The following is a 144,179-nucleotide window of genomic DNA, read 5'->3' as shown; positions in this document are numbered from 1 at the left end:
TGGGAGGACTTCCTTGTTGAGGGACCTGGGCATGTCTTCCACCCCTCGTCAGGCCACATACAGTTATTCTCTCTTCCTTTCCTAGCATGACACCCACTGCTGCAGTGGCCATGAGAGGGAATAGCTTGTGATCCCATGCTCCCTTCAAAACACCACAGCCTGTGAAGAGCATGGCCATGGAGCTGGAGACTTGCTGCCAATACGCTTGGACACGTGGGAGAGTGCCAGCTATGTGATGCTGTGCCTCCACCAGCTCTGCTACACCTGCATCCTTCAGTGGGCTGAGAGCAATTGTATTGTGTATCACCTCTGTCTGTTGTTTGGGGCTTTTTACCCTTTCTCTTTTAGTTTTATATGCTCTCCCCTTGTTATTTCCATTACTATTACTATTATTGGTAGTAGCAGAAGTAGTTTTATATTATACCTTAATTACTGGACTGTTCTTATCTCAATCCATGGTATTTATGTTCTTTCGATTCTCCTCTCCATTCCTCTGGGAGTGTGGGATGAGAAGAAGGAAAGGAGTGAGCAAGTGGCTACATGGTTCTGAGTTACCAGCTGTGCTTAAACCACAACAGAACAACCCCAGGCAGCAGCACATGCTGCTGGCTGCCCAGCTGGCAAGCAGCTTAACAAAGGTTGAGGGGTGAACACCAGGCTCAACATGAGTCAGCAATCTTCTTTGCTGTTGCCACAGAGAAGAATAACAGTGTCCTGGGCTTCTCTGGGAGGAGTGTTGCCATCAGGTCGATGAAGGGGATCCTTCCCCTCTCCTCAGGACTAGTGAGCTTTAAGCTGAGGTGCTGAGTCTATCTCTGTGCTCCACAGTACAAGTGAGATGCAAACACACTGGAGAGAGTCCAACAGAGGGCCTCTAAGCTGATGAATAGACATTGGTGCCATTCATTGGAGGCAGTGGGCACTATGCTGAGGTATCAGCTGCTCGTCCCAGTTTTATATCATCAGCAAACTTGCTGAGGAGTCATCTGACCCCTGCAAGTCACTGATAAATAAGTTAAATCATACTAGACCCAGTACTGACCCTTGGGTGATACCACTAGTTACGGGTCTCCAACTAGGTTCTATACCACTGACCACAACCTTCTGAGCTCTGCCAGTCAGCCAGTTTCCAATCCAACTCATCATCCACTCATCCCACTCACACTTACTGACCTTGCCTATGGAGTTGTCATGAGAGACAAGTGTAGAAAGCCTTGCTGAAGTCCAGGAAGATAACATTTACTGTTTTGCCTTCACCTGTCCAGCCAGTTATCCCATCACAGAAGGCAATCAGGTTGGTTAAGCATGATTTTCCTTTGGTGAATGCATGCTAACTATTTCTGATAATCTTCTTGTTTTCCACGTGCTTAGAGATAGACTCCAGGATGAGCTGTTCCATCACCTTTCCAGGGACTAATGTGAGGCTGTCTGTCCCGTAGTTCCCAGGGTTCTCCTTGGCCTTTTGGAAGACTGGCCTTTCATTTGCTTTCTCCCAGTCCTCAGGCACCTGTCATGATTGCAGTGGCCTTTCAAAGATGATGAAGAGTGGCCTAGCAATGATGTCAACCAGCTCCCTCAGCACTCATGGTGCATCCCCCCAAGTTTGTCTAAATGATCTCTAACCCAGTCCTTCTCATGGATTAGAGATTCCTGAGGGCTAGCTTTAGCAATGAAGATTAAAAAATAAGACAGCACTCAACATCCACTTCCCTCCCCTCATCAATCCAGGCACTTATCCCATTGTAGAAGGCAATCAGGTCAGTTAAGCATGATTTCTCTTTGTTGGGAATGTTTGCCATTTATGAATTTTGAAAAATAAAAATCAAAGAACAGTAAAAACAAAATTCATAGTATGTTTAGTAACAGTAAAAAGTGATACCTCTGTAACTAAATGGAAGTATGGAATCCAAATAACCTCACCAGATTCACTACATTAAGTTTCCAAAAAAGTTTATCCCTCTGATAGACACATTCAAACCCAGCAGAAACAGCTCAGGAGTAGTCTGAAAAGCATAATGACCCAATTTATGCATGTTTAAAGCATCTGCAGAAAAAACAACTCTTTTGTTTCTTGGTGCAACTAGGAGACAAAAAAAGAATTAATTGGGAGACATATCATTGCTTACAGTTTCCATTTATTAAATTAAATCTATAGTTTTGGGGTAACCCCTTGAATTTTTGTCTCAAAACTGTTTATTTGCAACAAAGAACAAAAACTCTATTACTATTAATTGTTATTTTGTTTATTGTTTATTGTTGTTTAACTTCATAGGATCTCTGACGTTTCCACTATGCAGCAGAGTGTAGTTTTAGATCAGAGGAATGCCAACCCACAGATCTTGTTACGATGCAGACATCTAGGTGATGATTTTATTCACAACCTTTTGTTCTGAAACTTCAGAGCAAAACTTTTCAGGTCAATAGAAAAAAAACAGGAAAAAATTGAATGAAAGCACGGTGCTTCTGAAAGAAAGTGTAAATTAAGTACAAATAGAAGGTAAATATAAGGTTTTCATGGCATTTCATCTAGAAGCTGAAAGAGCTGTGAAGTACTTAATCAGACAAGTAACTTATAGTCATCACTTTTAATGATAAATAGCCATCACTTCTCAATATTTGTTACATTCTCTATTTTAAAGTCTTACTAAATCATGGCAAGACATTTTACTATCCCAGGCATCTTAACTGTTTGTCTATAATCTAAAGTAATGCCAAACAAACCAGACTTCAAAAAGAGTTTCAGCTTTCAGAATAGTCTACAGGGAATAATTCCTGGAACGAAAAATTCTAATCACTCAAATAAATGTGTACTTTCTCCACTGATATAGTTCAGTATTTTGTCATCAGTGTTGGCAGAGGAAGAAGAACGTATGAAGGAAGGGGATGTCCTGGGTTCAGCAGTAGCAGTCATTTTTTCTCCTTCTTGGTAGCTGGTGCAGTGCTGTGTTTTGACTTTCGGGCTGAGAACGGTTGCTGATAGCAAGTATGTTTTGAGTTACTGCTCTGGTGTTTGGTTTGTCCAAGGCCTTTTCTGAGCTCATGCTCTGCCAGGGAGGAGGGGAGGCCGGGAGGAAGGAGAGACAGGACACCTGACCCAGGCTAGCCAAAGAGGTATTCCATACCATAGCACATCATATCCAGGATGTAACCAGGAGAGACCCAGAAGGGCTGGAGCTCTGGGGGGATGGAGGAGGTATCGGTTGGTGCTCGGTCGGGCAGGGTGGGGTGAGTTATGGGTCGGTGGCTGGTGAGGTGTTGTATTCTCTTCACTTGTTGTTTGCTTTATCATTATTATTTGTAGAGTAGTAGCAGTAGTGATTTGTGTGATACCTTAGCTATTAAACTGTTCTTACCTCAACCCGTGGGGGCTACATTCTTTGAATTCTCCTTCCTAACTCTCCGGGAGTTGGGGGAGCATGGGGAGGAGTGAGTGAATGAGCTGTGCAGACTTGGTTTAAACCACGACAGCGATTTGACAAATTTGGGAAGCAGAGCTGACCAGTGAAAGATTTTGATTAGTTATATAAAAAAAGTAAACTGCTGTATAATTCTTATTCTTTCTATTTGTGCTCCTTGGGTTTCCCAAAATGTCACTTATCTATCATTTATTTTACACCAACACATTTTTGTGGGTAGGTATTTGCTGCTTGGATTATGGAGTGAAGATGCCTTGTTAAGAAAGGGATATTTGCATTGCAGACAAAAATGTTGACATTAAAAGCCAACTCACAGCTCAGCGGAAGAGTCTGTATTTATCCAATTTTACTGGCAGGGTCTAAGACTAGATGTGAATTAAATATGGATAATGTTTATTTCTATTACTGTTAGTTTAGTAAGTTGGCTGACAGGCAGTATACTACAAACACAATCCTAGAACCAGCATTTCATGTCAGACCATATGGGTATGATTTAATATCACGTAAGAAATCACATTGGTAATAACTTTTTCTTTGTTTTCATATAACAAACTCTATTAAAATAGATTTGAAGTATGAAGTACCTCAATTTTGTCCTTAGCAGTAAACCTAAAAGAACTACATCTGTTAAATTATAGAGCTGAAATTTTGTTTGCTGTATTAATGTTTAATAGCAACTTGACCACGAAGCTAATTTTCAAAGTCACCATGCTCCATAATATGTCATTAGAATCACTGAACCATAAACTATAAAATAATTTAGGCCAGAAGGGACCTTCAGAGATCTTGTATTTCAACCTCCTGCTCAAAGCAGGACTAATCAAATTAGATTTCTTGTCCAGTAGAGCACTTGTCTCTACTTCCTCACTACAGTGTTGACACCTACAAGGATGGAGGCTCAACAGACTCAGTGCAAACCATTCTAGTATTTGCCCACCCACATGGTAAAAAAAACAAACCAAAACCAAACCAAACAAGCAAAATCCCCCCAAAAAAACAAAGAACCAAGCCCAGAGCCAACAAAAACAAAACAAACAAAACAAAAAAACCTTTGTGTGTCCTGAGTCTTTTCTTCATTTGTTTTTTGACCTATTTCTCTAATAGTATCATTGCTGAGACTAGTACTGTGAGGCTCTGCAGCATGACAAGCAAGGTGAAGGCTAGGCTGTGACTCATGAGTGTGGGTGTGGAACTGATCATGAATATCGACACACAACATCAGACCTTTTAACAGATACAAGATAGTCTGAGCAGGGTTTTTAAGCAAAATAAAGCAGTATTTCCTGGAGAAAAGATGCATCCTAGAGAGGCATAAGGATCCAGAAAAATAAAATGTATTTTACTAATGGGTAGAATTACCATTGTTACATTATGGCAAGCTGTCTAGCAATAGAAGGATATACAAGTATAGAATGAATTAAGGATAATTATAAAGTGATTGCACAGCAGGTGGATGTTCTTAAAAAGAAAAAAAAAACATGATGAGCACAGCAGTATTCTGATATGCTACTGCTCTGCATTTTGATTAACCACTCAACACCTAAAATGCGAAGTTGCAAATGTTGATATAACTATGCTTTTATAAATTAATAGCTGTAGAGGTGTAAGTGAATGTACAATATGCAGCAAATAGAGAATTAAGCTGTGAGGCTTAAAAACTAATATAGGACATCTAATGACTATAGGTACCTAAGATATGGTATTTCAGTAAGAAAATAATATTCATCTTGTTATTTCTGCATTCAAAATCATTATTTTGACCTCCCAGAGTTCTGCTCCACTGTGTCACTGGGTTTCTTTACTTTAGCATCAGAGTTTTCCTCAGACAAGTGTCTCAGAAAAATATAAAAATCTTCGCAATAGTATTCAGTTTCCATCAACTGACTATCAGAAGCAGAAAGCAAAAGTCAGGCAGGTAATGTAATTTTGAATGCTCCAAGGAGGAGTAAATATTGTTTAAAAAGTATTTTGTACAGTATTTTTATACAGAATACCACTTGACAAATGTCCATCTGTCATGAATGAGGTGAACTGCTTTCTGTTAACTACAAGGCAAGTATATTAAGTCAATCATCAAAGCCCAGGGCTAATTATAGAATCATAGAATTATAGAATAGTTAGGGTTGGAAAGGACCTTAAGATCATCTACTTCCAACCCCCCTGCCATGGGCAGGGACCCCTCACACTAAACTATAACACCCAAGGCTTCATCCAACCTGGCCTTGAACACTGCCAGGGATGGAGCATTCAAACCTCCCTGGGCAACCCATTCCAGTACCTCACCATCCTAACAGTAAAGAATTTCTTCCTTAGATCCAGTCTAAACCTCTGCTGTTTAAGTTTCAACCCATTACCCCTTGTCCTATCACTACAGTCCCTAATGAATAGTCCCTCACCACACCCTTATAGGCCCCCTTCAGATACTGGAAGGCGGCTATGAGGTCTCCACACAGCCTTTTCTTCTCCAGGCAGAACAACCCCAACTTTCTCAGCCTGTCTTCATATGGGAGGTGCTCCAGACCCCTGATCATCCTTGTGGTCTTGTGGCCCTCCTCTGAACTTCTAACAGTTCCATGTCCTTTTTATGTTGAGGGCACCAGAACTGCACACAGTACTCCAAATGAGGTCTCACAAGAGCAGAGTAAAGGGACAGGATCACCTCCTTCAACCTGCTGGTAACACTTCTTTTGATTAAGGCAAAAGAAAAATAGTTCCCCTCAACATTAACAGTAAAATTGCACAAATTGACATACAGATTTGCTCAAATAGACACACTTGTTTTCCTTGCATGTCAATAGTTATCTGTGCTATTATAATACCTCTGTGTAATTTAGGAAGATTACTAAAACCAAATCCAGCCAGTACATCTTTGGAAATTAAGAAATACATTCTAAGGTAATTTGCTTACAGCTTTCCTAAGGTTATTGAAGTTTCAACAGACACGGTCAGCAAGAAATGTTTGCTTAGTTCATGACTGAAAAATGAAACTCTCACCTTGGACATCTGAGCACCATTTTTTTTTCTATTTTTTTGGTGCTCATATACTTGATTTTACCAATCCTTCCTTAAAAGGGCTTGTACATATTTACATCTCCATAGCTGTGGCCTAAAGAAAGCTTTCTCTCCTGATCTTGCAGTTTTGCTGACCATTAGCAGCATTAACCACAGTCTCAGGATTGGCATTGTCCAGACCCATTCCTTTTAGCTTTTCTTCAAAGTCCAACTCAGAGAGGAAAAATCTGTGAGAAAAAAAATATTTTAAAAACATTTTGGTCATGTTCTTTAAAGTAACAGAGAAGACTAGCTATTTCTGATTTTCCTGAAAAATGAGGTAAAATATTTGAAGACCTGAGGTAGACCTGTCTTTCCAAAATCTGTATCAACCTGTGGTGATTTGACCCTGGCTGGACACCAGGTACCCACTCTATCACTCCCCTTCTCAACTGGCCAGGGGAGGGAAAATGTAATGAAAACTTGTGGGTTGAGGTAAGAACAGAGAGATATCACTCTGCAATGACTATCTTGGGCAAAATAGCATTGACTTGAGGAAATTTGCTTTATTTAGTACCAATCAAATTAGAGCAGGGTAATGAGGGGCACAGCCTGCCTCACCATGGTCTGAACCAAGGGCTGCAGGGGAATCTGTGCTCCATCCAGTATAGGAGCTCCTTGTCCCTTCCTTCTGCACTGGCCTTGGGGTCTGCAGGGCTGTTTTTCTCATGTGTTCTCATTCCTCTCCCAGCTACAATTGCTGCTATGCAGCCATTGCCCTGCTTCGTAAATACATTATCCTACAGGCATTATCACTGTCAGTGGTATGCTTGGCCTTCACCGGTAGTGGGTCCCGCTTGAAAGAGCCTGACATTGGCTTTGTCAGACACAAGTGAAGCTTTTAGCACCTTCTCTCAGAAACCACCCCGTAGTCTTGATGTGCGGATAGACTCCACAACTAGTTAAAGTTGTAAAGTAGGTATGCTTTTATTCAGCACTGAGGTGCATGGGGATAGCTCCTGCAAAGCATGCACACCTCAGGGTTGTTGTCCCTTTACATTTATTCTCTTAAGGTATACATAGACATGAGGTTGCTCAATCCGCCTATACATATTTATTATCTATCCCCGCTTCGTATTATAATGAGCCGGAAGGTCCTTTGCACTTGCGCAGTGCCCCTTCTGATCATGGGCAGGGGTCTCAGGATGAAGTAAATGAGTCTTCCTCCTGTGGGTAGGGGTCTTCAAGATGAAGTAAATGAGTCTTCCTCTTCTTAACCTTTACACCTTTTAACCTTCAGACCTGGCCCTAGCGTTTAGTCGGCGCCCAGTCTGCTTCTCCTGCCGCTTATCAGTAGGACCAAACATCTGTGCTTTTGTCATGGTCTTAAGGCTTGGTCGCCCAGTCTGCCTCTCCCAGGCTTATCAGCAGGCCCTTTCATCTGCTTTTGTAAGTAGAACTGCATCTGCTTCTTCCCCTCCAGCAGTAATCAATGCCTTGGCAAGGTGGCAATGGCAGGTACTTAGGACAGATAATACTTTTGTTTAAGCAAAGGAATTCCTTTAACTCCCTTGTACAATTTCTCTGTATTAGCCCCCTGTACATTGGTTACCCGTGTATCACTATCACCTGGAATCAAAGCAGTTCAACAGCTTTTACTTAATGATGCAAGAATTTCCAAAGTGGAGTAAACACAGGGATACTCAAACATGTGAATATCAGGGGGCTTATCACAAACCAGATCTGTCTTCTAATCCATTTAAATGGAAATATGACTGCTTTCTGTTTAAACATAAACGCAGAGCTGAAGTGTAACACAGCAGCACATTAAACATTTCAGAAGCTAGAAAAAACTTATGAACATCAAAAATATTTTTTTTAATTCTGTCAAATCCTGTAAATGACCATGTTCATCTTCTGAACACTGAGTAAAATCACAACACCACAAGCAGAGTGAGACACTCAGTATAATCAGTATGAAAGAAGTACAAAAAAGAATTACTGATAAACCTAAGAAGGTTTTGAGGGTGCCAAACAAACCATAAGGTTGTTATGCTGCAAGCAATGAACATCTTTCATGTCAATTGCTGGTACACTTGAAATATTTGTGTAGGTTTTTGAAGAATTAGACTAAGTTCAGAATTTAAAATAGAAGGTTGCACAAAAAAGAAGTTAGGTTTTAACCAATACAGGAGTCCATGAAGAAAACATATCCTTCTTGTTGTGGTCTGATAATCAACAACAGCAAAGCTTGTCAAGTACACAGGAGAAGTGTGCATCGCTGCTCCCACTTCAATGAGCCAGTCTTGTGCATCTCCTCTGGCACCTAGTCCTTTGCCTAGGCTAACTTCAAGTTAATTTCCAAGTTAGTTATAAAGAGACATATTTCGCCCTACTTAATACCTTGTGAATGTCGTGCCTTGTTTATTTAGTAAAGAATATTAACAACAAAGCCAAATACAATGAATTTCATTATTATAAAATGTTATTCCAAGAGAGTCATACTGGCTTAAAGACAGAATGCTTCAGTGATGATCTAGGAGTCTGTATTTATTTTACACATTTCTAATAGTTTGTCTGTAACTTTCCTTTGTGGTATATGAAGACATATGTGGTATATGAAGTGGTAACAAATCAACATACTAAAAAGAAAACTTTTCAATTATTGTTATTATATTTTAACCTCAGGTGAATATCATCCATAAAAACATTCTCCTGTTCTGCATTTTGTAGGGCAAATACCAGTCTTGCAATTGAATCTGGACTGAATGAGGGTTAGTAGTTACAGTCAAAAGTTGCAGGAGTTCACAATTCAGTTAAAAACAAGATCTGCTAAATAAATTACAATAATAAAAAAAACTCAGATGAAACAGTAAGAACATTCTCGTGCTATTTAAAAATATTGCATTTGGAATACATTTTGAAATGCAATTGTATGAAGTTTAAGTATTAAGTGCATCTACTGGTATGTCATGCTGAACCAGGCTGAATACAAGCATAGAAAGCATTTGGTAGATGATTAAATGTTGTCATTATCTTCTTCCAAGACTTATTCATGTGTAAGAACATTTTTGCCTTACCAGGAAGATGCATTTGAATATCAGGAGCATTAAAAATACTTTCCAAGCAGAGCAAATTTTTCTGACATCTCTACCACTCTTCCTAAAGAAGTGTAAAAAAAGGAGAAAAAATCCTGGCAATTATTGCCCAGGCTTAAGTCTTACAAACAAGAAAACTGTAAACAGAACCCAACTTGTTTATTTCTATTAAGCGCAAATTCTAGTATTTCTGACAGCTATATAGGTAATACCAATGGGAGAGTTTGTAGGTTAAAAATAATTATTTCCTTTCAATATTTCTTCTGCCACTATTATTTCCAATTACAGTAAAAGATGTTGCAAAATTCAGTTTCACAAAATTGTTTTATTATTCCAAACACAACGTATTTGCTTGCTGTCCTGTTTGAGATATTTTCTTGCAGAGCAGAATATTTATCTACCTCCAGATGTCTCACTTTACCACCCGCTATAAATGTCATGCATTCAAACCACTTACTTTTCAGGAATCCTACATTTATGAAGTGTCTGTACCATGTAGTATTTAAGTATTCATAGTACAAAGTGTTTCATACAATTCAGATCTCAACCATTTGTGCGTGAAGACATCGTATACTTAAAATACTTCATTCTGTATCTGTCTAAGCAGGCAAACCTACCTATCAATTCCAGCATCTGGAAAGACAACTGCGCACTATTTCCGAGCCCTAACAATCAGCACAATATAAAAACATTCCACAACCATTTGCTTGCTGGGTAAGGAACCTTCTTAAGATAAAATCTAACCATAAATAATCCCATCATTATTTCATATCAAGGCAATGACATGTTTTAAATGAATATTTACTTTTCCCAGATGAATGGATTTCTTATGAAATAGATCCTAGCTGTAAAATCGTATCAGAGACGACAAGGTGCTCTCTTTTCAGCTGTTTAAATACAACTGGTTTTATAAACTTAGATGAACTACACAGCATAAAACATTTCTTATTTTCTTTTCTTGGCAGTTTGCTACTCACCAGTGATGGAAAAATAAAAATAGAGTTGTTTCTGCTATTCATCTACATGTGCTTTAAGAAGACCCTGAAGAAGCTACAGTTGCTATTTTAATAGTGCTGTCATCAAACGTAACCTTAATAAAACAGTAAACAGTTCTCAATTTTGTGCCAAGATCCTCAGCTTTTATTAGGAATCAACAAGAATGAGAAATAGCAGATCTGTTTCCAGGCCTTTGAATGACTGCCCAGAGGGAAGGAAGTGCCTCCAGGTGGTCTGTGTCAAGGTTGGTCTGCACAGGGTCAGACTCAGATGTGAGCCAGCACACTCCTGCTTTTTGGTCTTAGTGCAAATGTGTTTCTATTTGTGAGAAAAGAAATCATACTGCAATAAGCACCATAACTGTTTATGAAACTGTGGGGCAGCTATGAAAGTAAGTTTTGCCTTAAGAAAATATTTTGTCATCATACGGTTATGAAAAGTCCTATGCATTTAAATTTTGTATATGATATTTTTCATCTAAGAAAATTTTTACTAACATGTTGTTACTGGATTATGCTACTGTATTATAATTGCTGCCGTTACTTTCATCTGTCCCACTCTGACATTTTTATGTTAAAGCATTTGCATTTACTAGACTATTGTCTGTAGCACCAAAGATAAATAATGGTGAGGATGAACAATAAATTCAGTTGCTTTTCAAGAAAATGTTCCTCCTAATGGGTAAAGTTACAGAATCTCTAAATCTAGTTATAATATTTAAATGTTTAGGTTTTAAAAACTAGATAAGTAACAAAATCTTTTGATAAGTGAAACACTCCCTTTTTATCTAAACTGACACTTAAAAGATTGCTATTTTTTTCCCTTTTTAAGAGTACACAGTAGAAAATTGCAACTACTTTTGTTCTCTTTAGCTGAGTAACCACTACATTGTTTTCTCATTTGTAAAGCAAAGAAATCGCTTTATGAAAGCAAAGAAAGTTGCATATGAGCATGGCAGTGTGGAATTGAACCATCCATCTGCCTGCACCTCTGAAGTGTGGGCTGCATGTGAAGGATGATGCAGAAATAACTGATGGGTACCACTGGAGTGAGTGAAGCAGAATCTGCCCATGGTGGCTGCAGCCATAGACCTGGGAGCAGTGGGGCTCTGGGCCCCCTTGAATACAGACAGCCCTACTTTCCCCTGGCAGGGTGAGCCACAGTGTACCTTTGAGGGCCTAGGACAAAACACAGATCTAGTGGAGACCACTTCCTGGTGACAGAATACCAGTGTTTACTACAAGAATTAAATTAACACATTAAACCAATAAAAAGCAACTCCATTTTGTGAAGGCTATTCATCAAGAACAGCTGTATTTTTGGGTTTCTTTTCCTTCACCTTGTTACCAGATTTCTGTTGTTGCTATCATGGACTTATCAGAAGTGTGCTGAAGATGCCATTTTTGTGTCCAAATACTACAGCCTTGCCTTTTGCTTTGAGATGGAGGAAAATGTTTAGTCCCACACCTGGAAGGCAGAACCTCTCTGGACCTCAAAGCTCTGAAATTTAAAGGACCTAGAGAAGGCACACCAAACAAGAAGATGACATCGGACAGGAGGACATGCACTGTGTAGATTTGTTTTGCCTGCTACTTGTCAGCTATTGAGGGCTTGAGCATTTCTGACAGTGTGCATAGATTTGTCACCTAGTCTGTGTTTGAAATGCTGCATGACATAGAGAATCAAGATTTAGCATATGATTCCACTAGGTGAACAATATAAAAACCAAAGAGTGATATAAAACCCCAGTAGTAGAGCAGTAAAATCAAAGAAACAAAGCTGACACTTTCTGTCAGCACATCAGGGAGAAAGTGTTTTATCTTCAAGAAAGCACTAGGGTTGGGAATGGGAATGGAAGTGGCTTAAACTAGTTGTGTTGGGGGAGGGGAGCATCATTCCATCCCAACACACCCAGTCAGTTGCCAGCACCTATAATAAATACTCTGAGCAACGTAGTAATATTCTAGCCACTCCAGCCACTGAGCAGGCTTCATTTGGAACTCGGATCAGATGCCTCTATACAAATGCCCGTAGCATGGGGAATAAACAAGAGGAATTAGAGATGTGGGCACATCTACGGGGCTATGATATAATAGGCATCACCGAAACATGGTGGGATGGCTCCTTTGACTGGAGTGTTGGAATGGAGGGTTATAGGCTTTTTAGAAAAGACAGGCCTGGTAGGAGGGGAGGGGGAGTTGCCCTTTATGTTAGGGATAGGCTGGAGAGTAGGGAACTCTGTCTGGGGACAGGTGATCAGTTAACAGAAAGTTTGTGGGTCAGGGTTAAGGGGAAATCGGTGATGGGACACATTACTGTGGGGATCTGTTACAGACCACCTGATCAAGAGGAACCTGTGGATGAAGAACTCTACAGACAAATAGGAAAAGCCTCACACTCACAGGCCCTTGTTCTCATGGGGGACTTCAACCACCCTGACATCTGCTGGGGCGACGGTACGGCCCAGCACAAGCAATCAAGGAGGTTCCTCGATTGTGTGGAAGACAACTTCCTTCTGCAAGCAATAAAGGAGCTGACAAGGAGAGGTGCCCTGCTTGACCTCGTGCTCACCAACAGGGAAGGGCTCATTGGAAATGTGACTCTCCAGGGAAGTCTTGGATGCAGGGATCATGAGATGGTTGAATTTGAGGTCCTCAAGACAGTGAGAAGAGCTGCAGTAAGCTCACTGCCCTGGACTTCAAGAGAGCAGGGTTTGGGCTCTTCAGGAACCTGCTTAGCAAGGTTCCATGGGATATAGCCCTAGAGGGCAAGGGGGCCCAAGACTCTCGGTTAATATTCAAGAATCACCTGCTACGAGCTCAGGAGTGTTGCATTCTGACTAGAAGGAAGTGCAGCAGGAGGGCCAGGAGTCCTCCTTGGATGGATAAGGAGCTGCTGAGAAAAATTCACAAGAAAAAAGAGGCTTATAAAAGGTGCAAACAAGGACAGGTGGCCTGGGAAGAATACAGGGATGTTGTCAGGGTAGTTAGGGACCAAGTTAGGAAAGCTAAGGCCGAATTGGAACTAAACTTGGCAAGGGATGTTAAAGATAATAGGAAGGGATTTTATAGGTATGTAGCGGCTAAAAAACAGACTAAGGACAATGTAGGCCCCCTCCAGAAACTTTCAGGAGAACTGGCTACACAGGACTTGGAGAAGGCTGAGGTTCTGAATGGCTTCTTTGCCTCGGTCTTCACTGGCAAAGGCTCTGACCTCCTGGGGGCTCCTGCCTTTGCTGCACTGCTGCACCCCCTGTCACAAGACGCCAACCCCAGTGTCCATAGGGCCCAGGGAACAGGTGAGGAAACAGTAGCCATAGTACCAGAAGAAGAGGGAGAAGGCAGCACAGGTTGGGATAACAATGCACAAGGCATTGATAGTAACACAGAGACTTTTTATACACCTTTGATGCTTTAATGTTTTTATTAAATATTAGATGCTAAATATATTGGGGTCTGGGACCACAAGGGGCTGGTGTGTGGGGCTGATGTGTGCTGCAGCACACAGTGTGACCCATCCCCCATTAAGCTGTCCCCTGAGGCACCTTCACAGCGTCACTGATGACAGGGTGGCTTTCTGGGGCACTTGGAAGGGTCCTGGGATCTGCTGGCCCTCCTCTCTGGGGCTGCCGGGGCCTCCCAGGGCAGTGCTCTTTGCCCCGGCTGTGTGTGGAGGTCCCAGGCACACCTCCGCGGGTTCCTCCTGGGCCTTTTCTTGCTCCCTGTGGGTGGGAATGGGGGCAGAGAAGGGGCTGTCGGGACCCCCCTGAAGTGCTGAGCTGGGGGCAGGAGAACCCTATCAAGAGGCAGTGGGATCAGGGGCCACTGTGGGGCTGTTCTGCCACCTCCTGGCAGCATGGGCATTCTCCAGGCCCAGACAACGTCGGGCCTCCCCACTGCAGCAGTTCACCACATTGTCAATGAGCTGTTGGACAAAGCGCCTTGTGTGCCTGCCCAGGGAGCCCTGCAGCAGCTGGATCAGAGCCCCTGCATCCAGCCCAAAGTACCGCAGGCTGGACGTGACAAGGCTCTGTGCCGCTGCCTCTTCCTGGGCATCCTCCAAGAGCTGCCCCAGCTCCTGCTGCAGCCAGGGCAGCAGGGGCTGGAGGACAGTGGGGTAAACACGGAAGAGGGATGCCCAGACATAGGTATGAAAGCTGCCCACTGGAGCCAAAGGCAGTGGTCCTGCCCCTGCTGGTCGGGGTGATGCAGGGTGCTGGAACTGTTGGCTGGCTGGGTGTTCTTCAGCTCCTCCTGCCAGCTGAACGACTGGTGGTGCCACAGGTGGCAGGATGATGTGCTCCTCAAAGTTGTCATCCCCCCTCACCGAGTGCACAATGGAGCTCACACTCCACTTGCAGAGGGGGCACTCAGGCTTGCTTTCAACCCACCGCAGGATGCAGGTGTAGCAGAACTGGTGCAGGCACGGCATCACATAGCTGACATCCACCAAGCTGTCCAAGCAGATTGGGCAGCAGGTCTCCAGCTCCATAGCCATGGAGGGAGACTGTTCTCTCGCCTGACGAGGGGTGGAAGATATGCCCAGGTCCCTCAACAAGGAAGCCCTCCCAGCTGCCCAGGGAGAGGTTTCTCCATGCAGCTCACCTCTGCTGCTGCAAGCGTGCCTCCTGGGTGCCCCAGATGCCTGAACCTGGCAGGGCTTGGTAGGGAAAATCCTCCAACAGCTCTGGGGTCGGGCACTGAGAGCTGCACTCAAGAAATTGCCAGGCACAACACCACCACCAACAGCCTTGCACAACACTCCAGACCACGTGGACTCACTCAGCTGGACAGTGGGCACAAGCCGATGGGTGAAATTTAGCACCTGGATTGAAGCAGCAAGGGACGAGAGATCACAATCACTGCTGACTGGAAGCAATGAATGACTTCCCTGTTGTGCTGTGCTTGCATGTGTGGCTTTTGCCTTACCTATTAAACTGTCTTCATCTCAACCCCAAGTTTTCTGACTTTTACTCTTCTGAATCTCTCCCCCATCCCTCTGTGGAGGGAAGTGAGCAAGTGGCTGTGTGGTGCTCAGTTGCCAGCTGGGGTTAAACCATGACACCCTGGTACCCAGTAAGAGGACACATGGGAACAGGTCAAGGTTGTGTCAGGGGTGGTTCAGACTTGACATTAGGAAGCAATTCCTTACCAAGAGTGTGGCCAAACACTGGAACAGGCTCCTAGAGAGGGGGTTGATGTCTCAAGTCTGTCACCATATAAGAAGCATTAGGGCAGTGTCCTTAATAACATGCTTTAACTTTTGTTCAGCCCCGAAATGGTCAGGCAGTTGAACCAAATGATGGTTGTATGTCTTCTAACTGAACTACTCTGTTCTGTTCATTGCTATTACTTCCTATCATCGTATAAGCTGAAATATAACTCAGCTCCCTGCAACTGCTTGCTCACTCTCCCCACTTCTTCTTCCCTCCCTACCCCCCTGGCAGTATTTGGAGGAGAATCAAAAGCATGTATGTTCCACAGATTGATATAAGAACAGTGCAATTACTAAAGTATAGTACAAAACTACTACTATTACCATTAATGATAATACAAAGAAGGGAAGTAAGAGTAAAGATTATAGAACTGAAAAGGAAAGGGGGGGGAGGGGGAAAGAATGAACACAACTGATGCAGAATACAATTACTTACCACCTGCACCTGCTGATCGATAGGTAGCCCAATCCAAGCAGCGATCTGGGCCTTCCAATGAGTCCCTGTTTATATACTGGGCATAACGTGCTGTGGTATGGAATACCCCTTTGGCTAGTTTGGGCCGGGTGTCCTGTCTCTGCTTCCTCACAGCTTCTTGTGCTCCTCCTCACTGGCAGAGCATAAGAAACTGAAAAGTCCTTGGTTGTGGTAAACATCACTTAGCGACAGCTAAAACATCAGTGTGTTATCAGCATTGTTCTCAGACTAAAAACAAAACACAGCACTGCACCAGCTACTAAGAAGAAAAGTTAAATGTTATTGCTGAAACTAGGACAGTATCCACCCCTTATTCACATCATGCTTAGGTCCCACGTTTTAAAATGTACCACCACTTTTTGTTTCTTGATATATACATACACAAAGAGACAGATATAATTTCTTAGTCCATGGACCATCCCTATAAAGTTCAAGGGGTTCATCCAGCCAATGATTTTGGGCTTCGTCTGTTGTAAATCTTTCAGAGCAGGAAAGATGGTGTGTTGGATTGTTGCCTGATGACAACACTGCTGAACTCGTCTGGTCACTGCTGAGCTTCTCTGGTCTCACCAAAGTTCATTCTTTGTTGGGGTGATGATCAGAGGGAAGTCAGGGTCAGCCAATAGTGGCCTGAGGACAGTTCTGCTGCTGCTGACTTTTCCATTACTTTATTCTCTCCTGGTGATCATGACAGCACATATTTTCTTTTCAAAGCCCAGAGTAGTGGAGGTGGGCATTTAGCTAATGAGCTATAGAAGTGTTTTATAGCAGGCAACAGCATATAGAGTTCATTGGCTGTTTTCCCCCAAAATTAAATCCCGTTGAGGTACACACCAGACTTACCCATCTTCCTGCACTACCCATGCTGGGGCAGAGCGACCTGAGCCTACTGCAGCAGGGGTCTTAGCTGTGGTGGTTCCCGGAGGACACCAGCTCAACCTGTGCTGCTCCAACCTGTGGGAGCTGAGTGGTTCTTCCCCTTGGCTTGGGCGGCACAGGGGAATTAGGCACCACACAGGAGGCCTGGGCACCACAGGAGGCTCAATGTCCATAAGTGGCTTGGGGACGACTGGAGGCTTGGGCACCACAGGAGGCTTGGTGTCCATAAGTGTCTTGGAGACCACAGGAGGCCTGGGAATCAGAGGAGGCTTGGCCAGCACAGGAGGCTAGGTGGCTGTAAGTGGCCTGGACACAACCACAGGAGGCTTGGGCACCACAGGTGACTTGAGCATCACCAGGTGGACAAGAGGCTGGAAGGTGGGGATTTTGGGCTGGGGTTGTTGCTCTTGCAGCTGGAGCTTTATTAGCAAATATCCTCCCACCAAAAACTTCAGCCCAAGTAGGGAGGTAGGGGCACAATTGCCTTCAGGGAGACATGGAAACAACTGTGTTGGAAAAGAGCTTTAAGATCATCAAGGACAACCGTTCCCTACCAAGATCATCAAGGACAACCATTCCCTACCACTGCCAAGGCCACCACTAACTAACCCATGTCACTGAGGGCCTCGTCTACATAGGTTTTGAATCCCTCATTGGGCAGCAACTCCTTCACTGGGCAGCCTGTTTCAGTGCCTGACCACACTTTGGGGAGGAAATTGTTCCTAAAGTCAGTCTAAACTTCCTCTGGTGCAGGTTGAGACCATTTCCTCTTGTCCTATCCATTGGTCCTTGGGAGCAGAGACCAGCCCCCTCCCGGCTCCGTTCTCTTTTCAGGTAGCTGTAGAGAGCAGTGAGGTCCCCCCTGAGCCTTCTCTTTTCCAGACTAAACATACCCAGTTCCCTCAGCCATTCCTCATCACACCTGTGCTCCAGGCCCTTCACCAGCTTCATTGCCCTTCTCTGGCCCCCTGCAGCCCCTCAATGTCTCTCTTGTAGTGAGGGGCCCATAACTAAACACAGGATTCGAGGTGCAGCTTCACCAGCACCCAGTACAGGGTGACAATCCCTGCCCTGGCCCTGCTGCCACACTGGTGCTGATACAGGTCAGGATGTCCTTGGCCTTCTTGGCTGCCTGGGCACACACTGCTCATGTTCAGGTGGTGACTGGGGGCTCGAGGTGGCCACCCGATGCCCCTCCAAACCCATCTCTATGTAGATGATTTTGAAGGCACCAGTGAAGCATTCTTCTTGTGGTCCAGGACTATGCACAGTGTGTCACTCTGGATGGTGGTGCAGAGCCATTGGGTCACCGTTGAACAGGGTGCCATGGATGGATTGGTGTTGATGTCCAGCAACCAGGGCTGTCAAGCCTTCCCAGACATGAAGTCGGCTCTGTAGAGCTCAAAGCTGCCCTTGCAGGACCCCACCACTCTTAGGCACGGCGCAGGGCAGCCACCACCACCTCCTTTGTGCCAGGGATGGTCATCTTCTCCCAGGCTTCCCCATGCCCCACTCACTGAAGGTAGAGCTTGAACTGCTGGTTGGATCAGATCACGTAGTGGGACAGTTTGGGGTGCTGGCCTCCAGCCAGCCTCAACTGCTTCTGGATGGTGATGTTGCAGAGGTGCCAGAAGCTGGTGTGGGAAGAGCAGGGGTGGGTCAGCAGGGTACCAGGGCACTGGGTGTGTCAGGGTCTCAGGATGCTGGGGTACCAGGGTAGTGAGCACTTACTGGTGCAGGCTGTACAGGAAGAAGGGCTGGGAGCAGAAGCACATGTAGTTGTTATGGTAGAACTAGATTGTGAAGCGGGTCCCAGTTGGTCACCAGGAGCTATTGCTCCAGGTCAAACTGCCCACGATGAGCAGCAGCCACTGCACATACTTCTGTATGACCCATTCTCCCAGCTGCACCAAAGGCACCACACATTCCCCTGCCACTGTCATCACCTCCTCCACTCACCTGAGCAGGTAATGCCTGAGTGGGGGGAAACACGGTGCTGGTGAGAGCCCTCTTCACTGGGGAGCCTGTGCCCAAATCCCCTTTTGCCTCTTGGCTTCACCACTACGCGGATCACAGCCCCAGGTTTGGTGATTCACAGATTGTGGTCACCTTCCATGCAGGTCTGAGGCAACTGCCCCTGAAGCTGCTGCAGTGGGGCCCTGTACTGCTCTCACTGAAGGATGCTGGGTGCCAGCCTGGCCTGCTCACTGCAGGGTGGTGACACAGGGGCTCAGCACCAGCACTACCATACTGTGTGTTCCCCTCAAACCTTCCTGCCCTGCACACACTGTACCACGTGGTAGTACTCCTGCTGGAAGCTGTCCAAGTAGGCGTTAGTGATGTGGAGAGCTAGGGAGTCCCAGTCAATGTTGCAGTGCTCCAGCCTGTCCAGCTGGCTCCTGCAGATCTCCAGTGTGGCCTCCACCACATTGCTTAGGGGGCAATGGGGGTGCTGGACCTGTGAGGGCAGTATGGGCTGCGGGTCATGGCTCCTGGCAACCCATGGGATGCATGGCTTTGAGTGCATCAGAGTCCTGAGCCGCACTTCTGAGCACAGGCTCAGTCCATAGCTGTTGCACTGAGCCTGGGCTCCTCACCATCTCCACCAGGCCTATCTCCACACACTCACCTGCTCCCTTGTCAGGTCACTCTATCATCCCTGGCATGTCCCCAGCCTTCTCCACAGCCAGTTTGAGCAGGCTGTGAGCTGCTGTCAGTTGTAAATCCTCTGCAAAGGATTCAGGTTGACCTCATCCTGTCGTGCCCAAAACATGCTGAGGGGGGTGGCTTGAGAAAGGACGCCTGTGGCACCGGAGCGGAGCCAGGGGAGATCAGCGTCCAGAAACCTCACCATAGAGTGACAAGAGCCACTGAGGAGGGAGCCTCAAGTCCTTGACAGGACTTGCAAAGAGCTCAGCTACTGCGAGGAGGTGACTCACCGGGGGCAGAGACAGGAGGAGTGGCACCAACTGTGAGTGGTTAAAAATCTACCCAGAGAGTGTGGTGACCAGGAGCGCGGCAAACAGAGCAGGCAAATAGAGCAGGTCGAGGGCAAACAGAGCTGGTCGAGGCAGTTTGCGCGGCAGTTCGCGCGGGCAGGCAAGCGGGATGGTGAGCACTCGTCGTATGACCAGGGTCCAGTCTGGGAGCTCTGCCTTGGCTGCCCCGGTGGTGGCCAGCGTAGGCACCCAGACAGAGCCAGTAAGTGGGGAGGTTGCGGTGCAGAGCTTGTAGTGTAGAGAGTGCCTGCACTGGTCTTGTGAGGGAAAGGTGCAGAATGGGCAGGGCTGCGCTCGCTGCTCCCTGATGGAGGTCCTCCTGCAGCAGGTGACTGAGCTGCGGGATGCTGTCAGTAAGCTTCAAGCTGTCAGGGAAGCTGAGAGGAAGCAGGACGGCTTGCTCCAGGCCCAAACAGCACAGGGGCCTCAAGATTGCCCTCTGACTCATGGAGGAGAGAAGGAGGCTGTTGATCAGGGAAGCTGGGAATTAGTAACAAAAAAAAAAAACAACCAAAGGAGGAAGAGAGCAATTAAAAGCAAGGGGCTTCCTCCTAAACCTGCTGTACCCACCCAGAACCGCTTTGCTGTCCTGCAGGGGGCTGATGAGGAAATGCACTTGCATCAGAAACAGTTGGCTGGTGCACTGGTACAGAAGATCTCTACTGGTGCCGCCAGAAAAAAGCGACGGGTTGTAGTAGTAGGGGACTCTGCCATGAAAGGGACAGAAGCGCTCATCTGTCGGCCTGACCCGGTCGCAAGGGAGATGTGTTGCCTACCTGGGGCACGGATCAGAGATGTTGCGGAGAGGCTGCCTGCTCTAGTAAGTCCCACGGACTGTTACCCGCTTCTAGTGATACATATGGGTGCTAAGGATACAGATAATAGTAGCCTGAGAAGTATAAAGAAGGACTACAGAGCTCTGGGAGAGGTGGTCAGGGGTCCTGGAGCTCAGACTGTCTTTTCGACAATTCTCCAAGACACAGGGGAGGACCTTCCAAAGGCAAGGAGGATTGGACAGGTTAATAAATGGTTAAAAGGGTGGTGTCATAGTCAAGGGTTTGGGTGTCTTGGACATGGGGTCCACATTTGTAGGCCAGGCCTACTGGGGTCTGGTGGAGCTACTCTGATAAAGAAAGGGAAGAGTGGCTTTGCTGGGAGGCTTGCCAGACGTGTCAAGGATGCTTTAAACTAGATGTGCTAGGGGAGGGGGCATCATTCCATCCCAACACACCCAGTCAGTTGCCAGCACCTATAATAAATACTCTGAGCAACGTAGTAATATTCTAGCCGCTCCAGCCACTGAGCAGGCTTCATTTGGAACTCGGATCAGATGCCTCTATACAAATGCCCGTAGCATGGGGAATAAACAAGAGGAATTAGAGATGTGGGCACATCTACGGGGCTATGATATAATAGGCATCACCGAAACATGGTGGGATGGCTCCTTTGACTGGAGTGTTGGAATGGAGGGTTATAGGCTTTTTAGAAAAGACAGGCCTGGTAGGAGGGGAGGGGGAGTTGCCCTTTATGTTAGGGATAGGCTGGAGAGTAGGGAACTCTGTCTGGGGACAGGTGATCAGTTAACAGAAAGTTTGTGGGTCAGGGTTAAGGGGAAATCGGTGATGGGACACATTACTGTGGGGATCTGTTACAGACCGCCTGATCAAGAGGAACCTGTGGATGAAGAACTCTACAGACAAATAGGAAAAGCCTCACGCTCACAGGCCCTTGTTCTCATGGGGGACTTCAACCACCCTGACATCTGCTGGGGCGACGGTACGGCCCGGCACAAGCAATCCAGGAGGTTTCTCGATTGTGTGGAAGACAGCTTCCTTCTGCAAGCAATAAAGGAGCCGACGAGGAGAGGTGCCCTGCTTGACCTCGTGCTCACCAACAGGGAAGGGCTCATTGGAAATGTGACTCTCCAGGGAAGTCTTGGATGCAGGGATCATGAGATGGTTGAATTTGAGGTCCTCAAGACAGTGAGAAGAGCTGCAGTAAGCTCACTGCCCTGGACTTCAAGAGAGCAGGGTTTGGGCTCTTCAGGAACCTGCTTAGCAAGGTTCCATGGGATATAGCCCTAGAGGGCAAGGGGGCCCAAGACTCTCGGTTAATATTCAAGAATCACCTGCTACGAGCTCAGGAATGTTGCATCCCGACCAGAAGGAAGTGCAGCAGGAGGGCCAGGAGACCTCCTTGGATGGATAAGGAGCTGCTGAGAAAAATTCACAAGAAAAAAGAGGCTTATAAAAGGTGCAAACAAGGACAGGTGGCCTGGGAAGAATACAGGGATGTTGTCAGGGTAGTTAGGGACCAAGTTAGGAAAGCTAAGGCCGAATTGGAACTAAACTTGGCAAGGGATGTTAAAGATAATAGGAAGGGATTTTATAGGTATGTAGCGGCTAAAAAACAGACTAAGGACAATGTAGGCCCCCTCCAGAAACTTTCAGGAGAACTGGCTACACAGGACTTGGAGAAGGCTGAGGTTCTGAATGGCTTCTTTGCCTCGGTCTTCACTGGCAAAGGCTCTGACCTCCTGGGGGCTCCTGCCTTTGCTGCACTGCTGCACCCCCTGTCACAAGACGCCAACCCCAGTGTCCATAGGGCCCAGGGAACAGGTGAGGAAACAGTAGCCATAGTACCAGAAGAAGAGGGAGAAGGCAGCACAGGTTGGGATAACAATGCACAAGGCATTGATAGTAACACAGAGACTTTTTATACACCTTTGATGCTTTAATGTTTTTATTAAATATTAGATGCTAAATATATTGGGGTCTGGGACCACAAGGGGCTGGTGTGTGGGGCTGATGTGTGCTGCAGCACACAGTGTGACCCATCCCCCATTAAGCTGTCCCCTGAGGCACCTTCACAGCGTCACTGATGACAGGGTGGCTTTCTGGGGCACTTGGAAGGGTCCTGGGATCTGCTGGCCCTCCTCTCTGGGGCTGCCGGGGCCTCCCAGGGCAGTGCTCTTTGCCCCGGCTGTGTGTGGAGGTCCCAGGCACACCTCCGCGGGTTCCTCCTGGGCCTTTTCTTGCTCCCTGTGGGTGGGAATGGGGGCAGAGAAGGGGCTGTCGGGACCCCCCTGAAGTGCTGAGCTGGGGGCAGGAGAACCCTATCAAGAGGCAGTGGGATCAGGGGCCACTGTGGGGCTGTTCTGCCACCTCCTGGCAGCATGGGCATTCTCCAGGCCCAGACAACGTCGGGCCTCCCCACTGCAGCAGTTCACCACATTGTCAATGAGCTGTTGGACAAAGCGCCTTGTGTGCCTGCCCAGGGAGCCCTGCAGCAGCTGGATCAGAGCCCCTGCATCCAGCCCAAAGTACCGCAGGCTGGACGTGACAAGGCTCTGTGCCGCTGCCTCTTCCTGGGCATCCTCCAAGAGCTGCCCCAGCTCCTGCTGCAGCCAGGGCAGCAGGGGCTGGAGGACAGTGGGGTAAACACGGAAGAGGGATGCCCAGACATAGGTATGAAAGCTGCCCACTGGAGCCAAAGGCAGTGGTCCTGCCCCTGCTGGTCGGGGTGATGCAGGGTGCTGGAACTGTTGGCTGGCTGGGTGTTCTTCAGCTCCTCCTGCCAGCTGAACGACTGGTGGTGCCACAGGTGGCAGGATGATGTGCTCCTCAAAGTTGTCATCCCCCCTCACCGAGTGCACAATGGAGCTCACACTCCACTTGCAGAGGGGGCACTCAGGCTTGCTTTCAACCCACCGCAGGATGCAGGTGTAGCAGAACTGGTGCAGGCACGGCATCACATAGCTGACATCCACCAAGCTGTCCAAGCAGATTGGGCAGCAGGTCTCCAGCTCCATAGCCATGGAGGGAGACTGTTCTCTCGCCTGACGAGGGGTGGAAGATATGCCCAGGTCCCTCAACAAGGAAGCCCTCCCAGCTGCCCAGGGAGAGGTTTCTCCATGCAGCTCACCTCTGCTGCTGCAAGCGTGCCTCCTGGGTGCCCCAGATGCCTGAACCTGGCAGGGCTTGGTGGGGAAAATCCTCCAACAGCTCTGGGGTCGGGCACTGAGAGCTGCACTCAAGAAATTGCCAGGCACAACACCACCACCAACAGCCTTGCACAACACTCCAGACCACGTGGACTCACTCAGCTGGACAGTGGGCACAAGCCGATGGGTGAAATTTAGCACCTGGATTGAAGCAGCAAGGGACGAGAGATCACAATCACTGCTGACTGGAAGCAATGAATGACTTCCCTGTTGTGCTGTGCTTGCATGTGTGGCTTTTGCCTTACCTATTAAACTGTCTTCATCTCAACCCCAAGTTTTCTGACTTTTACTCTTCTGAGTCTCTCCCCCATCCCTCTGTGGAGGGAAGTGAGCAAGTGGCTGTGTGGTGCTCAGTTGCCAGCTGGGGTTAAACCATGACACCCTGGTACCCAGTAAGAGGACACATGGGAACAGGTCAAGGTTGTGTCAGGGGTGGTTCAGACTTGACATTAGGAAGCAATTCCTTACCAAGAGTGTGGCCAAACACTGGAACAGGCTCCTAGAGAGGGGGTTGATGTCTCAAGTCTGTCACCATATAAGAAGCATTAGGGCAGTGTCCTTAATAACATGCTTTAACTTTTGTTCAGCCCCGAAATGGTCAGGCAGTTGAACCAAATGATGGTTGTATGTCTTCTAACTGAACTACTCTGTTCTGTTCATTGCTATTACTTCCTATCATCGTATAAGCTGAAATATAACTCAGCTCCCTGCAACTGCTTGCTCACTCTCCCCACTTCTTCTTCCCTCCCTACCCCCCTGGCAGTATTTGGAGGAGAATCAAAAGCATGTATGTTCCACAGATTGATATAAGAACAGTGCAATTACTAAAGTATAGTACAAAACTACTACTATTACCATTAATGATAATACAAAGAAGGGAAGTAAGAGTAAAGATTATAGAACTGAAAAGGAAAGGGGGGGGGAGGGGGAAAGAATGAACACAACTGATGCAGAATACAATTACTTACCACCTGCACCTGCTGATCGATAGGTAGCCCAATCCAAGCAGCGATCTGGGCCTTCCAATGAGTCCCTGTTTATATACTGGGCATAACGTGCTGTGGTATGGAATACCCCTTTGGCTAGTTTGGGCCGGGTGTCCTGTCTCTGCTTCCTCACAGCTTCTTGTGCTCCTCCTCACTGGCAGAGCATAAGAAACTGAAAAGTCCTTGGTTGTGGTAAACATCACTTAGCGACAGCTAAAACATCAGTGTGTTATCAGCATTGTTCTCAGACTAAAAACAAAACACAGCACTGCACCAGCTACTAAGAAGAAAAGTTAAATGTTATTGCTGAAACTAGGACAGTATCCACCCCTTATTCACATCATGCTTAGGTCCCACGTTTTAAAATGTACCACCACTTTTTGTTTCTTGATATATACATACACAAAGAGACAGATATAATTTCTTAGTCCATGGACCATCCCTATAAAGTTCAAGGGGTTCATCCAGCCAATGATTTTGGGCTTCGTCTGTTGTAAATCTTTCAGAGCAGGAAAGATGGTGTGTTGGATTGTTGCCTGATGACAACACTGCTGAACTCGTCTGGTCACTGCTGAGCTTCTCTGGTCTCACCAAAGTTCATTCTTTGTTGGGGTGATGATCAGAGGGAAGTCAGGGTCAGCCAATAGTGGCCTGAGGACAGTTCTGCTGCTGCTGACTTTTCCATTACTTTATTCTCTCCTGGTGATCATGACAGCACATATTTTCTTTTCAAAGCCCAGAGTAGTGGAGGTGGGCATTTAGCTGATGAGCTATAGAAGTGTTTTATAGCAGGCAACAGCATATAGAGTTCATTGGCTGTTTTCCCCCAAAATTAAATCCCGTTGAGGTACACACCAGACTTACCCATCTTCCTGCACTACCCATGCTGGGGCAGAGCGACCTGAGCCTACTGCAGCAGGGGTCTTAGCTGTGGTGGTTCCCGGAGGACACCAGCTCAACCTGTGCTGCTCCAACCTGTGGGAGCTGAGTGGTTCTTCCCCTTGGCTTGGGCGGCACAGGGGAATTAGGCACCACACAGGAGGCCTGGGCACCACAGGAGGCTCAATGTCCATAAGTGGCTTGGGGACGACTGGAGGCTTGGGCACCACAGGAGGCTTGGTGTCCATAAGTGTCTTGGAGACCACAGGAGGCCTGGGAATCAGAGGAGGCTTGGCCAGCACAGGAGGCTAGGTGGCTGTAAGTGGCCTGGACACAACCACAGGAGGCTTGGGCACCACAGGTGACTTGAGCATCACCAGGTGGACAAGAGGCTGGAAGGTGGGGATTTTGGGCTGGGGTTGTTGCTCTTGCAGCTGGAGCTTTATTAGCAAATATCCTCCCACCAAAAACTTCAGCCCAAGTAGGGAGGTAGGGGCACAATTGCCTTCAGGGAGACATGGAAACAACTGTGTTGGAAAAGAGCTTTAAGATCATCAAGGACAACCGTTCCCTACCAAGATCATCAAGGACAACCATTCCCTACCACTGCCAAGGCCACCACTAACTAACCCATGTCACTGAGGGCCTCGTCTACATAGGTTTTGAATCCCTCATTGGGCAGCAACTCCTTCACTGGGCAGCCTGTTTCAGTGCCTGACCACACTTTGGGGAGGAAATTGTTCCTAAAGTCAGTCTAAACTTCCTCTGGTGCAGGTTGAGACCATTTCCTCTTGTCCTATCCATTGGTCCTTGGGAGCAGAGACCAGCCCCCTCCCGGCTCCGTTCTCTTTTCAGGTAGCTGTAGAGAGCAGTGAGGTCCCCCCTGAGCCTTCTCTTTTCCAGACTAAACATACCCAGTTCCCTCAGCCATTCCTCATCACACCTGTGCTCCAGGCCCTTCACCAGCTTCATTGCCCTTCTCTGGCCCCCTGCAGCCCCTCAATGTCTCTCTTGTAGTGAGGGGCCCATAACTAAACACAGGATTCGAGGTGCAGCTTCACCAGCACCCAGTACAGGGTGACAATCCCTGCCCTGGCCCTGCTGCCACACTGGTGCTGATACAGGTCAGGATGTCCTTGGCCTTCTTGGCTGCCTGGGCACACACTGCTCATGTTCAGGTGGTGACTGGGGGCTCGAGGTGGCCACCCGATGCCCCTCCAAACCCATCTCTATGTAGATGATTTTGAAGGCACCAGTGAAGCATTCTTCTTGTGGTCCAGGACTATGCACAGTGTGTCACTCTGGATGGTGGTGCAGAGCCATTGGGTCACCGTTGAACAGGGTGCCATGGATGGATTGGTGTTGATGTCCAGCAACCAGGGCTGTCAAGCCTTCCCAGACATGAAGTCGGCTCTGTAGAGCTCAAAGCTGCCCTTGCAGGACCCCACCACTCTTAGGCACGGCGCAGGGCAGCCACCACCACCTCCTTTGTGCCAGGGATGGTCATCTTCTCCCAGGCTTCCCCATGCCCCACTCACTGAAGGTAGAGCTTGAACTGCTGGTTGGATCAGATCACGTAGTGGGACAGTTTGGGGTGCTGGCCTCCAGCCAGCCTCAACTGCTTCTGGATGGTGATGTTGCAGAGGTGCCAGAAGCTGGTGTGGGAAGAGCAGGGGTGGGTCAGCAGGGTACCAGGGCACTGGGTGTGTCAGGGTCTCAGGATGCTGGGGTACCAGGGTAGTGAGCACTTACTGGTGCAGGCTGTACAGGAAGAAGGGCTGGGAGCAGAAGCACATGTAGTTGTTATGGTAGAACTAGATTGTGAAGCGGGTCCCAGTTGGTCACCAGGAGCTATTGCTCCAGGTCAAACTGCCCACGATGAGCAGCAGCCACTGCACATACTTCTGTATGACCCATTCTCCCAGCTGCACCAAAGGCACCACACATTCCCCTGCCACTGTCATCACCTCCTCCACTCACCTGAGCAGGTAATGCCTGAGTGGGGGGAAACACGGTGCTGGTGAGAGCCCTCTTCACTGGGGAGCCTGTGCCCAAATCCCCTTTTGCCTCTTGGCTTCACCACTACGCGGATCACAGCCCCAGGTTTGGTGATTCACAGATTGTGGTCACCTTCCATGCAGGTCTGAGGCAACTGCCCCTGAAGCTGCTGCAGTGGGGCCCTGTACTGCTCTCACTGAAGGATGCTGGGTGCCAGCCTGGCCTGCTCACTGCAGGGTGGTGACACAGGGGCTCAGCACCAGCACTACCATACTGTGTGTTCCCCTCAAACCTTCCTGCCCTGCACACACTGTACCACGTGGTAGTACTCCTGCTGGAAGCTGTCCAAGTAGGCGTTAGTGATGTGGAGAGCTAGGGAGTCCCAGTCAATGTTGCAGTGCTCCAGCCTGTCCAGCTGGCTCCTGCAGATCTCCAGTGTGGCCTCCACCACATTGCTTAGGGGGCAATGGGGGTGCTGGACCTGTGAGGGCAGTATGGGCTGCGGGTCATGGCTCCTGGCAACCCATGGGATGCATGGCTTTGAGTGCATCAGAGTCCTGAGCCGCACTTCTGAGCACAGGCTCAGTCCATAGCTGTTGCACTGAGCCTGGGCTCCTCACCATCTCCACCAGGCCTATCTCCACACACTCACCTGCTCCCTTGTCAGGTCACTCTATCATCCCTGGCATGTCCCCAGCCTTCTCCACAGCCAGTTTGAGCAGGCTGTGAGCTGCTGTCAGTTGTAAATCCTCTGCAAAGGATTCAGGTTGACCTCATCCTGTCGTGCCCAAAACATGCTGAGGGGGGTGGCTTGAGAAAGGACGCCTGTGGCACCGGAGCGGAGCCAGGGGAGATCAGCGTCCAGAAACCTCACCATAGAGTGACAAGAGCCACTGAGGAGGGAGCCTCAAGTCCTTGACAGGACTTGCAAAGAGCTCAGCTACTGCGAGGAGGTGACTCACCGGGGGCAGAGACAGGAGGAGTGGCACCAACTGTGAGTGGTTAAAAATCTACCCAGAGAGTGTGGTGACCAGGAGCGCGGCAAACAGAGCAGGCAAATAGAGCAGGTCGAGGGCAAACAGAGCTGGTCGAGGCAGTTTGCGCGGCAGTTCGCGCGGGCAGGCAAGCGGGATGGTGAGCACTCGTCGTATGACCAGGGTCCAGTCTGGGAGCTCTGCCTTGGCTGCCCCGGTGGTGGCCAGCGTAGGCACCCAGACAGAGCCAGTAAGTGGGGAGGTTGCGGTGCAGAGCTTGTAGTGTAGAGAGTGCCTGCACTGGTCTTGTGAGGGAAAGGTGCAGAATGGGCAGGGCTGCGCTCGCTGCTCCCTGATGGAGGTCCTCCTGCAGCAGGTGACTGAGCTGCGGGATGCTGTCAGTAAGCTTCAAGCTGTCAGGGAAGCTGAGAGGAAGCAGGACGGCTTGCTCCAGGCCCAAACAGCACAGGGGCCTCAAGATTGCCCTCTGACTCATGGAGGAGAGAAGGAGGCTGTTGATCAGGGAAGCTGGGAATTAGTAACAAAAAAAAAAAACAACCAAAGGAGGAAGAGAGCAATTAAAAGCAAGGGGCTTCCTCCTAAACCTGCTGTACCCACCCAGAACCGCTTTGCTGTCCTGCAGGGGGCTGATGAGGAAATGCACTTGCATCAGAAACAGTTGGCTGGTGCACTGGTACAGAAGATCTCTACTGGTGCCGCCAGAAAAAAGCGACGGGTTGTAGTAGTAGGGGACTCTGCCATGAAAGGGACAGAAGCGCTCATCTGTCGGCCTGACCCGGTCGCAAGGGAGATGTGTTGCCTACCTGGGGCACGGATCAGAGATGTTGCGGAGAGGCTGCCTGCTCTAGTAAGTCCCACGGACTGTTACCCGCTTCTAGTGATACATATGGGTGCTAAGGATACAGATAATAGTAGCCTGAGAAGTATAAAGAAGGACTACAGAGCTCTGGGAGAGGTGGTCAGGGGTCCTGGAGCTCAGACTGTCTTTTCGACAATTCTCCAAGACACAGGGGAGGACCTTCCAAAGGCAAGGAGGATTGGACAGGTTAATAAATGGTTAAAAGGGTGGTGTCATAGTCAAGGGTTTGGGTGTCTTGGACATGGGGTCCACATTTGTAGGCCAGGCCTACTGGGGTCTGGTGGAGCTACTCTGATAAAGAAAGGGAAGAGTGGCTTTGCTGGGAGGCTTGCCAGACGTGTCAAGGATGCTTTAAACTAGATGTGCTAGGGGAGGGGGCATCATTCCATCCCAACACACCCAGTCAGTTGCCAGCACCTATAATAAATACTCTGAGCAACGTAGTAATATTCTAGCCGCTCCAGCCACTGAGCAGGCTTCATTTGGAACTCGGATCAGATGCCTCTATACAAATGCCCGTAGCATGGGGAATAAACAAGAGGAATTAGAGATGTGGGCACATCTACGGGGCTATGATATAATAGGCATCACCGAAACATGGTGGGATGGCTCCTTTGACTGGAGTGTTGGAATGGAGGGTTATAGGCTTTTTAGAAAAGACAGGCCTGGTAGGAGGGGAGGGGGAGTTGCCCTTTATGTTAGGGATAGGCTGGAGAGTAGGGAACTCTGTCTGGGGACAGGTGATCAGTTAACAGAAAGTTTGTGGGTCAGGGTTAAGGGGAAATCGGTGATGGGACACATTACTGTGGGGATCTGTTACAGACCGCCTGATCAAGAGGAACCTGTGGATGAAGAACTCTACAGACAAATAGGAAAAGCCTCACGCTCACAGGCCCTTGTTCTCATGGGGGACTTCAACCACCCTGACATCTGCTGGGGCGACGGTACGGCCCGGCACAAGCAATCCAGGAGGTTTCTCGATTGTGTGGAAGACAGCTTCCTTCTGCAAGCAATAAAGGAGCCGACGAGGAGAGGTGCCCTGCTTGACCTCGTGCTCACCAACAGGGAAGGGCTCATTGGAAATGTGACTCTCCAGGGAAGTCTTGGATGCAGGGATCATGAGATGGTTGAATTTGAGGTCCTCAAGACAGTGAGAAGAGCTGCAGTAAGCTCACTGCCCTGGACTTCAAGAGAGCAGGGTTTGGGCTCTTCAGGAACCTGCTTAGCAAGGTTCCATGGGATATAGCCCTAGAGGGCAAGGGGGCCCAAGACTCTCGGTTAATATTCAAGAATCACCTGCTACGAGCTCAGGAATGTTGCATCCCGACCAGAAGGAAGTGCAGCAGGAGGGCCAGGAGACCTCCTTGGATGGATAAGGAGCTGCTGAGAAAAATTCACAAGAAAAAAGAGGCTTATAAAAGGTGCAAACAAGGACAGGTGGCCTGGGAAGAATACAGGGATGTTGTCAGGGTAGTTAGGGACCAAGTTAGGAAAGCTAAGGCCGAATTGGAACTAAACTTGGCAAGGGATGTTAAAGATAATAGGAAGGGATTTTATAGGTATGTAGCGGCTAAAAAACAGACTAAGGACAATGTAGGCCCCCTCCAGAAACTTTCAGGAGAACTGGCTACACAGGACTTGGAGAAGGCTGAGGTTCTGAATGGCTTCTTTGCCTCGGTCTTCACTGGCAAAGGCTCTGACCGCAGCACCCGAGTCTTGGAAGGCGGACGCAGGGACTGTGAAAACCTCGACCTTGGGCCTACTGTAGGAGAGGATCTGGTTCGAGACCATCTTAAGAACCTGAATGTACACAAGTCCATGGGACCTGATGAAATCTATCCGTGGGTCCTGAAGGAGCTGGCGAATGAAGTTGCAAAGCCACTGTCCATCATATTTGAAAAATCATGGCAGACAGGTGAAGTTCCTGACGACTGGAAAAAGGGAAATATAACCTTCATTTTCAAGAAGGGGAAAATGGATGACCCGGGGAACTTCAGACCAGTCAGTCTCACCTCTGTGCCTGGCAAAATCTGGGAGCAGATTCTCTTGGAAGGCATGCTAGGGCACATGAAAAACACCAAGGTGCTTGGTGACAGCCAGCATGGCTTTACTAGGGGAAAGTCCTGCCTGACCAATTTGGTGGCCTTCTATGACGGGGCTACAAAAGTGATGGACAGGGGTGGAGCAGCTGACGTCATCTACCTGGACTTGTGCAAAGCGTTCGACACTGTCCCACATGACATCCTTGTCTCTAAATTGGAGTGTCATCAATTTGATAGGTGGACCACTTGGTGGATAAAGAACTGGCTGGATGGTCGTACTCAAAGAGTTGTGGTCAACGGTTCAATGTCCGGCTGGAGATCAGTAACGAGTGGTGTCCCTCAGGGATCAGTGTTGGGACCGGTCTTGTTTAATATCTTTGTCGCTGACATGGACAATGGAATTGAGTGTGCCCTCAGCAAGTTTGCCGATGACACCAAGCTGTGTGGTTCTGTTGATACGCTAGAGGGAAGAAATGCCATTCAGAGGGACCTTGACACACTTGTGAGGTGGGCTGATGCCAACCTCATGAAGTTTAACCATGCCAAGTGCAAGGTCCTACACCTGGGTCGGAGCAATCCCAGGCACAGCTACAGGTTGGGCAGAGAAGAAATTCAGAGCAGCCCTACAGAGAAGGGTGTTAGTCAATGAGAAAATGAACATGAGCCAGCTTCAGTGTGCACTCACAGCCCAGAAAGCCAACCGTATCCTGGGCTACATCAAGAGGAGCGTGACCAGCAGGTCAAAGGAGGTGATCCTGCCCCTCTACTCTGCTCTCATGAGACCTCACTTGGAGTATTGTGTTCAGTTCTGGTGTCCTCAACATAAAAAGGACATGGTACTGTTAGAACAAGTCCAGAGGAGAGCCACGAGGATGATCAGGGGACTGGAGCATCTCCCATATGAAGACAGGCTGAGAAAGTTGGGGCTGCTCAGCCTGGAGAAGAAAAGGCTGCGTGGAGACCTCATAGCAGCCTTCCAGTATTTGAAGGGGGCCTACAGGGATGCTGGGGAGGGATTATTCATTAGGGACTGTAGTGATAGGACAAGGGGTAATGGGTTGAAACTTAAACAGCAGAGGTTTAGACTAGATATAAGGAAGGAGTTCTTTACTGTGCGGGTGGTGAGGCACTGGAATGGGTTGCCCAGGGAAGTTGTGAATGCTCCATCCCTGGCAGTGTTCAAGACCAGGTTGGATGAAGCCTTGGGTGATATGGTTTAGTGTGAGGTGTCCCTGCCTATGGCAGGGGTGTTGCAACTAGATGATCTTGAGGTCCTTTCCAATCCTAACTATTCTATGATTCTATGATTCTCTCACAGGAGGAGAGGCAGCAATAGCCTGGGGTCTCCTAAAGTAAGGTGATGATTATACAGTTTACATATAAATAATGCTTCCTTGATTTCAGAATGGAATTCAGACACATTTGTTTTAATTTTCTCTGAAAGAGTGATTGTCCTGGCTTCAGCTGGGACAGATTTAATTTTTTTGCTAATAGTTTACAGTGCTGTGAGTGGGCTGGGGGAGTTAGCGAGTGGTTGTGTGGTCATTATTTGCCAGCTGGGATTAAACTAAGACAGTGATGATAAAAGTATTTTGAAGTATTTGTGAATGGGTAAGATTTCAAGGTATCTCTCACAAGAAGAGGAACAGGGGTCTGGCCAGGATGTACAGAGCTGGCTGCCAAGACTATACTTTGGCTCCAGAATTTCCCACAAATACATGATACTCTGGGGACCTGAATATTCTAGGATAGATTTCCCATCTTTAATAGAGATGATGCCTCTAACGGTTTTAGTCTCTAAGTGTACTTTTCACCACATGATTTTATCACTTCCATCCAAGCACTTACATACACTTTTATACAGAACATAAGTGTTATACATTTACATTACATGGCATACATGTAACATCCCCATGTGGGAAGGAAGAAGCCCTAGGCCCCTTCTTAAGAAAAGGGACAACAAGGCACAAATAGAGCAAACTACTCATCCAAAACAGTTAGAAGATGTGTGCCCAGGCAAGAATCTGAACAAAGTACTCCAAATTCCTGTTTCAGTGCTTTAACCATATACATGTGCTTGTCCCAAAGAGAACATGACAAAAAGAACAACAGACATTGCACCAAGATGCATTATATGATATAGAAAACAGTGAGGATATTTTGGAGGCTTAGTAACAACTTTGGCATACTTTCACCTTCACATATTTCCATCCTGGGTAGCACTGCTTCCCACAGAGGTAACAAAAACCAGAGAAGATGTTTTAAGAAGACAGTTAAGAATTTCCTTCCAAACCAGCATTCAAATGAACCATCCAGGTCTGAAGAGTGATGAGAAAAATAAGACGAAATAACTGCCAGATAAACCCAGGTTAGCTGTTCTAAAGCCATCAAACAAGCTTTGCTTTGTTATGCATGATGAGTATCACCTTCTAAAGCACATGGGCAGTATTTAGTGTTAGCTGAAGGATACTGCATACTCCAGTAGCTTTGTGAAAGGCCAAACATCACCATAATCAATGACTGTAAAATAGCTCATGTGAAAAAAAGATCTTCTTACCTTGGCAAAGATGACATATCCCAGATATCAGGCAGGAATTACCACAAAAGGCACGCATCATATATTTGCTTGCTCTTTCTTAATGCCTGAATGCTGTTAGTAATCAGTGCTGTTGGCATTCTGTTCAGACTTTGTAATAAATGAACAGTCATGAACCTTGGGAAAGCAGGTTAAAGGAACACAAGTTACGTGGTTTAGATAAAGAGGGGTTTTATCCGCATGAGTAATGCTGCGTTGGATTAGCGAAAATTAGTAACAGAGTTCTCACCATCATTTAACCTACAAATGCTAGACAATCTACATGGAGGCATCCAGAATTTCTTTCTTCAGTATCAGTCTACGCTGATGAAAGTCCAAGAAGCCAGGAATACACTGGCCCTGCCAAGGAGACCCTCCAGAATAAGGCTATTTCTGGATAGGAATGGATGGATGGCTTGGTTAAGTAAGAGAAAGTAGGGCCTGCATAGAGTGGCTCAGAACTTCAAGCAGATCATAGAGGATGATGTGCATGCTCCAGACATTCTCTTCAGGATGATGGAGAATGGGAAGAGGCTGTGTTGCAAAGATCATTCTTAAGTCATCAGCACAGCTCAGACCCTCCTGCTACCACAGGAGCCTTTACACTGGTGAGGTACTGCTTAGCCCAATTTTCCCCCCTTTCCTCCCTTATCAGCTGTGACCCAGCTTCTCTAATGACCATCTTTCTTCCTTCTGACACCAAGGCCGTAGGACCAGCAGATATGTGCAGACTTTCTGAAGAGGTTTAGCACTGGCCAGATCTCAATCGAGCTGTGCCTGAAAGGGATGATTACATCTTTTGCTGTGTGGGTTCAGCCTCATGCTCCAGAGCAATCAGTTGTCTAAGCTGGTGAGAATCTTTCCCTTGCCCTTTCTGGGAACTGCCCTTTCTTAGTACTGGGGACCAAGTACTTGGGGAGATATTTGGGACCCCAAAACTTTTATCCAGGCTGCAATACTAGGCTAGAATTTGTTCTCTCAGCAGCACATTATACTGACAGAGTTTGTCTTCTGAACCCAAACAATCTGGACAGGCCAAACCCTATATTCACTTGTTTTACATCACAGCTCTGAGCACAATTAGGAGAACATTATGTTGCCATTTGTTTCCAAGAGGAGGTGGGGTGGGAGAAGGCAGCATGTGCTCAGCTGGTATTATTTTCTCAGACAACAATAAAATGTGTTGTTATGGCTTGAGGCTAAGAGGTATGAAAGTCCGAGTTACACAACGTATCTGCTTCCAGCAGGCATATCCCCTACACTGTTCATGTGGTTGTGTTCAGATCAAAACAGCAACTTTTTGCATGGCAAATCATGATTGTATGAGGTGCTGGGGAAAATCCATCAGGTTCTTTGACAGGATCAGAACTCACTTATCCCTGTATCTGCTTTGGGATCCAGCTAGCACCCACACTCACAGCAAGACATAGATGTTCGGCAAGCTATGAGTAAGCTACAGAGACCCTGAGATGCTGTCATCAGCTTCCTCTTTCACACTACCATCTGGCTCAGTGCAAGGTGCTGGTGGCTACAGCTGTATCAGGAGGTCAGATGAGATAATAACTTCAAGTGTCATGTTAGTCATCTTTACAGCATCCCCTGTAGTTTGTCCTTCTATTTCCAAAGACAGTAATACAGTTTTGTTTTTTGGTTTTAGCACCATGGACTTGGTTTCCTCAAAGGAAGCTTCAAGGTGTGAGACTGAAACACCCAGCCTGTGCTCTTGCTGTGACAAAAATACAAGTTGCCAACAACAACAACAAAAATCTCGTTTTTGTCATTCTGCTTGGAGTGCAGTAGTTATTAAGGGTAGGTGGAAGGTAAGAGCATCTGCCCCATTAAGGTTATCTGATCAAAGACCTTCTCAGTGCAAAGGGGATAATAAATAAAAGGGGAAGTGATAAGCAGGAACGCATAAAGACAGAAACCTGGTAGAAAACAGGTAAAAGGGATGATGTCAAGGATTAAGACTCTAGTTTCTAATTGATGGATGATTGAAAGAAACTTCCAGGCACAGCTTTAGAGATGGCCACCTGGTCTTTTTAACTGATAAGAAATGGGAAAAAAGGAGGAATGTGAGGATTTGAGGTACTTAAGTGGGTCTGAGAGGTTATGCAAAATTTACAGGGAAATATTTAATGGAAGGGGATTGGGGAGGAACAAAGGGGAATGGAATAGAAAGAAAGTAGTGTAAAAGGAGGTAGTCGCATGTAAAACATTGCTGATAAATACCCTTTTCTGACCACATCCTGTGCCTGATCACTGAAGTTGGTCCTATTTCTTATTAAATCTTTTAACTACAAGGGTGGGAATCTTGGCCATCAGTCACTGGGACAGGAATAGTGTATTTCCCTAATACCAATAATTGTGAGGCACTGAGGAGAACAAAGCAGGTGAGAGGCTCATCTCCAGTAGCTGGAGTGGGATCTCAAATCACAAGCACATGTGCCTGGCACCAGTTGCTGTGGGGCAGAGGGTCTGTATCTTCTGCAAACCTGTTGTGTGCAGGGGTGGGTGTACTTCACTGGCAAACCTCAAGCTGGACCAGCCAGCTTGTAGGAGGTGCTCAGACTGGGCAGAGGTATCAAGTGAGCAAAGTGCCTGTGTTGATAACTGAGGGAACCCATCAGTGAGGGGTGCCTGTAAGATGAGTATCTGAGTTCTGGATCTGTTAGCTGGCTGAGATGGTGAGTAGAAGACCTGTGAAGCATGTGGAAGTGTTCAGGATCTGGATGGGGTGGATGTACAAAGGGGTGGGTTATGCCAGTACAAGGGGTGGGTTATACCAGTTCTGTGAGCATTCTTTATGGATTAGGAGGAAGAATAGGGAATACAGGGAAAGAGCAAGTGCACACGATTTTAATAATGAACTTCCAGCTTTACCAGTTGAGGAGTAAGGTGTTATTTGCTTATATATTTTTTATGAGTCCTTGAAGTACTGAGGCCTGAACAATAGGCCTTGAACCAAAGTTGAACTCTAGATGAACCCCACAACCCAACAATGTATGTATCTAATATGCATAGCATTAATCACATATGCAATGTACTGCTCATCCATTTTAGTATGAATATATTTATACATATTTTTATGCCAATCTATAAAAGCTGTGCTGTAATGCTTATTGTGCAGTAGTAACCATCAGAATGACCCTCCTTTATTTAGAGACAAATTGCAAGGCCAAAAAATCAGACATCTGGTCTTGTTCAGGAAATAGAGATACTCTCTTGTTGAGAAATATGTGATTAAAGTTAATATAGATAGAGATACTCCCTTGATGAGAAATACGTGATCAAAGCTAAAATAGGTGGAGATACTCCCTTTGGCTCCTCCTTAAGACCTGGCCAGGCTTTGGGGAGAATACGACAGGGAGGGTGACACCAGATGTTTCCGCACCTGAAGTTTTGCCAATGTTTATTTAACTATACAAAATCTGGACCCTCTTGCTTCAACTTTGGAGACCTCACCTACAGGTGGACGGACTGCATAGGACTTCACAGTTGCTAGGACATGTTCTCCAAATTCTTGCAGCAATTACCTTGACATAGGCAGTAAAATAAGCCTACTCTTTTGTTGGTGACTGTGTCCTTTCTGTTGAACCCATCAACTGGTAAAACAGTCTGGTAGGTGGGTGGTGTTGAAGGAAGTGCCTTAACTGTGGCAATGTGTGTGACTGATCACGTCAGTGTCCTTTGTCCATGCATGTATGTGTATGCGTGTGCCTGCCTGTCTGTCTTTAGCATATGTGCTCAGCTTCACTACTGGTTGAATCTGTGAATGGGAAAGCAGCAGCCATGTCCAGCTGTCTGGCACAGCGACCTCCGGGTCACTGGAACAGGGTCCAGCTGCCAACTAGGAGGAACCCCCAGAATCTGGAGCTGCTAGAGGTGGAGGCCTCTATACTTATAATACTGCTTTACATGTGTCCATGTGTTTCATCTCATGAAGTAACAGATTCCTATATAGGTCTGGCAGGATATGTATAGCAAGACAGAGGTGCCTTCACAAGAAATCTCTGTTACTAACCAAATATCATGTCATAAAATAAAACTTCAATGAGTTAAAGAGACCAGTGCCAGAAAGGAAAAGCTGTGAAATTGCAGGAGGTAGCTGCTGGAAGGTCAACGAAGCTCAAAATAAATAGTGTCTAACATCTGGTCCATTTCACCAGCAAACAGAAATAAAGTGCAAATGCTGACTATCTCAAGAAGCAGGAATTTATGAAGAAGCTCTTTTCCTGATGAAAAGGCCTTTTTTCCTACCAATGTACATAAAATAATTAGAAAGCAGGTCTGTCATAACAAAGTAGTCCATTAATCAAGATTACTCAAGCAACAAATATTCACAAGAATTCACAACTCACTGCTGAACATCGATGATGGTTATAACCCTATATTCGCCAACATCACAATTTAATCCAGAGGGTGTGTGGAATTATATTATCAAACCAGTATATTTTGAACCAGTATATTTTTGAATAGGCTTTTAATTTCAGCTAATAACTTCACAAATATCAGGCCTTCCAACAGAGAAATAGAAGTCCACAACACACAGTTTCAGCCCTTGCACTGAAGAAAGAAGTATCTGCACCTTCGCAGTGTCTTCTGAATCAACTCTGTTACTCATCACATGCCTGAATGAATCCCAGTTGAGGCAGCGAAAGCTACTGTAGCTGCTTAGGAGGGACAGATAGAGGGACAGTGAAGTCTTCCAGGCACATGATGGGAATGCTTGTTTTCCTGATGCTTTGTGGCCCAAAGAAGGGTGGTACCTGGGCAGACCTTGGGCATCAGGATGGATCTTCTGGCTGTTTAAATTCTGGCAAACTTTCCTTGTTCTGGAATTAGGAAGAAACAACTGGACACAAATCTAGCCCTCTTCAGTGGTCACTGTGAATAGCTGAGTAGCATGTGCAGATGCTCTCCATAGCAGTCACAGTTTCAAGAGTTTGGTGTTCCAGGGCCAGTCACCAATGACTGGTCTGGAAGTGAAGGGTAGGAACTACTAATTTTGTTCACTGGTATCAAACCAAGCCCCTGAGACCCTCAAAAATACCTTGACAAAATTTGATTACTTTGCAGAAAGACTCCCAGGATGCAGCCTCTGTAGGCACACAATCCATCAGTTCCAGAACATCTCTATTTCTCTGACACAGCCAGACATTTGGAAACAGGCTGCAAAATTAGCTACACTGCCAAAACTGAATTATCCATAGTGCTTCTTCAGATCTCTGTTATTTGTGAGTGGTTTATAATTACTCTTCCCTCATGCCAACCTAACAAAAACTTTGGTAGCTGTTCCACTGAACTCAGCTCCCCTCACAAAAGCAAAGCTCAGGAGCAGCCATGGAAGAGAGAACACAGGGAAAAGTCAGCCTGGGGCTGCTTTACACAGCAGCTATTTTACACAGAGGGAAGTGAAGGAGAAGCAATAAAACACATAGGCTAGAAACTGGCAGAACACACTCTGATGCTAGTGTGTTTGGTGGCCCTCTCAGATGCCCTGGTAAATACACATGTATGTGCTCAGTTTGTCAGGCCTGCAGTGCATCTTTGTAACTAAGGAAAAGAAAGCCTTTTCTCCCCAGAAGTGAATCCCAGCTATAAAATAACAATATATTAGAAAGCGAGTGAAAACCTGCATGTGGGCTTCTCAAACAACCCCTTGAGAACTTACTTTAAAAGTGTCCAACATTATGACTATGAAGTTCTCCAGGCTGTTTTTCTTAAATGCACATTAGTTTGTGCTTATGAGACTTGCCTGGCTACTGGAGGTTCAGGTGTACCTGTCTTACAACAGTACCAAACAGACAGCAGAAATATTCTGTTAACAAGTCTCTACTGTTTTATTCTATTGTAGAAGGTGTTGTCATGAACCTTTATATGCAATAATCTGGAGCCCTAACAAGCAAGAATTAAAAGCATTACCAGTAGAGACATAAAATATCAACCTCTCTTACCCAGCTGCACTCATATGAAAAATATTCTGTTCTAATAAACAAGATAGTGGTATGTAAATAATTTTACAAGGCACCGAAGGTGAAAAAATATGTAATTTAGTTGGGCTCACACAGCTAGACAACAGCTATGTTATAGCAACATTATAATCTCCCCAAAGCATTATGGGATAACATGAAATCATTCTTCTGCAAGAGAAGGATAAATAACACTTTCATTAAAATATCTTCTCCTGTATTGGGCAGGTCAAACCAGTTAATAGTGTTAATGATCCAGACTCAGGAAAAGTAGACAGTTTAAGAACACCCAAAGAACAGGTGTCCCACTCAGAGTCTTCTATTTTTGGTTTGTTGTTTTTTGTGGTATTTTTTCCACGTAAGTTTCTTTTCACTGCAAGCTGCAGAGCCCTGCAGCTTGACTCTTCCTATGTTTCAATGAAGCCTTATCATATGCAAAGTCAAAGTCAGCAGTGTGAGGAATAAAGAACAGGAGAGCTCATAAGTGCTGCCAGTGTCCACACGAGCGTGACTGGACCGTCCGTGGCCCCGCGGCTGGGGTTCAACCGTGATGTAGCCATTAATGATGCGAATCCGAGGAGGAGGGTTGGTGGCACTGCAAGGCAAGAAAAGAATGTCAGTCCAGACTCAGCCCACAACTGCCTAGTAGCCACAGAGGAGGAGGTGTTCAGCCTCTGTGCCCTACTGTCAGTTTTCTGGGCTCCTAGGACTGGTCTCTCATAGTAGGACTATGTTTCCAAATGGCAGAGTGCTGCCTCATCCCTTCCTTACCCGTGTGGGCAGCTCCCACTTCAGCCCACGTGGATTAGGGTGCCCAGCTGAACTGCAAAGCAGTCTCAAGGGAGAGCAAGGAAGAGATTTAGGAGGCTGCACGCAGGTCCACTCAGTCAGCCTCCCCACTGTTTGCACACAATCAAGACAGCTGTATTCCTAGTGCCTTACAGCTACGCAGAAAATAAGTAGGAACCAAAAAAGCTTTGTTGCAGAGGAGTGTCACTGCAGTGACATTTGCTGAGCACAGCAGGAATAAGGCACCTGCTTTCAGCTGAGTCAAACCATCTTCCCCAGCCATGCTTCAATATGTGCATCTTAGCATGGACCAAACTAGTTACTGTACTGCATGTTCTCTTCAACAGGTCAGGAATTACAAGGGGATTGCATGACATGCTTTAAGGAGAGAAAGAGCCATTTCCAGAAAAGTATTCTTTGTCAGTGGGAAAAGATCACAACACCCCAGGGTAGCTCCCAGTGCTGAGGACTCTGAGGTGGTGATGAACAAGAAGTGAGCCAGAGCCTACATGATGCTGAACTCCCATTATGGCAACACATGATGGAGGAGAGAAATTTGTATGCTCCAGGCTGCTAATACCAACTGTCCTGAACTGAGGAAGCTCCCACACCATGGCAGATCAGGAGTCAAAAGGGTCAGATACCGCAAAGGTGTTGCTCTCTTTGGCAAAGCATAGAAAGCCATGCTTGACCTCACAGCTATGAGGCTGACATATACCCCAGGGTCTCATGGTGCTGTGTGAGCCAGAAGACAAATTTGGGCAAAATTAAAAGCAAATCTACCTGCCAAATAGAAAAGTAGAGTCATTTCTCCTCCACCCTCTCCCTTTGCTTGCTTTATTTTGGCCATATGCATTAAGCAAAAATGCTTTGATTACTTGAATTGAAGGCAGTTAGTACTTTTATTAAAACACTTACCCTTCTGTACCCAAAGGCCCCACAGAAGGTTTGAACAATAACTGAAGAGAAGCCAGCTGGCAGCACATCACAGCACCGCTGACAGCTGATGCATACAATCAAAGCAATGCTGCCAAGCCCACTGCAAAACTGTATGAAATCACTTGCACTGCGCTTTTCACATTGCCGGCCTCACAGAATGGCCCACGCAAAACTGGTAGGTTTACCTGTGCCTGGGCAGCCGGGGGGATGCGCAGCGCAAGGGCTGAGACTGCCGGTGGGACGAGCCCTGCACAACGTGCGAGCTTGCGCCGTTTCAGTGGTGACTTGTCGCGGCTGTGCCACGAGGTGGGGCTGTCAGCTCGGCCCACGGCTGACTAGGCAGACCGCAGCCGCACGGCAGGGACCGGAGAGGCGTCATCCCCCCTTCTTTACAGACACGGGTGGGGACCTTGCGTGGATGACAGCCACTTCTCACGACAAAAGCAAAAGAAGCATTTGGTGCTGTCATATTTAGTAGTAGTTTTTCGAGCTGTCATCAGCTTCGCTTTTACCTATTGCTTTGCAGTGGTTGCAATCCAGTATGTAGCCCTAATGTACCTCCAGCTTAGCCACAGTAGCACATCCTCCCAACTTCCCTCTTCTTCTGAAGGCACTGGTGCTGCAAGTGCAGCATATCTCACATCAGGATGCTCACTGACTTCCCTGAGCTTTATGAGAACAGCTGTGTGTGAAAAACTGCATGTGTCAGACTGCAGGCAGGATGGGAGCTTGGGATCATAAAGACTCCAGATCATCCCTTAGCATTTCAACTCAACAGACTGTCAACAGACACCCAAAACATAGTTCACAGACAGCTTTTGTGAACTGTAAAGTAAATGATACACTAAAAGATTAAATCAAATTTGATCAATATTTGCATTTATCAATATTTGGATTTGTTGTACTGGTGAGTCTTGAACTGCGTGTAGGTGCATGAAAACCGCCGTGTGCATTGTTCCCCTTTCTCTCCAAACTACTTACACTCAGGCTGGAAGGAGGAGCAGAGACAGGGAACAAAAATACTGTATTAGAGAAGAAGGTGAGTTTGGTCTAAAATGTCTGAATGCTTGGAAAAGAACAACAGCTGCTGCACCTGCTTGGAGCCAACCTGGGCAATGTATTACTCAAACCAGTGGTACAGCTGTGATTAGGCGACATAACAAAAGAGTCATAGGAGAACTCAGATACTCTCAGTGTCTTGGGGAGCAGGAAGAAATATTCTTCAGAGTCCAAAAAAAAAAAAGAAAAAAAAGAATGTAGAGGCTTAATTTCAAGTACTGCAGGCTCTTCATCATCACCCTGACCCATCTGGTAAATCACAGCTTCAAAAAATAAAATGCTTTCAACCCAAGTGTGGCAGAATCAGAGGGACAAAGTACAAAAGACAGCAGACTCAGGCCTGTGTATTATCTGACAGGAGGTCACCATTAAAGTACACCTTCAGCCACACGCCTATAGCTACTGTAGCTACTAAGGAACAAGTTGGTTGTTTTCTTTTTTTGCAAAGAGCATATATGGCAGATATGACATTTCCCACATATGCAGCAGCTCTTGGATAAAGGTCAAAGGCTTTGGTATGTACCATCTACCACTGAACACAGCCTTCTGTGATAAAAAGGACCACCATATGGTCACAATCCCTCAATTCCAAATGCAAAATGGTGCAGAAAAGGCTTCCATTTGTATTATGCCTAATTTTTCAGAAACCTAACCTAATGCAGAAGAAGCTATTTTGTTACTAAAAGTACAAACAGCCTTGAGTAAATATTTCAGCAAGAACCACAGTGAGGGAGACGGTCAGATCCAGCCTTCAGTATATATCTAGCCCTTGCAGAAGTTTGACATACTGGATTAAGCAATCTAAATAAAGTGCAGTTTGTATGCCAAACCCTCCTCCCTCCTCAGCCGTCAGCTACCTTTCCTCTAGGCGAACCCAGAGGTCGTTAAACTGTCTCAATCTTTGCTTCTTCTGCTGCTTCTTCTTCTTCTTTTTGTACTTCCTGTCTACCTTCTTCAGCACATCAATACTGTCAGGGAGCAGCAGGTGAGGCAGCTCTTCTTCCTCCTCCTCCTTCTGGGAATGCAGCGGCAGTGGGAGCTCCTGGGACACAACATAGGGACCATGTGCCAGCGATGATGATGAAAAGGCTAACAAGGTTTTGGCGGGTTTTCTGATGGAAGAGAGAAGGAACAAAGACAATATTCGAAAGTGTTTTTGAGGCAGAATCCTGGTAGAGATACCATCAAGGCACATATAAACCAAGTGTTTCTTCCTGACATTGGCTGGATGCTTATTTCTCGGCCTTGTATTCCTGCCCCATTGTCTTTGAGTCAATTTTCTGATCAAAATAGTTCTCTTTAATGAAAAAAGCTTTGGAAAAGAGGTAATCTGGAACTGAGAAAAGAATGCAGTCTGGCTCAGGCTGGAGTAACTTTTGAGAATAACCTTGCATATCTAGAAAGAACAAAGAAAGAAATCGCTCTTAGAGTCAGGGAAGGTCAAGACTAGACTCCTCTAGTCAGATGTACTGCAGAATAGAGACCAGATTATTCCTTTCAGTAATTCCAGCCCAGAGCCAACTAACTTGGGGAGCATGAGAAAGGTGCAGGGACAGGACAACTAAGGCACACTAGCTGAAGAAGCCAGTCCTAGATCAACAGCTCCTACTAGTGGAGAAGGTAAGTAATGAGCTAGTCTACAGACTTGCTCATGACTGCAGAAATGCATCTTTAAATTATGGTTTTTGAAGAAAATGCCTCAATACACCACTAAGCAACCCTTTGGGCCATGTAGCTGTGGCAATGTTCACCATTATCTCATCTTTCCTTTCATGAAGCTAGATGGACACAGTAGTGAACATGCAGCCTTTATAAAACATTGGGTGAGGAGGTATGTCTGACACATAAAAGACCAGAGGTCAACTCACTATTGTGGCACTGACTTCTAGTCTAAGTATTTACTGTCTCCATGCTGATATGCAAAAGGAGATAACGCTATTTTTGCTACTCAGGTGAGCAGAACAAGGAGTATGAAATGGTGGTTTTAAAGGGGTACATCAGTCAAGTTTGGAGGTCCACATGAAGGAGAGGAGGCTGAGCAATTGCAGCTCTCTCTCTGTTCACAATGCAGAAGTGAGCTTTGCACATGTATTAAGTAATAAGGAGTAGAAGTCAGGACTTTGGGTTTCTAGCTGCACAGATCCTGTATTAATTAGACTGGCAGCATTATCCAGATTTCAAAGCAGTTCCAGCAAGATACTGTTGTGAGCCTATGTGCATGCATGAACTCTCTCACAAGGCAAATCTTGAAAGCCCAAAGGACCACTGTCAAGCCCAGAAAAAGCTCTAAGGGCTATTCTTACCCAGTTTTGTGCAAAGGTGATGTATTGAAAAAATAATCAATTTGCTCCACCCTGATTACTCAAGCTCTGTTCCCTTATACTTGGAGCAAGCAACATCTCCTCATCTATGCTCCCAGGCAGGTAGGCTGCAGTCTCTTATCCACTCCTGGCACAGTACAAATATCTTACTGATCTTTATGGCTACTTCATGAAGAGAAGAGATGCAGGAGTCTTCTGTAACAAGACAGAATTGGAGACTGTCTTGGGTTGAAATTCAGAGGCAACGGAGAGGTAACAGAAAAGAGGACCACACAGCGCTGTGCAGAAACTTGATTTCTATCAGTGAAATCTTCCCTGAACCACAGCACACTTCCTTTCTCCCTTGCAATGGCATAGAAACGAGGAAGTTGAGAAAGAGGCATATTTCATTGAGGCTGCAGTTTTCAAGCTAGCCCATCACTGTGGGCCTATCTCTTTGGTGGAGAATAAAGAGGGTCCCACCTGAAGAAAAAAAGAAGTTGTAGACTGGAATATGAGGGAGAGTAGATGGAAAATGAAGAGGATTTTATCTTATTTCCTTCAGGGAAAATCACAGGTTGATCATGCAGTACACTTTATGTGACAGAGACTGGCACAGAATGGGTCTTGGGCTATCGATCTCTTTCAAAATCCTTGTGATTCTCACTCTCACTATCATCTCTGAAGTGTCATGACCCTTTGGCTCTCCTCCACAACATCTTCACATCATCCACTCTTTAACTGCCTTACACAGTGACTACCCTGCCTGTTGTCTCCAGTGACCTGATTTTTCTGAAAGTCCTCTGCTTATGTTTCCCTTTTCCTCAATTTCTCTTCATTGTGCCTCTTCCTTAACTGTGAAAGTCACTGAATGGTCACCAGCCCTCCTCTGTAGATTAGACTGCCTTGCTGCCTGCAGCCTCCCCTAGCAAACCCATGGCCATATCATGCTGGAGCTCAACAATGCCAAAGGCACAACCAAGATTATCTCCAATTTGCATGGCCAGTCCTTTATTCTGACTCCTGCAACCTCAAAACACTATTAATAACAGACACTCATATGCATAACCTCCTTTGGAACACTTCCTGCAGGCAATTCTTCCAGGGACTGACAGTGAAAGGCACACAGATGCAAAAGCACATCCTTCGTCCTCAAGGCCAATTCCCTCTCCCAGCACAGCAGCTAAGGGAGGAGCCAGGAAGCACCTTAATTACAACTGTGATTATGTGATGAATATTTTATAACATATATATGCATTCTAAAATCAGGAACAACAGTTAAAGCTCAAAATAAGACAGTAGGAGCTTGATTGAACTTGTGGCACTATTTATAAACTGTCGTCTGCGCTACTGCATGGCTGAGCACTTATTTTGCCTTCCTTGCTTTGGTGACACCACAAAGAAAAGGCCCTCAAACTCCACAAGGCACTACTAGCACTCATCCCCTTCCCATGATATGGGCAGAACACTTTAGGCTGTCATACCTGCAGGTGGAATTGTATGACTGCACCAACAGTTTTCCTGTTACAGAAAAATATGCATAATGATTCCTCATCTTTCTGCGTTCACAGATGCACAAGATACCTCACAAGGGTCTTTGGTTTTAGCCAGAGTACATGAAACTGCAGACTGTGCTGCTATTGCACAATATCATGCTGCAGGGAAGGGAAACAACTGCAGACTTCTTCATACTCTTGTTTTAGGACTGCTCAGCTACTGTGACAGTAAAACAGCCACTTGAATGTTCTCAGTTCAACCACTTCCAGTTATTTCCTCTCTGAACTTTGTCCTGTTAAATAGTAGACAGGCACTGACTGGACTGAGTGCAGCACCACTACCTAGGATATAGTTTTATTGACACAGACTGGCCTGGTATTTGTTCCTACAACAAGCCCAGTATAGCAATCAAGTGAAACCCATCATCCAAACCCCAAGACTCAGACATAGTCTTCTCTACAGGTTTTCCCTCACCTCAAAGGCTTTTCTCATTTAAAATTCACATTTTTCTTGAAACTTGTTTTATATTTTTAGATCTCTTTTCAAATAATCCAGAAATGTAAATGCCTTTCCCCAAAGAAAACACTAAACTGCCATCTTATTTAACTTTTTCACTCAGCTTTAAAAGACTTCAGGAAAGATGTTCTGCCCAGTAGCCCTAATGAAATGTTCGAGATGCAACCAATATCAGACTGTGGGTTTTCAAGGCACAAGAGTCACTGGCCTAACAATGAACATCCATGATGTGGTCAGAAAACTGGGTGCTAAACCAGCAGTGCCAAACTACTCTGAGTAGTTGACACCTGCCTCCCTGATGAGTGAGATCCAGCCCTCCTTTCCACAGTTGTTTGCTCTTGACTTCCTTACAGCTATACCTTTACAGAGCAGGTTTTCTTTATTCTGAAGTACATCTTAATCTATCTTCCTTTATGCTTTAAGAAGCTGCGATGGCTATTTTTAGGAATACCTAAGCTATGAATGTTCTGGGGGATAAAAAACACTATCACAACAGTTTCAGTGCAGTCAGTTTTTTTATTATCATATAAAAACTGTTACACTGGATTGTCTAAAGTGACTTAAGTGTTAAGGACAATGAAGTCTTGTGCTTAAGCATAGGGAGTTTCACCATGTCAAACTACCTGCCCATCGGTGGCAACAGTGTTAGGAGTTGCATTCATGTGCTCCTGAGGATGAGTCTTGGCTCAGTTTGTTTCAGTACACAGAAAGTTAATGATGTATGTTCATGTCAAGAATCATATCAAAACATGACTTGCCAGAGTTTGAATCTCCGGGTCTGAAAAAAGCAGCAAACATGGTACAAAGAGAAAGGTGAAGCAACCAGAGTATGAGAAAAACATCTGTTATTATTTTGTACCACAGAATAAGAACTCTGCACAAAGGGTGATCATCCTACCTGAAAGCCCCATATCAGAAATGTGGGTGAGATGTAACAGATGAAGATGTAAGGGATGGAGATGTAAGCAGGTGTAAGTGATGAAGATGTAAGGGATAGAGATATAAGCAGTGACGGATACCCTGCCTGATTCCTGACAAAGAGGATAAAAGGGGAAAAGTACCATATCTGGGATAAAACCTTGTTTTCACTGTAGTCTTTTAGCAGTGAATATGAGAAAGAGCGGCAATATCCAGAGACACAAGGACATGTGTTTGGCAAGAGTCTGTAGAAGGGGGAGACAAGGACTGCAGACCCTAGGATGGTGGCAAGAAGTCCAGGAAGCGGTAATTCAGGAGTACATGTAATTCTCAGCAGAGCATGGAGGAGATTATTTAGCATTCTGTAGTTAATGAAACCATGGAGATGGATAAAGGCACCCAGTGAGAGACAGAAAGAGAAAGGGTGTATCCCAAAGGACAGCTGCAAGATGAACCAGAACAGCAAGTAGCTTGGCTTAAAAATGCAGAAGAGAGCAGGGGACATGAGAGCAATCAGTCACAGGGACAGCTTGCAAAGAGGCTGGGTTGGACTCTGGTCAGTTAAATTCCAGGCTGAGATAAACCAGAAAGAATCAAAAATAGCACTGTAAAATAATGGAAGTGTTAAAATGCAGGGCAGTCGAACACTTAAAAGGAAGGAAGGAGGAGGCTGGCACCCTATACGGTATAAGACACCAACCAGATATGACAAACCAAACATGCATACTCTATGGTTGCCTTTCTAAGAGTTAAAAACTAACAGGGGAAAAATATTTTTATTTTACCAATATTATTTTATGAATAAACCCCAACATAACAATATATAAACCAACAAACCAACAAAAAAAAATTCTACAAAAAACCCCACCAAAAAACAAACCCAAAACAAATAAAATCCTGTTTCCAAACTGCCTCATGGAAGAGAAAAGCAAACTGCTGGGGAGGAGAGACAGAGCCCAGCTCATTGTTAGGGATAGTTCCAGCTGCCATTACCTCTTCACGATTGTTTACCCACCCACCCAATGGCTGCTCACTAGATAAAAGCATGCATTACTTGTTGATGGCTTGTCCAGCTGGAGTGTGTTCTACCTCGTACCCTTCTCTCCTCAAAACATCAATCACTGTGTTGTTGCCCATGAAGTGACCTGCATTTAAGAGAAAAATGACATCAGAACTCAATGAGCACAGGGAAAGAGAGAGAAGAACGACAAAGTCCTTCCTCATCATTGGAGGCGTGCTACACTCAGAGCAGGTAGTGTTTTATCACTCGCCACCAACATGCACCAGAAACACAAGATCTCTAACAAATGATTGCTTAGCTTGCTCAAGGTCACTTCAGTTACCACATTCTGCCTCTCTAAATGCAGATATGACTAAAAATACTCTGGTCCCACAGGTTGTTGAATTATCTGGCCATTCTCAATTCCTTGGGGCAACAAGAAATGAAGTTGAGAGGCATCTGTTCAGGAGCAGCACCGAGTCTACAACTGGTAGTGGTGCAAACCAGTTCAGAATCTGACCACAGTGCAGGCATCATTTTAACATACTCTGGCATCATAAATGCACTGAGATGTCAGTCAACATCATTTAACAATTTTTAAGTTATTAAGAATCATCCAAATGCAGAGATTGGAAAACAACTCTGAAAGCCAGTGACTCAAATCAACCCCTTTCATTCCCTTACATAAGCCATCAGGGACAGAAACGCCACTTCAGTTGTGTTAACAACATTTTTGAGTGGACTTAACCTAGCTTATATCTGCCCAGATTCTCTGATTTATGTCTCTGCTACATTTTCAGAAAGATGTGGTGGCTGCTCAGCCCATAGTTCAGTAGCATTTACTCAAAGGATGCAGGAGTTATTCCTGGAGGACAGTATCCTTTGCACAGTGATCTGCATGCTCACTGACTTTCACCATCATCCTAACACCTTATTAAACAAGGCTGCTGAGAAGCAGATGGACAACAGAGGCCTTGTACACTTCCTCATAGATTTAGCTTTCTTGAAAACATTTGTTCATTAAACAGCCTAAATTAATTAAAATTAGGCTTTGAGAATTTGTCTTGTTAGAGAGCTCCCTTGCTTCTCTAGATGTAAGCGGTTCTAAAACTGACAAAAAACTTCAGAAAAAGACTTGTTTTCTGTTAATATTCTTCATAAGTACATGCAATAAGAACACCAGAATGATCCAAGTAGCAAGGAGATAGAAAGGGAAGTCCAACAGTGATGAGATTAAAGGGGACTATACCAAACAGATTTATGATTTTTCACTCCAAAATGGATTCAATGAATTGGAGCACAAATTTCCAGTTTCCCATGCCATAACACCAAGGGTTTATGAACTACCAGCTTAAAGCATCACAGTTGGATGGTGTTATTTGAGCACAGACTCTTATCAAGATGAAGGTTCCCTGAGATCCTAAGAATGTGAACAATCCAGCTCAAATGAAACTTTCAACCAAACACTGCAATGCATGCTCACTGAGTACCATATTTTCTCACTCAGTAACTGATTTTCCTGCAGCTCCTCAGCCTTTTTGCTTTCAGAAAGAGTAAAGCTAACATGCCATTATGTGGGCCTAACTTAATACAGCTGATATCTGTTTTTTGCCAATGGCTCAGGCCCTGGTCAGTTAACTGAGAATTAGCTCATATCAGCAAAAACATCAGATGCATTAGGGAACAGGAATGACTGTAATTAAACATTTTAACTGAGTAAAATTAGCCACTGGAAGGCCAACAGAAGGTATATAAGACATCAGACCCTATATACTTATCTCACACCTTTTACAAAGAGAAAATGTATGTGCAAAGGGAATGGGGATTCACTCTTCCTTCCCTGCTTCTAGACAGTAGAGTAAGGGGTGATTCCCAAAGGTGATCCAACCCTTGTAAACAAGGATGAGGTAAGACAGCTCAGCCATTTCTAAAAGTGTATCTCTATTAATGAGGATAGGGGCAGTGCATATAGCAAGCTCAGACTAGGTATCTGTCCTATGCGAGCAATGTTGGATGAGCTCAGTGCCACCCTCAGCAATGAAAAGTCAGCTCAGTGCCACCCTCAGCAGTGAAAAGTCAGGGCTCTGAACTAATAGTTTCCTAATCCAAGACTTTCAGGAGGAAAGGAACAAGACAAAGATAAGCAATCTGTATGGCAAAATAATTTTCTTCATGGCAGATTAAAGAGCTTACAGTCTCACACATTTCAAGAGTGAGCTACTGAATAGCTGCTCACATCACATTACCAAACATACTACCTCCCATCAATTTTCAGTTATGCTTGCTCAGAGCAGTGATTTAGACTGGTGTGTGGGAAATTACTGTAGCACATGGATGAATCCCATTTTAATCAGTCAGCCTGCTTGAGTGATTTCCTGAAGCTGGGCCTTAATCTTTTTAACTTGATGGAGTGATAAGAATACCTTTTATATCACAATCACGTGCACAGGCTTTTACAGGAAGCCTTTGCTCACTGTTGCCAATGCAACAAGTTATGTCTGCATTGGAAAGAAAAATGATGTGCTAATACTCCGCAAAAGAGAACAGAACAAATGAATAGATAAGTGTGAAACAGATGCGTACAAATACAAACAGGTATGTGATACTAGATTGTTCAGAAGACATGACCAACCAGGAACTGCTCAGGCTAGGTATATAAAAGGAAGAGATGTCAGTGCTTGCTATACAAAAGGTACATCCTGTGTGCTTGTGAGACAGAGCTGGTTCGGGGCTCAGAGGACCTGCAGGCTCAACCTGAGCTAGGTGCAAAATGAAAAAAAAGAAAGAAGGGAGACAGTTTGAGGTACAGGACCCCACCAGGAGCCTCTCTAGAGTCAGCACTTCTGCCACTTTCCTGGGAAATGCTACTGAAAGAGCCTGGTGGTATGTGAGAGACCAGATCATCAACAGCAACTGTGAGAAACATAAGATTCACTCTTCAAGGTTTAAGATTAAGCAACTATCCTGCAAGGAAGACTTAGCCCAAAGTCACATGACAGGGAGTAGGCCTCTTTCACCTGTTTTGTACTTTGGCCTAACACACTTGAATGCCCCCCAAAAGAAAAGCCCTGGGCCCTGTCCCATCAGAAAGCCTGCTCTTTTCTTTCTGTACACAGCCCTGAATTATCTTCACACCACTAGGTGAAGAGATGTCTCTGCAAGGTCAATTTACTCTGGTAGGGGGTGGAGAGTGATGAATCTCTATTCTTCTGTGTTCAAGCTCAAAGAGAAACTAAGAAGCTGTTGTGTGCACCAGCTCAGCCATGCACCCTACTGGAGAGTAAATAAGAACCCAGCCTTTAATCTGCACTGAAAGGAGATGGCATGCAGGGACCGCAACAGGCAATATGCTCAAACAACAATGCTGTTTGACTAATGTGCACTTGTAGACTAGTCTACACATTTGGAAATGCATTGACAGCTCCTGACCTTCCTCAGCAGCAGTACTCAATCCTGCAGAATACAGGCTACTACTGTTGCCATAAAATCCATGTCCCCTGCTTGCAGCTTTTGTTGCCAGTGCACACAGAGGCATTCTTACCTAGGCATTTTCTCTGCTAGGACTGTGGGTTTCAGTAGAGGCTCCTGAATTTGAGCCATCATGAGGCTGAAAATTTTCTGCATCTAGTGAAATGGATAAGGAAATGATGCTTAACAGAAGTTCTGCTTCCGGTCCTGATTTATTTTTTTTTTATATAAAGGAAGATTGTTAAGACTGTGGAAAACTGTTACTCTCTGAATTTCAGCAAAATCCACAGTTTCAAGCTGACACACAAATTGTCTTGGCCTTCTCTTTAGAGTCATTTAAAAAGAAACTCACAAGCCCACATAATTCTTCATGTCTGCTGTGTTTTCCTTAGTAGAAAAATGGCATTTCCTATCTGCCTCAGAAACACGCCAGGACCTCATTACCTACAAATATCCCAAGACAATGAATCACTGGACATACGCGTGAAGAAACAAAATGTTAGCAAACCTGATCTGGAGTGCTGACCTAAAAGAAGTGGTGGGAACAGCTACAGCACATGATCCTAATAGTGCAAAATGGCACAAATAATTCTAGCCTCAGGGGAGATCAGAAAGCAGGATGTTTATCTCTGGCTGGGCAGGGAGTGTTCAGGACTTCTGGTGCCAGAGACTCTATGGGTCACTGAAAAAAAATTTTTCAAGAATGTTTTAGAGATACAGAACTTACAATTACTCAGAAAATTCCTGGAAATGCCCATGGCAATGGTCATCTGCTATAATTTTTTTTGATTGCTTCCAAGTATTATACAAATAAATTCATATAACATGCTCCAGAAAGTGAATATGACACCCATAGGTGGCTGGATTAGAGTTACTGGCCTGTAACAAAGCCATGACATGAGGCAGTTTATTATGCTACCCATGAAAAAAAAAACCCATGAATAAAAATAGAGAAACTTCAGCAAAAATTATCACTTAACCGTGAGGCACAAAGGACAGTTCATCCCCTTCTATGTGCCTCCCATGGCTGGGTTCTTATGCTGCTCTTTCAGTAATCGAAGTATTCTTCAATAGCAGTCTGTGAGCCCAATAAACTCATGGAGAAGTCTTCAAAACTGCCAGTGCTCCCTAAAAGAATGCAAATGCAAGCACAGGAGAATTCCTGATCGTCTGGAGAGCAGGGACATGCATGGCTCAAGTGAGTTCCACAGGTATCTGCAGTGAAAAACTGAAAGTTCGGTGTGTGGAAGATCCAGCCAATGATCTAGAGAATGCAGTGTACTGTCTCAAACAATTTCACTGGATGGAAACCAAACTGCAAAAGAGACATCCTATTCCTCCTACAGGTCCAGATCACTTTAGGGTTCATCAGTCCATGAGGTGGACAAAGACTTCATATTGACATCAGGTGCCTGATGAAGCTGAGTTCCTGGAAAACACAGCTCTTGGGACACAATGACTAAGAATGGAGACACTGAAAATACTCTTACAGTACTCCAACGCACAGTGTCCCCACAGGCAAGAACTCTTGCAGAGGAATATTCTTCATCCCACTCCATGATCTCTTACTCTCTGAAAGGAACTGAAAGGAGTGAAATACAAGCAAACCTGAAGAAAGAAACGGATGCTTCTCCTAATCCCCAAATCTCTACTTAGTTTAACCTTTTGGCACAAGGCTAGGAGACAGCTCATGCTCTGTGATATTAAGTGGCAGGCAAAGTCATTTTTCACATATATTACAAAGTGACCTCACCCTGCTCTCATATGGAGAGCAGAGAAAGATAACCCTAACCATATCTTACTGGTGAAATTTGGCAAGCCACATTGGAGGCAGTCATACTATAGCAAGCACATAGGTAGCCCTCAGCTTTATGTAACCAAGATATTACCAAACCCTGTTTACAAAAGATCCTCTGCAAAATGGCAGAGAAATTCCTATATGATCTGGCCACACCAGCAGTGGCAACATTCCTACCTGAGCACCCTTGAAGAAACCTATACTTGGTGATTTCATTTGAAATTCAGGGGCAAATGTCATGACTTTGCCTCACACATTCACACAGGTATACTTTTAAAGTGCATGTTGGGATGTAGAACATGGAGTCATTTTACTCAGTAAGGTTATGAAAGGAAAAAAGGGTAGACAAAATATTTAGAATTACTCAAAGAAAGAGAAGCAAAGTGGGTGATGCAATCAACTAAGTTGCAGATTAGCTGCCTTTAGATGCCTGCTTTCTGTACACACTGTTTAAGAGGAAGATACTGCTTTCAAACATGAGCACCAGGCACTCATGTGGGGTGTGCTCACACTTCTCCCAGAATGAGAGAGAGGAAGTCTTGTGGAGTTACACTAGACAATCTAAACAACATACGGAAAACAAGGGTAATTGATAAGGCAGCTACATTTTGCAATTTGCCACTGAAATTAAAACAATTTCTCAAGCAGGAAATGCTTAACACTAAATCTAATATAAATCTTGCTTTTAACAGTATTTCCATATCAGGAAAAGCTAAGGTACCAGAACACAAACTAAAAGACCAAGAGCATAGTCCCAGGAGTTCCTATTTTTACCTTTGGACAAAGTCAAACCTCCTGATAATGACAAATTAAAGCCAGAAAAATATTTCCCACTGATTATAAGGCCAAGTTTATAGCAGCTACAATAAGGGAAAATTTTACAACCCCATTTTGTAAAAAGTGAGTTACAACAGTTTCTGTTCAGCCAGCATTAGCCACTGGGGCTCCATCTGCACTGGCATTTACTGAGTTTTCCACTGTTAAAGCTCGTTTGGGAAGGCAACCCTCAGGTAAGTGACTATACTAGAAGCCAGTGTTATGTTAGCAATAAGGGAAGAAAATCACCAATGCTATGTTTGAGCTGCAGGATTCACAGCCACCTCTGCCACTGGACCTGCTCTCATTCCACACCACTGCTTCTTTTCCAAAGGCGTTAAGGACTTGAAATCCCACTAGCTTTGAGCATTTTACAAGATCAAAGTTTTCCTACTGTAGCTGCCCACTAATGGTAGCAGTGAGTTAACCCCAGCATTGATAACAAGCTGATGATTACCAAACTGTCAGTACCTGAGCAGAAACAGCACACAGTTGTTTTACCTGGCTGATATTGGCATTTGCATTAATATGATGGAACAGAAGTTTCTGCCACTAATAGAGGAATGCAAAGCTTTGCTCATTTCATGTGTCAGAGATGTCAGAAGGAGTTCCCTTCATGTGAACCCTGGGGCTCTGGATGTGGGTCCTGCCTCCACACAACATTATCTATCCCCTTCAGGGGTTGTTGTCCTAATAAACCCTGTCATTAGCATTCTGCAGACTCAAAGAGGCTACTAAGGAAAACAGTCTCAAAGCTGCTGGGTTGTATTGGGCATTCTCAAATTACAGAGGTACAGGCACACCTTCAGGGACTCAGCCTTTCCTCCCACCCAAAGAGACAAAAATGATGCTGCATTCCAGAGACAGAAGAAGCAAGTGGGCAATCAGCAAGCCTTTTGTGTCCAAGGGAGAAGCAAACTGGCCTCACAAAACTCATTTAATCTGTTCTATCATTATGTTATCTTCCTGCCCCCTTCCTCCACGGCCCCCTTTTTGTCCACTTCTAGGATCTGTCAAGATTCAGCTCCTTGTGGATTTTTTATTAGCTTCCTCATTACACTTTTCAAATCCTTTACACAAGGCATATATAAATTTATGTTCCCTGTGTAGATCCACATCTTCAGTCCTAAATGTACTGATGGCAGGGACAAAGTTTCCGTGCTGGGCTCTGAATTCCTGCTGAATGTCAACAATAAACTATTATCTCATTTATTTGGCCAGCTTTCGTATTCCCATAGGAGGATTTTATTTGGTTTTGTTCTACAGGTGTAAACATCTACAGAAGATAACAGAGACATCCTGGGCTTAGCACTATTGATTATTTTTACAAACACTGGTCCTTTCTCCAATCTGTTTCAAAGATAATAAATTCTGTGACTCTTGCATAATTTCCATCACAAAATGCCAGATGTAACAGCACATTTCAAGCAGTAACACTGAACAGCTCTGCGTGGAAACAGCACCACCTAACACATCGTTCAGGACAGAGACTCAGAGATTCAGCAGCACAATTCCAGTTTTTCCTTTTTTTTTTTTTTAATGTAGGGAGCAAGAGAAAAGGCATCAGACATGCCTGTGGATCCAATGCATTTGGCACATAAGGCTGACACATAAGCGACCAGTCTCTCAGAACCCAAAGACTACCTCAAAACCTACAAAAGTTGGAGGAAGCCATGTGGAGGACTACAGTAGAATCTGGGATAACCATAGGTGTTCCCTCTTTTCTTTGTCCAGGTGGGTAAGATGATAGGTTACACACTCATCTTCAACCCAGACAGGGTCAATTATGCTTCTGTTTGGATATCCAAGTTCTTTTTCTGCATGTTTTTGGATCACACATCAAACAGCTGAGAGTTAATTTTAGTTTAGTGAGTATCAGTTGACTCAGCTGCTGGGAGGACAACAGTGAAGCTCTGGTACTCTTAGCTGGATTGCTAATTTGGATATTGGTTCATTAGTCTGTTCATAACATTCCTTCTTGAAAGTCTTGTGAGGGGCAGGCAGGTAAAGACAGGAAAAAAAAAGCCAAACTGTCCCTGGAGGTTTGAACCCATATAGTATGAGTAATGCTAAATAAACACATTCATTGTTTTCTTGAGTAATTAGAAGAAATGGTAGCTGAAGAAGTTTTCACCATCATCTTACTTTTCTTACTGTTAATGATGGCTTGCCAACATCTACTATACTTGAAAGTTTCAGGACAATTTTTTTTTTCAGCATCAGCAAAGCAAAAAAAAAAAACCAAAAACCTCTGAGAGAAAAAGGAATTTGCTAGTGTTTATAAGATTAAGAGGACCAGCTTCTAAAGTTGTCATACCAACCAGTGTCTCGATGAATTCAGTCATTTCATCCACAGGGATATAAGGCATATTAAATCCCTTTGTACTTCTTATTCCTGAGCTGGCTCTTCTGAAGTTTGTCAGCTGTTCAAAGAGGTCAAGGAGACTGAAGGGAATTTTAACTTGTCTCCTAGAAACTCTGGCTTTACCTGAGGCCTTGTATGTCATAATAAAGTCAGTCTCTCATGCCACTAAGTATTCTTCCTCTTCCACAAAAAAACCCACGCTTTTTCCCCCCTCTCTCTTATTCTTTATTCTTATTATTTATTTATTCTTATTTATTCTTATTTATTCTTTTCTTATTCTTTATCCACTTCAATAAAAAGTAAGCTAAAGCAAACAAGCCATGCTCATCCTGGAATAAAAGTGACCATATAGAAGCAAAGCAAACTGGAGTTGAATCTGCTGAAAAACATCAAGGGAAACAACGAAGTTTCTACTGATACGTATAAAATGTAGACTAGATAAATGTCATCCCAGTGCTGAAACGGCAGAAGACCTGAAAACAAAGAATACAGAAAAGGCCAAGGTAATCAGTGCCATTGTCACCTTTTTTACTGGTAAAACCAGCTTTCAGGTACCTCAGGTTCCTATGACTAGGGAGAAAGTCCAGGGCAAAGAAAGTTCACATTGAGTGAAGAAGGATCAGGTTAATGAATGTTCAAACAGACCAGGCATGTACAAGTTCTGACAAGATACACCCAGAGGAACTGTAGGAACTTGCCAGTGTCACTGCAAGGCCGTCCTTAGCTGTGTTTAAAAGGTCATGGCAATTGGGCAAGGTCCCTGCGGAGTGGAAGAAAGCAAGGATCACTCCTGACTTCAAGAAGGGCAAGAAGAAGAATCTGGGGAATGACAAACTTGTCAGCCACACCCTCATCCTGGGGAAGGTGATGAAGCAAACTTTCCAAATGTGTTAGGGACAAGAGAATGATTGGGAGTGGTCAGGATGGATGACCTGTACAAGTGGTAAAACCCCAAAGTACAGCAGGACAAAGCAGCCCTCTCTGTCAATGTGCACCTCTTAGACAAACAAAAAACCTATAGTGTTACCTGACTAGCTGTCTATGGAACCACATGTGCTTGACTCTGGTTTAGCATTCAGATCCTGTATGCCCCTTGTTCAGTTCAGAGAAATTAAAAATGCACAGAGAAGGGAGACTGTTTGTGAAAGATTATAGGTGGCTTTGATATTTCACTGCAAAAGGGAGTAGGACTGGCTTGTAACTCTAGTGCTACCATACAAAAAGGCCTGTCCACAATTAGGATAAAATATGTACTAAACCTAGTAGAATGCTGCTGGCATTACCACCTCTCTTTTCCCATACTTTCCTCTAATTCCCTCAGATTTATTTTGGCTTGAAACTTTTCATGTTTGTATGTTGGCCGGAAGTAAAGATATTTTGATAGTTTCAGCAAGATCTGTTGTTTTTTAGCTCTCCACTTTTGTGCTAGCTTAAATTACTTCCAAACAATACTAGCTCTAGAAATTAGCTCTGTGACACATATTGAACAGAATATAGGGGGAGTTTGTCTGATCTGTTAAAATGTAGTAAAAGCGCAAAATATGCTGGATCTAACAACCAAATCTATTACAGTCCAAATTACCACATTGTAATTCCATGTAAGAAATTGACATCTGTAGCCATGCAGCTGTATTAAGACCTGCAAAGAGACAGGAGCTTATATTGCACAATGTATTACACATCTCTAAACAACATCAATCCACTTAGATTATAAAATAAATTATCAATCTTTTCTGATTTTCCCCCATTTAAAATACAACTAGTTGTTTAAATAACAAGAGGGGGTATTTGTAATACCACAGCAACCCACAAACCATGACCTTGTTTGGATATAATTGATAATAAAACTGTTGTTTTCAGTGGTGTTTGACTAGTGGGAAAAAAAAATGAACTTTCCTTGCAAAAAGACTAGCCCTTTTAAAAATAAAAAACATGGGGTGAAAAAAATCTGGAAAGAAATAACTAAAAGTCTTCTTATTCTTAGAACCTGGAGACCTTTCGATATCCTACTACCATTTTAACACAACCTAGTCCTGATAACTGGCAGTTAATCAAACTGATAAATGTCAGTTTATCAGCTATTCCTGGAACATACTTTTTTACTGATGGCCAGAAAAGAGAAAACCACAATGTGGTGATGATTATTCCTGTTCCCGCAGCCTTTCTTTTTCTCCTTCTCTCCTGCAGGTCACCCTAACCTACCTTACGTAAGCACTTTCCTGGAACCAATTTCTAGTAATTAACAGCAGTACAATACTCAAACAATGCTCAAAACTGAGGACATTTCTTCATCTTCACTGCTTGTTAGCATAAAAACAAATCTTCCACAGAATTATCTATCACGTACACCAATCTGCATAAGCAAAATCCTAAATTAGCTTGTTGGAAAACAATAAAGTCTGCACTCATATTTGTAATGTGCACTCAGAAGACCTCAGAACTCTTTTCTGTGTTATGTGATGTTCCTTCTCATTTTGACAATTAAGTAAAGAAAAGAAACTTCCATGCAGTCAAACAAATGTACAATGAGGAATAGGGCTGCTAAAAGTGGGAGGCTAGCAAAAAGCATGACAACAGAGCCTGGACTGTTATCCAAGACAATCAGAGACAATTTCAAAGCTAATCCAGAGTCCCCAGAGAAAACAGCGAATTGTTTAGATTTGTCTGGATTGAAAATTTTGATGGAAAAGCACTAGAAGAGCATGCCTGGTGCTTAGAGATCAAGCTATGTGCATATAAGCCATAGATCAAGGGTGTTCATACAGACCCAAGGCTCCAGGCAGTGCTGAGTACAGCACTGTTGGGCAAATCTTAACTCTGCTCTACAAGAAGAGGACATCAGGGGAAAAGGAGGGACCAACTGGGAAAAGGAAAGTAAGAGAGAGGAGGAAAGGAAGAATCTAGAAAGTCTGGTAAGGGTTTTAAGACTGTCATGAAGGTTGAGAACAAGAGAATTGGGAAAGGCAGAGATGTGTCCTGCTCCTGCAGCACTTCTGGGCTCTGGGGCAGAGCTGTGCATACTAATGACAGTGAAGACAGTTTGGGACAGAAGAATGACAAGAAAAGGAATTTAATAGGAGAGAAATGACACAAACGCACCTTAAAGACATGATTTGTTCAATGCAGCTGCTGGTAGGCAGTGTGTGTATGCAAGAAGGGGAAATAGCTCTCTTTTCTCAAAGGATCCTGCTCCTGGGACAGGACAGACTCAAAGTGATGCTTGCATCCACATCAGTCCATTTGTGTGAAATGCTCATCACTCAGCTGTGAATAATTTTCTGGACCTCAAATATCTGTGACTAGCCTCCTTTCAAAAAACTGGCTACTTGTGACTGATGCAACTGGCACTCAGAACTGACATGCACTAGTCAGGAACATCAGTCCAGCAACAAATGCAATCAAAACATCAGCAGTGCAATAAAGCAAAGCCCCGGTCTTAGCTTACAGACAAACATGACCAAAATCTACATAACTGAGCCTGCTTCACTGCCGTTTATGGCAGAGAGTAGCACAGAGCAGTGATATTGCAGGAAGGCAGCACATTACAGTCTTCATGCATGCCTGAACAGACATTATCAGCCACCTTTCATTACCTCTCTGCCCTCACACACAGCACCCTTGTTACGATAGGTTTGTAACTACAACTCTCTGCTGCAAGTGAAGAGATTCACACAGACTTCAAATACCAATGCTTTTAGAGTGTTTAAGTAAATATTTTCTTTGGCTTGTCTAGATCTTCCATCCTAACTAAAGCAGTAGCCACTAAGGCCAGAAAAAATATCATGTGGATCCTGACATGAGCTGCAGTTCTCCCCCTTTCCCAAGGCCCAGACAGTTAATGGTGGAGGGGATACTACACTTCTCTGGGAATTAGCACCTGTCTTTTCAAACACTGATCTTCACTTCCCTTTCCTGGAGCTAGAACAAAGAACAGAAATCATGGCAAACCAATCCTACTTACACCCTCCACCCAGCCCTAGTCTGAAGTGTGGGTGTTAACCCCACATAGTGGGTTAACACACAACTGCTGCTGGATGTGCCTATAGATTCCTGCTGGCTACTACAAGACAGAAAATTGTCAGTTCCAAACCTGGGCCCAATGCTCTGCTCCAAAACAGTGGAAGACACAATTTCCTTGTAGTGGAAGCACAGGAAAGAAGAAAGGAGTGGCAGCAGGAAGAAAAAAGGTGAAAGTGCCTTTCCTTTCCCCTTGCATTTAATAAGCCTCTTAAGACTCACACAATTTGGGATGTTATTCTTTTGGATGTGTTCTTGAAAGGTTTTTTCAAGCACTGGTGCACCTCTGACTTGCTACCTTTCATCTCAGCTCCCTGTTTCTCCTACCCTTGGTTGGCCAGATCATAAACAAGTGTACCCTTTTGTGTATGCATTGTAGTTTGTTTAGTATCTTTTGCTATGCATATATGAAATGTCTGTAACCAATAAATATTGCAATCAATGCATACACTTGTGAGCTCTTTCCATCCTAAAGCAAAACAGTCTCCTACACTGAAAAAAAATTTACTACTAAGGTACAACAATAAGGGCAAAGCTGTGTGCACCATGGCAGAAGTACTGACCCTTCTTTAAACTGAAGCAAGCACTTGCAAAAAGCTTCTAAAAGATACGGAAAGAATGTGTTCAGGTTGAAGGGCACCTCAATCACATACCAGCTCCAAATGCAAAGAAGAAACTTTTGTCTGGGTACTCTTCCAGCAGGTCCTTCACCCTCCTGCCCATTCGCTCATTTCGCTTATAGATGAGCTCCTGGCGGAAGTAGCTGTCTATCTCCTGGGCAGTAATACGTTCTTGGGCCGGAAGTGTAGCATTAATGAAATTTGGGACCTAGATAGAGAGAAAAAAAATGTCTTCATTAAAGGGGGCATTTATTTCAAAGGCAGCCATCATGCACAGGCATTTTGCTCCATCACTGAATGTGATTGTTGCTTTGTCCCTCAAGGCACATCCAATAGAACAAAACCCAAACAAAGATAAAAATGACTCAGCAAACTTCTAATAATGCATAGTGCTTCATTTCTCTCAACATATCATTTCATAAGCCAGCCATATGATTTTTTTTTATGCAGAGTCAACAAATATTCTCAATTTGCCACACTATAGATCAAAAATCCTGATTTCTTGGCTGAAGAAAGTAAATATTTGCCCCTGGCTATCTTTAGCTACATATCTCTTCCTTAAATAGCCATAGGTATGACATAACTATAATGATAATTACACTCTTCTAAGAGACTATGATTGCTACCCCAGCCTTCAGGCTGTCAAATAACTGTGCAATTTGAACTAGATAGCAATAACATTCCCAAACTTTCCAAAAGAAGAGGATCAGATTTTGTCAGAAAAGGACATATTACCACCTCCAGTTCCCCTGTCTGCAAGGTATCTTTTAAAATACTTGCTCTGCCCCTAGGGTCCCCAGGATGGTTGTGGCTGCACACTATCATGACCTCCTGCTAGTGGAAAGAAATGTGGGCCAGCTATCCTGGCTTTCTAGCAAGTAGCTGTGGGCATTGCAGCTATGGGGACCTCTAAGGAAAGGGTGTACAAGCAGCGGTTTCTGGGGAGCAGAGCCACTAAACCAGGTACTTTGCCTTGCAAGACTGCTGCAGCAGAAGAGGCTCTGGAGCCACTCAGAGACTATTACCAACCGTTTTAAAAGAGTTCTTAGCCCACACTGGGTCATCTACGGGGCAAATATGGGATCAAATACAATTTACAGAGAAGTGCTGCTTAAAAACACAGGCTGATAGTGTTGCAGCTACTACTGCTCAGCTCCACTGTGAGGGATAATACCTGCAGTGGAGTCCCTCATGAAAGTGAAGGGCAGTTGCTCCTTCAGACATGCATGTCTTGGCAAGAGGTGTTCTCTCCAAGTACCTCAAGGCAATGTCACTTGTCTGCAGTCTGTAACACCTCAGCAGAATAGTGAAGCATCAACTGTATGTTCATAAGGTGCTGGTCTTCTTTGAGAAGCTCTTTGAAATCAATGAATGAAGTACATAGTGTAAGAGCTAAGCACTGTTAATTACCAGGTTGTCCTGTCCAAGGGTGGACAGGATGGAAAGTAACAACATGCATACAAAGCTCAGTGCCACAGAAGTAAGGGTTAGTATGACAGTATTTCCAGCTCTGTAGCAATAAACCATATATATCAAAAGGCCATAAAAATGCTTATTCAGCAGGGAAAGCCCAGGTACCAAAATCTACTTGTTCAGCATTGTGAGGCTAGAGCCTGTTTCTGTTGATGTGGATGAAATGTCTGGCAGCACCTTGTGACCAGAACAGTGAGACCTGATGTCTCAGCCTGAGGTTAGCTAATCTTACAGCCAAAACAGGCCAAATTGGTCCCTGCTGGGCATTTTCTTGTGGTTTAAAGATCAGAGCATTGCATTCCACTGTGCTGCTTAGGAAACCATCTCCGTAAACGAAGTCTCAGAGGCCTCAGGTTTTCTTTTCCTTAACATTCAGTCTAAATCTATTTTTGCTTTGTTTCACCCCATTTCTCTTCTCTGGGCCTTGTCCACAGTACACAATCAAACTGATAAGGGACATTAAAAGCTTGCAACTTGCCCAGCCTTATACAAGTGTCCAAGTCACAAGTACCTTTCTCTGTTACTATTTGCACAAAAAAAGTCTGCTGCTGCTCTCTGTTGGCACTAAATGTGCTCACATCTAAGCTAGCATAATTCCACAGGAACCTTAAGAAAATAAAGGATTAACTCATAGAGCTTTGACACTAAAGCAAACTTTTGGCACTTGTCCAAAAGGGAAAGCCAGGAGTGCCTCTGCTGCTTGTGTGCAGTGGGGCGGGGTGGGGGGGAGGTGTTGCAGACTCTTGGGACAGGAGGCACAGGAAATCAGATGCACAGGGAACCAGCAGCACGGCCCTGGCTCTCACCTGCAAAGGGCCTAACTCAGGAGAGATGAGCGTGAGACAGGAGTTAGCACGATGGGGGCACGTGCATAGTACAAGGCCTATGGTGGCAAGACTCACTTGAGAAGCGTCATGGTTGAAGATGATAGAGCTGAGGTCTCCACAGTTGTAATGCTTGATAAGGTCTTCTGTCGTATAGGGGATCTGTAAACTGCCTGCTCGGAGGCTCTCCTGCTGCAAGAGAGTCTGATTCAAAGCAAAGACCACCTGAGGAAGGGGAAGAGAGAGAGGAAAAGACAGAGTTCCTGGTGAGTTCTCATCTCACCCCTTGAATAGGTCACAGATACAGAGCCACCTACCAAAGGCTCTCTACAGCTGCTCACTCTCCACCACCAACCCATGCAGGTACTCACAGCTCAGGCCTGCTCATAGGGAACTGACTCACCACACAGAACTCCAGGAGGTTTTGCCCATTAAGATTAATACAGAGGATTCAAAGGGGCAGCCTGAAATGGGGGCAATCTTGCTCCCCTAAACAACAGTTTGCTGACCACCACAGAACCCTAGGGCCTGATGGGCTCTCATCTCCACAGCTTCTCATGACTTCTCCTTGTTTGTACTTTTTTCCTCATTCACAAGGAACACTAATTGTTATTATTTCCTACTCTGTATCTCCTCCCACATACCCTGCTTGTTTCCTGCAGGAATGGCTCACCAGAGCAAGCTGAGGAAGGACAGTGGCTGCTACCCTCCTGCCAGTGAAGTCTGAGGTGAGCGGCCCAGCACTCTCCACCAGCTGCCTGCCTCCTGCACTCCCTCCTCCTTGACATTTGCCTGGGAATGCAAACACTCCTGCTCCTTTTGCCTCCAGCTGAACCACAGCAGCTGCCACAGCTCCTACACCAGGCACCATCTTTCTTGACCAGAAAGGGAGATCAGCAGAGGTCTCCTGCAGGTGTTGCTGCTTCCCCACCTCCAGCATAGCATGGCTCTCACAGGGCAATGGCCTCAGGGCCTCATGCAGAGGGGGCTGCTGATCCAGCTGCCTCCCTCCTGGGGCAATGCATATCCCGTGAGGATTATCACCACATAAAAGGCACAGGACAGCAGCTTGCAGCAATACTAGAAAGAGGTCTCTGGAGCCAAACAGGTGACACGGTACCTTTGTACCTCCCCCTTGCTACTCCAGCCACTGCAGCAGGCAGCCACTGAACCCCAGAAAAGCAGGGAGCTAAGGAAGGACTCAGGGCATAAACTGCTGAGGCTGAGAATGGGATGCCAACAGGCACCTGGGGGGGGTATGGAGCTGGCTACTCATCCGCAAAAGCAGCAGCTCTCCATCAACATGTGGCAAGTAGAACACTGCAAACCTCTCAAACACAAGTTACCACTGATTAGCACTCCACAGACAATTATAACAAGCCTAATGCTTCCTGGCTTATTTTCTTTATTTGTAAAGGAAGTAAGCTGAGAGACTCTGCCAGGGTCTTGAAATATTTCAGAAATTACCCTTTGGGAGGGTTATTTTCCAAGCTTTGGGACTCTCTGCAGCCTGATGAGGGCTCCTGGATATTTGCCTCAAATATCTTCAAAGCTTTCTGGAACTCCAGATATTCACCAACACCACGTAACTCACACATGATTACAGGACAGGGCAGATGTGGGAATAAACAGGGGCAATTTGCCTTTCCCAAGCACAACAACCCATCTCCTGCAGAAAGATGCAGGTCCTACCAAACTTGAAATCATGCTATACTCACTACAGCTAGAGTGTCTGTCTGGATCCAAACCACTGTGTATTTAACTGAATATGAAATCACATGACTTAGCATTAGTTCTGGAAGGGTGTCCATGAACAAGAACATTCACTCCCATCTCATGTTTTTTAAAAAAAGAAAGAATTTACTTTATTGGTAAAACTGTACCTGATTATAGTACCTAATTACACTCAGGTAAGTTACATCAAACTAACCAGTAGCTGTCTTACAAAGGAACTCTGTTTAATTTTGAAGTAAATTAAGCAAAAAAAATGAAACCACTTCATGTCTGAACAAAAGTTTGTATGTAGGCTGGGGTTTATTGTACCCTGAAGCCATTATTTGCCATTTGCTCCACTTTCCACACAGAGAAACTAAAGGATGTTAATGACCAGCTGAGATTCACTGAGAGACAAACCAAATCCATGCTGAAAATATGGAATTCATGCAGCCAGGACTGCTAGGTTATGCCACGAAAATCCTTTAGGTACAATTAGTTCAGCCAAAAACACTTTCATGGAAATGGCTTATTTTGTAAATTATATGACTAACATCACAGCATCCCCTGGGACAACTTACCATTAAAGCAATATGGCCCTTTCTAGACTCAGCAGCCTCTGAAATACTGACCAGTCAGCTGCTGTCCATGGAGCAGGAATAACGCCTGTGATGGTGTCCTAAGCTGGTCAGGTAGTGCTGCCTCAATGTACAGTAAGCACAACAAAGAGGTTTTGCAATCTTTCCCATCTGATTTTCATCTGAACACAAATCAGTGGAGGGCAACCAGTTCCTGTGGAGAAAACACCAGCCTGCTGGACAAAGCAAATCTTCCTCTTTTTGCTGTACTCCTACAGCCTGTACTCCTGCTGTCACTTGCTCTGCATGCTGCCCTCTGCTCCACACACATCTGTTCCCTCCTGTGCTTCAGGTGAAACATATTCAGTCTGTTCTCCAAACAGGCCTGCCCCTGTTCACAGCAGCCAGGTAGAGCCACACAGGCATCTTCCTTCCTCCTGCCCAACCACTAGCCTTAGGAAGTTAACATACAGTAAACTACAAACAAATCAAGAAGTCTGTCTCAAGAATGTGTCTTAAAACTGCAATTACTACCTGGAGTTACAGAGAACTACCATGCACATTTCACAGAAATAGAGGCAATTTGTCCCTCCTTCCTTCATATCTATAATCTTACTGCTGGCATGCCACAAAGCTATCCAGATGAGGCAGCTTGGGCAGGGAGTTTGTGTGGAACTGCATGGGCTGTTTTTCTTTGGCATGGCAAACTTCAGAGGGCTGTTCCCTGCCAGGTCAGACTTCCCCATGAGCAATGTTTTTCTCCATCTGGATCTAGACCTGCATCCTTTCACTGTACATAGCTAGCACCTGAGAAGGAAGTCACAAAAGAACCACCTGAAGCCACTCAGAGGAAGGAATTTCACTCTGGCACTATGAGGGACAGAGGTGGGTTCAGCTCCTTTAGTGACAGAATCAGCAGCTTCAGTCCCTCTGTACCATTCAAGATCACAGTCCAAGGGCTTGAATGGCAGAATTCAAAAAAAGCATCAATGTCCTTGAGAATTAGCCCTCCTTAATGAGTTATGGTAGCTTTGCATAGCTGGAGAACAGGAGATGCTGTTGCCAAAAATACTCCCCACATCAGCTGGTCTCCCCAGAATGGAGGCATCTGCTGGAGGGGGATCATGGCACACCTACTGAACAACTACACAGGATTAGTATTTGGCATCAGTGTGTGCATAGAGCCTCTCAAGGGAATGTGATAGCTATATCTCTCAATTTCTGTAACTTCTTGGGGAAACTGTAACTCCCTACCAGAAAGAGGTCTGGGGGTAAAGAGGGAGGAAGTCTTCGCAGTACCACGTGTTGCTTAAAGCTGTGCCCGGCTGAGAAGGTTATCTTCGGTAAATAGTAATGGATAAACACTGTCAGAATGTCAAGAGAAGGAAGATTCCTGACCCTACTGTTCTTAAAGGATTTAATTTGCTGAGGTGGGTCTTCAGAAGTTGATAACTCTTACCTGTCATTATTTCTCAAAGAAAATGTTAGACTTGGTGCAAAGTGATACTTAAGGAAAACCACAGCCAAACTCTGCAGATCAGATCCCAGTCTTGTTTACCAGATGTGAAAAGCTGAAGAAAGTCAACAGAGCATGAGAAGCAGGGACCAGATGAGCAGCTGATCTGCAACTGCTGTATTTGCTTGGCACAAACACTGCTTACCTTCCTAGCTCCTCATTCAATCCTGCAGTCCTTTAATTTCTAATAAGTCCAAAAAGTAGACAACAGAAAAAAAGGAAAGGTTTTATGACAAATTTTCAATTTTGCTTAAAAATCAAACTCAAGAATTTGCACTGAGCTGTGCTTCTCCAACAGGTAGTACAGAAAGTATTCATCTGTCTTCCAGGTATCTCCTGCATTGCACTGTTTTACTAATACCAAAATCTTTCCTGTGTTGGGATCCATAGTAATCACATTCATCCTCCTTCCAAAACTATTTTTCCTTACTTCACCCTGCCACCCCCAACAATTCTAACTCTACTCTGCTCCATTAAGTGTATTCATACTAGCATCAAAGCATCTCCTGAAAAGATGTATTGGGAGAACAAAAGTAACAAGTTTATTAGAAAGGGATTTTTTCCTCCCACCTCTCATTTCCACTGTGATCTCTCTGCCTTCCCCCAGCCCTCTCCCTTTTTGTACTGTGGAAAAAATCGATTAAGCTCTCTTGGTATACATATTGCTGCAAGCCTCATTCTCCTCCTGGAGATTTCTTCAGCTGTCAGGGGACACTCGTCCCCTTTGCTAGCATTGTTGGAGTGGCCTGCTAGGCTAAGGGGGTGGGGAAAAGGGGGTTAGAGCCCAGCAGATGCCTTTTTTGTCAAAGACAAAAGACCCCCTGCCACCCTCTCCACTTTTCAGCACTTTCATCCACATTGGATCAAAGTGCTATTCTGCATATGAAAGGAACTTGGCATTATGTGCCTCAAATTAGCCTATCGCCATCCCGCTAGCCTCCAAGTCTTCCTAACAAAAGCGCTCACATCTGTTCCATCATTTGCCTCATCTTCTGGGTTTGTTTTTTTTTTTTTTTTTCCCTCTTTGCTCTCAGTTTTTGAGGGCCATTCAGCCCCTTGAATTATAGTCTGGGGAGCATCTTCCTTGCTCTGGGATCGCTCAGCCAGACAATTTGCTTTTAATTGTCTTAAGGAATCATGGGCTGCTTTTGGGCCATTCCCAGTGACTAACTGCATCCATTAACGGCTTCCATTCAGCCTCTTGAGCCAATTCTTCCCCTTCCTCCTTCTTCTCAAAAGTGTGTTTCTCTCCTTGCTCTTCACCTGGAGGAGAACATTGCTTCTCTGGGCCAGTGAACACCACTACCCCAAACCAAAGCGAACCTCAAATCAAAAGCATCATGACTATGAAAGTCAATAATCCTCCTTTGTCATGATAATGGTTCAGCAGCTAAGTGCTGAGAAGAAAGTGTGATTCCTCACTTCAGTAGGACTCAGCTCCTTAGATGTCCAGTGCTTGCATCTCAGCTGCCTTCAAGGTAGAAAGTTGAGACTGGAATTCTCAGAGCCTGGAAACCTGAACTCATCTGAATGAATGGTGATGAAACCTGAACCTGAGACACAAGGAATCCTGCAAACACCAGCCTGCACACACAGGCAGGAGAAATCCAATTTTGACAGGAGCCGAGGACACCAATAGGAGATTTAAATCGCCATCTGCAGCCTCTAGAGCAGCCAAAGGCACTTTCAGGGCTCTTGCAGCAGGTGAGATGTTCCCTCTGGCCCCTGCAACAAGCTTTTATAAAGAAGGGAGAAAAAAGAAGCAACTTCCCAAACTTGGAAGACTTTTGTGAGAAAGATTGGATTCAGGTGACTAGAAGAGACATGTTATCCAAGGAACTCACCCAAAGGACAAGAGACAAACAGTAGAAGTTACTGAAATGAAAGGAAAAGGAAACTATTCTAGGCTACCTATCAGGTACAATTTTCCCATGGGCTTGGTTTTATTTATGGCTTTTGTTCTGAAAAGCCAGCATACAAGCAAAGGGAGCATCTCTTCCCTAGCGTGATCATCTAAGGCACTTAGACAACACTCTGCATCAAAGCAGACATAAAGATGCTGACAGAGGTAGTGGCTGTGAAGAATTTGATCTGTGGTCAAACAAACTCACCTGGTGCCAGATTCTTGAAGTGTGCTTTTCCAGAACCAAACAAAAAGACACTCTGAAATTTTTGGTTGTTATCTGAGATTTATATCAGAAACACAAACGCCGACCCTTCTCTAACTAGGAGCTATAAAAACAAGGGACTTTCAATAATTTATCAGGTACTTTTGAAGCAGTGAATGAATTTATCATCCTTCTCTTCATACAGGAGGATGGTAGATAATGCTGAATAAGAGGAACACTGCTTACAGCACTGCTAGAAGTGCAACTCGTCTACTGCATTAATACATAGCCTTTCATCTGAGTAATTTATATTGATTTACAGGCTTTTATGTTTTCAGTGACAGCAGAAGTAAACACCCCACTATGTGCTAAATGTGGAATAACAGTGGAATAGATTGTTCCTGTTCCACAGGTCAGCTTGCACTTCACAGGTAGACATCTCCATGACCCTGCTTAGACTTACTCCAGTCTTTCTGTAGGGCTGTGTGACCATGAACTTGCTGCTGCACCTTGTCCCTGAGAGATCTTCATATAGGTGCTCACTGGGGCTCCTCCTCATGCTCAGGAATGCCTGAAGCTTTCATGAAGTTCAATCTTGTGCAGAAAATCTGTGCTTTGTGCTGGAAATGAACTGGTGATGCATGTTTGCATTTTACCAGAGAAGGATCAAACTTTTTTTTCTTTTTCTATTATTATTCCATCTTTGTGAAGGAGCTTATAAGCAGACACATTTTTACTACATCAAACAGAACAAGGGACCAGCCCTTTGTATATTTCTCAGGTTTCTACAGTCCTGAACCAAAGTTCAAAGCAAACAAATGGACTTTCAACGCAAGATACTTATAACTCCTGCATTGCTGCATAGGTCCTGAACTCAGGTCAAGGTCAGACATGGGAACAATTAGCCAAATTCAAAAGAATTACTAGGAATCCAGACTTCTCTTAGGGTATGCCCACTTTCCAGTTTACAGGACTAACTGGTATACTAGTAGTAAGGGTTTCTTTCTTTTGCATAATTACCTATTTTACAAGACACAACACACCCATCTCAAAACTGTATTAAAAGAGTAACAGTTGCAAAGCAAAAACTTTGAAACTAGGATTCCTTGGGCTTAGACTGGATATACTTTTAAATTTCAACACCTGCACTGATTATTTTTTCACCTGTCCTCTATACCACAGGCCATGCATAACTTAGGACTAAACCTAACCGTGGCTTGTAAGGTTGCTAAAAGATTGTATGCTTTAGAAATGCAGGATACTGAAGTTTGCAACAACTCTCCCCTGGTTTTGTGCATCTTTTTTGTTGGAATGGAATAATTCAGAAAACCAACTTTTCATTAGCTTGAGTGCTTCTCCCTTTCTGGAAAATTGATGTACATTACTTGCATAATTCATTCACAGCAAATCAAGACTTTAAATAAACACTCTAGCTTTGCAATGTGATGAATGAGATCAGATAGTTATCATATGCCTTTTGGTTACCATGCAAAACTTTGGATTTTTTTGAAGTTCTGCCAGCTGGGAAGGCATGTTCAGTACTGACAGAGACCAGCTCATTAAGGACGCCGATGAAGGGAGTCAAACTGGCCTGAAAGGGTTAGTAAGATGAAGGCGAATACGCTCCTGGAAGGGAGCGTTTTGCCTTCATCTTACTAACCCTTTCAGGCCAGTTCGACTCCCTTCACAGTACAAAACAGTCAGCATTGATAAAACATTTTTTCCATTCAACAGAACAATTAACCCAGGAGTCTGTCTGCTGTTCTAAACAGAACAACTTTGAATCACTGTTTATGTAAAAAACAACTTGGAGCAACTTTAAGAGAAACTTCATGCTTCAAATGGAGCACAACAGAGCGAGATGACCTTTCCAAGATACACAGGTAAAGGGAAGAGTTTACATCTGTGGTAGACTTGCCAAGAAAATCCTCAAATGAGAACAGCTGAGATGGTCTCTAGCTGGTTTGAGGCAGGGCAAAGGTTGGACCCATGAAAACCCACCTGCTGCCAATGCAATCAGGGAAATGCTGGCTGTTTAGCACATTCTGAAAGGTAGGCTGTTTATTGTTAACAAGTATTTGGGTTTTCTGGTTTACTTTGTTTTTCTCTTTCAGTTTTGTACCTGAAAGGGATTATTGCACTCCAACAAATACTCCTTAGGGTTACTAAGTTCAACTGATTTGCAAGCAGTCTCACAGACCTGGTAAGCTATTGCTTACTTTGTAAGTCAAGAAAGCCATAGTGTATCTCTAAACTCATACTGTTTGCACCTTCTGAACAGAGATTTCTGAATCATCTCAGTTAATAATGTGAGCAGCAGTCCCAACAATAAGCTAACCCAGTATTCTTCAATGCTTTTGAGCCCTAAGATAGTCAAACAATTTTTTTAAAGGCCAGGGCAGGTCACATTCCCCACAGCAGCTCCAGCAAATGGTCACACACACTCACTGTTAGGGTCAGTTTCCTGGATAAAACTTTGTACAAGGACCTGTGAGAAAAGCAGAGGTATCTGCCAAGAGCTCATCATTTCCACGAAGTCACTAGGATTACAAAAGTCTGACTGTTAAGATTAAAATGGCCTAAGATAAGCAGGAAGGCTCTGCAGTATGACAAAATGTGGTGTTCAGAAGATAGCATGGCAAGATGTATCTAGTGGGCATGTTACACTTTGGCCTTGGAAAGGAACACTTTGGTAGTATTCCTGGGCTAGGGAGAGCAATGGTTTTGCAGAATGGAATATTGCATCCAGTTCTGGGCCCTTCAGTTCAAGAAGGACAGGGAATTGCTTGGAAGAGTCCAGCACAGAGGCACAAAGATGATGAAGGGAGTGGAACACCTCCCTTATGAGGAGAGGCTGAGGGAGCTGGGTCTCTTTAGCTTGGAGAAGAGGAGACTGAGGGGTGACCTCATCAGTGTTTACAAATATGCAAAGGGTGAGTGTCAGGATGATGGAGCTAGTTTTTTTTCAGTGATATCCAGTGATAGGACAAGAGGCAATGGGTGTAAACTGGAGCATAGGAGGTTCCACGTTAACATCAGGAAGAACTTCTTTACCGTAAGAGTAACAGAGCACTGGAACAGGTTGCCCAGGGGGGTTGTGGAGTCTCCTACGTTGGAGATATTCAAGGCCTGCCTGGACAAGTTCCTGTGTGATCTACTCTAGGTTACCCTGCTCTTGCAGGAGGGTTGGACTAGATGATCTTTTGAGGTCCCTTCCAATCCTTGGGATTCTGTGATTCTGTGAAATTAAGCAGAAAAGCTGTAATGCAGCTGGTAGCAACACAAGCAGCAACTCCATGCATGGAGAGATGCAAGAATATATTAGCTTAACATCTGCAACTTTCAGCACCAGAACAAAAAGCTCTGGTGCACTCAAAATTACACAAAAGATTTTAAAGGCATAACGGGATGTGAATTATCATTTTCCAAATCCAGTTTTGGAAATAACAGACACGCAGTATTGTACAATAGCAGTTGCTTGCTGAATATCTGCTAAGACTGTGACAGAAACAAAACAACAAGCAGGTACCAAGTCAACAAAATTTAAGCAGCTGAACTGTTTATCCTCCCCAAGCTGGGTAAATTCTGACGAGCTGACTTTAGACTAAAGGGGTCTTCCCCAGGAAATTCCAAGTGATTTAATTCCTCCTAATATATTTTTTTTTGTTTTGGACAACAAACCCTCCAGAAGGTCTATACAGCACAGGCATGGGGTTTGCACTTTGCACTCCAAAAAGTTTGGTCTGAAAACTTCAAATGTGAATGAGAACACCCCATATACAAACTCCTGGGTTACACTTCATTACTACTATCCACCCCAAATAACCTGTAGAAAGATGCCTCCCTCCTGCCTCATTACACATTTACATATCATTACTAATGTACATCTTCTTTATGTCAGGCAACATCTACTAGAACTCCTTATGCTCATGTCTCTTCATTTAAAATCTGAGATGCAGGTCCTTAAGTCATGTGTCTGTGCAATGTTGTAGCACTGGATTAATGACAAAAGAGTTCAGACATTACCTCACTCTGGATTGTGACACAATATAGTACGAAAAGAAGGTACCTATCCCTTCAAATACATTATGTGCCCCCATCCATAAAGCTCCTATAGGGTGTTTTTTAAATACATGAAAGGATTCAAATGCTACCCCTAAATTAATATACAAGAAAAAGTCAGCAGTGAGAAACTTGCGTCAAAATCCACTGCACAGAAGAAACAATCTCTTTTATTAATAAACTTCTACAAATTCCTCCACACCAGAAACATGCTGCCCTGCTGTCTTCATCTTTAACCTTTCCAACTAGAAACAACTCCTGAGACAAAGCTGCCTCCTTGCAACAGGACATCTGATACTTGCTACCCTGCAGTGTATCATTCCTAAATAGGAAAGCAACACACTTTTACTACAGTCATCAACAGTGAGGGACCCCACTAGACTGGCTCATGTCACAGCTCAAAGGCAGTTCAACCCAGCCCTTCTCAAAAACTACACACAACAGTATGCCACGATACACAATGCATCCCCATGTTGGTGTGTTTTTCCACCATACACTCTCAGTATTATGTTTCTAAATTGGTTCTCATTCACCTTTCAAAGCAGCTGTAGCGCCAAACCTTCCCTTCCTTTCTAGTACTTACTCTTTTCCCAGCTGCATTAATTTACTTTTTTTGACCCAAGCTCATCTCTGGGGTTTTTTTGCCTCCTTACATATGAGCTGGACAGGGAACTCAGTGAAGACAGAGAAATGTCAATATTGCTTCTTCCCCAATTTTTCCAGACACAGCAATATTTCAGCTTGGAAGAAAAGCCCACAAAAACCCTGCTGGTGTAGGAATCTTCCTAGACATTACTGTAAGAACACTCATCCAAAAAATCACTCATCAGCCAATATAAGACATGAGCTGCTCTCAACAATGCTAGTCTTCTAGGCTTTGCACCATTCAAACAAATAAACCTACCAGGACAACACAGATTTCCTGTTCAGAACATGTCATACTTATTATGCTGTAAACACACGATGTTGAAAGTTAATTCACATCCACATCAAACAAACATTTTGTTAGGGAACCTTACACAGAAGAACATCTGTTCATGAGAGATAAAAGAAGGAATGAGATCACTCTGCCTCAGAACAGCATTTCAAAATCTTCTATAAATCAAAAAAACCCTGAAATGGGGTCAAGCCTCCTGAACATGCTGAGCAATTTGGAATTTATGAAATAGGAAACTTACATTTCCCAAGAGGTTTCAGAAGTCCCTGGAAGTTTTGTATATCAACCCCACTGTAATTTCTAAGTCCACTGGAGATCTATAAACTCCTGTGGTTACAGAGGTGAATACCAAGGACAGAGAACATTAAAGGCTTTTGTCATGTGCATGTTACATTACTGTCCAAAAAATACAGTCATAACCAGGTACAGATTTCCAGCTGAGCGGTGCAGCAATTAAGAGTAACACTCCTACTAGCATCTCATTTTATTGTTTCTGCTCTCATATTGCACTCAGAAACAGGACTTCATACCATATGAGCACATTGAACTGGTTTTGATACATTGGCTGAAGCCTCTCTTCCTACTGCACCAACCTGAGCTCTATATAAATTCCCTTCCTTTACCATGCCAAGCCCCTTATTCCAGACTTTGTCTTCCCCTTCTGCTTGTTTGTGTGTGACCTGTTTGCATTCAACTTGATTGTATGACTAGCCAAATAAGCCCCAGAATCAGTGAAAGTGCCCTTGTTGGGCTGGAGACAAAACAACATCAGGCAAAACTCACTCAAACACTTCTAGTTTTTTACTGGCCCAAAGGTGGGGAGAAGGATGAGGTTCATTCCTGATGGTCACATTCTAGGTGCTCATACTTGCATGCTAGCTGTCGTCACATTTGTTTTTTATAACTAAGCTGTCCATACCTCCCAGAATCAATAGAAATTGATGTCAAGGTTTCAAATTCAAGTTGCAGTGGTGACATATCAGATTATGCTAAAAAGACAGTATAAATGCCAAGTGACCAGAAGCATTGAGGAAGGAAGTGCTTGCACACCCATCCTTAAATGGTTAGAGTGAAATCAAAGGGAGACAACTCACTCCTCTGGTATGTCCCCTGCTCAGTATCAAAGCTTAGTACCAAACTCAGTTCCTAAATCCTTTGCAACCCCCTTGTAAAATCCCTTCCAGGAGGCCTTTCAGATGAAGTGGACAGCACTAAAGCTGACTCGTCTAATATGTATCACAGGAAAGTGCGAGTTTACAAACAAAAAAATAGCAGTAACACTGGTTGAGAGGTGTAAATCTGAGTCATACACTGGGCTCACAGCCAGTATGTGCAATTGCATATATGTTCCTGAGCATTTCAAACCAAGTAAAACAAGAATTGAAGGCTGTACACCCTCACAAGTAACTCCCTTGTTCCCTATCCTTGGCTATGGAAACTAACAAACCATTGCAACTCTGGGACATGGGACATCTCCCATGTTCTGTTTTTGCAACAAATATAATCATATAAATGTCAATCCAAAACATTATTCCCTTTTGAGTCTGTCTGGTAGACACCCAGTGTCTGATCAGACTGTATCACCCTTCTTCAGAGAGGTCCTTAAAAATATTATTAGTACTGTCATTTTGTATATGAGAAAGAATACACAGACAATTTTACTTATGGCTCAGTTAATCCGGCCCTATGTTTTTGGTTTACTCAGCAATAATGTAATTCTGTTCTAGAGGCAGTCAAAAGTTTTGTCAGTACAATCTTTTATCTTGAATGACCACCTAATACTCAAAAGACACTGGGCCAACCCTCAGTACACTATGTAAAGGATATATTTGGTGCACCTCAGTAATTATTTAAATTCTGGTCAGACAGACCAGTCATCCAAGGACAACAGATGACAGTCCATTAAATGACTGCACATTTTAAAAGCCATCATCAAAAAACAGACTCAAGCAATCATGAAATAAAAATAATTAACACTTTAAGCCTAGCATAATCTTCCTCTGCTGGTGGAATTGTTGCAACAGCACTGCACAAGATGGCCTGCAATTCTCCAGCATCAGAAAGGGCTAATTCAATTTCAATTTAAAATAGCTGAAAAACACTGTTTGATGTAAGTGCTGCCATGTTTGACCTTTTGTTACATTTCAAAATTATTTTAATGCAAACTTTCCGCTTAACAATTTCCAAGGACATGCTTTTATCTTATTAATGACTTTTACTACATTTGCATACATATACAAACTACATAGTCCAGTTTTCTTGTATCTCACTTTTCTCCATGAATGTTCAAAAAGGCTGACCAGAAGTTCATGGTAACCTTGCGCTGGTTTCTTCAGAAACCTTGGCTACCTGTCCTGCTGTTTTCAAAATGGTTACTTTTACCAGGCATCTTCTCACCCTCCTCTCATCAATAACTTGCTGGTTAAATCAACAACAGTTCTATTCTTTTCCTGATAGTCCGTAACAGCACTGGCTTTTAACTAAAATGTTTGCTTGCTTCAGCCTTTCTGGCATCATGAAGAGCTTCTCTACTATTTCCCTTTCCTGCCTCCACAGCTTTTGCTCCCCTGCTGCAAAATGGTGTAATGAATATTTCTACAGAAATCTGGCCACCAGCAAATGTATTTTAAAACACTTTTTGCTCACTGCATTTTCTTATCAACACTCATCAGACTCCCTAGCTTTACCTATCCTAGAAGCAAATCCTTCGTTTAATGAGTAAAAAAAGCTGGATTCAAATGAGCACAAATCTGTACTGACAATGTTCTTAATTTGGAAGGCAACAAAAGCACAAAGCATCAGCTGCAGCAGTAACTCTTTTGGTTAAACCCAGTAAGTCCTCTGAAGCTTTTTGATGGTTTTGAGTGGCAGCTAGATATCTATAAGCTACTTGAGTAGGGTGGGAGGGCATAGTAGAAGGGAAGTTCCATGTCTGCTTCTGTTTTTTACAGTCTTTTAAATTCCTAACACAAGAAAATACCTCTGGCTTTTTTCATGAGGTCTTCAACCTCAGTCCTGTTCTCTTTAAAAAACCTATAATGGGAAATGATGTGTTTTAAAAAGGTGTTGGCAAGCACTATAGCTAACACAAATGAAGCTTTTGCAGAAAGCACACACTCTAGGCTGGACAAAAACCAAACAACCCAAATGACACCATGGTTCCCCTTCATAAAGAGTAACTGGATGGATGCATCAAGCCTGCTGAAAAAAGCTCACCAGAACTACCAGAAACTGGACCATGGGCTGGCTGCTGGCACTAAAGATTCAAACTGCAAAGGTCTTCCTCCTCCTTCTCTGCAGAGATCTCAGCAGACTGCTGCAATTGTTTAGGACAGAGCTCCTAAAACATTTGCTACCCCTCATTCCAATGCACAACAAACATGAACTTTAGCTAGAACCACCCTGTGCTACTAGCCACAGCTATATCATGGCTCAGAGAACCGATAGTCACACACAGCTTGTGAGCTCCACAACACCGCAAAAAGTCAGACACTGCAATCCAAACACTCTGCTCAGGATCACTGCACAAACTAGTATAGCAGAGTGCACTAAAACATCATAATCCTTTCACATTTCATTTTAATCTCAGTACATTCTAACGCTATTTAATACATATTTCCTACCCAGCAAAAGCTCATGGGATTTACTACATTAATGGCATGAATATGCAATTACAATTCATTTTCAACATTTCTACAAATTTGAATCTCAGGATCATGGTATCTCTGGAGCTTCCAAATGAAAAGGGCACTGAATTCAAAGGACTCTTTATACTTACGAACAGGCAGCATGTTTAAGCAACTGAACAGATGAGGTCTTCCCAGCACAGGGGCTCTCACTGTAAACTGAATCATAAAATCATAGAATTGTTAGGGTTGGAAAGGACCTTAAGATCATCTACTTCCAACCCCCCCCCCCATAGGCAGGGACACCTCACACTAAACCATATCACCCAAGGCTTCATCCAACCTGACCTTGAACACTGACAGGGATGGAGCACTTCACAACCTCCCTGGGCAACCCATTCCAGCACCTCACCACCCTTACAGTAAAGAATTTCTTCCTATATCCAGTCTAAACCTCTGCTGTTTAAGTTTCAACCCATTACCCCTTGTCCTATCACTACAGTCCCTAATGAATAGTCCCTCACCAGCAACCCTGCAGGCCCCCTTCAAATACTGGAAGGCTGCTATTAGGTCTCCATGTAGCCTTCTCTTCTCCAGGCTGAACAACCCCAACCTTCTCAGCCTGTCTTCGTACGGGAGGTGCTCCAGTTCCCTGATCATCCTCGTGGCCCTCTTCTGGAGTTGTTCTAACAGTTCCATGTCCTTTTTATGTTGAGGACACCAGAACTGCACACAATACTCCAAGTGAGGTCTCACGAGAGCAGAGTTAGAGGGGCAAGATCACCTCCTTTGACCTGCTAGTCACACTGCTTTTGATGCAGCTGAGAATACAATTGGCTTTCTGGGCTGTAAGCACACACTGCTGGCTCATGTTCATTTTCTCTTGACCAACACCCCCAAGTCCTTCTCTGCAGGGCTGCTCTGAATCACTTCTCTGCCCAACCTGTAGCTGTGCCTGGGATTGCTCCGACCCAGGTGTAGGACCTTGCACTTGGCATGCTTAAACTTCATGAGGTTGGCATCAGCCCACCTCACAAGCGTGTCAAGGTCCCTCTGGATGGCATTCCTTCCCTCCAGTGCATCAACCGAACCACACAGCTTGGTGTCATCAGCAAACTTGCTGAGGGCACACTCAATTCCATTGTCCATGTCAGCAACAAAAATATTAAACAAGACCGGTCCCAACACTGATCCCTGAGGGACACCACTCGTTACTGGTCTCCAGCTGGACATTGAACCATTGACCACAAATCTTTGCGTGCGGCCACCCAACCAGTTCTTTATCCACCAAGTGGGCCACCTATCAAATTGATGTCTCTCCATTTTAGACAAGGATGTCATGTGGGACAGTGTCGAATGCTTTACACAAGTCCAGGTAGATGACGTCAACTTCTCCACCCCTGTCCATCATCATTGTATCCCCGTCATATGAGGCCACCAAATTGGTCAGGCAGGATTTTCCCCTAGTAAAGCCATGCTGGCTGTCACCAAGCACCTTGTTGTTTTTCATGTGCCTTAGCGTGCCCTCCAGGAGAATCTGCTCCCAGATTTTGCCAAGCACAGAGGTGAGACTGACTGGTCTGTAATTCCCCGGAACATCCGTTTTCCCCTTCTTGAAAATGAAGGTTATATTTCCCTTTTTGCAGTCATCAGGAACTTCACCTGTCTGCCATGATTTTTCAAATATGATGGCCAGTGGCTTTGCAACTTCATTTGCCAGCTCCTTCAGGACCTGCGGATGGATTTCATCAGGGCCCATGGACTTGTGTATGTTCAGGTTCTTAAGATGGTCTCGAACCAGATCCTCATGTACAGTGGGCCCAAGGTCTAGATTTTCATAGCCCCTGCGTCCGCCTTCCAAGACTCGGGTGGTGCAGTCAGAGCCTTTGCCAGTGAAGACCAAGGCAAAGAAGCCATTCAGAACCTCAGCCTTCTCCAAATCCTGTGTAGCCAGTTCTCCTGAAAGCTTCTAGAGGGGGCCTACGTTGTCCCTAATCTGTTTTTTAGCTGCTACATACCTATAAAATCCCTTCCTGTTATCTTTAACATCCCTAGCCAAGTACTCCAGTTGGGCCTTAGCTTTCCTAACCTGGTCCCTAACTCCCAGACAACATCCCTGTATTCTTCCCATGCCACCTGTCCTTGCTTCCACCTTTTATAAGCCTCTTTTTTCCTGTGAATTTTTCTCAGCTGCTCCTTATCCATCCAAGGAGGTCTCCTGACCCTCCTGCTGCACTTCCTTCTAGTTGGGATGCAACACTCCCGAGCTTGAATGTGATTTTCTGCTAACATAACAAAACTGATTGTGAACTCCTGGCTATCTCCATACATAGAGACTTGTTATGACAAATACACTTATTTGTTGTAGCTTTAAATTCCAAGGTGAAAAGGGGCTTCAGAACTTCCTTGGAAACAGAATATTTCATAGCAATTATGGTAAAATTAAAGGATAATCTCAGATTGATCAAAAGATAATGTGGGAAGTAAAAAATCAAAATCAGTAAGACAAATAAATGTGGGGAATTATTGGGATGGTAGCCATGCTGTAACACAGCATTTGTGGGTAGCAGGGCACTGGAAAATTTGCCAACAACATGATGCTTTTGAAAAAGGCAGTTTCCAAGGAGGTAACAGCAAACACTGAAGTAATTAACCTGTCCTACCCAGCCCTGTTAGAGGTGTCTGCCAGACACTTGCATCTAATTTTGGATATTCTTACTGAGCAGCAACTAAAACCATTGGTGTTACCAGCGCTGTTCCCAGGCTGAAAGTCAAAACCACAGCACTGCACCAGCTACTAAGAAGGAGAAATATGACTGCTGCTGCTGATCCCATGACAGTATCCACCCTTTATTCCATACATTCAAGTCATGCTCAGATCTCACTGTTTTCAATATAGCATAACTTTTGACTCATACATACATATATATACATACACACACACACAAAGATAGATATTATTCCTTAGTGCAGGGACCAATCCTTATAAAGCTGTTGAGTTCATCTGGTCCATGATGTCAGGCTCCATCTCTTCTAACAGTCTTTCACAGCAGGAGAGACTGTGTGCAGTGTTGGTTTGTTGCCTGCTGATGACACTGCGGGATTTGTCTGGTGAATGGTGAGCTCATCTGGCTTTGTCAACGTTCATTCTTTGTTGTGATAATGGTCAGATGGAAGACAGGGCCAGTCGCTGGTGACCTGAAGATATCTAGGTGGGCTATAAAAGTGCTACATAGCAGGCAACAGCATACAATTGAGTTCCCTAAAATCAAATCCCCTTGTGGTACAGATCAGACTTCCCCATCTTCCTGCATTACCTACCAAGTATATCTGGGTCCCTGAGCAAAGGCAGTCCCACGAGTGGGTTTGCCTTTACCTGAAGTAGGAATAACCCAGACAGCCTTCCCCAGCACATTCTTTATGTGCACCACAGGACCTTTATCCCCTTCAGGAGTATGTAGAAGTTATGACTGGGCTGGGCCAGCCCTGTTGGCAGATCCTCTGGTGTTGAGCAACCAGGTGGCTTTCGGTAAATGTGTATCCCAACATTTGAAAGTCCCACTATACACAGCTCTCAGTGTAGTCTTTAATAACCCATTGTACCATTCGATTTTCCCAGAGGCTGGTGCATCGTAGGGGATGTGATACACCCACTCAATCCCATGTTCTTTGTCCCAAGTATCTACAAGGTTATTCCAGAAAGGAGTCCCATTGTCTAATTCAGTTCTCTCCAGGGTGCCATGTCGCCACAAGATGTGTTTCTCAAGGTCCAGAATAGTGTTCCAGGAAGTGGTGGGAGACACAGGATATGTTTCCAGCCATACAGTGGTTGTTTCCATCATGGTGCTTGCCTTGGCAGTTTGGTGAGAGTGTGATATAGCCAATCTGCCAGGCCTCCCCATATTAGTACTTCAGCCATCATCCTCCATACCAAAGAGGCTTTAACAGCTTGGCTTGCTTAATTGCAGCACGTTTCACAGTCGTGAATAACCTGGGCAATAGTGTCCATTGTTCAGTCCACCCTCGATCACGGGCCCATCTATATGTTGCATCTCTGCCCTGACGGCCTGAAGTATCATGGGCCCACTGGGCCAAAAATAATTCACCTTTATGTTGCCAGTCTAAGTCCATCTGAGCCACTTCAATCTTAGCAGCTTTATCCACTTGTTGGTTGTTCTGGTTTTCCTCAGTGGCCCAACTCTTGGGTAGATGAGCACCTACATGGTGTACCTTCACCATCAGGTTCTGCACGTGGGCAGCGATACCCTGCCACAGTGCAGCAGACCAGATACAACACAACCTTTGCATTGCCAGTTGCTTTGCTTCCATGGCTTCAACCATCACCATAGGGCATTTGCCACCATCCACCCATGGCCAGTACAGAGATAAAGTACTGGCCACTTTTCTTCTTCAGCAATGTCCAAGGCCAGCTGGATGGCTTTCACCTTGGCAAACTGACTCGATTCACCCTCTCCTTCAGCAGTTTCTGCAACTTGCTGTCAATGACTCCATACAGCTGCCTTACATCTCCGATGCTTTCCCACAATACGGCAGGACTCAGCAGCAAACAAGGCATATTGCTTTTTACTTTCTGATAGTTTATTATATGGTGGGGCCTCTTCAGCATGCATCACCTCCTCCTCTGGTGACATTCCAAAATCTTTGCCCTCTGGCCAGTCCATGACGACTTCGAGAATTCCTGAATGAGTGTGATTTCCTGTTCAAGCTCATTGTGTAATTCGTGCGGCCCACTTACTCCATGTAGCATCAGCTGTATGATGTGTAGAGGAGACCCTGCCTTTGAACATAAAGCCCAGCACAGGCAACCAGAGTGCCAGGAGGAGTTGTGCTTAGTGCCAATCTCTTCTAAACCAGCTTGAACCCCTTCATAGGCTGCCAGTATCTTTTTCTCCATTGGGGTATAGCTGGCTTCAGATCCTCTGTATCTCTGACTCCAAAAGCCGAGGAGTTGACCTTGAGTCTCCCCTGGAGCTTTCTGACAGAGGATCCAGGTAGGACCATTCTCCCCAGCTGTGGTGTACAGTACATTTTTTACATCTGGCCCAGTTCAGACTGGTCCAAGGGCTCCTGCATGAACTATCTCTTGTTTAATTTGTTCAAAGGCTTGTTGTTGCTCAGGGCCCCATTTAAAATCATTCTTCTTCTGGGTCACATGATAGAGAGGGCTTACAATCAAACTGTAATTTGGGATGTGCATTCTCGAGAACCCCACTGCACCCAAGAAAGTTTGTGTTTCTTTCTTATTAGTTGGTGGAGACATTGCTGTTATCTTGTTGATCACATCTGGGGGGATGTGGCAACATCCATCTTGCCATTTTATTCCCAAAAATTGAACCTCCTGTGCAGGTCCCCTGACCTTAGGCCATTTTATGGCAAAACCGGTTTTCAGCAGGATTTGAATTATTTTACTCCCTTTCTCAAAAACTTCTTCTGCTGTATTGCCCCACACGATAATGTCATCAATGTTCTGGAGCTTGCCCTTGTTCCAGTGCAGTCTGCATCAGTCCATGGCAGATGGTAGGGCTGTTTCCCGCTCTGGGGCAGTCAGTTCCAAGTGAACTGGACACCCCTCCAAGTAAAAGCAAACTGCAGCCTGCATGCTGCTGCCAAAGGAATTAAGAAAACTGCATTGGCAATATCAGTTGTGGCATACCACTTGGCTGCCTTTGACTCCAGTTCATACTGAAGTTCTAGCATGTCTGGTATGGCAGCACTCAAGGATGGTGTGACTTCTTTCAGGCCACCAGTAGTTTCCACTCTCCGTTAGACTTTCGCACTGGCCATATGGGGCTATTAAAGGGTGAGCAGGTCCTACTGATCACTTCTTGGCTCTCCAGTCTATGGCTCAGCTTACAGATGGGAATCAGGGAGTCTCGGTTGGTGCAATATTGCCACCCGTGCACTGTTGTGGTCACAATTGGCACTTGATGTTCTTTGACCTTCAGCAACCCCACAACAGAAGGATCCTCTGAGAGACCAGGCAAGGTGGGCAGCTGCTTCATTTCTTCTGTCTCCAAAGCAGCGATACCAAAAGCCCATCGGTACCCTTTTGGGTCTTTGAAGTACCCTCTCCTGAGGTAGTCTACGCCAAGGATTCATGGAGCCTCTGGACCAGGCACAATGAGGTGCTTTTGCCACTTCCTCCCAGTCAGGCTGATTTCAGCCTCCAGTACCGTCAATTCTTGGGATTCTCCTGTCACTCCAGAAATATAGATGGGTTCCACCCCTTGACAGCTTGATGGCATCGAGGTACACTGTCCACCAGTATCTACTAGAGCTTTATACTTCTGTGGGACTGACGTGCCAGACCATCTGATCCACACAGTCCAGTAAATTCAATTGTCCCTTACCTCCACCTGGCTGGAGGCAGGGCCCCTCTAATAGTGATCACAATATTGGTTACTTACATCTTGTAGAAAGGGATTAGTCTTCTTTATCACAAGAACTGGAGTAAAATCAGCTCTTCCAGTCCATCTGGGAACCTGCTCACCAGAAACTGAAGCTGCAGCTTTCATGGGATGATCAACCTTGACCTTTGTTCTCAACTTTAATTCACGCACCCGTTCCTCTAGAGCTGAGGTAGTGTTTTCCATCCCACTTTGTCATGTCTTCTCCATGATCTCACAGGTAAAACCACAGGGTGGCAAGTAGTGTGTACCTCCTATATCTTCTCTCTTGAGCAGTAGGACACCTTTTGTTAATAGCTGGGACATGGGATCGTACACATGAGGAGCTGGATAGATCAGATAGATTGTCTCTCGATTGTTTGAACTCCTGGGACAGTTCTTCCACAGCTGAAATGATGGAAGGGGCGAAATTGTCTTCAGACTCTCGGAGTTGACAAATCATTTCATCCACTGTTGGTGGTGATGCATCATGCCAGGTTATTGATGCTAGTGAGTGGGCATATGATGACGGTGCACTCCATGTAAATATCTGCCACATGGGTGGTGTACATTTGACTTCATCTGGATCTGCGGATGCATTCCCGGCATCTGGCCTGCATTAGATCATATCTGTAACGGCTGATTCCCTCAGAGACTGGATGCCTTTCTCTATCATGGTCCAGTTGGCTGCATGACTCATAACATAGTCCTTGTGCAGAAACCTTTCTTTCACAGCTTCCAAGAGCTGCTCCAAAGGCTGAGGGACTGTTTCTCTTTTGAAATTGCTTTGTCAGTTCCCCCTTCCTTAGCAAGTGATCTCAGCTGCTTGGCTTCTCTACCTTCTAGTTTGTGACTGTCAGCCCCACTGTCCCAGCATCGGAGCAACCAGGTGATGATGGGCTCCCCTGGTTGACAGGTAAAATATTTTTGCATATTCCGTAGCTCGGTTGAGGTCCAGGGTGGAGAAGTCACCTCTTCTTCTTCCTCTTCCTCTGATTCACATAACTCTTGTTCAGATGCTGTCCCACGTAGTAAATACATTGGTTCTTCATCTTTCTTCACCATATGGGTTGTCTTTTGTGCCTCTTGTTTGCTTTTAGCCTTGCGTACAGGGGCAACTGATAGTGGCACAAACTGGTCCTTTGGTTTAGCTGCAGTGATTATCACTGTGGTTGGAGTGGCTGCAGTATCTGTTGTGAGGGTTGGTGCAGCCACTGCAGTTGGGGGCTGAGTAGCACCAGCAGCTGCACTGTCTGTTGCTGTCGGGGTTTGAGTAGCTGCTGTACTTGTCACTGGGGTTGGAGTAGCTGCGTTGTCTGTTGCTTTGCCACCAGATCCAGAGACATTTTTTTTCCCTTTGAATGTGCTGGATAGTGTTGAACGGGGCTCTGTAAGTATAGGCCAAGCCCCAGCACATTGCCATGATTTGTCCGTCTCTGGTATGACCAGGATGAAAACACACCACATTTAAGTATTTTACTAGATTTTCCAGGTTTTGCACTTGTTCAGTGGTGAAGTTCCAAAGCACTGGAGGGGCCTAGATGCTTGCCGATACTATCTCACACACCCTGCCACTCATGACTGTCCAGCCTCAGGGAAAATCTGTTGGTCCTCCTATATTGTTGTCTAACCCTAGACAAGACCCAAACCTGACTCTGCTTGACTTTCAAGATCAGAAAAAATTGTCATGGGTAAAACACACTCTGTATGTGTGCCTACATGGTGATTCCCATCACAATCAGCAGGCAGGTCTCAAGGGTACCTAAAGGCCATTCAAAACCTTCAGAACTCTCAAATGATGCTGCAAATAGTCTGGTGAGGGAACAGAGAGTGTAAAAGAATGTCTCCTTCATAGGTTGACCACCTGAGGAGTTAAAAAAAGATGTGTAATTGCTAACCGCTCCATTATATATCTCCCAAAGTATAGAGGTGATGACCACACTGGGAACGCAAGCCAGATCAGTTTCATGATCAATGAGTCATTACCCTTATGTTGCCAATCTAAGTCCATCTGAGCCACTTCAATCTGTTTATTTTATAAACCTACTTAACATATGAAGTGTCCTTGTTAAATTACCTGTTAATTTACTCACTGAACAGAAACCATTCGTGTATATCCCAGAGCTCACAAGCCTCTTATCTTCTTCCTATAGCATAGACAGATTCACAGCATATTCCTAGCAGTCAGAAAAGGTTACTAAGAACCTGACTGCAGTCAAGGGATGACATCAGTGTCTGTCATGCATGGGTTCCATCCACAGGTCTCCATGGCAGAGGAAAAGAAAACAAACAACCAAGTCTCACAAGAAAAGTTATGACTTCCCAGTACTCCAGTCTTTCCTGATAAACCATCTCTCTGCCAAACCCTGCCCTTGTCATTCTCAGATCCTCTTCACACATATGATCTCTCATCATGCTCCTGCTCCACCTGAGCCTGTTCCTGTGCACACACACTCCATTTGGCCACAAACCTGTGGTGCTGAGGGAAGCCTGAAGACCATTTCAGACCACTGTTACAGAGAAGATAGGACTGCTCCCCAGCACAGGACAGCTCCAACAGAGCTAAATGTAGCACATTCAGCTTCCCTCTGCGACTCAGACATAGTAGGCAATGCATCCAGCACTGACAGCCAGCCCTAACACTGCTGAGGCAGAACAGCAGCTGTAAGACCTCACCCACACTAGCAAGGTTGGACACACACACACACACACAAAGCCACACATGCAAAGCCACAACTGCATCCCTGGTACAGGTTGTTTGAGGATTTCACTTGGAGACAGTTAAAAAGCAGGATGAGAATGTGTGCACCAAACAAGTGCCCAGATGCCAGTGCTGCCTCATGGCATGGAAACAGGGAAGCAGGTTGAACAGCAGAAGGAATAACAGTAACCAGCAGTTCGCCCACATTTTGCCATGCTATCACAAAGCCAGCTCCAACATGCAAGAAACTCAGTGGCCAGAAGCCTGACACTGTCAGCAGCAATCAGCAGGCTGCAGGGGGAAGGGCTCCTTCAGGAGACAGGTGGCAGGACAGTCTGCAGAGCAGAAGCAAAAGCCAAGTTTAAATCTTTGTAGAAGATGGGAATTACTACCAAGGTGTTTCAGCATGCCTAGTCTTACCACATGTACATGTTTCCCTTGACTAGAATGGCACCAGCTGCCCTTACCTTTGCCTGAATCATAAAGTTCAAATATTTATGGGAGAGAAGCAGACAAAAAGGATCCTGCGACTTAGCATTTACTCAGACTTCAAATTCTCCAGAAAATTGTTGGAACTTCCAAATATATCCAGAAGTCTTCTTCCAGTATAGAAGATAAAACTTCACATTGCTTTCCTCAGCACTGTATTTCAGAGCAATTCACAGGTAGATTCTTTTCTTTCCCTACTGCCTTACATAACCAACAACTTGAAAGCCCAGAAGAAATCCATACACAACAGCTGGATCTTTTAATGACTGCCAAGATGGCAAGCAAAAATGTGTTCTGGGAAGTGCTGGGCAGAAAGAAATCAAAGCTATTCGAGTGAAGAACAAGTCCAGGAAATCAGCACATGGCATACCTAGCCAGCTTTTTGAAAGTCACAATGACGTTTTTCAAAACTGGTTCTCCAAAGTCAATCTGTGATTAAGTATTAATTGATTAAGTGATTATGTATCTGCATAGAGAGAGGCTGCACATAAAAAGTCCTGTTCCGCTTTCAGCCCAATTCAAACCTTTGGGAGTCAGTAACCCTAAAACAAAATTTAACTTTCACAAATATATTGGGATAACAATTTAAAAATAAATAATTTCAGAGCTACCAAAAGGATTTCCAGCTGTGTAAAAGCCCTTCTATGTCGCCAGTTCTCAGAAAATTGAGATTATAACCACACACTGCAATTGAAAAGGGAGATCTTTCCATAGACTTGAAAATTCAAATAGAAGAAGAAACCCTTTCCCACACACTTTTACTTGTAATATTAAAATCCATAGCTGAGAAAATACAATTCCTTGTCCTGGGGCTATGAACACTCTAGAGAGGATAAGCTACCAAGACTGTGCTGAAGAACCATTTAAGCTGCAGAACTCCATAGCTTATCTGCTCCCATTTAGGCTTCCTCCTGTTTTGTTTCCTGTAAGGACAATGCTACATCATAACATAAAGTGTGAACTGTATGTGTGAAAGGTTCACATTTCCCTCTAAATTAGATCAAGCCCATGTTTTCAAAAGCTAAAATGAACCGCACCACTCAGGATATCTGGGAGATGTTTGCACCTGTCTTTGTCTATCCTGCTGTCTCTGCTGGAAGCATAATCCATGGAAAAGATATTCAGCAAAGCATTTGGAAAGCAAGCCATGACCTTTACCTCTGCTCTAGGCCAAAAAGCATGCTGACGCTTTTCCTTTGCATCCTTGTTACATAGCAACGAGGCTGACAGCAAAGCCAAATCAACAAGAAGCAAAGTCTTCTCACCCCCAGAAATCTGAGCACATACATTGCGCTTCCCTAACTGCTGGAAAAATTACTTGTTCACAGCTTGTTCTGCAGTGACACTGATGTAACAACACAAGCAAAGTAACTGTCAGGAGATTCAGACCTAACATCCTCTTACAAACTGTGTCACTGAAAAGAACAAAGGTGCTTTAAATAGCTCCTTCAAAAATCCAGCACTATACAAATTTTTGTCTGTCCCAGACACCCCTAATGAGCAAAGATTTTCAGATGCAGAGGACATAGGAGTCCAAATCCCACTGAGACTAATTGGACTTGTTCTTATAATCCACTTAGGACTTCCTAGAATCTGCTTCAGCCAACACATATCCACTTATCTGGCAAACATCCCATAGAGGAGCAAAGAGTGCGAGTTCTGCCTTCACACTGCAAGAAGCCTATAGGAAAATTGTACAAGAACTTCAGAAGCCCTTTCAAATTACTTCTCAGGAGACTTCTGCACTGATTTTCCAGATGGTGTTCAGCACACGTTGTCAAATGCTCCTCTCTTCAGTGTTGCATTTGTTACAGCACCAGCAGGCACCAGCAGTCACTGGGCATTACTCCCTGCACTAAGCACAAACACACAGACATGAACCATAGGCTTGAACTAAAAGTTATCATGACCCAGCATCACTCATTTAACCACAGGAGACAAAGCACTCAGGAACATTAGGTACAGACCATATAGAACCATCTGCCAGATGCCCCCTGAATCTGAAGAGACTTACTCTCCTGCTATTATTCAACATGCCCATAGGTGACAGAAGAGTGAAATAGTGTTCCAGCCTCCAGTATAATTCAATTTACACTGATCAGATCCCTGAAAATAAAGAAATTCTGAGACATCATCTAACACCCCTCCACCAGCCCTCAAATTACGTAGAGTCACTATGGTGCAGTACTATGCCCTAAAGGAGTTATGTTTTAGAAGATGATCTTCTCAAACACGACAATCTTATTCCTGCTAGAGGAACAGAGATCTATTAAGAGGCAAAACACAATTAAGACATGCTACAGCTTAGTCTTTGCAATATTGGTCCCCTGTCAACCCCAAGGAAATCCGTGCTTAAATTAAACAAACATAACAAAAATAAATTAACAACAAATTAACAAACATAAATTAACAAAACTAAATAATTTAACAGAAAAACATTTTTTTGATACAGAAAAAAAATGACAAACAAGAGCAGCATCGCCTGAGGTTAACACACACATTAAGAGCATAGTGAAAAGAGTAAGCAAAACAACCCTATAGTAGTATTTCCTTTTCTCCTAGGCAATTATTTGGCTGTTGCTTACAGAATAGATTTTGTACCCACGCACAGAAACATGTCTGTTGTAATTCTGATGCATGTTTCTACTTTTTGCAATTCCAAAAAAACATTCTTAGCTCCCAAAAGAAAATATGTGAAATCTATTTTATTATAATATCATTACTGCATAACTACTGCATAAGAAAAATCTAGACTTACTGAGGGGTTAAAACCACATCTCTGCTATTTAAAGCAGAGACTACCTCACACGTCTGTTCAGTTTGCTCTGCAGTAAAAACCTCTAAAAGGCTACTGAAATAGCTTTGTTACTACTCAGGAAACCAGATTCCCAAGCTAGAAAAAGATCAGTTTCTCAGGAGTCCTTAAAAAACTGAACCTAGAGTGTGACTAAAGCATGTGTATAGGGTATACCTTATTTTGGAAAATCAACAGCAGAAGCAGCATGTTATTACCCCATCTCTTTCTGTGAACTCCCTTATTACTGTTGTTTCCAAGCACTGGAACTGTATGTATTCATTGCAACATCTTCATAATGGCTCTGCACAGCACCTTTAATCCTGATGTTATACAAGGAACAGAAGGCACAGAAAAAGCAGTGGCAGGGCTGGGAACTAAAGCCAGGTCTTTCTATTGTAAGGTTTCAGCCTGGAGATCCCAGGCACACTTTCTGTCACATACCATGCCATGGAAAGGAAAAGAATCCTTTCCTGCAAAGGAAAAGAACCCTTTTGCAAAAAAAAAAAGACCCCAAACAACCAAACCAAACATCAAACAAACAAACCTTAAACAGTCCTAGAAATTGTCTCTTTCAAACCATAAAGACTACATCTGACAGGTTTGGGGTTTTTTTGTTTTGGTTTGTTTTTTTTTTCCAAAACTGATGTCTCCCTGACCTTTCACCAAAATTGTTGATAGAAGAGAGTCCACCCCAAATCCTCAGAGCAAACCTAGTCAAAGCCCTCCACAGAGTTGCCAATGAGGAATTACAGTGCAGCCACAGAGCTGGCTCGGAGGACATGTATGAGTGAGATGGGGAGGGTACTACATCATGTTGTCATCCTGAACAAGACAGATGAAAGTCCACAGGAGCACAACAGCAACAGTTGCCCCTCTAGTCCACAGGACCTCTTTGCAGAAACTTGCCTCCAGCCACTCCTTGCAAATAAGGCTCTTCATCTCCTTCTCCTGATCACCAAAGCCTGCCTCTGTTCTAGACCTGGTCTTGCAAGCTCTGCCTCTGCTTTCAGCCTCCTTTCATTTTGATGGCAACTCTCTGGTACATGTCAGAACTAATCGCTCTGAGGAGACAAACACAGAGAGAGGTAAGGGAGACCATGCAACCAGCTGTCCTGACACACAGGTTTATGTGTTTGAAGCATCTGATTGTTTTACACTTCCCATATCCAAGTCCTACAACAGCATATGTGCTCTATGCTCTTCTCATTCCAAGGGAAGATGCGTTTTGTATAGGCAGGGCATTTGCAAAACATGCTACTCTGCAGTGCTGGGCCCAGGCCAGCCTAGATTATGTGTAAACTCTTAAGAGGGATATTTCAGCATGCTGTTCCTCAGAAATTATTACAGTGAGCTAATTAATTATTCAGAAGCATGTGTTATACTCATTCACTCCTTTATGGTACCGCATCTTGTTCAACTCTCCCTCTTGTCTAAACCAGAACAAGATGGTAGCCAGACCTTGGCTGCATGCATCAGCTATGCTACCAGCCCACACACTGCTGGGACTTCAAAGCCTGCTTGCTGCTCTTATTGTGCCCCAGCTGCCTAGTGAAATGCTACACTGCTTGCCTGTAGCGTGAAAGTAAAAGCTATAAAACATCAACCTTGGAAGGTACTGAAGCTGGAAGATGTTTAAGAAGAGGCAAACATTTAATTCAGTTAACATGATTGCCATGCTTGGACATGTTTGAACCTGTTTACCAGAAGGTCCAGATCAGCAGCCACAAAAATCACATTACAAAAAAGATGTACAATAGAAAAATAGATTACAATAGAAACTCATTGTAGGTTCAGTCCCAACTTGGCCCCTTTTCCTGGGCTGTTTCTCATTTCTAGTGAAGTTTTCCACTTGTAATTTGAAAGATTAAAGGTCCTAACAGATGAAGGGCTCAGTCTGCTACACACCTCATTCTCCTGTAGAAGACAATATGATCTATTTTAACAGTACATCACTGATGAGAGTATATCTGGCTCTTCCGCTGATCCCTTCTTTCCTTGCTTCTGACTTCATACTGCTGCATGCATTTTCCACCATGATGTCTCTGACCCCTTCTCTGATTTGTAAGCCACTGAAATGTGGCTCTTTACAAGAGCAGCAACAGGGCTAGATGGCTGCAAGGTCTTCTGAGAAATGCAATTCCTTAGATTTGGGAATGACAAGCCCGCAAGAACTTTCATAGACCGTAACTGATAGACGACCCTAATAGTCAGTGGTACGCTGCCTCCTCCAGTTGCCTGCTGTACTCACATACTGTCTTTTGCCTAGAGCTACTCTCAGGAGTCTTCTCCAACTAAAAAATGCAGTATATGTTTTGTATCTCCAACTCCAGGCTGCTTTTTGGTGTTTGGTTCTGGAAAGGTTATCCGTTCTTGCCTTGCTAATGTAGGCTAACATCCTCCTATTTTTATTACAGGACAGTGAAACAAAGCAATTCCTTCATCTCTGTGCCCACATGGTCAGCATCTTCTCTGTGTTAACCAAGTTCAACAGAATAGCTGTAATGCAATCATCATCCCTCAGCAATAATGTACCTCTAGCTCAGAAAGTCCCTATGCCTTAGATAGCCAAAAAAAGGGAATCATATAGGTGGAAGTAAATTAATGCATGTTTTACTTCCTAAGTACCCCATGGATGAAATCTAGGTAGAACCATGACTCTTAATTTTTATAATTAAGCAGTAAATGCAAAGCTGTCATTAAAGAGTCAGGCTGAGCTGGGACAGTGGGAACTGCTCTGTCTACTCTCTGTCCAGGAATTTCATGTTTCACTGGTCACTGGAAAACACATTAAGTGAATAAAATTTGTCTTGTTGCACAATTTGCACTGGTAAACCCTCCTAGCCCAGGAGATAGGAACTGATCTACAAAGCAGAACAGGAGCATCCCTTAACACATCTGATTAGATGGAGCACAGAACTGCACGTTAAATTCAACAGAGTCCACAGACTATCAAACTGCAAATCAGGAACAGCCAGACAAGACAAGAGAACGGAAAGGTGAGATAGACTTTTGTCAGTTACGCAGGAAGAGGACTCTGCTAAAATAGGCCATACCATTAATAATTATAGATGCAATACTAGGCAATCATTGGCCCACTTCTCCATCCAGCTTCCTGTACAGCATTACAAGTTTGCACTCAAATACAAACCATAATAGGTTACATCTGTGTCTATTTCTGCTGTATAGGCTGTTTTTAACACCTCAATTGGATTGCTTGATCCCAACACATCCTTTTCTTGATTCCCTGAGTCTAGAAAGCCCTGCCTAGCCACAAAGTAGCACAAGGAGGCACTGTCTCACTAGGGCAAGTTGTGAGGCTCTCTAAGGGGACCCTCAAAAGACCTGGACATTTGAAACTTTCAGGGATAAATGAAGAGTGATGGAGAACATCAAGCACCTATCTCATGAGCTGTGTATTTAACTCTGCAGTTAAGCATTGCTCTCTCTGGTTGCCACTTCATTTGCCAGATAATGCACAGCACAAGTGACTCATCTCTGCAACATTTAATCAGCAGAGCCTGGTGTAAGCCAAGACCAGACACCTTGGAAAGCCTGGAGGCCAAATTCTGAAAGCTTGCACATTACTTGAAAATCAGATAGAAACAGCATGAGAAGATATTTCTGAAGTGCAAACACGTAAATGTAATCAGAACTCTACAGGGCATATGAAGTGACTGCCAATGGCACAGCCTGGAGAGGTAGAAGGGAAAAGCAGTGATGCCAAGACTAGAAGCTGGTCTCATGTGCACCCTCTCTCCCTTCCTTCATGGCTCTGCAATACCTCTGAGTCTTAGTTGTCTTTGACATCTGTGCTCAGCCTTCACTCATGTACCATTTCACAACCCATCTTCCCATGGCTGTCCATGCTGTGCTGTTCTGAAGTCTAACCCAGCAACCCCTTTGCTGCTTGACTCCTACTGGGACAGAGCCGTTTCCTAACACAATTCTGCTGCTGCTGCTCAACAAATAAGATTGCAGTTGTCTGAAAATAAGATCATCTTCCTGGTAGGAGCTGAGGTTGAGAAATGGATAGACTTCAGCAGTGCTATCTGACACCTAGAGACTTTACCTGATTTTCATTACTGTGAGCCTTAGCAACAAGATAATACCTTAATTTTCCAGTGCCACTCTTCTTAGAAATCACGGTAGAGATAAAGGACAACTGCTTCTACCTAAATCAGTCTGAGGCAAGTACAGTTCCTGCCCTCTTTAAAAGCAAACAGTACAATTCCTAAGAAAGATGATTTCCCAACAGCATTACCTCTCAGCTATGAAAGCCCATCAATAAAATCCTCTGCTGGTACCTTCTGTAGCCAAGATATAGTTCTTGCTATCAGCTAACTAATCTGCAATTACTCTCCTCTAAGGACTTAAGTGAATGGGGGAAAACAACTTGGCCAGGGCAAACAAAATTGGACAGAGTAAGTTATCCACAAGATGTTTGAAAGCCCTGCATAATACTTAACAATAGCTGAGGTGAAGACTCATGCATTGGTGGCTGTCCAAGTTTCTATTGCACACCCTGTGTCTAGATTCTAGAATTATAAATTGGCCAGTTTCTAGGGTAGCCAAGATGGATTAAGAAACAGTGGGAACAGAAAACAAATTTGAGTTCAAGCAGACCAGTCATGCTGAAGCACACAGTCGCGCTCTGGCAGTGCAGAGGCAGGCATTTGCAAACAGAGACCCTGGGGCTGAAGAGGATCATGGTTAATCAGGTGCAAAATCACAGTTTCAAAGCCAATGGATTGAAGGAAGGGATGGAGGAAGTGAGAGAGGGAGGTGCACTTCATCAAAAGCTTACAGACAGGCTCTGAAGAGAAGCACTGTGTTGCCCCCTGGGACAAAAAGGCAATGCAGACAACTTCTGGCTCATTGCACAAGTCCTTGAAAAAGGCAGGTGAGCACAGAAACCAGGAACCTTGGCTGGGGAGGAAATGCAGAAGAAATGCAGCAGCACTAGAGCACATAGCTTTGTTCTCAGCCTTGCATCAAATTTCATTTTTGCTTCCTCTACCAGGTTCAAGTTGATAAGTGTCTGTGCAGCTCCCACCACTGCAGACCCTGGGAAGCTCTTTAACCCTCTGTGGGATGGGATTTTCTCTGTAGAGCACATGCCCTGGTGAACTCATTTCACCTGCTCACGCTCTGTCCTCTGCTTCCCAGCTGGAGGAAAGAGAATTCCTTTTTACCGCACAAGGAGCTGTCAAGTGAGTGGAAACCTAAACCTTATCCTGTCGCTCTCCACATCCTCTTGATTCCTCCCTGCAGCTCTGGCTGTGCAACTGCAGAGCACATGCATGTATGAATAAGACCAGGAACACAGTCAAGCACAGAGGGCATTTTCCATGCAGTATGTAACAAGACTGTGGGAGATGGGTGGGAATCTTGGCTTCCTTCTCAATCATCATCTGGCAGGTAAGACCACCACCTGGTGCACATAACATACACTGAGCACAGGAACACAGTGGTGAGACCTGCTGTGCCAGCTCTGCAACTATCTGCCAGGACATCACACATGCTTGTACCTGATGCTGGAGGAGAAAACCTCTAACAGACACTGATCCCCAAGGGGTCTGTGGCATTCCAGCACGGAGCTTGGCATCAGTATTGATGTTCTTGCCGAGCTGATACCCGTCACCCACTGGTCCAGGGAAGTTTGCTTAACAGCTGCCTTTGCTTTTAAACCTGAGCCCTGGTGGAGGCCAAAGAGCTTTATTGGAGTCAATCCTCAGACACTCCACCAGTTCACATCAGATCTGTCTAACTGTCTTGGGAATAAATGTGTCTGTGTACTCTCAAGGAAAAAAAAAATAAAAGGCCAAATGTTGATAATAAACTGGAAAAAAAGAATACAGTCAGGAATACTGTCAAGAATCCAGTTAAAACTCACTTCCAGCTCTGCCCCTTAGTGCTTACCCCCCAAAAGGGTGTGAGCCCTGTATTCTGGGGGAAGAGATAAAAGTCTGATTATCCTTAAGGGGAATGGGACTGATTTTCCCAATGCCTGTGGAGTTCAGGGGCAATGGGTGAAGTGACAACAGGAAGATCATATATATTGCCAGGGTGCCAGACATGTTTCTAGAGAGTCAAGTCCTTGATGTGGGATAAAGTAGAACAGCCTAAAACAGAGCCTAGGAGTAAGTCAAATCCCATCCTTTTGCCTCTCCTCTTCTGCTGAACACACACCCTGGGTGCTGGTGCTGAACATACAACCATGTGAGCAAAGTGACACTGCATTTGGCTTCTGCATCAGCAGCAAAGTCAGTCCTGGACTGAATTTAAGTGAAGATGGGTAGAAAGTAAGGAGAAGACAACACAGGACAAGGGGAAGTAGAACTGAGCATAGAGTTATTTTCTTAATGCTGTATCTTGACCATATAAATTGGAGAAAGCGTAAAATTTTAGAGACAGTGGGGACAAGCTGATTGACAGGAGGGTCACTTGCAACAGTTTTCTAATGAGCGGAGAGTATTTTGGCTGGTTCTAGCCCACATAATGCAGTCATTCAGTCCCTATTCAAAACTCAAGTACTGTATGCATGGGTACACATATAAAGAGTCAGTGTGGAAAAACTTGTATATTTCTAAGAATCCAAATTAATCTATGATGATTTGCAACCACTGAGCGTTTGAACGAGGAAGTCGTTTTCAGGATGTAAGACACTGTGACAAAGGCATGTGACTACAGAACTAGTACCCTGCAACGTTACACTACAGAAATGTATATAACACACTTGATACATGGAATTGGTGATTTCCCTTGATGTGATACTTCTGGAAAGCAGTGTGCAGGGAGGGATAAAAAGAGAAGCTCGGCCCCACCACCTGCAGGGGGGAGCATCTGTAAGTTCAGTGTACATCAGCTGGGCTTCCAGAGAGGTATTTTCCGTAAGGCCAATGGGCATGTTTGTATAGCAAACTAACATCAGAATTTATTCCTAGACTTTTCCCAATTTCTTCCAAAGGGACTGAAGCATAAACTCACTGGTGTCTTCAGGAGATCCATTCCTGACTTACACAAGCTCTGCATCAAGAAACAACAGCTAGTTTTTCACAAAATCCATTCAGACAAGACTACTGGTACCTTTCTAATTTCCACCATCCACCTGCTTCACCTTTGGCCAACTTGATCTGCATACAGAGGGAGCTCTTTGCCAGGCTCTGAGTTTCACGGAGACTAGTCACAGAGGGGAAAAAAAACAGCATATTCCCTTCAAAATCATAGCCTCCAGCACTGAGCTCAGCAAAAAGCCTGCAGGGTGGCTCTTTCCAGAGAGACATCCCTAGCAGAAGGATATAAACAAGCATCAGCTATAGACCAACACACATCTCTTACAAGACAATGGTATCCATTAACACTTGGCTCCCATCTCACAATCCCATAGACTTTAATTCACTTGGGCTCCTGAGCTGCCAAAGGACATAATTCCTCTACATTTTAGATGTCTGCTTAGCTACTGCATATGCATGATCACACATGATGGCACTGGAAAAAGAAAACGGTGCTTTCTCTCAAGGACTCTATGTAAGTTACTCTTACTCCAGTAAGCCCATAACTTTTGGAACCTACAAAAATATTATGTAGCCACAGACAATGGGCTGCAGTGCAGGTGACCTGGCTTCCCTAATCCAACATGACAGGGAACAAAATGGCTGCATCAAGAGGAGCGTGACTAGCAGGTCAAAGGAGGTGATCCTGCCCCTCTACTCTGCTCTCGTAAGACCTCACTTGGAGTATTGTGTTCAGTTCTGGTGTCCTCAACATAGAAAGGACATGGTATTGTTAGAACAAGTCCAGAGGAGGGCCACGAGGATGATCAGGGGACTGGAGCACCTCCCATATGAAGACAGGCTGAGAAAGTTGGAGCTGTTAATCCTGGAGAAGAGAAGGCTGCGTGGAGACCTCTTAGCAGCCTTCCAGTATCTGATGGGAGCCTACAGGGATGCTGGGGAGGGACTATTCATTAGGGACTGTAGTGACAGGACAAGGGGTAATGGGTTGAAACTTAAACAGCAGAGGTTTAGTCTGGATATAAGGAAGAAATTCTTTACTGTTAGGGTGGTGAGGTACTGGAATGGGTTGCCCAGGGAGGTAGTGAATGCTCCATCCCTGTCAGTGTCCAAGACCAGGTTGGATGAAGCCTTGAGTGATATGGTTTAGTGTGAGGTGTCCCTGCCCATGGCAGGGGGTTGGAACTAGATGATCTTGAGGTCCTTTCCAATCCTAACTATTCTATGATTCTATAAAATATGTTTAAGACAGGTCTTCAAAACACTGTAAAGGCTTTGAAAAGCTACTAGCCTGAAAATTTCCTGAGTAAATTTGGCTGAGTAATTTTTCCTGAGTAAATTTGGCCAGTTTCCCAATCTTCACTGAAGATGATGAGGACAGAAGAGACATCCCTACCTATCCACAATGCTATCTGTAACAGCGGCACCACACTGACATTTTGGAGACAGTTTTGCAAAAGCACAGTGAGCTCCAGCTCTTACTTTGGCCAGCTGGCCAGGATTCATTGCAGCCTGAAAATGTTAGCTTTTAATGTCAAAATGGACTAACCTAAAATAACAACCAAATTTTAGGCAAAGGAAACTGGATTGTTCCCAGAAGATTTGTTACAATGCTACTGTGCAGACATGCTGTAGCTTTCCCAGACACTATGAACAATTTGTCTCACAAAATCACATTGGTCTGACAAGGCCAGTTTCCTATTGAAGAGAAACTGGCTAGCATCATTTTGCCTTCTCTCACCTCTTTACCAGCTGAGAGCCTATCAGTCTTTTTATGCTCTGAGCAAACTGAAGTTTGGGTAGCCTGACAAGTTACCCATTGTCTCAGAATAATGCTGATACAGTAGGTTTTTTCCACTCCCCTGAAGTTTTTTGAGTACCTATATTGATGATTCAAAGAGCTCCTTGGCTTAGTCACTAAATATTCTGGACTGTATGTTAACCACTGTTAATGTTTTGTACATTAAATGGAGAAAAAAAAAAAAGAATATTTTTCCTAATTACTGCAAATAATTTCTTACTGGAGCAGAAAACATTCCCTTATGACAACGCTATGAATACAGAGTGTTCTCCTTTCCAAACACCACAAAATAGTTACCAGTTATTTCTGCCCTTTCTTTCATGAGGACAGTTTTGCAGCCCTGTTCAGTATGGAGCCTGTACCACTGCTAGTATTTCATGAATCCCTTACACATTTGAAGAATCCCTTCTTTTGTTCCAAACCCACTGCCCAAAGGCTCTTCATTGGTATGCTTCAGTTTTCTTATCAATTGTCTGCATTTTCTCACAGATTACTTGTCCACATTTGCTTCCTCAATTTTTCCATTCATTGTATTTTGCTTTTTTTATTCCCGCTTTCATCTCCTCTGTTAACCAAAACAGATTTTTTTTTTTAACTAAAGAATTCATCTTTGTAAATACAAAACTGTGGTTTCTCAGGGACCTAATATAGGATTCTTGAACAACTCCCAGTTATCATTCACATCTTTATGCTTAAGTTCTTCCTCCCACTTTATTTGGCCTATAATTATTTTCAGTTTGGGAAAACTGGGCCACTTTAAAGTGCCAATCATACATATTATTGGTTGTGACTATATATTCCCTTTTCACATAGGATATTATAATTACTTGTATCAGTCACAATTACTTGTACTAAGGCAAACATCCTTTTCAGTTCAGTGATTAATTCATTTTTTTTCTAACCTGGATGAGGTCTGAAATTGCATTACTCCAAGCCAGCTGTGATACCTTCTAGGTACTGTTATTCAACTATGCATTACAGGTGAACAGGTTTCTTCCAGTGCTACAAAAATATACCTGAAATAACTAATTTTTTCTTCTTCATCTCGTCTGGTAGTTTCAAGCAGCTGCTCATCCAGACATCGTGCAATACTGATAACAAGTATTTCTGTCTCTCGTGATGTTCATCAGCTACAACCTTAAGCTTTCCATGTCTTCTTTTCTTGACTTACTAACAGCTTCACAGCAAGTAAGATGACATACGGTGTCAACTTCTCTTCTTCGTTTCATCCTCCCTAGAAAACATGGCTGTAGCTACTTTATTTTTAAACATTCCAAATATGCAACTCATCCCACTGGACTCCTGCTGTAACAATAGCCTATTTATCTTAATACCCAGGCTTATAAATTCACACAAAGTTGTTAGGATAAAGTAATTTCATCACAAGTTACTGTACACTGGCTGAGCAGCGGAGACTGTCCAGGAGCCTAGACTTAAGCTATACGGTATGAACTGTTTCAGCAGTAATGCCTCCATCAGCAGCTCCCAACCACTCCTTATATACCTGCATTTTGCAGGATCAATCTTTTATGCCAGTGCTAGGGAAACTGAAAATGCACTCAGGAAATAGCAAGTGCAGTGCCCAGCATAATTTGTTGAAATATTCGAGTTGTCACAGAGCATGGACTGGTGAGAGGCTGAGAACGAGCAGCCAGACTGGGAGGAATGGATCTGCTTGCTCATCTCTCAGCAGTGCAAGGTTGAAAGGTATGCTACCCGTTTACCAAGTCTCAAGGAGAATATAGATATACCTTACCTCAGGATATCTGCAGCTGCTTGAGTACAGAAATCTCAGCTGTAGAAGTTCTCAGAGAGAATTTTACCAGACACACCAACAGTGAGAGGACTTTAGTTCATTTCCTAAATAGCTACAGAGGAATTTGGTATGTTTTCACTTTGGGGGATACCCTGAAACTCCATGGACAGGAACTTCCCAGGCATTGAAGTCTGGGGGAATTTTCATATGCCTATAGGCATGGGATGGCACAAAGCTGAGATTAATCGGCGCACACAGGTGGTCAAACTGCTGCACATTCTCAATAGAATAGGCTGCTTTGGCCTTAATAACATAAACCTCTATCAGTCTGGCACTGGCTAATGGCACGTCTTTCTTGCTGGTCAAGCAGGCTAGCAACCACAATGTCAAGCCTTCCCAAAGGCCTGAGATGTCTAGCCCTGAGATGTCTAGTGAAAGACCTGGGAGAGTCAGTTTTGTCCTGACCCTGTGCAACTGTGGAAAGCTAAGCTGCTTTATCCCTCTCTCTTCTACTTGATTCTGACGTAACTTAACCTGCCCTTCTGAATATGCAGCAGAGGGGTAGACTGTAGTAAAAGACCAGTGGACTTTGAGCACCTGAGACATTTAGCCAGCTCCCCCCTGAAAAAACAAGTAGAAGAGAAGCCCAAAGCAATAACAAAACCTGGTTTTCACCCTGTTTCTTCAGATGTACCAGGGAGCCAGAACTCAATGGCCTGATGAAAGGCTTACAGGTAGAGAGGCAGGAAGATACTTAGGACAATATCCAGGCACGAGCTCAAATTTTGACAGCAGTTACAATCTTTAAGCAGTTAACCCATGACAGCCAGCAAATGAAAAGCTTTTACATGAAACAACTGAAAATTTGGCCTACACTGAATCAGTGGAATCCAGGGCTCAGTAGCATGGTCCTTAACAACACCCTGCACTGTAACATATTCAGCAGAAATCACTTGCAGGCCTGCAGTAATCCTGGTATCTCAGAGCTTCTGGTGTTATTTATAGAACTGGTTACTACAAGAAGTCCAAACACTTCCTCTGAGCTGGCAGGAAGCTCTTCAAAATTCCCCAAGGTGCTAGGGAAGCAAAGCAAAAGAAGCTACAGTGATGCAGTCCCCTGCTGCCTTGCCTCAAGAGTGAGTGTAAACAGGCTTGAGCCACACTCAGAGCGGGCTCCTTGCTCAGGCAAGTGGAGCACATGATAAGACCCATTTCTTTGGTTGGGGTAGGATGGCTCATCCTATGTGACAACTCAGCAAGCCAAGTGCCACTTCTGAAAGGTGGAGAGGGCTAAGTGCTTGGGGCACTCTCAAGACTGCAACAAGGCATGAGCCACACATCACAGTGGGGTTTCTCACTACAGCTATTGCAAATGGCTGGTGTGATGATATCTCACCACCAGACATATCCATCAAGTAGCACTGGGGATATAAAATTGAAGGTTTATTTGCAACAAAATCATCCAGAGTTGATATACAATTGCAAACCCAATTAAATTGAACTTTGACAGCCTGTCCATAAACTCATATAAATATTTTTCCCACATGGTACTGTTTGGGGGACAGAAGGGATTGGGACACACCGATAAATTATAAGTAATCCACACAGAAACTAAGGGCTTGAGGAAAAAAACAAGCCCTAACACTGAGCCCACTGATGATGCTGCCGCTGTGCAAAAAGAACCATGCTCAGAAAGCAACCCAGGTCAAAACAAAAACACATAGGACTGCCTTTAGGGAAAAAAAAAAAAAAAGGTATGAAATTATTTGCTAGAACATTTCTGTAATGTACTTACCAGACCTTTCATGTAAGTAAATTCTGAAACAACACATCCCTTTTTTTTTGCCAAAGATTAATTTGAGTTCTTGCCAAAGCTAGCAATCCTGCTAATCTTGTTAGAGCAAAGGGACTGAGAAATGCACAAGACCAGCTACCTAAATCTTCCCTTACACAGTTAAACGACAGTATTGTGATCACAGAAAACTGCAGACCAAACACTGTTAAACATTTGGTTTTAATTGATAGGACTGTTCTAAAGTTGCACGGATGGATCCCTCCACAAACCTCTCCATGGTTTCAGACTGCTCAGTCAACTGCTCCTCACATGCTTGTCTGTCCACATTTGACCTCTGTAAGCTCAAAAAAGAGACAAGCCTTATGAAAAGGAAGGAAATTGGGATGTCTAAGTGCTCCAGTAGGGACACTTCCAAGCTTAGGTTGGCTGACCTGTTCCTTATCAACTTTCAAGACACCCTCCTGTTCTCAGTGACCCAGTAGAGCTTGAAAGCTATTGTGTCTGAGCAACAACTTTGACTGCCACTTGTCTCAGACTGAGGCTCCAGGCACCCACCTTGCATGTTCCAGGAGACAGGGCAGATGCACTGAAACACAGAGCACAACCCAGGCTACAGGCACTGCATGCAGGACCATCACAAGCACCAGGGTCAGGCCTTGGAGGAAAATGGCTGTTGCACTCTGGGAGCACCATTTCAACCCTCAACCTGGGAGGAACAGCTGCCATTTTCTGAGGGGTAGAACACGCAGGGGTGATGGCAGCACTAAAACAGGAGATCAGCCTGCCCCGGCATCAATCTTCCGAAAGCAAGCAGGACGACCAGGAGGAAGGACAGTGGGCAGCCAGTGATTAGTGCTCTCAGCAGAGCCTGGCACCAGGCAAGTCCTGCACAGAAGCACAGCACCCTCCCTACAACGATGGCAGAACACATATAGAGCGTTCCCTGGCACCTGTCCTCAATTCAACCTGTCAGGGGCTGAGGGATGTCTTGAGCCAGAGATGGCACTTGGGACACGTATGAGAATCCCTGTTGGGACTATGCTTCATCCATCTGTCTAATCCCTTTGTTCATATGCCTTAGTGTCTGAGGATCCTTCATCCAAGCATGCTGGAAAAGAAAGATGTCTTGTGTTGTTGTGCATCTACCTGCTAAGCCTGCTGCGTGACAACAATTTTACTGAGGGCCCCAATCTTTCCTCTGTTATCAAAAACAATTAAGAATTGTTCCTGCTGCCCTCTTTCTGCATTAGGCCAGAAAAAGTAACAGACATCTTAAAACTGTGCTTCAGCCTCATCCTACTTCTAGTCAACTTCTCCAAACTAGCTAATAAAAGCCTTCAAGAAGATTATAGGAAATAATTATAGGATTATAGAAAATTGCAAGTCAACAAGACTAATAGAAAACATACCCTTTAAAAAAAATTCTAGTAGCTTTTTGCAAACTTTCAAGCTTACTCAGTAAAGGCAACAGCATCAGAGAACAGACTTCTGAAATGTGTATGGCAATAGGTATTTAGAGAAATACAAACCCAACACATTATACACTGAAGATGCAGGAAACAGAAATGGTAGTTTCTAGTAGACCTAAAAATGTAAATGATGATGAGAAACAATTATGCAAACTACTAAGACCTCTTCAGGAAAAGTTCTTTACTGTACAGCATTCAACATACATGTCAACAACTCAGAGGGCAAAAAAAAAACCCCAACAAACCCAACTCTACCATTAATGGATTCTGCAGATTAAACAAAGGTCAGGGAGCAAAAAATTTAGGGGGAAAGAGTAGAGGTGCTGTGTAATCTGTATCTCCTGCTAAAACAAACACTGTCTGCTGGCTTGCAGTTCATCTCCACCACAGAGCAGACAGGGACTGTATGACAAGGGTAACACTCTCTCTTTCCTGGGAAACAGTGAGGGTAAAAGGGACTTTGAATCCTCAAAGCATGAGCTCTGAGAAAAATCACTGTGCTGACAAAACCACAGACAAACTGCATAAACATGGAAAGATGAGGACAGTGACAATACCACTGCACCAAGCACACATGTGACAATCACAATGCATGACAGATGCTGCTAGGCTTGGGAAGAGCTGAAGGGATAGTTAAAACTTAGAAAATGTGCCTCAGTGGGAGCGGCTCAGCAGGTTCCCTTTGTTTCATTTAACAAAAAGAACATTGAAAGACAAACTGATTACAGTTGCAGTACCTGCACAAAGTAGAGAAAGTTGATAACTGAGGCTCTTTGGTGGAATATAAACCTTCAAAAAATCCAACAGTTGAAAGCTGAAGTTGGGCTCTACTTTTGGTCTGAATGTGTCCAGGTTTCTTGAAGATACCTAAATAGTCTTCAGAAACACTGCCACAAGACAGAATTCTGTCACTCACATGCAGGAGCCAAGTGAGATCGCCATGGACCTGGCAATCCAGTCTGGTCCAAAAATGAACAGTCCTACAGCTACTGGATGGAACGGTGATAGCATTGCAGTCCAGTTCTTAGAAAGGGGTGATGGCACAGCAGTCCAGTTCTTAGAAAGGAAGTTGTTTTCTACAGCTCTGCAGGCATGTGCCCTTAGGCTGTCTAGTCAGCTTGCAGTATTGCTGTGTAAGGGAAAAACTGGCAACTACTGTCCCACACTTACAGTTCAGTGGTCTTTAATGGCCAGTAAGTGGTGAGCCCTTAGGATCAGTCATCAAAGACACAGCATCAAGAAGCCACCCTGAACGATCACTCTAAGTCTGCACATAACCTGAGAACGTGCAGAACAAAGCTTAGCACAGAGGCACCCAACTGCCTGACCGGCTGAACAACACAAGCCCGCATCTCCTCCATGTTCCATCCTCCTTACTATTGACTGAGTTGCTCCAAAAAGCATCCAGCTCAGAGCTTCCTCCTTTGCCCTTGAGCAGCTTCCGATGCCCAGGACCCCTTAGCCTGATGACAGGGCACTGCTCTTCTGCAGCAGTAGTACTCTTCCCCCAAAACTAAGGGGCTTCAGGTGTCATGGAAAGACAATTGGCACTACCTCCCAACAACCCACCAGCCTAGTGCTGACTTGCTAGAGGATAGTGGGGTAATTCAGTCAGGAGCACTCTCAGAGCAGTGTATACAAATCATCACCCAACCCTCATTAACTGGGAAAAGAGGAAAGTGTATTGGCATGCTCACACTGTTAACACTGGGAGGTAGCCACAGGCAAGGGGCAGTCAGTGGGAGCTGCAAGGAGAAACAAAGCCATGTTTACTACCTGACATCTTCTAATATGCGCTCGGCAAAAGGCATTTTTTAGTGGAAAAATCCACCTAGCTGATAGACATGTAGACCACAAATGCAAGAAGCTCACAATGGCACGTGACCAATGCAAACTGGTGCCAAAGCAAAATCCGTGGTTTGGCAGGTAAAGTAAGAGTCATAAAACAAAAGACTAAAAAACAGAAACTGGAACAAATATGGCCAAAGAAGAAGAATGCCACATAGGCAGTGTATGTGGGGGGGTTTATTTATCTTTTTTTCCTCTCTCCCCTTGCAAGAAAAATGATTTCTCTAGCCTGGGTTTGTTCACACTTCACAGCTACTGAGCACTGTGCAATCCCATGGACACAATAAATTATGAAGTTCTAGACTGACCTGCAATAACAGACCCACACCAACCAGGCATTAACATACAGTATGGATTAAGAGAGGGACCTTTCTAATAATAACGTTTTGCTTGTTAGTGGCCTGGGAGTCCTTCTCACCAGGTAGTTCAGCTATGCCATAGATAAAAGAAAGAGCAAACCTTATGCAGAAACTTGCTTCTCTGCCAAGTAAAACATCCCTGACTCTGCTGGGGAAAAAAAAAAAAGAAAAGAAAAAGAAAAAAAAATAAAAGTAAAACCAACCACAAACCATTTCTTGCACAGGATTATACCATCACCTATGGTTTTGCATCTTGATTTTCCCCAGCAGAAGTTTGTAAGCTATCACTGTGTGTTCACCCACTTGAAAGGCAGACACAGAAGTGGTCTGATACTGGGGGTTCCCAGATAGCAGCACAATACCAGAGGAAATAATTTTCAAAGATACTATTTCAGTGTCTTTGTTTTATATAAAACACATAATAAACTTCCTGAGCAAACTGAGAAGAAGGCTCTGCAATCAAAGATCTACAGAATTGTCAACCATGAGAGCTCACAAGTCAGGCTCTGAAGCAACCGTGAAACTGGCTTAGAAATAAAAGTCATCTGCCTCTGGTACTCCCTTTCCTCGAGCTGTATATATTGGAAATCTAGTGGTGAGGCCATGAATCTGTGGTGCAGTAGCAGGTCCAGAACTGCTCCCAGAAGGCACAGCATGCTTTGTCCCCTGAAAATGAGCACATGCAGGAGGAGCTGCACTTCCCATGATGCGCTTGCATATCTCCATCCACCTTGGGGTAATCACAGGCTCTGATTTTTCTGACCAGGGCAGTTTCTCTTGCAGTTCTGCTTACCATGACCACTTCAGCTGGGCTCTCACAAGTATCACAAGGCTGGGCAACTCTGGATGTTGCAGCTCTGTGTCCCTCACCCCTTGAAGCTTCCTGGCTCATTTGCAGGTATTTATTCCAACAGCAAACAGCACAGCAATAGCACCTCTTTGAAGAAAGCTGTGTGAAGGCCTAAAGTAAGTGTCAACAGCTGCATCAGCTTAACAGGGACATAATTTGCAACCTGTATTTTTCACCCTCCTTACCACTTACTTTACAGTGGAGAAAGCACATCCAAACCCTCCCTTATCCCCTGGTTTCTATAATACTAAACCAGAAGAGTAGGGTCAGCAGAAGAAAAAATACACATAATAATGTTAATAACATCTCAACCAGATAAGGGGTAGAAGAGATTAGACTTCCCAACTCATTCCTAAATTGGCTGTGAGCAAGCATTCACAGCACAAAGACTTAAAGCACAGTTCCACAAAAGACTGGCAATGCAAATAAAGCTGTCCATCTCCAAACAAGGGAAGAGAAGAGTGCAGATGCCCTGCCTGCATTTAAGGACTGCTGTTCTGTGCCCTGCAGTGTGCTCCACCACCAAGACTGGGCTGGGGTAAAAGCACTTCTGACATCTGCTCTGAACTATTGTCCCTGCTCTTGCTGGGCTGCACCTCCCCTTCTGCCCCTTCCACCCCTTCCCTTCTAGCAAGGGAAACCGCACTAAGGTACAGGCCCTGCTTCAGGATGCAAAGTTCAGGCATCAGCTGAAACTCCCATGCCCCATAGCCAAAGGTTCTCCCACTTTTGAATAGCAAGCCATGCTGCAATAGCAGGTCTCACCTATTCCTAAGCAAACACCAATTCCTCTCCCCAAACTAGCACCTGCCTACAGAAAAGGTATCCCAGGCCAGAGAGCAATCTTGTGCCTGGTTGTGGTCCCACCAGACAGACAAGACACAGCGACAGATGCTTCCCTCTGGTGTATTTAGTTCAGAGAGGACTGCCCCATCCAATACATGGACAACACATAGGCTGTTCTACTTGCCTGGTGTGACATTGCATGAACAATGATGCTAAACTCCATCTGGTTGCAAACACAAAGGCACTTGCAGAAGGGACTGCACTAGCCTATGGAGGTCCCTGCAGGAAGCTATGCTGATCCTCACCTGGTCTCAAAGGAAGGAAAACAGAAAAGAAAAACCCAAAACAAACAAACAAACAAAAAAACACGAAAAAAACCCCCAAACGTTCTCCACCCCCCCCCCAAAAAAAACAAAGCAAACAAAAAAAAAAACCACACAAAAAAAAGCCAAAACCGAACAAACAAAAAAAAAACCAAAAAAAACCCCACTCCCTTAAAAAAAACCCTAAGACTTCAAAGAAACAAACAAAACAACCCCCCCAAACAACAACAAAACCAACAAAACAAAAACCCAAACACCAAAACAAAACCCCACTTTTCACAGTGCAGAGGATGTCCCCAGTGCTTACTTCTCACCTTTTTTTTACTTCACAGTGCCCTTGCTTCCCACAAGTGATCACACCTTACTTAGCTTTTATTCTTACCTAGCCATTACAGAAGTCAGTTTAGACAAAGAGGCCCAGCCTGCCCTGGGCTCCTGCAGGGCATCTGAGACAGGGTCAGAGAGCAGATATGCAAAGGTTCAGTGCCTCTTAGGGTGGATTTTGCTATGGAAGAGGACAGGGGTCTCCCCCAGCCAGGTCTAAATGACCTTAGGACATGCCCTTAGCTCCTACACCTAGGAAACTGTTCTGACAGCACAGGCAAAGGCATGAATTGCATGGAGCAAACACGAGTGTCTGGGTAGAACACACTTACCCCACGCCCCAGCCTGTGCTCTCACTGCTGTGACATCCACCCGAGCAGCCAAGCTGGCACCCTGCACACCACTCCGTCTCACCTGGGAGAAGTTCAGCCCATTGAGCGGGTGGCACTGCTCCTCCACTCTCTCCACAGCACCCGTTTGCTTCCTCAGCCGCTCTGCTTCCTGGGCCAGATACAGATCCAGGACAGGCACACCTCGTGACTTGATGTCCACCTCCGTCAGAGAGTTCACCATCAGCATCACCCACACTGGCCTTTTCCTCTCCCAGTTGCCAGCAATGGCGTTGAAGAGGTAATCTGCATACAGTCCTTTGCCCCGCTGGTCTGGGGTCATCCAGGATGGCATCATGAGCTTGACATACTCCAGGTGCCGCTTGAGCCGGCGGTAGATATCACGGGGCAGCACGTCCTGGAGGTTCTCCCCCTGTGGCAAGAGCTGGCAGCTGGTGAGAGCTGAGATGGTGTAGGGGTCAGTGAGGTCCAGCTCGAAGTACACAATGTGGCTCTGCTGGAAGGCCTTCTTGGAGTTCTCTGGGATGAAATCCCAGACACGTGTGTACGGGACATGGATGGTGCCAAAGAAGTAAGATGGGGGATCTCTCTTGATGGTCCATAGGAATGAATTCAGCTCACTTTGCTAGGGAAGAGGAAGACACAGATGAGTACAGACGTTTATACAGAACCACTGCAGTACAGGCCTTAAATAAAACATGTTGCCAAGCCAACAGGTCACCTGTCTCAGCAGCTTACCAGCATGGACTTTTCCTGAAGTGCTTTTGCTCACACAGAGTCCTCTTTGACCACCCTTTTCCCCGAGGTCAAAATTCAATTTTCATCAATTAAAAACACAGTAAGGCTAGCTGTGACTTTCTCCTCCTGAAAGGTAACACTGAGTCTTCTCAACAGCAACACCACCACAGCTCATCACCTGGGTATCTGCCAAAACCAGCAGCAGAGCACAGCCCAGGCAGGCTATGCTCCAGGCAAGAGGCTTATATCAAGTTTCCACCATTTATTGACATCAGAAGCTGATATCACATTGCTGGAGCAGAGCAGGGCAGCACGGTTTCAATCACCTTTGCCTTGATGCCTCTCATCTCAGCATAGCAAGCACCTTTAATAAAAGAAACGGCTGTGACACTTAGGCAGAGGGTGCTACAGCATCTCAGAACTTTCCACTCTGAGGAAGAAACCAAACAAATGAGTAACACAAAACACAGCTGGCAGGCAGACTTGCTGGAGCAGGTAGAAATACAGTTGTACAGGGATGTAGCATGTAGCAGACAGTCAAGACCCATCATAGCCCAGTTCTCCACGTTCTTAAGGCACAGAGAAGCACATGCAATACCTTGGAAAATAAGGGAAAAAATTCTGCAGGCCAAACACAGCCTGTGGTTTCAGGGCATACTCTTACAAACACAGAGGAGGAAAAAGCTTCTTTCTTTCTTTAAATTAGCTTTTTAAATATTTCAAAACCCACAACAATCACAAAGTCAGAATTAGACCTCAAGTTTATTCTACTGCAAAATTTGCCTCACAGCATCCCCAGGATTACCAGAGTACAGGGCTGTGGTGAAATCCTGAGCAATTCCACAGGGCAGGAGGGCAGACAAGGCAAAATGGATCCTGCTTGCATCCTGCGATGTCATTTTAAACCAGCAGCAGGCATGACCTCTGTCACCTACAGCGTGCACCCCTCTGGTGCCATGGTCCTCACTGGAGTGATGAACACAAACCATTCTGTCTGCACAGATAGGAAAGGGTAGCCTTTGCATGTCTAAGTAAGAGGACGGGCTTCCTGATGCACTAAAAACATCTGGTCAGCCTTTAGCCAGAAGATAACTCTAACCTCAGCTCTGAGGCCAAGCGTGCATGCGTACTGAACCAAGAAGCCTGCCCAACTGCCAAATGCAGAACAGGCTGCTTGGAGGAATTTATTGGAAGCACACTGCCTATAAATTTCTGATACTAAACACCCAGGGTCAGAAAGGTTAATCTTAAAAGACTGCTCTGCACTGGCTCATCCCAGACAACCTCCTCCAGCAGCTCTCTGCATCGAACCCAGGCCAAGTTCAGGCAGCACTTCAGCAAAGTGCTACCAGAAGTCCAGCTTACCAGCACAAACCAACAAACCAAGTATACTCTACAGGGCTCTTCAGACACATTGAGTGCCTGAAGGATACTTCAGGTCTTGATAACACTCTGGATCCTATAGGATAGCCCTGGAATGCACTTCTGAATAACAGACCATAAAAACTCTCCTGAAGACCATGGGAAGAAGGGAGAACAAACATGATGCAGCACCCAAAGGTAAAAAAGAATACAGAGCAAAAGACGAGTACGAATCTGACACAGACACAGCAAGAACACTGGAGATGAATACACAAAGAGGGAAATGAGACAGGGCTCACTCCCGTCATTAGTCAGAAGGATAAAATGGAGACACACCACCTAGTAATAAATGAACTGAAGTAGTGGTCAGCTAGCTTCCGGGAGGAAGGAGCAGAAGTGCCGCTTGCTATCCATAAGCAAGCAAAAAGACAAGACACCTGGGACAAGCACTAGGTCGGGAGGTCAGCACTCCTTCACTTTGCACAAGTCTGATCATGTATGAGGCAGTGCACAACAAACCACAACTGCGAGAATTTGTAAGCAACAAGTGGTGACCGGCCACCTTAAAACTTCAATTCAGCTCCTGAATTGAAGGCTCAATTGAAGTCTCAAGACTAGATGAATGGTACTAGGCTTTAGTGCGGACCATCATCACTGCTCCTGACTACTGCACACAGGCAAGTTAGTAAGGCTCTTGGCATTGTATCCTTTTTATTTGCTTTTTAAATTCCTCCAGCTTTCACAACAGGATACTGAAAGCAGAGTAATACTGCCACCTATTAGTGGTACCACTGAGGAAATCGCACACACCACCAGGCACAGAGTAAATAAAATCTCTGTTTAAAGAGCCCTGCAGCACAGGCAAGGGAAGCAGGATGAGACCTCGCAAAATTTCTCACACATTCCTGGAGACTGAGACCTTACAAAACAGAGCAGCTGGGCACTCTTGCTGATGCTTCCACACCAACAGGAGCAGTCATGAACTTGGCAACCCACCCCAAGTGCCATTCAGACCTCCCTTCTCAGAATTACTTGTAGCCAGCATGAAGAGATCAGACAACAGGCTTCAGTTTACCATCATTTACAGCTGTTTGGGACATGCTAGTGCCTCACACTCCTTTGACATATCCTTTTCCCTCAGAAAACAGAAACTGGAGTTCCAACAGAAACTGGAGTTCCAACACTGCTTTACCTCCATGCCAGATGCCTGTAAACAGCCTGCTACTGCTTTGCATAAGAGGGAATGGGGCAAAGTCCTTGGTGTGCCTGAGCAGGTCTGTTCTTCCCCTGCTGTACCTTCTGGCACTGTCTTGTCTCTTGTCACCTCCTGGCACTCACACATGTTTCACTGCAGCTTCAGAGAGGGAAACCCAGGGCTGTAATTTCTCCCCAAGACCGTAAAAGGGAATCTGTTAAACAATGTTCTAGGTGGGTGTGAGATAGCACAGGAGCAGTGCTGAGGCTTGTTCAGCTCTGCAGTACACACCACCACTGGCAGCACCTCTCTCACCTCACTTCCCCAAGTGCATGCAGTAGATAAAGGTGCTACAACCTAATGTTTCTTTGCAGTAAGATCATTATATACAGCTGTTACAAGAGGAAGGGGTGCTTTAAAACTAGTGTAAATTACAGCCAAAGTGGTGTCTGAAGGCTTGAGAGAGCTGGGTTGTATTGCTCCAGGAATTTCACTTTCAGCAGCGTTAACAACAAAAAGTCAGGTTCACGTATATATAGATCAAGATTAATACATATATACATATATCAAGATTAATATTTGTGTCTCCATTGTTTGCAGGTCATTTACAGGTGATACGGCATTACTCATGATGGGAAAAACTAGGAGCAATGCGAAAAAAATGGAGGGGCAGCCTCAGGAAGAGAGTGGCAGTCATGCAAGAGAACGCAGATCTCCCAGTTTGCTGCCATACCAAGACCTAGGGTCGTGTAATGCTAGCTGTACCAGACCTCCTTTGTGCCTCAAGTTTAAACTCCCACTATACAGTGCCAGACCAAGGTACTTCTGGATGCTCAGCACTGTGGCACAGTGTTTTCTCCCCAACCTCACCACCCCAAGTGACAAAGAACTGGCTGTGAAGTGATTAAGGATATCAGCCCAGCCAAAAAACTGTTTGGAACAAAAAAGGAGAAAAGCTTTGCCTCAGCCAAAAGGGAAATCAGGGAGAAGGAAAAGAAGCTGTTCAGGCTGACACTGTTACAGAAACAACGCACTGGCACCTATGGGATTTATTCCCTACTGTGAGACTGGGAATCCTCCCTTCCCAACCCAAACACCACTGCCTGCTGGGTGATGGAATGGGCACACAAAAGACCAGACAATGCTTTCCCAAAATGATGGGACAATAGTGTCAGGCACTGCCAAAATCATCAAAAAGCATGATGCACATCAAGGGTTTTTCCTCAGGAGCTGAAGAAGGGTCTAGGCAAGAACAAAAAGTCCTTAAGACTGGGAGAGTAAAGTGATATATTGCAGATCAGTAGCTGAAACCAGAGCTCATATGCTAACACCTGCTCTCTAATCACATACCTGATGGCACTGTTGGCACTGGAAACTCCCATGACCTCCTGCCTTCCTTCTACCTCCTTCACCAAAACACAGGCTCTAACTGAGAGGCAGTTTCATTATCTCTCCAACACATTAATTTAAAAAAAGAAAAATAACCCAAACAAGCAAACAAAAAAACCCACCAACCCCACATCCCTCAGTTTCTGTTTATTTTAACTACCTGTAGCAGGTTGTTTTTCCAGCATGATTTAAAGATTCAGCCATAGGATGCAACATGTAGCCTTCAAATATACAAATACCACTGCGTTTGTCAGACATGCATCATTTCAGGTGAGGCAGTAATGATTCTGCTGGAAGAGTGTTGCCAAAGAGGATCAGAAAAAGTGCCATCTTTCTTCCAAGAAACAAACTCAAATTGGGCCGAATGACATACTGACTGTCAAGAGTAAAATTACGATAAACATAGAGAAAATACTGCAGCAAAAAACAGAAGGAACAAAGAATGCAACTAGTGGCAGTGCTCTGACCATCTAGGAAGAAAAGCATGGAAGTTAAAAAAAAAAACAAACAAAACAAATCAATGAAAGCAGGTTGTGGTAATATTGGGAATGGGGTCTCAGAGAGGAAGAAAACCTGCTTTCCAAAAACTGAGCAACTGGACGTGAACTCCAGACATGGGAAACCTACACCTAGTCAGCTTCCTTCTACATCACTTCTGCTTCCTCCCATCTTCTGTCAGTCTCATCTATGTAGACTATACATTGTCCAGCACAAAGTATGCAACTCACTGTACAGGCAGGCGCCCTTTATGGCTTCAGTGTCTTTCAGGATCCCTAAACCTCATACTCACCATTCAGCCCCACACCCACATCTCCCAAACCTCAGATTAGATCAGGATTGGATTATTTCTCAATCTGCAATATTATCCTAATTTTTCCTTTTTTTTTTTTTTTTGTTGCTTGCTACAGAAGCAGAGCATGTGGCATACAGTATTTCAGCCAAGCAGGCAGCCCTATAACCTTCCCTATATGGCTTTCTCCCTTCTTATCTATCCTGGCATTGTATCTTGTCATGTTCATTTATACCTAATTCAGGCAAAGAACAAAGATTATGCCTTTACTTGCCACGTAAAGTGCCTCATGCATCTACTGTAATGCACACAGAAATGCTAGGCACATTTTTAACAATCATTCTCTTGAGCTTTTGCCCACTTGCATTACTGGCATTCTCAAACTCAGCTTAAGACTGTAAGCAGAACTGGTCTGGAGATAAATACTGCACTGGCTACAACTATCAAAAGAACACGCATTCAGTCTCCATTTACCAGAAGGAAAAAATAAAAATAAAGCTTTTAATTAGAAAGGCAAGGGTTTGGAGCAGACAGATCACTTGCTCTGCCAAAATGCATGTATGGGGAAAGGTAGATATTTACCTAACCCTAACCCCCCCCCCATCAGAAACAACACATCATAAAACACTAACCAGCTACAAACACAAACATTCAGCTGTGAATCCCTGGATTCTGGCTTTAAATTTACCAATACACTCCAGCATTAAACAAAATGACAGCATCACCAGACCACATTACTTAGTAAATGGAATATAACCCAAAGGATTTCAGCATGCTTTATTTTAGATTAACTGTTTTTAAAGCCTTCCTTTCTTCCTATATATCTATTGAAAAAAAAATGATGTGACATATTATTGGTTGCAGTTTTAACTATAATTTGGAGTTATGATGAGAAAGCCCTCTGAAGTACTGTATGTTCACTCCTTAAAATAGCAGCTTCTCTCTCCCAGGCACTGACTGATGCACATATTTCTTTCATGACAGAAGCTTTAGGCAATCTGACAAAAAGAAGAAAGGTAAGCTAGAGACATAAGAGATACCATAAAGAACTAAGATAAAAACAACAAAAAACCTTTCCTGATGATGCAGGGACATGAAGGAATATTTTTCCCAAGTGGTTGGTGTAAATATCAATAAGGATGCACCCAACATCTTTGCAAATAAGGCAGACACTGCTGTTCCTATAGGGCTTACCACCACCATCCTAACGATCCTAGGAAACAGCCTGTCAATACCAGAACTACAGGTGGTCTCCCATTTTAATGGCAGAGTAATCAGAAGATAATGAGATACCATTAACACATTTCACCTCCAGATTTGCTGGTAACTGGTAAAAGTCCAGTCAATGGCTCTTGAGGGAAACTCCCTGTGTGTCCCACCGAACTGATGAACTACACATTTCTGCAAGGACCTCTGCTGCTCAGGCTGTCAGGGGCTGTTCCCTTCCTTCTTGCTCTCACTAGCTTCTTGCAATTGATTTGCACCAGCCCACACCTTTCACACTTCATGCCCTCAAGGGGAAGAGTGCACTCACTCCAAAGCCTTGACCTGGCTTTACGCTAGTGTGACGGCCGCCACCTATAAATCCAGTTCACAAACTGGTTCTAGGCAGAAGCAAATTGGTAAGGCACCATCCCCCACAGCAGAGTTAAACTCTGTCTAACCCAAGCTGAGGCAGATACCTCCAGTGAGGCACATATGTAGCTTGGCATAAGGTTGAATTGGCAGTGCCCTAAATTCCGAGAGATAACTCAGCCTTCTGCATGGGGGGCAGCATGCTCAGCCGGAGGCAGCAAGGTCCGTAGACCAGAAGATGCATGTGCAGGTGAGAGAAATGTCACAGAAGAGATCTTCTTCATAGTTGCAAAGCTTTCTCACACCTACCCTGCAGAGAGACCACCGTGCTTTGGCATCTACCCAGTGCAGCAGGTCCGCACTTCTTAACAGATGTGCTGGAGGAGGTAACCCTGCCTGGGGCAGGAGATGAACATAAATGGTGAGACATATGTCCCAGGAGCCTCTCAGGTGCACAGCACCGCCGGTCAGCCTGCTTTAAGGTCCAAGCAGATGCCAATAGACTGCACACATGGTATGTTAACGCTAACAGAATGCATTAGAACAAAGTAAATTCCTCTGAAACTTCAACTAGAACTGGGTTTTAATCTATGTCTGATTTTTAATGAAAATAACACCCTACTCGCAAGCTCCACACTGGCCAGAACATCACCCCTAACCTGCAACGGGGACCCTCAGCTGTGCTTGTCACCCTTCAGAGCCACGACAGCCCACACTGCTCCCAGTCAGGCTGTTCAAGTTAGAAGACAAGCGAAACCTAATACAACTTAGAACTGTCCCTCTACTTCAGGGGCACGACCGTTTGTTGGTCCGAACCTGCTGCATCACGCCGGCGTTCAGCAGCAAGGTAAGGGGGTATAGCCTTCCCCTACCTCCAGCGATGGATGCTGGCAGCAAGTCACTCCAGGAGAGCCCGTGTTGGTGCCCCTGCGAGCGGGGTAGCTCGTACCTCACGGCGCAGCAAAGGGTTTCGCTGGGGGTCACACGAGGGTCTTCTTCATCTGTCAGGACCCAGCGGTGATCGCCCCACCTGGTGTCCAGCCCCGAGACACTACCCGTCCTGTCCCGTCCCGTCCCGTTCCGCTCCCGCCGCACACCGGGTAGAGCCGCCCGCCGGGGGAAAGAGACCACCGTGTGGCTCGGTTCAGATCCCGACTCCCCCCCCAGACACACAGGCAGCTCTCGCGCTGCCGGCTCCGCGGTGCGGTGCGGCTGGCGGCAGAGCCCCGCCGCGCCAGCTCTTACCTTCCCTCGGAGCGGGCAGGCGGCGGGGCCGTGGCTCTGGCGCGCCGTGGCCAGCAGGAGGAGGGAGCCCGGCAGCAGGCAAAGCCAGCCCCGGCGCACCATCCCGCTCTCTCCCACTTGGCACAAGTTCTCTTCTTCTATTATATTTTTCCCTTCTTCTCCTTCCACACTTCCTTTTTTTCTTTCCCCCTATTTTTATTCGTATTCTCCTTCTCTGGCCCTTTTTATATTTTTCCCGCACCCCCACCCACCCCCCCCTGTTGTTTTTTTTTTTTTTTTTTTTTTTTTTTTACTGTAAACCCAATACCAGAGCCCTCGCAGGAGCGGCCCCGTCCCCTGGCTAAGCCCTTCAGCCGCTGCCCCCTCCTCTTAAAGGGTCCCGTGCAGGGCGGGGGGAGGAAGGGGAGGGCGCGAGGCCCGCCGCACCGGGGGCGGGCAGTGGAGCGGCGTCGGGGGGGAAATCCCCCGGGCCCCTCCGCCTCCTCCCGCCTGAGGCAGAAGCCGCATAACGGCGAGATCCGGACTGGCCGCGGGGCGCCTGGGCGGATGCCCCCGCCGCCCCGGCAGCCTCCGAGGCACCCCACTGCACCCGGGGTCTGAGGGAGGGAGTCCGACGACCCCGTCCCTTGCCTCTCCTTTGCCGTGCGGGCCTTATGCCTTTTCTGCCGGTCTCTGCCCAACATGCAGCTCCCCTGAAATACATAGAGATCTGAATATTGTAATTTCTCTGCAGGTCGCTTTACTGACAACTTCGGACTGAGGAACTATTTTGACTCATTCTTGTCTTGTTTCAAGAAGCCCTGTGCCAAAACTGCGTGTCCACTGCTGGTACACTCTTAAGATAAAAAATGCACCAAAGACATATTACCATCTTTAATTGCAAATTTCAGCCATGTTCTGTAAGGAGATTGATACTTAAAGCCTCACAAAAGTAGATACTGCTAGTAACTCTTAAAACTTTTGAGCAAGGCCAGAAATATGCCAGTATTTACTCTGTTGCAAATCCAAAGAATAAACTTCCATAGCTTTCAAGATATTTGTAATAGGATCTTCCTGAAAATTTTAACATGGCATGTATAATTCACATAGGGCAAAACACCTTTAGGGCTTAAGCTAAGAAAACCTTTAAAGTTAAAATACTAAATCTCCATTGCCCGCCACAGTGTATGGTGCTATTCCATGGTACATTCTTTCCTGCACCATCCCCAATTGTTTTAATTAAGGACTTCTAAACACAGAAGAAACCAAAACCTGCTAAAGACATAAACAGAAAGATAACAAAGGTCAAACGAAGAGGGAAAAGTTATGCTGATCTATGAACTGACATCTGCTAGTTTAAGTAGCAGAATAAGGTGCTGCTCTTCTTCAACCCATCATCCAAGATGCATTTCTCCATCTTCTCTCAACATTCAGTAACAGTATTTTTACCATTTCTACTTTAGTAGTCACTGTTACGCTCTCTTTCCTGTGGGAAGAATGGAGATGCTTCTGCCTTTTCTTTTTTAACAGCTGGTGGACCTGACCTACCCTGGGCTGGGTACGCTGTGTGAACAACGATGGTCTTAAAGGCTGCTATTAATTTCCTGTTAATGTTGTTCTGTCTACCATGCACAAAGCAACAGGCAAGCTGCAGACAAACTGTTTCAGGCTCTTCTCTGACTCAAATTGTCATTTTTTATTTAGCTTTAGCATTTTCTTACTTTTAAACTCATCTTTTCCAATGCCGGAGATCCAAATATCTGTTCCTAAGATTAAATTTAAACCTAAACTGTGATTCAGAATCAATGGCAAAGTTCCCACCAACTTGAAGAAATTGTCATTTTTTACATTTGGTCAGATAGCCTAGTTTTGTGGTGCAAAGTAATTGCTTCTAGAAGAAGGTATCCAGAAGCAAACCCCTTCACTGTCTTGCCTTGTCCTATATGCATTACTGTATTTCTTAATACATTGGATTTTGAGAAGAATGACATTGATAGTATGTGTAATGCATCTTCTTTTGTTAGGTCATGACAATCATTTAGAACAAAAAGCATTACCTCACAAATAGTATGGCATTTATGCTATATACAATGTTTATAATCCCTAACTATTCTAATTGGTATGCATTTTTGGGCACAGAAGCCAGATAACATTCATACAATATCTAGATCGAGCTATAGAGAACAAAAACAAATCTTTCATGGCATAGATATGTGCTGCCAGACTGAATTTCTACTTTCTATGTGACCATTTTTAGTCTCTTAAGGTTCTAAAGCAGCAAAAACATAACACTTTCTGAAACACACAGCTCACAGGCATATGGGCAATGCAGATTAAGATGCTGGTTGGCTTTATTTTTGATCTGGTGAGAAATGCATTCTTTGTGATGAATTGCTAGTGGAAAATAGGCAACGAGGATGGACAAGTAGAATGTTTTACAGAGACTTTCAGAGTAATTTATACTTTCACTGCAATGTTTTGGTAGAAAGCCATATCCTAGACCTATTAACAGAAACCTGCAAGATAAAATCTACATTTTTATTTAATAAAGTCCCATTCCTAGAGTGACTGGGAGTTGTTTATCCCAGTCCCTTGCAAAATTATTTCAATATGACTTCAGCATGTGCTTAAGGCTAAGCATGTGCTTATGTTAGTTGCATAGAAAGGGTAAGCTGCAGCACACGCCTAAATGCTTTTCTGATCAGAGCCTTAGACCCCAGAGAGTCTGTGACCTGAGTTGTCTGGTTGGTAGTTAATTCAAGATAACTGAAAGGGCAGGCTCCACAGCCATGTCAGAGTTTAAGCAGCTGTCACACACAGGCAGTTGCTCACACTCACATCTCAAGCTTTTAGGCATGCCTACAGGTGGGACCAAGTAGTGACCTGGGCCATGTGTGAAAAATAGCCCAGGTTTGTTGTCTGGGGTTTTTTTTGTCACCTGATGTTTAACTTGAGTCAGTTTCCCAGGCCATAAGAGAAGTTATATGGAAATGGTTGAGAGTCTATCAGAAGTAAAAGCCTCCTCAAGTGGGTGTTACTGCTGACAGATCTGCAGAGGATCACAGTCCAAAAGTCCTGCACATGCTGATTTAGATGGCATGTGTCCATGTGCACACATGGCACAGTGTGTACAGTGCATGCACTCCTGACAGACCTCCAGTTTGTCCATGGTGCCTTTGCTACCTAATGTTAACAATGTTAGGAAATAGGAATGGGAAAGAAAGCCACCTCATACAGCCAAACACAGCAAGCCTTGAATGAAAGAAGCTGCAACAAAAGTGATTTGCACAGACTTCTGGACAGAATTATATTCACTCTCTATTAACAGGCAGGTCAGCTGAGATTTACCCACTATCGAACAGGATTTGTCTGGTTTTGAATTCAACATAGATTTTAAACATTATTAAAGTTAAACATGAGGATTTATCACAATTTAAAATTATGAAAAAGATATCATAAAGCAGATAATAAAGGAGGCAAAGGAGCTTTCTTCACCAAGTAGAGAAAAAGTACTCTATCTGCATTTGAAAGGAAGTTTGCTTAGAAGGATTGATGTGGACTTCAGAGATTCAGGAACACAGAGCCCCAGTTATGCCTCTAGATAAAAAGGGTTAGTGAACTTTGTAGTATGTTACTGTATGAAAGTGTTAGGTCAGCTGGAAGGGAAATATGGGGAATATATTACAAAGTGAAGTGGTTACATGTAATTATCAAGTATAGTCAGCCAGAAGCCAAATATAAAGACTAAAGAGTGGAATTCTGTTCTCTAAACACATCTTAATAATAGTAATCTCAATTTGAATGGAGAGAGAAAGCTAAACAAAAATAAATCTCGTAGGCATTGAAAGGAGGTGAAGAGAAAGTACATGACCAGAACAGGGAGCTCTGAATTGTGCTAGGCCCCAGCACTTCAGAAATAAAAGGGAGGATCATTTGAAGCCAGGCTGGAAAGAGTTAAAGGGCAGCTTACAAACCTCTTTCCCGAGTATGAAAATATTCTTTATATGAGTGCTACCTAAACCCAAACTGTTTAAAAGGTGAAAATAAAATGCTAACAAAATAGTAAAAATAGTTGAATTATTCAGCTATTAATTCATAATGTAAGGACAAAAAATGAAAAGCACTGTCAAGATAAATATGATTAATGCATTATTTTATTGAATACGTAAAAAGGGACCCCGTATCTCATGCATGTAGAAAGTACTGTATATCTTGAGGTGTTTATATATCTGAGTTGCATTGTTAATAATAGTGCAACTAGAGAAGCAGAGACAGACCAAAGCTCCGTGGTGAAGCACAAATAGTCTGAGTGATATTAACCGATTTTGCGCACAAAAAGCATGTTCCATGCCAATCAGTCCACCACTAACCCTCGCCATCTAATGCTTTAGTGCTGCTCTGGGTGAGTATTGCTGCACCATGAAGTCTCAAGTAAGCACATTGGCCAAACCTGTCCTGCAGGATGGGAAGAGAAATGTAGGTCCATGAAGGCTAGTCCATCTCTCTCAGGGAATGGTAGCTCCCTCGCTAACCCATAAATGGCCCTCAGCCTTGCTGGCTTAAAAAAGAGGCTTAGGTGTTGGAGAGATGCAAGAGTCTCTTCTCTTCCCACTTGCTTCTCAGGCCCTTCAGTGGGTTGGAGGAAAGATGCAGGAGCAATCAGCCCTGGAAGCCCAGGTGGATCCTGGTCCTGCACACAGAGTCATCCACCTGGGAAGCAGCTGGAAAGCCTGAGCCCCTCAGGAAGGACTCACAATGTGTAAAAACTCCAGTTTACATAGATAGATTTCTGATGTCTTCCAGAAAATATCAGAACAACTTCACTGTGGAACAAGTGAAGAAACTCTAAACGAGATAGAAATGCATTTAATTCAGCTTATCCATTAAACTAACATGATTTTTTTTCAGGATATCTTTTGGGGAGAAAAGCTATATTGATTTTTAGCAGCTGTAATTAAAGACTTCCACAGAGAGGGGAGATTTTTTTCTGAGAGAAAACATTTTGTTCTGGTTTTCTAACTGGCTTTAAAAAAATATTAGCAAAACTGTCAGGGTTGAAGACACAGTGTAGGCAACACTCAAACTTATTACAAAATGTTGTCTTTGCAGTCTGTAAGGGGTCTCTTTTTTTTTTTTCTTTTTTGTATAGACAGACACATACATGGTGAACAACTCCTTGCAGTCACTAAGGCAGAACAGACCTACAGAGCGCATCATGGAAGTGAAGTTCCAGCACAAGGGAAACTGCATGATTTTAATACAAATTCAGCAAGGCAGGACTTTTCCATGTCGTGGTGGAGCTCAGGTCAGGCATTTATGGCACCACAGAATGATCTGTCATGCATGCCCATTCAAGTCTGACTTCTGAGAAGCACTTGAGAGTGTCCTTCTATGGCACTAAGCCACTGAGTGATCCTGCTGTGTTATTTGCTATATAAATGTGCACAAATTTGCTATATAATGTACAGGAAATGACAGTCCCTGACTCAAGGCATTTAATGCTCAGATCCTGCAAAGATGTGCATAGGCAGTTTGTTTCACACACTGCAAAATGTCCCAGGAAAATTAAATTAAAGACAAAAAAATAAAAAATTTTTTACAAAATTAAAAAGACATACCTATTTAAAATTAAAAATTAAAGACAGCATACCTAAAAAGTTTCATACAATTTAGGATTAGCCTTGAGCTTTCTCAAGAGATTGCATAGCTGGATATGAGCCTGTCAGTGATTATCCTTTACTTGACTGTAGAAGTTCTTTTTTGTCAGCCCAGCAATGGAGCAGAGCTTAAATTAAGTTTCTATTCTAGCTCTATTTCATTGCTAATTTTCCTTTAGTCAGCACTTGCTTTGCTTTCAGACAACTGGGAATTTTCTTTCTCTCCATTAAATTATTGAGGAAAATTACTTCACTTTCTCATTGGGGTGGTTTGAAAAAAAAAATTAAAAGAAAAAAAGGGACTATAATTGCAACTCTAGCTTGACTATTTTTAATGCTGAATCTATTTGCTGAAACAGCATTTGGGATTGGGGAGGGGGGCTAATAAATGCTAACTGCCCTTTAGTCATTGCTATTGCACCTAGCTTCACAGAACAGGTAATCTCAAAGAGCTGGAAGAATGTCCAACCATTTCTGCTGGAAATGGTTCGTAACTTTCTTAGCCAGTCTGGATCTGATTTGTGCTCTCTCCACCAAGAGTTCTGTCTGGGACTTCAGTCATCACAGGATCACTCTCAAAATCCTGTGTTAAAGATGTGCTGCAAACAGAGGCCGAATTACCTCCTCTGTGCCCGCTATCATGACGTAAACCAATTTTTGTCATCATTATAGTGTCTTTCAAGAAAGTGAGTTGCCAGGGACATGAAAGCAGCAAGAGTATGTTCAAGCTCAAGACCAGGAGGTTTCATGGATGCATACTTAACTTGAAGTGTTTGGACACTACCACAGCTGAAACAGATCTCTACTTTGAGGCTGAGGTCTAGTTAAATGTGCTGTTGTGTGGAAAATAAACCCAAACAAGAGCAATCAAAGAAAACTGAACCCTCCATTGTTCTATGTGGTTAATACCAAACACATGTAAAAACATTTAGGAGGAAAGTTCCTGGGGAGACAGTTCTTCTCAAAGCTATTTCCCCATCAGGTGAAAGACCTGGTACTGAGCCCTCTGTACCATGCCATTAGCAAGCCAGAACCTGGTACCAAAACGTTAACAAGCCAGCCCATTTTTCCCTCGACCCAAGGCCCATGCACTGAAGCTACTCTACTCTCTCTTTGCCTTGCAATGGTCAACAGGACTCATACCTAGATGCCATGACTATCTGCAACTGTTTTAAATCAAAGCCTTGTTTTTTAAACCTCATATTAGCTAGAATGTGCCATAAGCTTTCACACTTGAAAGTAAGATTCTGGATGGAATAGCCTAATTTTAACATATGAAGCAGAAGGACTTGTGCACCTCATCTACCCTCCTTTCAGCCAGACAGGGACACATTCCATAGTTGGAAAACACAAGGTCCAAAGTAAGAGTTCCACGAATCCCCCAGACCTTTTTGTCTCCACAGCTGAGAAGTAGATGAACTAGCTGCTACTCCCTTATCCTCCCCAGCCATGGGGTTGGCTTTTATCAGTGACAGAAGCTCACCCATAGGCTTACCTTATCTGTTTTCAGGAAACTGCACAAAAGGGTCAGAGCTACTTTCCTGAGTCCGACTGCACAGGACTGCAGCCTAGGTGTGTGCCCTTGCACGGGCAGGATCTGTACAAGATACTGAGAGGGATTTTAAAAGAACACTCAGCATTGAATCTAGTCTTCTTTTTCTGAAAATAAAGGAATTTGGAATGTACTGTTCTTTGCCCCTACTCCTCTGTTAATCCATAAAGACATTCTGACCAGAAGATGGAATCATGATTTCTGTGGGTGCACCATAAAGGATAGGATCATACTTTTCCTAGGCTGGTGTCTTCACTGTTACCCATCTTCATTAAATTCAGGCCACTTTACTGGGCTTCAGGCTTCAGTAGCTGTCACAATATCTGTTAGACATGATGAACTATCTGACCCTGGGTTCTCCTGCTCAATAGCTGCCAACATCATAGGCCAATAGCAGGACAATATATAGACTCCACACAAAGCATTCATACTGGTACCAAGCATTTCGTACCATGGTGAGCCAGCTCTCACAGTTCTGTACAGAAGGCAGGAGAGCTGTATGTGCAAATAAAACCATCTGGGTTCAGCACAGGAAGCTATATATTGCCCAGTCCTATAGAAGGAACAAAGAAAGTACTAGTTTTTTTGTGGTCTCTCACTTCCTGGTCCTATTTGACTGATTTAGAGATGCCAGATAGTTCAGTACAGAGCATTAAGGAAAGTTACAAATAGCACTTTAAATCCAGTTAAAGGTTTTGTTGTTTTCTTTTTTTTTTTTTTTTAGCTCTGCTCCCTTCTTGACTTTGGCTCTTTCCATCGTCAAGCAATTTGACAACAAAGCAAAAATGATTAGTACCTGGATGTGTCAGGCTGGCTGTGGACAGGTACAACAGCAAGATGGAGTGACATTCATGCAACTGAAGTAGGAAGAAAACGTTTTAATATCATCTGTACAGAGACACTGTTCTAAAGATAGCAAGATTTTGGGAAGAGATGGCATCAAGGACAATAGCATTTCCTAACTGTCTAAAAATGTAATAAAATATCTTCAGCTGAATAGCAAGTCTTGTAGGATATATCCTGGTCATTCTCAGGACAGAATATCAGAGAGATGGACAAATGAAGATGGGAAGAGATTGCACCATTTCTCCAAATATTTGACTGTGAATAACTCATTAAAACTGAACAAAATTTTCATTACCTATCCTAATAGGTAAATTTTCATTACCTACCTAAAGTTAGGCCTCTATATGGCTGTTGCCTGAATGAGAATCCAGACAAATGTACCTTAGCAGAATTTCAGTTCTGAATGAGGGAAGGGGAAAGAGCCCAGCATACCCATTCAGCATTCTGGGACTAAGGTACAAGAGTTTTTCTGCGTGCCAAAAAAAACTTTGACACCACAACATGGCTTTATTCACCACCTGTTTTACCCCATGGCTGCTGTTCAACAGCCTTGTTTCCTCTGCTATGCCTTCAGTCTTTGCATTGCCTTGTTATCTATTGCATCACCCACATGATTGCTTTCTTGGACCTATCTGGCAAAGGAGAAGTTTCCTGCGTGTTTGCACTTAGCACACCCCCAAGATGTTCTGCTAATAAGGACTTCTTTCTCCCAGCCTCTTGCTCCTTCATCCTGCCTACCAATGCTGCTACAATGCCAACCCCAGCCTGCCAGGGCTTGTGAATTTGGGCTCAGTGCCTTGCACATACAGCAAAATCACTTTTAGTCCCAGGCTGACTGCTTAGGGCTCCCAGAAGTGTCTACTCACTAGTGGAATTTAGCTGCAGACTGACTAAACTGCAGTGGGTACTGGAGCACCAGTTTTATATAGAGGGGTTTTCCTAACCATATGCTTACCTCAAGTCAATCTTTCCCACTAAGATAATAACTTGTATATAAACCCCATCATCACTTAAAGGATAGATTTCTGACAGGGGTGGCAGGTGGGGCACAGAGAGAGAGGACAGTGTCATGGGAAGGGAGCATGGAAGATGCCACCGCTCTGGTTTGGATGGTTGAATCACAGGTGTGTCAGGATAGAAAAAGGCGACTATGTGTTCCACATTCCCCATGACAAATTCCTCTGCAAGGTGGTAATGTTAAAAACACAAGGGGTAACTCTTCAGTGACAATTCCAGGCCTGTGATAAAAGTCATCCTGCAAGGAAGCTCCTTCCACGTGCTCATGAGGAGCAGCTAATACGCCTGTAGTCAAGACCATAAGGTTCAGTTTTGCCAGGACACGTTCTTCCTGTGCTGGCACCCAGACGGTTCTAAAAATGGCCTTCAGGCTGTAACCCTAAACGCAGGGAGGATATCACACTTCCTCATGAAACATCCCCTTGGGCCTCCATAAATTACAGGACACCCTCAGTAAAGGCTGGAGGGGTGGCTATTTCTTTTTCCAGCAGAACTCAGGCCGGTGTTGATTCATGATGCTTGCTTAGAAGTGCTCTTTCAGTGCATCTGTGGGAGACAGCAACAGAACATAGGCCTTTGCAGATATTAAAAGCACAGCAGGACCTCTCCTGAGCAAAAATGGTGATAAACCTTGGCCAAACCCCAGTGGAGGAAATGGGATAATTTACACCACACTTTCTGGGATACTCCTAATTACTTCTGTGGACACAATTATACCTTGTCACTTCCTGCCTGGGTGTCAAGTCATCCTGGCTTTTATGCACCCTTCTTGCTTCCCAGTACCTACCCAGGGGTCAGTTTCTTGCTGGACTCCTGCTTTGTCAGATCCCCTTCAAGAAAATTTCCATGTTTACTCAGCTAACTAGCTCAAGAGCCTATTCACCTAAACATTTGCCTTTTACCCTAGTTGTATCACCAGATGTGATAAAGAGATCACCTCCTGCAAAATGCTGCACTTGAAGTCAACTTTGCCGAATTCCTGCCTGATCCAAATCTATTGTAATGGGGCCAACAGTCACAAACTAGAGGGTAGAGAAGTCAAGCTGCTGGGATCACTGCTTGGGTTGGGCTGGATATCGGTCAGTGGGTGGTGAGTGGTTGTATTCTCTTCCCTTGTTATTTCCCTTATCATTATTATTGTTGGTGGTAGCAGTAGTGGTTTGTGTTATACCTTAGTTACTGGACTGTTCTTATCTCAACCAGTGGGAGTTACATTCTTTCGATTCTCCTCCCCATGCCTCCTGGAGCGGGAGTCGGAAGGAAGGGTAGTGAGAGAACAGCTGCATGGTTCTGGGTTGCTGGCTGGGCTTAAACCATGACAGTTTTTTCAGGGTTAAAGGGAGAACACCAATGGGAGAAATTACTGTGGGGATCTGTTACAGACCACCTGATCAAGAGGACTCTGTGGATGAAGCGCTCTGTAGGCAGATAGAAACAGCCTCATGCTCGCAGGCCCTTGTTCTCATAGGGGACTTCAACCACCCTGATATCTGTTGGAGGGATGGTACTGCCTGGCACAGACAATCCAGGAGGTTCTTCGGTTGTGTGGAAGACAACTTTCTTCTGCAAGTAATAGAGAAGCTGACAAGGAGAAGTGTTGTGTTTGACCTCATGCTCACCAGCAGGGAAGGGCTGGTTGGAAATGTGACACAGCAGAATAGCGTGCAGCAAGCTCGCTGCCCTGGACTTCAAGAGATCAGACTTTGGCCTCTTCAGGAACCTGCTTAGTAAGGTTCCATGGGAAATAGTCCTAGAGGGCAGGGGGGGCCAAGACTCTTTGTTGATATTCAAGAATCACCTATTACAAGCTCAGGAGTGTTGCATCCCAACTAGAAGGATGTCAGCAGGAGGGCCAGGAGACCTCCTCGGATGGATAAGGAGCTGCTGAGGGAAAAAAGGGGAAAAAAAAGGCTTATAAAAGGTGAAAGCAAGGACAGGTGGCATGGGAAGAACACAGGGGTGTTGTCCAGGAATCTAGGGAACAGGTTAGGAAAGCTAAGGCTCAGTTAGAATTAGACTTGGCTAGGGATGTTAAGGATAACAGGAAGGGATTCTATAGATACATAGCAAATAAAGGACAGATTAGGGACAACGTAGGCCCCCTCCAGAAGCTATCAGGAGAACTGGCTACACAGGATTTGGAGAAGGCTGAGGTTCTTAATGACTTCTCTGCCTTTGTCTTCACTGGCAAAGGCTCTGACTGCACCACCCGAGTCTTGGAAGGCGGACGCAGGGGCTATGAAAATCTAGACCTTGGGCCCACTGTAGGAGAGGATCTGGTTCGAGACCATCTTAGGAACCTGAACGTACACAAGTCCATGGGACCTGATGAAATCCATCCGCAGGTCCTGAAGCAGTGGTGAATGAAGTTGCAAAGCCACTGGCCACCATATTTGAAAAATCATGGCAGACAGGTGAAGTTCCTGACGACTGGAAAAAGGGAAATATAACCTTCATTTTCAAGAAGGGGAAAATGGATGACCCAGGGAATTACAGACCAGTCAGTCTCACCTCTGTGCCTGGCAAAATCTGGGAGCAGATTCTCCTGGAAGGCATGCTAGGGCACATGAAAAACAACAAGGTGCTTGGTGAAAGCCAGCATGGCTGTACTAGGGGAAAATCCTGCCTGACCAATTTCGTGGCCTTCTATGATGGGGCTACAGAAGTGATGGACAGGGGTGGAGCAGTTGACATCATCTACCTGGACTTGTGCAAAGCGTTCAACACTGTCCCACATAACATTCTTGTCTCTAAATTGGAGTGTCATCAATTTGATAGGTGGACCACTTGGTGGATAAAGAACTGGCTGGATGGCTGCATGCAAAGAGTTGTGGTCAATGGCTCAGCGTCCACCTGGAGACAAGGGATCAGTGTTGACACCGGTCTTGTTCAACAACTTTGTTGGTGACATGCTGTACTGGTTTCAGCAGTAGCGATCTTTTTTTTTTTTGTTTTTTCCTCCTTCTTAGTAGCTGGTGCAGTGCTGTGTTTTTGACTTTCAGCCCGGGAACAGTGCTGGTAACACCAATGGTTTTAGTTGTTGCTCGGTAATGTTTACTCTGACCAAGGACTTTCTGAGTCTCATGCTCTGCCTGGGAGGAAAAGAAGCCAGGAGGAAGCAGAGACAGGACACCTGACCCAAACTAACCAAAGAGGTATTCCATGCCACAGCACATCATTCCCAGTATATAAACTGGGTACAGTTACCTGGAAGGGCTAGATAACTGCTTGGGTCGGTGTCGTGGTTTAAACCAAGTCCACACACAGCTCGTTCACTCACTCCCCCCCTTGGTCCCCCAACTCCCGGAGAGTTAAGAAGAAGAATCCAAAGAATGTGGCCCCCACGGGTTGAGATAAGAACGGTTTAATAACTAAGGTATAACACAAATCACTACTTCCATTACTACTACAAATAATAATGATAAAACAAATAACAAGTGAAAAGAATACATCACCCCACCAGCCACCAACCCATAACTCACTCCACCCTGCCCGGCCGAGCACCGCGTGCTACCTCCTCCATTTCCCCCCCAGAGCTCCAGCCCTTCCGGCGCTCTCCCAGTTACATCCTGGGCATGACGTGCTATGGTATGGAATATCTCATTGGCTAGCCTGGGTCAGGTGTCCTGTCTCTCCTTCCTCCCGGCCTCCCCTACTCCCTGGCAGAGCATGTGCTCAGAAAAGGACCTGAACAAAAACACCCGAGCAGTACCTCAAAACATGCTCGCTATCAAGCAACTGTTCCCAGCCCAGAAGTCAAAACACAGCAGTGCACCAGCTACAAGAAGGAGAAAAATGACTGCTACATCTGAACCCATGACAGTCAGCTAGGGTATCAGTTGGCAGGTGGTGAGTGGTTGTATTCTCTTCCCTTGTTATTTCCCATATCATTATTATTATTGGTGTTAGCAGCAGTAGTTTTGTGTTATACCTTAGTTACTGGACTGTTCTTATCTCTACCTGTGGAAGTTACATTTTTTTGATTCTCCTCCCGGGGGGGGGGGGAGGTGGGACTAGGGGGAGGGGCAGTGAGAGAGCCACTGCGTGGCTGATTTTACAGGTGGGCTTAGACCATGACACATGGACAGTGGGAATGAGTGCACCCTCAGCAAGTTTGCCGATGACACCAAGCTGTGTGGTGCTGTTGATACACTGGAGGGAAGGAATGCCATCCAGAGGGACCTTGACATGCTTGTGAGGTGGGCTGATGCCAACCTCATGAAGTTTAACCATGCCAAGTGCAAGGTCCTACACCTGGGTCGGAGCAATCCCAAGCACAGCTACAGGTTGGGCAGAGAAGTGATTCAGAGCAGCCCTGCAGAGAAGGACTTGGGGGTGTTGGTCAATGAGAAAATGAACATGAGCCGGCTTCAGTGTGTGCTCGCAGCCCAGAAAGCCAACCGTATTCTGGGCTGCATCAAAAGCAGCGTGACCAGCAGGTTGAAGGAGGTGATCCTGCCCCTCTACTCTGCTCTTGTGATACCTCACTTGGAGTATTGTGTGCAGTTGTGGTGTCCTCAACATAAAAAGGACATGGAACTATTGGAACAAGTCCAGAGGAGGGCCATGAGGATGATCAGGGGACTGGAGCACCTCCCGTATGAAGACAGGCTGAGAAAGTTGGGGCTGTTCACCCTGTAGAAGAGAAGGCTGCATGGAGACCTCATAGCAGCCTTCCAGTATCTGGGGGGGGGGGGGCTATATGGTTGCTGCAGATGCACTGTTCATTAGGGACTGTAGTGATAGGACAAGGGGTAATGGGTTAAAACTCCAGCAGGGGAAGTTTAGATTGGATATAAGGAAGAAGTTCCTTATATATGTAAGGGTGCTGAGGCACTGGAATGGGTTGCCCAAGGAAGTTGTGAATGCTCCATCCTGGCAGTGTTCAAGGTCAGGCTGGACAGAGCCTTGGATGACATGGTTTAGTGTGAGGTGTCCCTGCCCATGGCAGGAGGATTGGAACTAGATGATCTTAAGGTCCTTTCCAACCCTAACTATTCTATTATTCTATATTGAGGTCTTTCTCACAAATAGATTAGCTTCAGCTTACATCAGGATGTCCTCTTAAACTGATTACACAAAGATATGAGGGCAACTCAGTCTTAGAAAGCTTTTTATGCTTGGCTTAAAGAAAACAAGAGTAAATCCAGGAAAGTAAATCTATATAGTCTGACTGGAGCTCCCTTCTGTTCCTGCATACAGAACTCTCACAGCTATATTTAGTATTCTGTGTGTTATGCCTAGTTTGCCAAATATCAACAGTAAGAACAAAGGTTCTCAGGTAGGGTCTTGCTATGCAACTGGTTATGCAGGGGCTTAGGTGCCAGAATCCCAAGTTAGTTCTGTTGTGGCAGCAGAAAGGAGAAAACCCATCCAAAATGGCATTTGTATCTCAGGTAATACATGTTCTGAGGCCAAATTCACTTGTCATTTCCATCTAGCCAGTTGTTGGGCATTCTATCATTACTTATTCTTTAGATCATTTAGAGGCACAATTTCAAAATCCATCTGGTCCATCACACTGCTGTTTGTTACCAAAAGACTGTAAACATCTGGAGCACATTTTTCCCCAACATAATGGAAAGGAAATGCTCTTGCTGGCTTTTTATTTTATTTATACTGCAGAAGTACATAGGTCTTATATAAAAGTGACCAAATCTTTGCTTGTGTTTCAAGTTTAATAGATAGTAACAAATTGTTACTACAGCTTGTTATTCAGGGACAAAACCAGTTCTTTTACTCTTCTACTTTTATGTAGTTTATTAGATCTGAGCTGGGCACACTTTCAGCAGTCTCACCCTTGTCAGGTACCAGTTGAACCAGGCATAAAGGGCAGAAGCAAAAGGAAAGTGTCTGAATTTTCCTGGTAGAAAATGCTGGAACGCATTCCTTCTTTGTCCACAAGGGCAGCATTGCAAAATCATCATTCACTAAGAGATATTGTCCAGTGCACTGGCCTGTGAAGCTGTCTTAGATCTAGATGACCCCATATGAACTTTCCAGTGCCTCATTTTAACATGGTCATTAAATGTGGGTAGTTAATGGGCTTTCACGCCTCTAATGGGGGAGCTTCACAAGAGTAAGCACCACTACTAACACAGTATTATGGCTAAGGCCATAATTCATGCCATTAAGGCCATTGCTTCATGCTACTGAGCTGGTGGACCTTGCTCAAAATACCTGGGTGAGGAGCATGCTTGCATCACACTAATATGAAGAGACCCCCTCACTTATTGCCATGAATCACCTACTAGCAGAGGAAGGATCCCTGGAATTCATCTGGTCCAACCCCCCTGGTCCAGCAGAGCCCACTTAGAGCCAGTTCCCCAGGCCTGTGTCCAGATGGCTTTTGAAGATCTCAAAGAAGGGAGACTCCACCATGTCTCTGGGCAACCTGTGCCAGTGCTCAGTCACCCTCACAGTGTAAAAGAGATTCTTGTAGTTCAGAGGGAGCTGCCTGTGTTTCAGTTTATGCCCACTGCCCCTGGTCATGTTACCTGCACTGCTGGAAAGAGACTAGCTCTGATTATTTGCGCCTCCTTTTGGGAGATATTTATACACATTGATGAGATCCATGCTTTTCTCCCACTTTGTGTCTTTCTGTTGCTCAGGGTTTTTTGGTGGGGATTTTTTTTTATGCAGAAAGACCTTTCTTCCAAAGGAGATTTCTTCCTCCAGATGACATTGTACAGATGAAACAGCTCATGCACACTTACCTGAGCCATAGCCTTTAATGAGAAGATTTCCTTTCCCATGTAGACATCTGTGATCTCATGCAGGGGGTGTCTACAGAAGAGGTGATTCATCTGCTAGGCCAACAAGCTGCTGAATGACTGCTCTGCTCCTACAAGGATTAAAAGGCAGTCTGAAAAGCATTCATCTTGACATCACAGTCGTATTGGGAAGTTTGAACTACCACACTAACAAGCTTTCCTTGAGTTGCAGGGGGAAGACCATTAAAAGGATGACGGCTGTGATATTAAACTGTGTGGCAGAACCCCTCTGCCAGCTATAATAGCCAGAAAGACCCATGAGGCTGTTAGAGCAAGACTTCACCACTCTCAGTCTCAGAAATGCTGGGGTTTTACCAATACTGCCTGTGCAGAAAGACTGTTCCTATTGCTTTCAGAGCAGTATGAGGAGCTAGAGCATGACATGATCTCAGTAGAGGATTTGTCTGCTGGTTTTCCAGATATGGTGCATCAACAGCAGCTGGAGTCAGAAAGATGTCTGTATAAAACTGTCACCTTCTAACTTATTACCTGCTGCCTGGGTGATCACATCTGCCTTAAGACCTCACAGCAACATGCTGCTATCACTTTCCATGGTGATGCAGAAGCAGTGGAGAGGTAAGTGAACAAGACAGATATTTATTTTGTCCTCTCACACACTGTTAGGTGACCTTCTGAAGTGAGAATGGCTGAATTTTTCCCTACTTGCTGGAGTGACAGAGACAAGCCCCAGGCCCAAGCTGAATTTGCAGTACTGAGTGATACAGTGGTTGCTGTACCAGATATACAAAGTCAGAAGCCAGGCTGTGTTGCTTTGTGCATCACTTTAAAAAATAAAAATTAGACTTCTTAATCATCATCATGCATGTCTGCACTTCCAGAGGTTACTAAAAAGTAGCCAGAAGAGCACAAGTATTTCTGATGAAGACTGCAATAACTACCCCTGCACATGACCCCAGGAAGAGGGCAGTAGGAAGCAACAAAGAGTGGGGTGATCTGTGTAAATGCAATCACAAATTAGCAAGAAAATATGACTTCAGCTTCAAACAACAAACTGTAGTAGCACAGCTATGTTTGATTCAACATGATCTAAAAGCCAAAGGAAAAGACACCTAGAAATGTTCAAATCTCTGTTACAGAAACACACTCAAAACCCTCCCCTGTTTCCCTGCTGAGATTTCAAAGCTATTTCTGGAAGATTTCATTACATGTTTCATTTATATTTTTGGTGATGGTAATCACAGATACAGTTATTTTTGCCAGGGACAACTGTGTTCCCACTTTTTTGAAATGTGGACTTTCACATTCCTATCTATAATCAGCACCATAACTGCACCACGTAAGAAAAACAACTGCAAAAATGTGAACAGAGGAACAAAAAGGCACAGCTAAAAAGATTAAGGGTTAAGAGGGAACAACTCTTATTGTGCTCTGTAGTTTCTCTTTTCCTACTGGTTGGTTACTCAGCCCAATCAAATGCAAGTCAAACAACTGATATCTGATGTGTTTTCCAGATGGATCATCAGTGATGCATATCTGATGCACAGATGTTTCAACTTGGATTTGCTAGCTATCCAGCAATCAAAATCCTGATGCTGATCATTCACAGATGCTGCAAAAAGAAACTCCTTTATCCAATGCAAATAAATTTATACCTTTTACTTTTGGTCAGCCACAGCAGCACTCTCCTATGGAAATCAAAATGAGACTTTCAGCTAAGATGGTGGGGTTTGGCAGTTGGCTGCATTGTAGGTATTTCTCCCTTGACAGGAAAATCCCTGAAGCAATTTCTGAAGCAAGGGAACTTTGTTTTACCACAAAAGGCACCTTTGACTATTATCAGCACTAAGGGATGTGTTTGAAATCAAAGTCACAGCTGCTAAACTGGTTTGTTTCTTCATTCAGTGGGAAGATTCAACCACCCTACCAAAGGGGTATGTACTCAAGGGGCAGCAACATTCAGGGTTGCAGCTGCAGTGCCACACACCGTCAGCCTGGCATCAGCAGTAAAATCACTAAACTCTCTGTTATCTCTGTCAGTTTAGTGTTGACATTATATGCACCATCAGTTCTGGTACCTGAAAAATCATGGGATAGTCCTGAAAATGTCAGATAGAAAAATAACTAGAAGTGGAATTTGTTTTGTATGGTTTTGAGTTCTTGATGAATCCAGTTTTCACCTCCTTCTTTGTGATCACAGCTGTAATCAGTGCCTGCTTTATGAAAACTGTGGTTGTCACCAGGGTCTATGTGACTTCAGGCTTGGGAAGACAATATATAAACGAAGTATCCAAAGCCTTCTCTACCTCCATGAGAGATATCAGATCCTGCACTAAAAAAAAAATTCTGAAGGCAGGAAAGCTTCATCAAAACTGTTTGCTTGTGGCATGGAACAATGATATTCACTAGCAACTGGGAGGGTAATTGTCTCAGGAGCCTCAAACAGCATGCCTCCTACACCATTTGTGCTCCCCAGGTGGAAAGCTGCTTGCCAACATGCATGTAGCAGCCTCTGAGAGATGTAAAGTCAACTCTTACCCTTTGTGGTTTGCAAGGGTCAAAAGCAGGCAGTGTTAGTCCTCACTGAAACAGCCAGTGTGTTATTCAGAGAAGTGATCCATCTTGCTGTTTCTCCTTCTAACATGCAGTATAGCTGTTTCAGACAGATATCTCTCAAAGACAAACCTGCCCTTCCTGACACAACTGGGTGTATCCAAAGGCCACCATCAGCTGAAGTGAAACTCATCTTAAGCCCTGCACTACGTGTATATATGCTGCCATGTAGGAATTAAACCATTACAGAGAGCTGTTGGATTACTTCCTCTTCACAAGGACCAAGTAATCTGATATCTTTTTCCTGGACTTGACAACATTTGAACACTTGCTGATCATCAGACTTCACCTGTTCATCACAGAGATGTCCTAGAAAACAAGCCAAAGCACTCCTTTATGACACATACTCAAATATGGTGATGAGCAACCTGATCTCCACCACCTGGTCCTTTATATGTAATTCCTGCTTACTGATCTCCATTTAAAGGCCCCTTTTCATGTTTGGCCTGTGATAATGTACCTACAGAGATAAAAACCACCAAAAGTACACGAGGGAGTGAGGCCATGTGGAACAAGATTGAAATAGGAGAACACTTAAAATAGGAGGGAATTTCTTAGTTCACTTGGTTTCCACACTCACCTATGATCTTAGAGCAGGAGATGAAAACACCAGTCCCATGTGCATACTGTATAGTGCTCTCAGCTTGGCAAACTTCAGGTAAATGCATCCCTGCAGGACTGTGTGCACCAGGTCCTTCCAGCCTATTCTACTTCCACAGACCTCTGCAGAAGTCGTGCATTAGGATCTGGTGTCTGAGAGAATGTCACACACACAGTAACAATTAAAACAGATCTATTTCCAAATTGTTGCACCTGGTAAGAGACAGGTTGATGTCATGCATCATTCTGCAAGCATGGAGCTGTCATCCTGGAAGGAAAGTGGGCATTTTTCAGCAATCAGATCTGAAATGCACTTTGAGATTTACCCTGCCTTGGCCTTTATTTGCTTCAGTCCCTAAATATGCAGAGTAGCCAACAAGGGTTTCCATGTGCTGAAAAGTTAGTCATGTGAGCCAGTGCTTTGCTAAGGCAGAGCTGAGAGCCTGACACCATGATACTTCAGTCTCTTGTCAGTGGATACCTCAGGACTACTATAACCAGCCAAGGCTGATAAACCCCATATGGGGAGGCCAAGCAAGCAGCAAGCAGCTGTTTTGCTCTGTTCAAGGTACAGACGGTGCACATGGAAACTCTTTCTTAGAAAATGGAGGTGCTGCAGGCCGTATCAGCTGCAGGAAGGAAGCATAGGACATGTCACAAGCAATGCCACCATCATGCTGGCAACAGCTGGTGTGTGATGACAGGAAATGCTGCTCTCAGTACCAAAGAAGGATGGAAAAGATTCTTGGAAGTCATCCTACAGCTGCAAGAGGAACTTACTGCATCTTTACAGCTGCATCTAGCTGCCCTTTGCTCCCAGTAACACTGGAGGGCTGGAAGGACCACCAGCTGGCCTAAAGATGGGGGAAGTGTCAGAGACATTGGTGCATGGGGACAGCTATCTGGCAACAAGAGCAAGCACCCAGTGGAAGAAGAGGGGCTTCTCACAAAGGTGAAGTTACGTAGCCACATGTCTTCACATCCAAAGGAGACCATAAGCCATGCACTGAAAAAAGGCACTTGAATATAATAATTGAGAATCGGACCACAAAGATGCTAACCTGAATTTCAGTTTCCAAGACCTTCAGCTCATCCAGTACTGCCTGAAATCACATCCCAGGGTCTCCATGTGCTCAGAGCATGGCCAAATAGGGAATGGACTGGGCTGCATGGGGCTGCACCAGAAGATGTCATGTGGAGAAGGGGCAGGAAGGCTTTAAGATGTTTTTTCCTCACTGTATATTAGGTAAATGTGCAGAGTTATCAGCAGGCACAGCATAATTTACATATACATCATGGAAATATTGCTAATCTGACACAACTTCACATGGGCTTGTGAGTGGTGTTTCTGGTGCCATCTGGACAGCAGATAGGTGTTACCAGCCATCCTTCTAAACTGTTGTACTACATCCAGTACTTAAAGTACTCACCAGCTGAAGAGAGAACACCTCTGAGATGTGTATTATATTACTGTCAACCTACTGCTCCTTTGATCAAGGAAATTCTACATGTCCCTTTCTGTGCAACTCAAATACAGCATTTCTGTTATTGTTGCACTCTCTTCATCACTTTCCACAAAGTGGTAGAATAATAGAATAGTTAGGGTTGGAAAGGACCTTAAGATCATCTAGTTCCAATCCTCCTGCCATGGGCAGGGACACCTCACACTAAACCATGTCATCCAAGGCTCTGTCCAGCCTGACCTTGAACACTGCCAGGATGGAGCATTCACAACTTCCTTGGGCAACCCATTCCAGTGCCTCAGCACCCTTACATATATAAGGAACTTCTTCCTTATATCCAATCTAAACTTCCCCTGCTGGAGTTTTAACCCATTACCCCTTGTCCTATCACTACAGTCCCTAATGAACAGTGCATCTGCAGCAACCATATAGCCCCCCCCCCCCCCAGATACTGGAAGGCTGCTATGAGGTCTCCATGCAGCCTTCTCTTCTACAGGGTGAACAGCCCCAACTTTCTCAGCCTGTCTTCATACGGGAGGTGCTCCAGTCCCCTGATCATCCTCATGGCCCTCCTCTGGACTTGTTCCAATAGTTCCATGTCCTTTTTATGTTGAGGACACCAGAACTGCACACAATACTCCAAGTGAGGTATCACAAGAGCAGAGTAGAGGGGCAGGATCACCTCCTTCAACCTGCTGGTCACGCTGCTTTTGATGCAGCCCAGAATACGGTTGGCTTTCTGGGCTGCAAGCGCACACTGAAGCTGGCTCATGTTCATTTTCTCATTGACCAACACCCCCAAGTCCTTCTCTGCAGGGCTGCTCTGAATCACTTCTCTGCCCAACCTGTAGCTGTGCTTGGGATTGCTCCGACCCAGGTGTAGGACCTTGCACTTGGCATGGTTAAACTTCATGAGGTTGACATCAGCCCACCTCACAAGCATGTCAAGGTCCCTCTGGATGGCATTCCTTCCCTCCAGCGTATCAACTGAACCAAATAGCTTGGTGTCATCGGCAAACTTGCTGAGGGCTCACTCAATCCCACTTTCCATGTCACCAGCAAAGATGCTGAACAAGACCACTCCCAACACTGACCCCTGAGGAACATCACTCATTACTGATCTCCAGCCGGACATTGAACTATTGACAACAACTCTTTGTGTGCTGCCATCCAACCAGTTCTTTATCCACCAAGTGGTCCACCTATCAAATTGATGTCTCTCCAATTTAGAGACAAGGATGTCGTGTGGGACAGTGTCGAATGCTTTGCACAGGTCCAGGTAGATGACGTCAACTGCTCCACCCCTGTCCATCAGTTCTGTAGCCCCATCATAGAAGGCCACGAAATTGGTCAGGCAGGATTTTCCCCTAGTACAGCCATGCTGGCTGTCACCAAGCACCTTGGTGTTTTTCATGTGCCCTAGCATGCCTTCCAGGAGAATCAGCTCCCAGATTTTGCCAGGCACAGAGGTGAGACTGACTGGTCTGTAATTCCCCGGAACATCCGTTTTCCCCTTCTTGAAAATGAAGGTTATATTTCCCTTTTTGCAGTCATCAGGAACTTCACCTGACTGCCATGATTTTTCAAATATGGTGGCCAGTGGCTTTGCAACTTCATTCACCAGCTCCTTCAGGACCCACGGATGGATTTCATCAGGTCCCATGGACTTGTGTACGTTCAGGTTCCTAAGATGGTCTCGAACCAGATCCTCTCCTACAGTGGGCCCAAGGTCTAGATTTTCATAGCCCCTGCGTCCGCCTTCCAAGACTCGGGTGGTGCAGTCAGAGCCTTTGCCAGTGAAGACAAAGGCAGAGAAGTCATTAAGAACCTCAGCCTTCTTCAAATCCTGTGTAGCCAGTTCTCCTGAAAGCTTCTGGAGGGGGCCTACGTTGTCCCTAATCTGTCCTTTATTTGCTATGTATCTATAGAATCCCTTCCTGTTATCCTTAACAACCCTAGCCAAGTCTAATTCTAACTGAGCCTTAGCTTTCCTAACCTGTTCCCTAGATTCCTGGACAACACCCCTGTATTCTTCCCATGCCACCTGTCCTTGCTTTCACCTTTTATAAGCCTTTTTTTTCCCCTTTTTTCCCTCAGCAGCTCCTTATCCATCCGAGGAGGTCTCCTGGCCCTCCTGCTGACTTCCTTCTAGTTGGGATGCAACACTCCTGAGCTTGTAATAGGTGATTCTTGAATATCAACAAAGAGTCTTGGCCCCCCCTGCCCTCTAGGACTATTTCCCATGGAACCTTACTAAGCAGGTTCCTGAAGAGGCCTAAGGCTGCTCCACCAGCCATGAGCCATTTCCAGAGAAGCCCTGTCTGTCTGAGAGGGCAAAGGTGGCACTCAAAGTCAAGTCAGCAGCGAGAGTGTGTGCAACCTGTGCCACCATTTGCCATGATAAAACATGTTGTTGTAACGGAGGGTCATGTAATCACTCTCCTCTCCACTTGATACCGCTTATGTCACCAGATGAGCAGTCTCTTGCGGAGAAAAGCCTGGCTTGTGCATGTGGGCATCAAATGGTGACCCCCATCCATGGCAGAGCAGAGCTCACTCTCCACTGAGGTCGCATTCAGCAATGCCTTCATGAAAGCAGCATCAAAGGTCATATTTCTGAGAGTCAAGAGAGGTTAGGGAGATGAATACTTTGCTTCCAGAGTAGGCAGCACTAGCCAGCAAAGGCATACAGTCCATGAGGCTTGGGGAGCCAGTTAATTAGTCTTCTGAGTTAGGGCATATGCTTACAACCAGGCTGCTGACCAGGGCTTCATCCTCCTTGTAAAATTCAGCCTATACTGGGCTGAATGAAGTCCTTGGCCCAAAAGCAGTTGAAACCACTAGAAGTCTCTCCATTGTTCCTAATCCCTTATACCATATTTTTCAAAGCTCATCCACACTCCTCCAGCAACATTTAATAAAAGTTATTCCTCACAGAGGGGAAAGAGGAGGCAATATCCCCCTGGATGCCCAGCAAATCCTCCAGGAATACATGGAAACAAACCAAAGTTGGCAGCTAAATATTACCACCACTTCTGTGAAGCAAGTCACCCATGTCCAGTTCTCTTGGATCACAAAAAGAAGACAAAAATACTCAGCTGCTTATTCCATCTGGTACTAGAGAAGAGTTTGACTTCTCTCCTCCCAAGGCATTCTTTCAAGGGCTATTTGTAAAGAGAACTCCATGGTTATAAATCTCCCTGGAGCCACTTGCACACACAGTCTTAACTTTAATGTACCATGACAAACTTCCTTTTAGCAAATGGTGAAGGTGTATAAACTGGAGTTTCTGAGGTCACTGGCTCACAGGACAAGGAATATGACATATGCTTGACATTGCTTTAAGCTCCAGCTCTGAAGCCTGCAGGGACATTCTTGTTCAGTGCTGGGCTCACTCAGGCTGCCCTCCTAAGTCTTCTTACTCTCCTTTGGGTGGGATGCTGAACACTGGTGGAAATCAGGAGCCATGTCCTTAAAGACAGTGAAATTATTTTCATGAATGTGAAAGCTAGATGAACAAGAGTTGCATCAGGCCTCACACATAAGAAATAAACCATTTCTAGCAGAAAAAACCCAACTTTTATTTATTTAATTTCTTCTGAGACTACTTATCTTCTTGAAAGAAAGCACTCAAACTATTCAGACATTTTCACTTAAAATTCTATATAAAGAGGCTTTGTGGCACACAGACTGACATCATGATTAAGCAGGAAAGAATTTTAAATGTCATGTCACAACTTGCTCTGCCCATCTTTCTAACCCCTTCACTTCCTCTTGCCCCTGTCCCCTCTCCCTCTTACACATGTTTTTCAGAAAAACAGTATATTTCCATTTCCTAGGGCTTGAAGCATTACATCTCTTCACCAAATCAAGATTTCTTCCCAGCTCTTCCTTTTAAGGAGGCAGTTTTAAACCTTCTCAAAGTCAAGGATTAAGAACAGGAAGAATATTAATGGAGTTTATGCACACAAGAGTATGCATGTGGGCATTCATAAGAATGGGCTACAAGATTCAGTATTTTTTAAGACAACCAGTCTTACATAAAAAAAACAAAGTTCTCAGAAAAGCCTGTCAGCATGGGAATCGAGACAACACTGCCTTCTTCCCATTAAGCAGCTATTCATATTGAACAGTGGCAAAAGAGTTCCAAAGGCAATTTTCCTACAGATGCTTTTAACTTCTTCCAGAAACAGTAGTATTTCAGGTGTGGATTTTGAGGTAAGTAATTTTGAAAGGGCTTTTTTTCCCCACCTATACATAAAAAAGAGACAAGACTGAAAGATTTATAGACCAGGAGGCTGCTCAGTTTTTATCTGGACTGTTGAATGTATGATGCTTTTTTTCAGAAAGAATAAAAATGACTCTTGGAGTCAAAGAAATGTACTGTGGTTTTTCATTTTCTTTTTCTTACCCAAACACAGCCTCTGTCATCAGAGTCATATTTGAGGCATGTAAGAGCATCAAGGATAGAGAGCTGGATTTAAAAAAGAAGCCTAACAAACCCCAGAAGGATGAATGGTCCATCTTTGAACAAGAGCCCATTAATGAGGAAATCCAGCTTCAAGATCCTGTTCTGGTAAAGGGACGCTAAATATGGCAAAACCCCGACTCATCCCAGCTCACAGCAGAGTGTGTTAGAAAGAGCTGCTCTCACGTTCCTCTGTTACAGGACTGCATTTCACTTAAATAGAAGTTTGTTAGACTAGGGTTTGGAGTGCATCTTCATGCCTCCATGCCCTATATACCTTGCAGTTCCATTCAGGATCCAAACCATATATTAATCTGTGTTCTGAAAATGTCTCAGGTCTATTTGGCAGGACACTTAAGCATTTATATGGGCCTAATGAGTTTCTGTGTCTAAGCCAATGTGATTAATTTACGATTTTTTTTGAGAACAAAACAGAGAGCTGCAGCTCTAATACAGCAAATAGCTTGTCTAAAATAACTTCTGGAGACAGCATTTAGAATATTAGTAATTAATTACTTTCTTGCTTGTTAGACAAAAGCTGTTAGCAGTAAATGGAAGCAGGGAGGGAGGCTTCA

At 44.6% G+C, this 144,179-nt stretch overlaps 1 protein-coding gene across 2 annotated transcripts; it reads right to left on the bottom strand.

Annotated features, from left to right (window-relative positions):
- Window positions 1-40,306: 40,306 nt before the first annotated feature.
- Window positions 40,307-118,780, bottom strand: LOC101878429 (metalloprotease TIKI1). Of its 2 annotated transcripts, XM_031054349.2 has the most exons (8): window positions 118,679-118,780; window positions 110,449-111,009; window positions 64,855-65,001; window positions 62,513-62,687; window positions 49,450-49,540; window positions 44,810-44,812; window positions 44,022-44,276; window positions 40,307-40,972 (listed from the first exon to the last, which is right to left on the bottom strand). In XM_031054349.2, the coding sequence occupies exons 1-8, from the start codon at window positions 118,778-118,780 to the stop codon at window positions 40,792-40,794; spliced, it is 1,515 nt and encodes a 504-aa protein (XP_030910209.1). In that variant the 3' UTR covers window positions 40,307-40,791. The 2 variants fall into 2 exon arrangements, with proteins under 2 accessions (XP_030910209.1, XP_005155110.1); XM_005155053.3 differs by lacking the exon at window positions 44,810-44,812.
- Window positions 118,781-144,179: the final 25,399 nt, after the last annotated feature.

This window comes from Melopsittacus undulatus, chromosome Z (assembly GCF_012275295.1).
Source record: "Melopsittacus undulatus isolate bMelUnd1 chromosome Z, bMelUnd1.mat.Z, whole genome shotgun sequence".
Taxonomy (NCBI): Eukaryota; Metazoa; Chordata; class Aves; order Psittaciformes; family Psittaculidae; genus Melopsittacus; species Melopsittacus undulatus.
Note: the sequence above shows the minus strand (reverse complement) of the source record. Positions and strands in the feature narration are given on the sequence as shown.

Coding starts and splice junctions, on each gene's coding strand:
- LOC101878429 (XM_031054349.2), bottom strand. CDS start 118,780: ATGGTGCGCCGGGGCTGGCTTTGCCTGCTGCCGGGCTCCCTCCTCCTG. Junction 62,688..64,854: donor TCAACCATGACGCTTCTCAA/GTGAGTCTTGCC, acceptor CTCTCTATCTAG/GTCCCAAATTTCATTAATGC. Junction 49,541..62,512: donor CTTCTTTGCATTTGGAGCTG/GTATGTGATTGA, acceptor TCTTAAATGCAG/GTCACTTCATGGGCAACAAC.